The 144,179-nt window shown below is 40.5% G+C and overlaps 1 protein-coding gene across 15 annotated transcripts; it reads right to left on the bottom strand.

Annotated features, from left to right (window-relative positions):
- Positions 1–38,437: 38,437 nt before the first annotated feature.
- Positions 38,438–83,109, bottom strand: LOC148014578 (casein kinase 1-like protein HD16). Of its 15 annotated transcripts, none has more exons than XR_015688682.1 (20): positions 82,928–83,109; positions 82,711–82,771; positions 82,515–82,590; positions 82,153–82,404; positions 81,846–81,971; positions 81,686–81,759; positions 81,497–81,566; positions 81,353–81,408; positions 81,201–81,272; positions 81,002–81,096; positions 80,715–80,781; positions 80,487–80,616; positions 80,178–80,405; positions 79,943–80,070; positions 40,854–41,028; positions 40,677–40,767; positions 40,430–40,587; positions 40,050–40,238; positions 39,623–39,964; positions 38,444–39,547 (listed from the first exon to the last, which is right to left on the bottom strand). XR_015688682.1 is itself a non-coding variant. In XM_087666923.1 (19 exons), exons 4-19 carry the CDS (start codon positions 82,234–82,236, stop codon positions 39,905–39,907), a joined length of 1,803 nt encoding a protein of 600 aa, XP_087523049.1. In that variant the 5' UTR covers positions 82,237–82,407; positions 82,515–82,590; positions 82,711–82,771; positions 82,928–83,109; the 3' UTR covers positions 38,445–39,904. The 15 variants fall into 15 exon arrangements, 10 of the variants coding, with proteins under 10 accessions (XP_087523056.1, XP_087523049.1, XP_087523047.1 ...); XR_015688683.1 differs by having other exon boundaries at positions 38,445–39,496; XR_015688681.1 differs by having other exon boundaries at positions 38,445–39,563; positions 39,647–39,964.
- Positions 83,110–144,179: the final 61,070 nt, after the last annotated feature.

Here is a 144,179-nt window from a genome sequence, read left to right as displayed (position 1 = left end):
AGAAGTGTGTATAGGTTTACAAAAATGGTGATATCCCATTCTAGAAAGCAATGGGAGAACTTGGTAATCCTTTATCTACTCTTAGAAAGAATAGTGAGAAGATCCACTCTTTTGCCCCTACCCAAGAAGGCATAGCTAGGAGCACTAGGAGAAAGAGCATGGCAGGTACAACTTTCCAAAGACCCCTAACATCACACCGACCCATGTTGACAAGACCTACTTATTATAGCCCTCTCATGTAGTCTCTATTTTTGGCCTTTTTGTAAAAGAATCCACCAAAACCCTGACCCTTTCTTTATCACCACCTACAATTACCTGCGACTCCTCATCAAGCTCCTACAACAATGAGTAACATCTTATGAAGATAGGTTGCCACCACCCTTTTTTTTATGTCAATGTGGTAGTTGATCAAGTGGCAATGGTTTGCCTGCAACTCTAAGCTCTATTGCTACCAAAATTTTGTAACCAGTTATTAGAGGATATGATAGACAATATATTCTCTATATACACACATCCTTTCTACCTAGAGTCATCACTATGTTTGTGTGAGTATGTCAAAGAATATCTTCTTAGTAGGGGTTGTCTTTAGTGCACACTCAAGCCACTCCTTAAGAGATGTATTTCTCCTCATTCATCACTTTTACATTGCTATCTATTGCAGCAAAAACTAAAATTCAAAAAAAGAAAGAAAAAAAGAAAAGAATATTGTACTCCCAATGCACCTAACACAAATTTAGTCTGGCCCTTTCTCTAGGTCATAATCTCAAGACACATCAAGGAGGGCAGGACATCTTGGGCTTACTCGAACAACATGTTACCCTAAGAAGAACAAATTACCACAATCTCTCACTAATTGGGCTCTCAAATGTGGGAAAAGATTCCAATCCTAGCAACCTAAAGAGGTTGCATCTGTATGCATATAAACCATTGTAAATGAAAGGTAGATGCACCCTATAGGAAGAGCATGAGTGACATAATAAGTACAGTGGATGTCCTCAAAAGACCCATCAATATCAATGGCCTACAACCATCACAATCCTTTTAGCATTGGCCATCTCTAGTCCTTTCCTCTTCAAGACAACCTACCTAGCATCTAGTTCTTTGCACCACTATGCTGAGCCCACTCCATGCTTCTTCTACCACAACAACATACCATACTTCCCTACCAAAATCCCTCATCAAATGTCCCAAATTCTCTTGCCAGTAGTAGCAACACCATACCTTTGTTATAAATGCCATGGGACTGGCACTCATCTAGAAGGGGAGATAATGTTAACGGTAATCAGAAAAGAGAGAAAAGAGGCCCATAAATTTTTGAAAGGTTTTGTAATAGCTTATGCTATTATTTGTTGAGACTCGGGCTTCTACTCGTGCAAGTTGTAAAATAAACAGTGATACCTTGAAGTTGTCAATTGTAGTAGACAATTTCTAGTTCAAGGTTGAGATCTAGAAGTATGAAGAAAAGCCATAACCAATCAAAAAGGCCAATAAAGGGGTAGGATACCCAAGGTCCATGGGGAAACCTAACCCTAAATCTCTTGTATAAAAGCGATGAGAACTAATGGAAAATGCTATTAATATGTGTGCAAACTTTGTGTACTTACTTTGTCACTTCCCATTGTGAGAGTGTGTGTGAGGGAGAGAGTGAGAGATTCAGAGAATGTATGTGTGTAAGAGTGAGGGGGGAAAGCTCTCTCATGTTCTCTCCAAGATCTCTCCTACCATTTCCATGCTTTCTCTCATGCATGTGAGGTCATAGAGGGTTGAGAATGGAAAGGCACTCACTTGGATCGTGGAGTTTTCCATGTGATTTTATCATGCTTGATGGAATCCTTAGCAGGCTCAATACAAGCAAATCATTGTGTTTGCAAATTGTGAAAGCAACTAGGTGAGAGCTAGCCTAAGTGCTTTGTAGGTCAAATCTCCTAAGATAATAGGAATGTGTCCATTGGTCCCAATGTTGAGCTTGTGAAGCATAACAAGTATACAAGAGCATGAAGTAGCTAAGGCATTCTCTTTAAGAGTTGTAGATATTCCAATATTTGTGTAACTTCATTAGTTGAGTGTTTGTTTAACTCCATTGGCACTTGTCATGTAATTGATTATTTTTAGTTTTATCCAATCAAGCCCTCTATTTATCAAGGGTTATTAGCTTACATGGATATAAATAGTCACTATAATTTAAATGATGAGACACAATGAATGATTGTCTCGTTTTTTGTGAGGGCTACTCTCTTAAAGCATGTTTTAGCATAATGTGATATCCATAAACACTAAAATCTCTCTCTCTCTCTCTCTCTCTCTCTCTCTCTCTCTCTCTCTCTCTCTCTCTCTCTCTCTCTCTCTCTCTCTCTCTCTCTCTCTCTCTCTCTCTCTCTCTCTCTCTCTCTCTCTCTCTCTCTCTCTCTCTCTCTCTCTCTCTCTCTCTCTCTCTCTCTCTCTCTCTCTCTCTCTCAATCAATGAAACCGTGATAATTATAATTAGATAATATTATTGTATTCATTATCTTAGACTTGTTAGTTTAGTAGTCATAGTGAATGACATCTAAGTGAAATTAAAACTATTAATACTCTTTATATTGTTTATAATTTCTAACAAATTATTTTTGTGTATGAGTTTTTGTTAATTGTGATTGTAAGCTTTCACATTGTTTTCATAGGATGCTATGTTAGGCCTTTTCCATGAGTTTATTATAAAAATTATATGGCACGATGAACAAAATCTAAGCAAAGAGTATAGAATACACAATAAATATGGAAACAATATAATTTTCTTTAATTTCAAAATAATTGATACAAATATGGCTCTATCCACTTGTATACTTCTAGTCAATCTTAGATGGCAATCCAGACATATCATAATAGGCAAAGAGCTTAAGGCTAGATAGAAGACATACAAGTCAGGACCCAATCAATGTCTTGGGCTCACACATGTCTTCTAATAATGGGGGCCTTACAACTTAGAGAACCATGGATCGTTGGTGGCACCTTACAAGGGTGGGGCATTAAGCATATCTAACATTTATATACAAGTGATCTAACTTAGCTCGTTAGATTAAGCCTTAGCCATCATGCTCATACATATGTTTTTCTTTATTTCTTTTTTGTAATGCATTTTTTGTCAAACGGCTATATAGCATTATGGGATTTTGGGATGACATTTGTAGTTTGTGAAGATTATCATTAATGTTGCCAAAGTGGTATGTATTTTCTTTATAAGAGCCATCTTGTTTCGCACAAACAAGAAAATAGAGCATATCAATAGCAACAAGGTTGTACTTGTAAACTTTTGCAATCGAGCATGTGCTGTCATGTGCCCCATGACACAACAATATGGGTATATATATCTAGTCCTAAGTGCACTCTGGCATCCCAAAAGAAACCTAAATCTTTGCTACACACTACTTGAGAATACCCTTAAGATTCATAAAGACCTTAGGAAGCTAGCACTAGCGATTGCATTGATTTGCCTTATGGAACACAAAGTGGAGAGAGGAGGTAGCAGACTCAAAGAGGGTGAAGGGCATGTCGAACCCACTCTTTTTGCTAAATGTATTTGAAGATGGTCATTCGTGTAAGCCCTAGTTTTGGGTTCCACTAGGCAAGAAGAAGTTCCATTGTGAGCAATGATCATGCTATGCATGCTAAGGATCACAATGTGCACCAACATTTGGCATTCCCTTCAATGTGATAAAGCTAGGCAAGATCATTGTTCAAGATGTCTTTGGGAAATGCATTGAATACTCTAAAGTAGAAAGAGGCCATGGATTGCATTGATGATATACAATCCCTTGTGTCAATCTACATATATAACAAGGAGTCTAATGTATATACTATGCCAATTTGCAAGGAGTCTGATGTATACACCTTTGGCTATGAAGAGAGTCGAGGGATGCCCTAGAAAAAATGATAATGTATTTAATAGACTAAAATGGTCCTTTACAGATATGAATGATTATTTGGGGAGAAATATGGCACTAACCCTACAAAGGCACAATGACCTCTTGTAGATCTTAGTCCAATCTTGTTCTTTGTCCCTCATTACAAAATTGAATGACAAGCATTGGCAAAAGTAATACAATTATTTGATTCTCTATTTCTTTTCAATGCCAAATGTCCAAGCTTATAGATTTTTACAAGTCAATCATTTCAATGCTTAAATTTTTCTATATATAGGCTAGTAGAGAGCTGAAGCTTGAAAGCTAATACATTGTTATATCATGTTGTTACAACTTGATGAATATTTGTTGGTACTAAGGTATTCTATGAGAAAGATGCTTCTTAATCTTTTCATCTACTACCTTTAAGCTCATCAGGATCTCATTGTTTTAGTGAAACGTGAAACACCCTGAGTGAAACTGCTAACTGAAACCACATTTTTAAATGGAAAAAAAAAATTGCTCTTTTGAGTGTTTTTAGGCACTCTAAATGTAGGATAGACATCATTTGTTGACATGAAAGGATTAACCTCATATACATATGTAAGTTGCAACTAATTTTTTATAAAGAAAACTATCTCCTATATAGTATTCAACCCTTTCACATTGGATTTTGCTTGGGACTTGCCCAAAGGTGAGAAACATTTCAAGGTGAAATGCAACATTTCAAGGGTAAAATGTTTCAAGGCTGAAACATTTTGTAGTTACCTTGGTACTAAGAGCCCCAACAAAACCCTTAGGAAGGTGCAACATTGATTAGTTCCATCCGGCATCTAGAACAATAGACTTAATTTAGAATATTTCATTATATAAATCACAACCAAAGTTTCCAAGCAATATGAGCAACCATTCATTTTCAAGAAGTGCAAGAGGATGGTACCTCTTTGCCCCTTGCAAAAGTGATTTCTTTCTCATCCAAAAAAAATAGGATCACTACTATCTTCTCACTACTAAATTTTCCATTTGGTCCTATTTCAAATGTATCAGATTCCCTTGAGGTTAGACTTTTGTTTTGCATCCCATGTAGTTTATAAATTGCTTAAGTCTTAATGGCAATTGTTAGGGCATCCTACATGCATTGTTTCTAATTTTTCAAAGGATACAATATTTCTCATGTCTTATGTCTATCAAAATTTGTTTCACTTGCTAAATAAATTGTTGTTATTTGGTTTATTTCACCTAATTCATAAGAATTATCTTTCATTCATCATTTGAAATTCCTTTCTATTAAATTATTTTTTGTCCTCAGACTATTATGCAATTTCCTTTGGTCCTTAATTTTTGGTGATTAATATGGTGTATTCACCTTTTCTTCTAAAAAATATTTTAGTTTTATTATGTTACCTCTACAATTTAACTAATGCCTTGTTCACTAAATAACTAATCCATCTTACTAATAAATTTCCATTAATATTTTATCTTAGCAATTTTTGCTAGTGTTTACCTACATCATCTAAGTTCCATTGTTACATTTATGAAAGTTTGCTAACATTTTACTCGTTAGTAATTTTGCTGGTTAGTAATTTGTGTGCCCAACAAAGGTTATCTCCATTAAGATGATTTGAAGAGACAATTCATGACTCTTTTTAAGAAAGTGTGCAAAATTAAGTCATAATTCATGGGTAAATTCCTCATCAAGGCAAGTACAAGCATTGCAAGATCAATATAATTGATAGGAACGTGCTTTTGAAAAAAACCCATTACAATAGTAGCTTATCATCCCCAAGATATTGCATTCTCTTTCTCTTAGAGAAATCAAGATTTCCTCATCTTAAGAGAAACTTGAGGTGGTCTCTTTGGACAATGGACTCCTCAATCCATGTTACACATCCTTTTGGAAAATCTCTCTACTATAGAAGGAAATCTCAAAGAGTGCAGTTCCTAAGGGGCTTGTCTTTGACTCCTAATATTCTCTCAACATGTACCTTAGGGACTCCTTGAGTTGGCATTACAATTTGTATGTTATCAAGGACATGATCAAGGTTAGGGATAAAATATTTTACTAGGCTTATATGAAATACATTTTGGACTTTGAGATGAGGTGAAAGCTCTAGTTTATAAGAATGTCTACCAAGACACTTGATAATTTTGCAGGGCCCACAATCTCTTGTGCTAAGTTTCTTGAATTTCTAAAGAGATGGTGTGAACCTTATTTTGGTTAGAATCTTAGGAAAAACATGCCTTGCTCTTTCAAAATTTAAGGGTCCCTCTTTGGATCCACATAGGCCTTTTGCCTATCCTAGGCCACCTTAATATCATGTTGCCTTGGTCTACTCTTCCATCTTCTTTAACATTCTTGTTTGACCCTAAGAGTAGGGTCAAAGAAGTTTAGAATGGATAGGCATGCTTACCCATTCAATGCCTAGAATGAGGTTATCCCAATGTTTTACAAATAAGAAGCATTCTAACCAAACTCTACTAGAGGTAGATACTCAATATGTTTCTTTAGCTCTATACTATGATAGGCCCTTAGAATGTCCTCCAAAGCTTGGTCAGCTCTTTCAGTTCATTTTGACAATGATAGACTGTGTTGAAACAAAGTTGTTTTGTGCTTGAAAGAGACATATCCAATACTTGGAAGTAAAAAAGTGAATCCTTGTTCATTGACAACTCTCTTGGGCAATCCATGTATCAAAAGAGTTCGTTGAAAAAAAACTTAGTAATGTCAAATGCCTTAAAGATGTTCTTTGTAGGAATTATGAATGCTACTTTTGTTAATATATCGACAACCACTAGGATGGAGTCATATCCTCCTTGTACAGTTGAAAGAGAAACTACAATATCCATGCTTATGTATTCCCACTTCATTTGAGGGATGTCAAGAGGATGCAGCTCTCATGATAGCTTGATCTATTGACAACTCAAATATTGAGTCACATACCACAATATATTAGCTTTCATTCCAAGCCAATAGTATCTCCCTCTTATTGCATTCACCATCTTTGTGTAGCGGTGATGCCTAGCTATACAAGATCATCATGTGCTCCATAGGTTTTTTTTTTTTAAGGTTCCAAATGTTGGAAATGCACAATCTTTTTTTATAGTATAAGAGCTCATCTTCTATATGATAATCCCTAAACTTAGTTTTCTCCTTGAGGGTTGTTCCTTATATTTGCACAATCCTCTTTAAATCTATTGGGGTTTGAAGGCCACTTGTGCCTAGATGCCTATATTTACCTTGCACTTATCACCTACACACCTATATATTGTAGGTTGTAGCTACACATCCTTGTCATCTTTATTCCTTATTCTTTACTATGATAGAATAATAAAGGGAAGGCAAGTCACACATTCTAACTATTGGAAGTTCTCACATACTGGTCTTGCTCTCTTTGGTTCAAACATCCATAGCTCTTGCTCTTGCTTTTTCTTGTGCTCTTCTCTCTCACTCCTATTTACCCTTTCAAGTGGTATTAGAGTGGACATTCGAGGAGCTTCACTCATTCCACTTCAACTGAGAAAAAAGAGCTTCAACCCCAGCTTCCATGGAACCTATGTCTTCAATCATTTAAGGTAAAACACTACTCCCCATCTTTCATGGCTTTGTCTCTGAGCTTCCACAAGATCTTTGGTCAATGTTAAGTGACCCAAGAATACCAATAGCCACAAAAGAAGGCCCTAGATAGTAGCCTATAATTTTCAATGCATTTTTAAGGGTTTATCCTGCTCCTCTTGAATTAGGCATTTTTCTCTAGTACTTCTTCCTAGTATGTGCTCTGTTCCTTGTTCCGACACTTTTGGCTTTGTCTTTGGCATCATTCAAGGAAGAAATCATTAGCCATTGACTTTCATTTGTGGATAGACATGTTGTTCACAATTTGGGATAGCAATCATTTGAATATTTATGCTTCACTAATGCTTATGCAGACTAAGATTTTAATGCTAGGTGTGGGAGCTCTCGGTCAACTACAAAGACCCACGGACCTCTTATAGCTTCAAGCATTCCAAGCCGAGCACTAATGGCTACCTCTCACATAGCTGATGCGCTACCTATCCATGAGTGTAATGAGCTTACCACCATGCCAATCGAGTTACCTCCTCTCCCACGCACTCCAATAGCTCCATGATCCAAGTGCAAGCTTCAAGAAAGCTCCATCCTCAAGCTCCACACTCCAAGCTCCATTACCGCAAGCAAGATAAGAGAAGAGAAGAGAAGAGAAGAAGAGAGGAGAAGATGGAGAGCTTCTCCTCCCCAGTCCCTCACCCTCACACTCTCACACTCCCTCTCTCAAGCACAAGCTCAAGCAAGCAAGAACAACAACAACAACAACAACAAGAAGAGAGCCACTTTTGGCCACACACAGGAATGAGCTTCTCATTCACTTTTCAACTTTATATACAAAATCCTGAATCCCTTTTGGGCAGTCATCCCTTTATCCCCTTTTTTACATGGCCGCCCATGGCCTAGGTCCTTTTTCCCATTGTCCTCCTATCTTCCTAGCTTCCTTCATCTACCTTTACAAATTTCACGGGTGAGAACCCGGCACTCTTAAAATAAATCATGGTGCACCCTGTGCCTTTTTTGCAAAAGTATTGACTTGCACTTTTTCTTGTGCGACTTTTCTACACTTATTATGTTACCACATTCTTATTTGGAGTACCTTCATCTTCTATTTCACTTTTGCCTTGGCCTTGTCTTCTACTTTAGATTTTCCAGCTTTTCCACCTTGTTCGTTTGAGGGTTAACATTACCCCCTCCTAGATGAGTGCCAGTCCCATGGTACTCACTATCGTAGGTAGCAGGCTTTGGCATGCACCAAAGATGTGGGTGGAAGGGACCGCTCATTTTTCCATGGAGGAGTTTTGGTGGTGGGACGGATGAAGGTCATTTGGGCCTTGGTTGGTGGGCGGCTAGTGGTAGGGTTGGTGAAGCTAGTGATAGATCTAGTTGTTGGTGGGAGTTGCACTCCTGGGTTGGCACAAGTGTTGGTGTTCTAGGTATTCTACGACCGATGATTCTTTGTGGGCTTGCATGATGACAAAGGATAAGAATTCAGAGTTGAGTGTTGATGAAGGGCAAACGACACTTCCATGGGAGTCTTCAATACTTGCAATTGAAAACCTCTCATATGTGGTCTCTCCCTAGGGGTAGTGCTAGTCTTCTTCTCATGATGCACAAGACGTAATTTGATTAGTTTAGGAGACAGGCCAAACTCTAAGTAAGCTGAGAGTATTGTCATGTACTTGAGGACCCAAACTATGTATATATTTTAGTGTAGATATGATGTGAGTGTGCATGCATACTTAGATATTACATACTTAGAAGACCACAAGTCTGGTTCCTCGTAACAATGTGTGGATGAAGCAAAGTTGTCCATGTTGAGGAGAAGTACACAGGAAGGTGTATGAGACATCCTTTGCATTGTGACAGCACAATGTAGCATAATTTAACACATTGATACCGAACTTTTGGTAGCTGGTAGCTATTGGATTTGTCAATGAGAACGGTGTACTTTTCATGGCCATTCGTGTAGTGCTTACCATGATCAATTGCAATGATACTAAGGCGGAGTGCAAAAAGGAATCATGCAAATGGGTCAGGGTGACAAGTCTAACCATAGGCGAGACAAGCTCCCTAGATATGTCTTACCCTTAATGTGCCCTAACCAATTGTGGGGGATGTGTAGAGGGCTAGGGAACTAGGGACGGAGCCAACCGACCAAGGTCACTGGGCATACCTAATTTGAGAACCCCTAGGTATCATGCTATGATTGTGAGTGCTCTTTTTTTTTTCTTTTTCTTTTTCTTATTTTTCTCTTTTTTCTTTTGCTTTCTTTTTTTTTAAGAATAGGAATAACATGAGTACAACCATTACAATATATTGAGGCTATTAGCCTTTCAATTGGATTGGGAATTGTCGAGATTCAAAGGAGAAGAACATGGATATTATAGTGATGATTGTGTCCTAGACTCGTTTCTAGAGGAACAATTGTTGAGATGGGGAGATACACTGGAGATTTTGCAAGACCTCTTTGTAACATGGATATTACAGCGATGATTGTGTCGTAGCCTCGTTTTTAGAGGAACAATTGTTGAGATGGGGAGATACAAAGGAGGTGAACATGGATATTACAGCGATGATTGTGTCCTAGCCTCGTTTCTAGAGGAACAATTGTTGAGATGGGGAGATACACTGGAGATTTTGCAAGACCTCTTTGTAACATGCGATGTTAATACAATTGAGGTAATAGCTGCCGTGAGTGCGAGGTGTAGAGTTTTACCCAGAAAGAGAGAGTAGCCACCACTGATCGTGCTTTGGGCCATGCGATGTGGGCGATCGGGGTGATTTTTACTTTCGACAGTGCAGCTTCGTCATGGCTCTTTGTGAGGTTGGTGGTCTTGTGGTGACTTGGGCATTGAACACTTTTGTACAAAGACATGTATCATCCTACATCCACTTGACACTTCGTGAGAGTATATGCAAGTCACATGCATCAATTATAATGACAGATGTAACACAAAAAGATATTACTTATCAAAATCCTATGGTGCTGGCTGTGATGCATATCATTGGCGTTTGTTAAAGACGTGACCTGTATTAATAGTCGGTAAGGGAAGTTTGTACAGCTGGGGAGCCTCCCCCCTTAAACCACTTAAGGACAAAAAGTTATGACAACATGGCATTTGGCAAGAAGCTTATACAACATAGGGCCTATTCCATTCGTATGAGGCGGGGTGAATTTGGGTGATCAGATGACTAGGGGTGTGTTGTGGTGGACTCTTGTCCAGGCTGGGCAAGGAAGACATCGGCCAGGACCCTAATGGTGTAGTCCCTAGCTGAAATTGTTTCAAGAATGCTTTTAAATAGTTCATCAAATTCCCTCTTGTTTCTAGTTGCCTTCTCCTCCTTCGAGCACCTGGTGCCCGAGCGTCTGGTGAGGGCCTACATGGCCGGGGTTGTCATCCCCCGGGAATTTCCTTGAGCCGTTGTTTTGCTTGTCTGGGACGTTTTTGGCCTACGTCCTCTTTTTGGTGTTAAGGATAGGCACATATCACTCTAGAGGAGGCGTTTATGCCGTATGTTCCCTTCTGCTACGGAGGAGAGCTTCCTTACATACAAGTTGCATTGTGTGCTCCATAATGGCTATACTGTGGGGAAATCTGTAAAATGTGAACCAAGGTTAGGCTTTGAGGCAGGATAGAATTATTTGCATGAAAGGGATTAAATAGTGGATAATCAAGCACATATGGGGAGGAGGGGTGAGGTGAGGCATGCAGTGTTTCTTGTAGAGGGATGGTCCCCGTGATGATATTCGTCCTGCCTGGACACTACAGGGCATATTCCACCCATTAGTAGATCTTGGCTTGTGCTAAGTTGTACGGACTGGTTGTGATGGAGTGGAGCAAGGCTCATCCGCGGAAGGATAGACCGAAAAGGTGAAAGGCCTATAGAAGGGGACGGCACCTCGTCTACACCCTTAGAGGTGTAGGTCAAGGCTTCATATGGCAGTAATGAGGGTTGCATGCCCTCCACCTAGAGGCGGGAATGGTCACACAACTTCTCGATGTGTGGTGAGAGGAGGACCAGAGGAGCTCAACCTGTCAAACCCAACTCTTCTCCCTGCGCTTGACTATCATTGCTTGTGTATGTTGATATTATCTATACAGGATCACAAAACTCATTGTTTATTTATGTATATATTTACGAATCCATGTCACTTCGTGAGGATAAATACCAACTGTAAAACTTAGGATTATACTGGAGTGTGGCACATGCATCCAATACTCGTGGTAGATTACTCAATAACAATAGATATTTTGCAACATCGAGTGGCATGGTACCTTGTCGGAGTCTACTAGCAACATGTAACTCCTCCTCAGTGAGAACCTTATCAGCCAGTGAGTTCTCTTGGCTAGTTCCAGCTAAGTCCATACCCCGAATGGCAATCAATACTTGAAAGGAAGTTGGTGCCACATAGGTTGGGTCTCTTTGAGACCGCCATTTGGCCACTCGCTCCTCTAAGATTGTCATAATCTGGGCTCCCAGTTCCATTGTAACGTGGTTTTCAAGCCAATGTTTTTCAAATCGACTTCGACCCTCTGATTGCCATTTTAGTTGCTCTATCTCTAAGAGATTTGGTTGGTAGATCACATCATTGAATGCCACAGTTAAGCATAGTTTGTCGGCTTCCTTGTCAGAGATGAGTCGCATGCATTCATACAAGAGCCTGTCATAGTGCTCGTCGAGATGTTCTTGCTCTTCCTAGGATAGGGGAAATGGCATGTATTCTTTCAACTGCCCCCTAGGGAATGCACCCATGTCTGCAAGGATGTAGACACATGCGAATACTTTGAATTTAGCCTCCAACTCAGTTAAGCATTTTGCGACACTTCTACATTCGCTCGGTTGCTATCTCATGCAAGGAAGGTTCTAGGAGTTTTCCTAGGCTTTAGCATAGCTGGGGACTCATGCCTAGATGAGCAAGATTGGTCAATGCTAGGATTGCTTATATTCTCGGGTTTTTTGTGTTTTTCTTGAGTTTTTACTGTTATTATGTCATGGTTCTCCTCGGATGTGACTGGTATAGTCCTGTCACCTTGTTGTGACAATGTTATATCCACTCTTGATTGGTCAATGCGAGTTCTATTGTCGGTGGATTGAGTGTTGCAAGCAATTCTTGATGGTAATGGTTGCTCTGACTTATCAGAACACATGGATGTGTCTGAGGTTTCACCGTTGTTAAGAGAGATGGCAATGGGTGGATGGGCTTGATGTTTTATTCCTCAGTACTTCAGTGCACTTGGTCTCGATCTTATTGGCGACTAACACCACTTGCAATTGCCGTTGTTTCCGTTGTTTTGTCCTCTTTTTCTTGGGCAATTGTGGTGTCTCCTTTAAGGACTCAGGATCCTAAACTAGGTCAATCATTGATGTGCTTGGTTGGGCCTTAGCACTCTCTTTCTCTGGTGTGCTCTCATGGGACTTAGCTGCGATCTATTGAACAACCCTTGCTAGGTTGATTGGTCGGATGCGCCATCTCCTTGGCCACATCTTTGAGAGGTTTTTCCTCAAGCCTAGACTTTAGGTGCTTCAGCAGTATACGAGGTATCAAGGATGTTGGTTGCAACACCTCTTCCACCGATGAATGGCTAAGGACACATTCCGCAAGGGGCATCATCATGGCCAATGGCCATGACTGCTGCACTTCCTGATTGGAAGTAGTAACGGCTAGTTCAGTGGACTGGCCATTATTGGTGGGCTGCAGTGTCAAGTCCTTAAGGAGATCAGAAGTGGCTGTGTCTTTTGTTGCCCTTTGCGCATTCACTTGTGCATATTGAGCCTCAGTTGATCTAGTCACATTAGGTTGCATAGGTATATCATTGGGCTGAGAGCTATGGGTGGTGTCATGTCCCACCTCTTGGACATTTGGAAGCTTAGATGGAGATAGAGATTGGGATTGAGAAGTTGCACTTGACAATTGTTGTTGTGCTTCTTGTGTCCGTTTCGGGAAATAAGATGTAGAATAATTGGGACTCCTAAGTGGCTTTGACACTCGTTGGAAGATTTACTCGTGGCTATTAGATGATTTTGCCATTTGCTTTGTTGAGTATTTAACCTTGCCATGAGCAATGTTGTGCCTATGATGCTTGTTATCCACTTGGTAAATCAAAGGCTCCTCCGGCACTAGTGGCTTTTTCTTACCCTCAATGATTACATCTAATATCTGCTCATCAAGCACGCTAGGCTGAGGTTCTACCCTTCGAATAGTCATGTTTGGTTTTTTGATTTAGATCGTGAGGGGCTTGGTCACTCCAATGTTTTTGACTCGAGATTTGGTTTTTCGTTTAGATTTCCTCCTATGCTTCTTTGCTCTTTATACGATCTAGCCTTCAGCTGATAGAGGAGATTTAGCAGGGGGTTTTGGTATCCAAATCCATTGGTTGCCTGCGTAATGCACTTGAGCACGTAGCAACGTTGTGGATATCCATCTCAGCGTTGTGATGGCTCTCCATCGATGCCTTCGTCTATAAGGCTTCGATTTCTTTTGGGGTCTTCTACAATATTTGTGAGTCCAAAGCCCGTCCTCGGCATTGTCTCCCCACATTCTTGTTTCAAGCATGGCCTCACTCACTCGTTCTCGTTGTTCAACATGTGCTTGTATCAACTCTTTCAATAGGTCCTTGCTCTCATTACTAGGCTTGCCTTTTATGTCAGCACCTTCCTTGCCTTTCCTTCGAGGTTCGATGAGGTCACCCTTGCTAAAGGTTGTGACTATACTCACACCTAGTAGTGTTAAGTGTATCCTCTGTGCTACATAATTAGCCTTACACTTGGTCGCCGTGAAGGGTCCTCTAAGAAGGGTTTCCTTTCCACAATTAGCACTATTTGGAGGGACATGGAATAGGATATGCAAGCTTTCAATTTCAATAGTTACAAGGATTTTTCACTTTCTTATGAGTGCTTGTGGGTGTCCCCCGTATGGACTAATGGTTGCATTAGTTAGTGTGAGCTTTGGTTGGCCTAACAGAGTCCATGCTTCATAGGTTAGGATATTAAAATCCACCCCTTCATCGATGAGAGCATCAACATTATGCTCTCTTTTTATGGTGAGTTTGACCCTAAGATAAGCACGCGGTACTATGTCTTCCTCTTCTGAGTCTTGGCTTATAAATTTAAGCCTTCTAACAAATGCCCTTGAGTCCCCAACTACACGACCAGACGTGGATTCTCCACTGACGTCTTGGATCATCTGTCCAATACTATTCAAGGTGCATCTATCATTAGGATTGTCATATCTAGTCATCCTCGCAATTGTAGCTTGATGTTGTCACTTTCCACTTTGACTAGATGCAGTCCGAATGCAACACATACGTGTTTTCGCGGTGTGGTCTTTTTTCCCTTGTTGGCTAGATTGGCCCATTGAGGTTCTAGGGTCTCTGTTTGTCTTTGTTCGGGTATGGGCTTTTGGTTGCTCCTTTCCAAGTGAAAATTCATGCTTGTGTGGAGCCATTACTAGAGTAGGATTTAATTTGGAGGACCTGTCATGGCACGTGTTTTCTCTCCAACCTACTTGGGAGAGGTGCGGGAGTCTGGGGGGGCAATCCCCCCGGCCCGCAAGGCCGTTACGGTAAACACCATGCACGATTTGAAGGACCATTTGTAGCCGAGTTTTGAACTACTTGGTCTAGATTTCAGTCTAATGATAGGTCTACGATGTGCTTTCAAGTCTATACGGTCTCTGTGTGTCGGTTTCGGGGTCTATGGATCAAATATCTGAAAAAATCCAAATTCATCCCAATAGGTCCGAATTGCAGGGGCCGAATGCCCAATTCGGCGTGTCCGAATGGCGGAGGGCCGAATATAAGTGGTCCGAATTTTAAATTCAGTAGGTCTGAGTGTGTTTGTCCGAGGGCTGAGTGCTCGAGTGGTCCGAAGGCCGAGTGGCCAAGTGGGTCTAGGATCCAATGGCCGAGTCAGGTGGGCCGAGTATCAAGTGGTCTGAATGCTTCACTCAGACGACGGGCCGAGTGAAAGGTATCCAAGTGTAGTTGGCCGAGGGCCGAATACTAAAGGGCCAAATGGATTGAGTGGTCCAAGGGCCGAATGGCCAAGTGGTCTGAGGGGCGATTCTGGGACTAGTCCTAGAATCACCATCACTCGGACGGGCCAAGTGCGACGCATTTTTTCACCAGACTTCGAAGAATTCGTCGCGTCGAGTGATCGAGGCCTTCCTACCTATTGAGCACCTCCATATCCAAGCTACTCATGTAGGGGAAGGTGTGGAATTACCTATGCTGGGCAAATAACTCCTAGATGACAAGATCGAAGTAGGTCCATGTAATGAAGCTCTCTCCCTCTCTCCAGCTCTCTTGAAAACCTACAATGCAAAATGTGGCCTTTCTTGCAACTCTTGGCCCCTTATCACCCTGGCCAGGCCTATACTCACATTAGTCTTACTTCTCTTACTAATACTTTTAACCCAAATTTTCATTTGTTGCCCTTTTTTTCCCTATTTCAGCCTGTTATACATCAACAAAAAACCCTACTATGTGCTTCAATGTTTTGCTCCTATCCTTCCTAAATGCAAGAAAAAATCATAAAGGAAATACCTACAATACTCCACCATGCTTTCCCAAGTCCAAAAACCAAAAACCTACTTGCTAAGGAGATCGAATACCTCTTCAAACTCCCTCGCTTCCTACCTACCTACCTCAAGGAAACCCTACTTCAATACTCGATTCAAAGCGCGCAAGCGCTCTAGGCTTGAATCCATTAGTCCCACAATGGAACCAAAATGTTGGAACTCTCGGTCAACCGCCAAGACCTACGGACCACTTATTGCTTCAAGTGTTCCAAGCCAAACACTAATGGCTACCTCTCACATAGCCAACACGCTACCTATCCATGAGCGTAGTGAGCTTACCTCCATGCCGATTGAGTTATCTCCTCTCCCGCGCACTCCGGTAGCTCCATGATCCAAGTGCAAGCTTCAAGCAAGCTCCATCCTCAAGCTCCACGCTCCAAGCTCCACTACCACGAGCAAGACAAGAGAAGAGAAAAGAAGAGAAGAAGAGAGGAGAAGATGGAGAGCTTCTCCTCCCCGGTCCCTCACCCTCACACACTCACTCCTTCACACTCTCACACTCCCTCTCTCAAGCACAAGCTCAATCAAGTAAGAACAAGAAGAAGAAAAAGAAGAAGAAGAAGAAGAAGAGAGCCACTTTTGGCCACACACAAGAATGAGCTTCTCATTCACTTTTCAACTTTATATACAAAACCTAAAATCCCTTTTGGGTGGTCATTCCCTTATCGCCTTTTTCACATGGCCGGCTGTGGCCTAGGCCCTTTTTTCCATTGTCCTCCTATCTTCCTAGCTTCCTTCCTACCACCCATCTACCTTTACAAATTGCACAAGTGAGAGCCGGGCACTCTTAAAATAAATCATGGTGCACCCTGCACCTTTTTTACAAAAGTATTGACTTGCACTTTTCCCCGTGTGACTTTTCTGCACTTCATATGTTTCCACATTCTTCTTGGCATGTCTTCGTCTTCTGTTTCACTTTTGCCTTGGCCTTGTCTTCTACTTTAAATTTTCTAGCTTTTCCACCTTGTTTGTTTGAGGGTTAACACTAGGATAATGTATTCACACTAAGATTTTAATATTGAGATGATGTATTGATACTTGGAGATTATCTACTAATTCATTAGAGCTCATTTTGCTAAGCCATTAGAAGGATCTTTACTACCATCTATGCTTACATGCCATCTAGGAATTCTCTTTAATCGTATGTGTCATTGACATTGTTAGTCATTTATGGACATGATCTCCTTTGAGACTTGAGCTTTGATTCTAAGCTCTCTTACATTTATATTTGCAAAGGTTGCATGATCCAATGATGTCTTAGTTAGGGGCTTAGGTGATTATGTTAATTAGATGCTCTCAAATATACTATTTTGTATCTTTGGGCTTTCAAATGTTATGAGGTACATGTCCTAAGCTTGCTTTGCTCCTCGATACTCAGTTTTGCTTCTAGTGGTAGAACTTTAAGAGTCTATTATGGATCTTGGCTTTTAGAGACTATGGGAGTCTCTCATATATACTCATTGTTTTATAAAGACATTTTCTCTGCAATTACTGATCACTTTGGGCTAATTTTTATTTTATTTTTTAGTTACCGATGCTTCCACCTATCACACAGGTTAACAATTATGGATAGATGTTGTGTTATGTATTGATCTTCCCTATTCATGTGAGAAATTCCCATTCTTCTTAAGTACCACACTTAACATAATTGGTGTATTGAGGATTCATCTAATAGTATCCCTACTCAATAGGCTTGGCATCATCATTTAGGGGAATCATGTGGATGAGAACTTGCAAGGGAATATCCTTAAGGTTGGAATAGTTCTAGGAAAAAACATCTTGGTATTCCTTTGGAAAAATTAAGCAATTATTTATCATCATCCACATTGAGGTGTTGAGGAATGTAAATGGGATTAGGGGATTCCTCGAGTACTACAATGTTTACTTCTGTGAGCTTTATCATTCCCTCAATGGGTTTGTTGGATGTGCCTCCGCACTTTTCACACCCAGCAAGGAACTAGCTAATCACTCTTTTTGAACTTTGCGAATCTTAATGGGAGGTCTTGAGGTTTCTTCTAACTTTGAGTTTCTAATGTGCTACTTCGATTTTTCATCTCACATCATCATAGAGTTTGGGTCTTAGACTTGGAAAATTGGGTTTCTTGGGGAATTTTTGGGTCAAAGTTACTGCTTCTGTCTCCATGTTAAAGGTAGAACTCGCTATGATGTTCTCTGGGACTCTAACTAGGTTGTCTTTGATTGTATGCACTTCAAGATTGAGACAGTGATCATTGAGCCGGTACCCCATTTGCTCCTAGCTCAAGACCTTAAGGTATTCGAGCCATTTCAATTCTAAGTTCAGCCACACGATACCTACATCAATGAGCACACTCTCAATCTCTAAGAAGGTTCGGGGTCCATAAAAAATTTCTCAATGGTATGGCCATTTGTGTCATAATTGATTGAATCAATATCAGAATCATTATCATCAAGGACTAATTGGTCATCCTCAGAGTCACTCACTTTGTTAGCATCTATGCCTTATTTCTTCATCACAATGAGACAAAGAGACTGTTATGGAAATCAAACGGGACTTGATATAGGTTGGTAGGTGGGTTATTCAAAAACTTATTAAATACGGATAAATTAGTATATGCACGATTATGGAAGCATGGCCGCCACTAGCTAAAGATCTTGCTAACATGCATGTCGGAGGCAAGATATCCTTGGAAGGTTATGAGGAGCTAATGAGTGTGAGGCCATCATAAAGAGTGGAATTGAGATTCATTCTTTGTGAGGATCATGAGAATTAAAGTATCTCATGCATCTTTTTGACTCAAGTGTTTATAGGTTGATCGATATTCAAGCTCTTCTGTGAATGGCAATTCCAAGGTGGCAAAAATGTGCATCCAATCATGCTCATCCTTAAGAGAGGAAATGTATATGGCCAATGGTTGGAGGGTCATCAGAATCTCCATGTAAGAGTTCCAATATAGCATCTAAGTCAAATGGTGAGGTTTCCAAAATTCCATTTGGATGCAAAGTGCCTCCATCAAGTTCCTTAGGAAAACTAAACCGTTGCCCCAATCCTCAATGAGTTGTTCATTGTGCATCCATGGTTGGCCAAGCAATAGTTCAGATTCCATGCCTTTCATAACAAAAAATTCAACCTTGAATTGTACTCCAATGATCTTGACTTGCCAATCTCTAAAGACTCCCATCTGTCCAACTTTAAATCCATGAGCAATGACAACAGTATAATTAAAATATATTGGCTCAATCAATGGATTTCCCTAAGCCTGGAGTACATCTTGATTAACTATACTTATACCATATCTCTATGATTCCACAGCAAATAGTATCTTGAAGAGGCGACATTGGGACGACAATGTGTCTCTTTGCTCCTTCCCAGAACATGCTAACATCATATTTCTGTTAGAATCACTTTGCATAATTATGCAATCGCTTTTGTAAAACTGTCCATCCCATGTTTTGGCCTTGTTTCACACTTGTAATACCTTAGATAATAGTGTCGGAAAATGTGGGGACTATTGGGCACCTGTAGGGACCATTAGAAACCTATAGCTACCAAAAGAATGTTTAGAAATTCTCTACAATCATTCTTGTAACTCCTATAAGCACATGTGGATGCCTATAGGTTCGCACAATAACTTGTGTGGAACATTATAATAGAATTCTAAATGTTGAATATTGCCCTTGACTAATGTAGATCATCAGTATGCCTTCAAACTCAACCTTAGCACCTATGGTGAGGGATATTGCAGTAGTCAATGCTCCCTAAGTCGGATTAAGGCCACTTGAGGGTCATGCCTCGGGCCTAGTCGTATACCCTTGTGGAGTCTTTAGTAGTAGGGGAGGGTCACCTCACTATTGTCCCTACTACCTCATCTAGCACCTAACTTTTCCTCGTCAAGTATTGAATATGGTAGATTCAATGCTACGCTAATCAAACATTTATGAAATGCATTGACTGAAAATAGCCTTTCACCCTTCCCTAAGATGCAATAGGGATAAAGTTGAAGAGATCACGTGAATGGGGAAAAGAAGGGTTACCATGGGAAATTCATGACTCTTAATAATCTTCAATACTCAAACAAATCAAGATTAGGAATAAAATGAATGGGTCTATGATAAAAGGATTTTTACATAATCTAGCACTCAATAGAACCTTCGAGAAGCCATTTAAGCCACTACTTTGACAGAATCAAACATTTAATAAAGAAAATGGCTCACATACATTGAGAGATTGAATTCTTGAACCTCCAATCAAGTGGATTAAGGCTCACCAAAGTGGGCTAGATGGAAGGATCAAGAATTAGTGAGTTACGTCTTCAATGATTTGTGATGGCTTGATGCCTCAATTTTAATTGAATCCCATACAGTAAGTGATAATAAGTTATGAAGATCCCTTCTCCAATGACCCTCAAGAAATCTCCATGCTCAAAGTGAAGAAATTTAACCTCGAGATGTGAAACTGCCAAATCAAGGTACCATTGAAGATTCAAACTTCCAATAATGCTCCCAAGGTTGATCCTTACTCAATGTTTCAATATGATTGTTGTACAAGACTCCTTTGCCAAAGAATGAAAGCTTTACTTTTAAAAAAATTCTCAAGATTCAAGCAAATCTTGGAAGTATCCTACTATCCATAATGGACTTGATGAAGAAAATGGATCCAAATAAGAAGGAAAATGGTCAATCGATGCTTAGTGGCCAACCTTAAGTGTGATAAAGTTCAAATAGAGCCAAAGACTGAATAGATATTCAAGAACCTATGAGCTTTGATCCACCTTCCATGGTTTCCCTACTTATCCTGTAACAAAGAGAGTAGTAGGTAGCTCAATCGAAGAGAAAATGGCTCACCCAATCATTTGACACAAGTGAAGAGAACAAGCTATGAAGCTTTATAATGAACAATCCCCTTCAAATATGAAAGATTTCAATCATGAAATAGTGATGTCCACTATTGTTCATTGTTAAGGGTTAGAAGAAATTATGAAATGGCTAAAGGAGTATAAGAATGCCTTTAAGACTCACAATGGAAGCTCTCCATACTAGATAACAAAGGATAGAACCACTTATGAGCTCAAATCATGGAGAATTTATGAATTGTGTGCTATCCTAGCATGCCTAAAATTAACACATTTTGTGTTGGATGATCTGCTATCCATCACAATTCTAATTCACATCAAAATGGTTATCTACACGCTTCATTTGACAAATATGAACATGATCAAGAAGGTGCTCAAGCCATAGAAACTCTACTAAAGAGACATCAATTGAAATCCACCATGAAAGCTCACAAGGAAGCTTGAAGAGAATAGCAAAAAGACTATGGTCCAAAAAGTAAGTAGAATTTTAGCTATCTCTAACCCCAGTGTATCCCATTTTTGCCCATCTAACACAAAAAGTAGCTTGTAAAGTGGCGATGACTTGCTAAATTAGCAAGAAAACCACCATTTTTGTCTGGATCTTGGCCAAAAGCTTCAAGATAACCATAGTTTACTATATTAGTGCCTGCCTAGTCACAATTTACAAGAAATAACTAGTCAGAGAATAGATCTTCAACTAATGCAACTAATCTTTCTTGCTTGGAACCACACAAAAGCTTGAAAATGACATCCCAATTGGATCAAATACTTGCTCTAATATAAAGTTGGACACAGTTCTAACACAAAGAAACTAGTAATACTTCAAGAAACACAACAATATTTGTAGCCATATCCATGCCATGATTATTATATTTCAGCAAACCATGACACATGGAAACCATAGTTGTAAATGAACAAGAAGCTTAAAATGAAGAATTGAATTATATACACCTCATGCTAGTGGACATGGATGCACACCTCCATGTATGGTGGAGAACCTCAATATTATGATCTTGAAATCGATTAATGGCAAAAAGATCCACACCACATTACATCTCCACCTTTTATACCTAAGTCCTAGTCCACATGGTTTAATACTAAAAACTAAGGTAACTGCTACATGACAACATTCCTTTATGTCAACTAAAAAGGCACTAACTGCTTGAGACTAAAAACTAAGGTAAATGCTACATGGCAACATTCCTTTATGTCAGCTAAAAAGGCACTAACGGTTTTGTCTTGCAAGTTGATAAATACATGTTAGCTAGAGTTAGCAATCCAAAAGGATTTGATGTTGAATCCTACTAGTAGGTCTATTTTTGTATTAAGTTTAGCAAAAAGTCTCATTAGTTTCACCTTACAAAAATAAGGGACCTTGGCAAGGACTGTGGTACACAATGACTAGACACAATAAGTTGCATTTATAAGCCCTCTAAAGTCATCTTTAAGTGCTTTATAGATATCACTTATAGGAAGTGCCTTTACATCACGATTTATGGCTACTTATTTGTGGTCTAATTCTTCAAAGACCTGACTTTCCAGTCTCTGAAGTTGGTGTCTTGGTCTTTGAGGTCTTGATTGTGATTTGGTCTTGGCAGTCTTGTTGGTCTTGTCTTCCTCCCTCCTATGAAAGTGGATTAAGCTTCCCATCTTGGGAGAGTAGTTCATAGTGTGTGCAGGTAGTTTTATGCTTTAGTATTTTTATTGTTATTTACAAAGGAGTTTGGTTGTTTATTTATCTATAACAGAAGAGGGTTCAAAATCTATCAATTATAAAAGTTGGGATTGTACTCCAATTCATCCAAAACACCTAGGGCATTGGGTTAACTCAACAACTCACAAAGATAAGACATGATGTTGTCCAAGAGTGAGAGGCCATTGAGTTGACTCATTGCATTGAGCTCTTCTTCAATCACCAATTTTTCAATAAGTAGGTGACAAAGCAATTGTTTGGGTGGTATCAACATGCAAGCCTCAGTGATGGCGCATAAAAATGTGGTCTCATTGTATGTGGAATCATATTTGAGGAGACTCATAAGCTTGCATTGTTTGGCTAAATGGAGAAGGCCTTGTTTCCTATAGTAGAAGCTTAAAAGCAAATGGTATTCTACCTTTTGAGAAAATGAGTATTCATATTGCAAAGGTGATGCAACCTATCACTGGTGGAAAGATCTTGAAGGAGTGTTGCCTCTATAAATGGGGAAATATTTGGTAGGCTGGCAAGTACTGCTTTGGGATCTCCTGAGCCAACTAGTCTTACACAATAATGCTTTTGTAAAATCAATGTTCTTACTCCTCCCAACTAGGATGTCATTGGAAGGCAAGCATGATCATATCAATGTCAACTAGTTCGAGATCAATCATTGCAAATAGTTTGGCAAAGAAGCGAAACATGAAATCAAGTTGCAACAAGAATTATGATGGTGTATGCTCTACTTAGTTGGATAAATCTTCATCAACTTTGTAGATTGAGAAGCATTGATGTGGTTTCTTTAAAGAAATTGATGGAGAGAGTCGATATTCTCACATTTGATATGGGAAAATTTGGTATAGGTCGGGAAGGATATCCTCTTGTGGGGTTAAGTTGGCGACATACAAGCTTGTGCCAAAGACGCCTTTAGCCTATTTAGAGGATTAAGATGTTGAGCTAAGTAGGGAATCTAAAGGTGGAGATGAGGTGGTAAGTAGAGTAGAAGATGTAGAAGAACCTTTTTCTAGAGTAGGAATGCTACATGAAGGCTCTATGGGGCCTCGCTAGCAGGCACATTGTTGGCGGTTGGTTTGGTTGGTCCATGGGATGTTGTCAGAGCTATTGTTGCACTTGGTGTATGGGTAGTGATCATGGGTGCAATTGTTGAAAATTTTGGCAATCGGAGTTTGCAGCAACCTTCACAATACCCTTGCACTTCTATAAGAGACTTTGGAAACCATCGCGTTGTCATACATGGATTACTATAGGCTTGGCATCATCCATGAGCATGCTTTCACTTATGTTCTCCTATTATATAATATATAGAGGTGTGTGAGGACATTTTGGGTTTTCACTTCCACTATATAATGGAGCGGATGAGTAGCTTCTTGTGGCCTTAATTATTCAAGAGTTGGTGGGTCAAGACTATCATGGTTTTAAGTGATTGGTCTGTGGATTGAGCCATAGAGGTAAAGTGAGTAGACTTAGGCTGCACCACTTTGGAACTAAAGGTTATAATCATACATGCATCTACTAATTGTAGATGAATGTGTTTATCACTATAGTTAACATTGCAATGTGTTGAACTTGAATGTTCTTCCTAAAAAGAATCTCACTACCAATTCCATCAAAGTTTGGAAGAACATAAAGGGGGAATGATGTGCTATGTCTCAATCATGACTGTTAATTTGCATTTTCCCAATGTGAAATAAGGTTTTCCTCTGTGTGGATTCTACTTTGCATCTATTGCCTGCTGCAAATGTGATTAGCCTAGGTTTTTCTAGTATTAGTAAGGAATTGTATTATAATCCAACACCTCATCAATAAGTGCATCGGTCATGACTAAGATGTGCTATGATATATGCAAAGACAATCTATCAAAATAAGGGGCTCATCTTCCATTTCTAAGCTCATAATGGTAACAGCTCAAACATTTATAGATGGATTTGGTTGTGGGTGTAGTGCAAGAGTGTGTTGTTGTTGTTCAAAATGTTCATAAAAAGTTTGTTCTATACACAAAAGAGGACTATCATCACTATCATGGATGGTTCATGCAAGGGAGAGTATTTCTTTATTTTGTTGTCATTAAAATGGCGGATGGGCTAGAAATCTAAGGTTTCTAGCTCAGCATTCCCTATCCTACTAATTAGATAAACGTGGAAAGGTATAAGGACTCGAAATTTCAAATTTTTCTTATGGTCTTAAATCAAGTAGAGCAACATGAGATCCCCCTTTTCAAAGGATCATTACTTGACATGCTTATCAAACTAGACTTTTAAGTTGTGCCTTTTTAGTAAGGCATGAGTGACTAGTAGGCATGTTTCGATCAAGTACTCAAGCTCTTCTAGGTAATGTTACCATGCTTAAGTACCTTTCCACCATTCTTGGTTAGCAATGTACATGCTAGGGATTAAGAACTCAACGAGCATCATGGCATCCGTGCCATAGGTAAGTCAAAATGGGTTTCGTCTCATGGCAATCTTGTTCGATAGGCCCATAGTGCTACCATGAGCTTATGATCCTAGTCTAAACACGATATTGAAACAATTTTTGTCAACATGCTAATGAGAATGTTGTTCAAAGCTTATGCTTGGCCATTTTTTTGGGGATAGTAAGTACTAGACTTCCTATAGATGACTGGGAACGTAGATAGAAAATGCTTAATGACTTCAGTAGAAAAGTGTGTCCCTTAGTCATGTTGATGATCTTGATGGGGCAACCGATCACTTGTTCCCAAAGAAACAATGCAGTGGTTCTTGCATCATTTTTACGGGTTGCCCTATCCTCAATCCATTTAGTCATGTAATCCATGGCTATGATGATGTATCGAGTATGCGAATATTCTGTAGCTCGACTAATCCGTCCCATAAAGTCTTGTGAGAGCGCAACAAAAAGGAATGGAAACACAAAGACAAAGAAACAAAGAGAGACTATAAGGAAAGAAGAATGAAATCCACTAAATATGAAAGAATGTTGATACAAAGGAAAAAGTGTAAGGAGACTAATCAATCCTTGCATGCAGTTGATAGCATTAGTGAGAGCATCAGATCATGATGATGGTAGCACTTGAGGAAGATGACGGAGTCGGAGTGTGTACCTACCACAGAAGGAGGAAGATGAATGAATGAATTATTTGCCAACTAAGTGGAGACCTTGTAAATAGCCAAATATCCCAAATTTGGCCGACCAGCATTTGGTAAAAATGCCAACAATGCTCAGAAAAAATCTCAAAAAGGGTTGACAATGTCCAATAGGTGTAGGTAGATTGTGGAAAGCAGTAACAACTTGGAAAATGTACAAAAAATCTCGATTAATTAAAATGCACTGAAAGGCAAAAAATTAAGTGCTCTAAAGGGAGCTACCTCCTCCATCAAAACAAGTGGCGGATAGTTGAGAGCTCCTAAAGTCCTCATTTAACTCAAACTGAGACACATAGGAAAGAGATGACAAGGCATGATAAACATGACTACTAACACCCCCCCCCCCCCCCTCAGATCCTGGATGTGGTAGAAAACCAAGGAGGAAATAGATCATGGGTTAGCAAGAGGAATGCCAATGTCAATAAAGTTCATCAATGTAGACTGTTGATAAAGAAACTCCTCCACGATCCTAGGAAACCCCCTCTAAAACACTAGGGGCCAACGAATCTATAGCCACATCACCAAGATCATCCCCCTCTAAAAGGGATAGGGGATACAAAGGAACCATCAGAGGAGAGGGTGGGGGATTTTAAGGAGCTTGTGGAATATGTGGTGTACAAGTGAGAACGAGTGTAGCAATAGACAACTACCTCGAACCATATATTAGGGAATTTGAGGATTTCCATGCACTTTGGGAACACCCAATACCTTTATTATTTTACCACATGGTCAAATCTTGTTGTCGTACTTAAAGGTGGAGTCTGTCTTAAATAGTATATAAGCTACCTTTCCAAATCCCACTTTCAAATATGGATCAAGATTTACCCACATGGTCAAATATTTATCACTTATTTGAAATTGGGACTTGGCAAATTTCCAAATTCTCTAATATGGTGTTCTCGTAGGGCCCTACAGAAGAGAAGGGAAATGGAGGCTATAAAGCTTGCTCTCCTACCAACCTATTGTGATAACAACCCCTGCAAAAGAATCATCAATACAAAGGGCTTGCTCGATGAAGATAACCTAGGTACCAAGCCTAGTAAGGCCATAAACTAAGAGGAGTGGAAAGCCCAAGTCTAGAACATAAAGGATATGTAAAAGGGAGCTCGCAGCGTGATCAGGAAACAAAGGCAAAGTGCCAACGCCACAAATAGGCACTGATACAATGTCATCAACAATGATTGAACCCTCAGAAGGGCTTAGATCATGTAACAAATCACCTCATCGAGTCATATGACTAGAAGCTTCACTATCAACTAGCTAAGGCCTCTCAAAAGACGAAGCAACCACTGAAGAAGGCTCCTCCAACTCAACAATATGAAGGAACACTGACTTGGGTAACCGTTGGAGTAGAGGTAGAAGGCTTAGATTTTTTAGCTCCATTCTTCGCTCCAGATGAAGGTGAGGGTAATTCCTCCAACATTTCTCCTCACTCGATGTGTCCCGTGGCCATAGTATGGGCATTTAGGCTTCTCTTGCCAAGGGACGCAAGCTCATTCCTCACATCCTCCAACCTCGTAATATGATCCTTCATGGTAGGAGAATCATCAACCACGAGCATTCATAATTTCCTCTTGGGAGTAATCTAGTGGGAAAATGTCTTCTAATGGTACAAAGAAGCAAGCTTTGTCCACACTTATGCTACTTTTCACAACCTATGCACATGCACTAGGATAGAATCCTATAAGCTCAAAAAGAGGAAAGATCGAGCTCTAGAGTTGAGCTGATCCCATAAGACCACACAATCCAACTGTGGGATCCTCCATTGGACGAGGAGTAGGGTGGGTAACAAACTCCCAAAGATCAAAGGTATCAAGGATACACTCCACCTTGCATGACCAAAGCGAGTATTTTGAACCATCAAGCCGATCTTCTTTGGGTAAAGAAGGAAGTACAAGCACCTGTATTGAGGGTGCCATGGATGGCATATGAAGGCCAATAGAACGGGCCTTTTACAAGACATGGAGGGAATGGGGAGGAGAAGGTTCCCGAATAAACGGGCTAGGTGACCTTCGTTCTTCACAATCCGCATGATAATCTCACTGCCCTTTGGAGGAGTGCTGAGAAAGCTCCTCATCTGTATCATCAAAGCTGCAAAATTGGTGGTAAAACAGCTTCAAAATCCTACAACATACCCACAATTAATTTTCATTTTGGTAGTAGATCTCAATAGATAGTCCCAAAACAAGAGGAAACAACTACAGGATCATAAGGAAGTTTATGTAGAGGATCCACCCAGGGGAGAAATATTGTCGCCTACACAAAGAAGTTGTCACCTTCAAGAAGAAAGTTTTGTTTTCAACAAAATGTAGATGTAGTGGCCTCCTCTATAAGAATCAAGAACTCTCTCTCTCTCCCACACAATGATACCGTGCTCTGATACTATGTGAGAGAGCCTAATAGAAGGAATTGAAACAGAGAGACAAAGAAACATAGAGAACATATAAGGAAAGAAGAATGAAATCTACACAGAAGAAGAAAGAATGCTCATACAAACAGGAAAGCACGAGACTGATTTAACCTTGCATACACCCCACAGTGTCAGTGAGGGCACCAAATCATGCTAATGACGATAGCACCAATCCAAGGAAGACGATGGAGTCAAAGTGTGCACCTACCACGAAAGGAGGAAGATGAATGAATGAATGGTCTGCCTACTGAGTGGGGAGGCTATAAATAGAAAAATTATCCCCAAATCCGGTTGACCTAAAATCTGGGGCCAAAAATATGGCCGATCAAAATTTGGTAAAATTTTCAAAAATACTCAAAAAAATCTTTCAAAGGGTGGTCAATGTCCAATAGGTCTAGGCAAATTGTGTAAAGCAATAACAGCCCGAAATGCACACAAAATCTCGACTGGAGAAATTACACTGAAAGGCAATAAACTGAGTTCTCGAGAATGAGCTACCTCCTTAGTCAAAACAAGTGATAGACACATCAAAGCTCTTGAAGTCCTCGTCTGACTCACACTGAGGCTCACATGCAAGGCATGACAAACATGACTACTAACAATCTATATCCCACTTTTCAAAAGGTTGATGGGTAAGTAGTAGTGTCACTTCCATCTTGTCCTTTCAGACAAGTAACTTTGTTCGTTGGCACTCATCATACTACTTGACAAATCTGGCCACATCCTTAACGAAAGTGACCACCATGAATTGGGATTGAAGCACTTTCCTTGATGTGGTACCCAAGTCGTCCTCTAGTAATTCCACCATGTGCCTCTTGTAACACATCCTCAGTTTCATGCTCACTGACACATTGCTAAAGGAGACCATCTTGACCTATCAAGATTTAAGCACTTTTATTGATGTAGTACTCAAGTTGAAATGTCCTCAAGCACGTCCATTGTATGCCTCTTGTAACACATCCTCAATTTCATGCTCATAGATGTAGTGTTGAAGGAGACCATCCTGAAAAAAAAGAAAAGAAAGAAGAAAGAAAAGAAAGAAAATAAATAATAATAATATGTGATACAATTGACCAAGATATCAATTGGTAAGGTCAAGACTTGAAAAATAAGAGGGTTAGTTGAGTTTCTCAATTGGTCTTTCCACTAGGCCATACTCAAGAATATGGAAAATATCATTGGCCCAATGAGGTGTGAGATTGTTCTTAAAGAGCTAAGCTTGATGATTAATGTGGAACATATGAACATTATGGGAGTTGATCATCAACTATTGTGGCCCTTTCACCATTGGTCACTTGTGATAAGTGATCAGCAATGAAGTGTTGCTTTCCCTTGCATACAACCAAAAAAAAAAAAAATTTCCAACAGAAGTAAGAGCTATCTACTAGCAATATGTCCTATAGAACAATGCTTTTGTACAAGGTATAGCAATGTTTGACAATCAACAAAGAATGTGAAAGGCATAGCGATGAGATAATGTCAATACTATTTCACAATGTAAACCATCATTATGTCCTCCTTCTCAGTGCTAGAATAGTTCATTTTGGTGTCAATGAGTTATTAACTAGCCAAGCTCACTGGGAAATCCATAATATGCTCACCGAGTTGGCATAATAATGCTCTAATTGCAATTTTAGAGGTGTCATGTGTACATGAAGCATTATCTCCAATCTAGGGCTCTTAAGATAGGAGCAGTTATGAGTGTCTTTTTCAACACTTCATAGGAAGCTTGGGATTCCTCTATCCAAGCCCACGTAATGAGTAGCTTGTAGAGTGTTCTTGCAATGGGAGCATAGTTTAGCACAAAATGACAATAATACCCGATATGGTTGAGAAAGCACTACGACCCCTTTAGGTCAGTGGGTAAATAGAGATTCATAATGACATTAATTTTAGCTATGTCACTTGTGCTTCCATGTTTGGATACAATATGGCCCAAGATTATGCCATGCTTAACCTAGAACTAACACTTGAGAGGACTTAAGGATAGATTATATTACCCACATCTCTCAAGGACTAGGCAGAGTTTATCAAGGTACTCTTCCCAATTAGAGTGGAAACATAGAAAGACTAACCCACTACCCTAGTCCTCGATGAGATGTGGGTTGCACATCCATGGTTGGCCAAGCAACAATTTGCAATTGACTTCTTTCATGACAACAAAGTTAACCTTGAACTATACAACCCCAATAACCTTAGCCATCTCTTGACTCCCATTGTTCTAACTTTAAAACCATCAATGATTGTTAGATTTAAATGTATTGGTTCAATCAATGGATTTCCAAGTCTTGACGTATGCCTTGATTAAACATGTTCACATCACCTCCAATGTTGATAATTTCTCACCATATAGTGTCACCAAGGGTTTCCACATGAAGAACACCATGTCAATCAACTCCTTCCCAAATCATGTGAACCCCAAAAGCACTTAGGGTTGGAGGTGCACTAAAGCCAGGTTGTAGAATGTGGTGAGATTTGGTACATGCCTTCTATCCAATATTTCAATCCTTACCAAATCAATGGGCTATCTTTGAGTAGTGTTTCAAGTGGAATGGTAACTTTTATGGATTTAAGGGTTAAAATGATAGTAGGTTGCATGGTCTCATAAACATACTATGACCTACTTATATCAGGAACAAGAGAAGACTCTTATTCTATGGGTTGTGGGTTAGTCGAGGGTTCACTTGTGATTTCATCAAGTTATCATGTCTTTCTCTTGAAGAGATGCATGAAACAAGTTTGCAATGCTTAAGATCATGTGGCTTGCCCTATTTGCAACTCATCGAGTCACCTTTACCCATCCCTTGACCCTATCAATTGTAGCTAGCTAATAAACTAAGTGAGGGTATGTCTTGTCCTTGGCAATGGTTTCTTTAGTGGTTTGCAATGTTATTATATCACTCTCTACACTAGAGATGGCAACCGTTTGTTGTGGTATTGAGAGTCCTTCACTGTTGAGTTTGAGTTCATCTCTTTTTCTCCTTTTCTTCATGCTCTTCTTCCTAATGAGAATAATCACTTCATCACCATGGGGCCTTCAATGATCACTCTCTCAATCTTACTCCATGCATAAGTGGTAGTGTGCACACGAATGGAAATGCTATGTTCATCATTGATCACTTCCACTATGAACAAGATAAAGGTTCGAGCACATGAATATGATAAAGGTCTCTTTATGGTAGCAATCCATTTTTACAAACTTTGGCCCTCAGAGACATCATTTTTCATGCTTTTGTTCTCTAATTGCTCAATATTCATGATCCGAACAATGAATTTATCCCTTGATGAACATGTCCTTAAGTAGCACAAAAAAGGCCTTTGTAGTAGCATCTAGACTAATAAACCATGTTTGTCACTTTTCTCCTATGCAGAGTCTAAAAGCCTACACTTGCTCCGCATCACCAAGAAGAGTATTGGCCTCACAAACTTGCTCAAATTTTTTTATCCTATAGGGTCATAATCAATATGAAACTTATCTAATTCCTAAATTGCAACTAAGCGATTTTTTGCATGGTCTCTAGTGCCTCAAGTGCTTCACATTCGGATTAGAATGGTTTGTGAGATGTGGGTCCTTGCTTGCACTATATCAAAGCAGTTGGATAGGTATCTCTTGAACCCTCAGTTCTCTCCATTATGATTGGTATCATCCCCATAGTTTCTCTTGCCTCTCAATGGACCAATTGGATAACTTGGTTGATAAGGTCACAAATAGGAGTGTTTTCAATGTCTACAAATCTGCTAGAATTGGGGCCTCTACTTGATATGGGAGTTGGAAGATCATGTCCACTTTGCTAGCTCATGCACCTATATGACAAACTTAAGTCCTAGGTATTCCAATCAATATGTTTTTTCGATCCTTATCTCTTGTCCATGGTTCTTTTCAAACCACCACTCTTATCTTTTTGTATTTATGACCACTGAATATCTAGCAAGCAAGGTTTTCTTAATTACAATTAGCATGTCCGCATGCACTGTGCACATATAGGCTTTCTTTTTTCCTCCAATAATGTGTAAAAATGCTTAATATGCATACACCTTAACTTCCTAAGCAAATAAATTTTTGGGTTCAATTTGAGTGAGGGTTCTTTTGATTTTCTTGATGGCCTATTTTGCCCTATTGAGTTTGCCTTTTCTTGTGAGTTTCCTTCTCTTGTAGTGGCAAATTCTCTTTTCATTCAACATGTGTGCGCATGTGTACCTACATGCTAATGGTGGAATGCATTGTGACTAAGTACAAGTGTACTAATGCATGTGTATCCTAGGTTATGTGCGAGGAAGGTGTACTAATGTGCATGTTCACTAGTGCATGTGTTAGTACACGTTGTTGTGCATTAGGGGGGTGAGAGCGTTTGAGTGCAATGCTCAATGTGCAAGCTATGCTAGGATGAATAGATAGGGATGGTGCAAGATAAGGCATGCTCATGCTTTTCGGCACTAATTAATGTGTAGTAGGTCTCTATGCTAGTACATGTGTACGAGCATGCATGTGTGGCATGTACTATACTTCAGACCCTTTTACATGGATGTAAGGTATACAATGTACACAAGTGCAAGTGTTCATGGTTCACGAGGATGTTGTGCAAGGGTAGTGTGACTACAAGTGTGCTAGTCCAATGCACTATATGCTAGCATGGTTATCAAGTGCACTTGGCAAGATACCTCCTTTGTCCATGATACGTTATGAGCTCCCTCCTTTCAAATACAATGAGAATCAAGCACCTCAAGAGTAGACTTTTTGCAATTGTTGAAGTGTGCATATGTGCACTACTATGTGTGCTAAGGGTAAATGGACAAGGGGGGCTTACGATGGAGCTCTAGTGCAACTATGTACTAGGGTAATGTACTGAGATGTTCACTAGTACACTATAATATTACACTAGAGTAATTGCATAGATGTAGGATTATGTAAAGAAGGGAGGTGACTTAAGGTCTGTGCACTAAGCTAGGTGTAGTGTGCGTGAGAGTTTATGCAAGAAAGTGTTGTACAATGATGCACTGGTGCATGTGCACTTATGCACATGTGTGACTCTAGTGCATTATTGCAATGAACTAAGATTTCATGGGTTTCATGTTGTGCATAAAGGTAAATGGATGTATATTGAGAAACAAGTGTACTAAGATGTACTTAAGGGCTTGGACTTAGTGTGCTAGGTTAGCACACAATACACAAGTGCGACTGTGTACAAGTACAAGTTCACGTATGAGCAACTGCAAGTGCACTCACACACACATGCACACGTGTCCATGGCACATACAAGTGCACACGAGTGCAAGTGCACATCAATCCCGCACAAAAGTGCACAAGTACGCTCAAGCGTACACAACTACACACAAGTACACAATCATTAACTTAGTACATGCTTCCATATACTAGGTTTAAGGTAGTGGTGCAATAATAAGTGCATGTGTGAGTGCACATGCTTGTGTGGCAATGTCAATGTCAATAGATGATGCCGATTCTATTGCAAACAATAAAGATGTTCGTGATCTCAAATGATTATGACCATGATGATGTATTTTTTCCCTATGGAAAATAACCTGCTAAATAGGGTTGGTAGGTGATGAAAACACGATTAAGATTCACAAGCTGCAACAAGACACAATCATGGAGCAAGAGAGCTTATGATAAGGGGAAGAAGAAGCAAAAGAGCTGACCAACTAAAGATGGAAACATCACGTGAGCTCTTGCCTTTTTCTCCCTTTTCTTTTTTTTTTCCTATCTTTCTTTCTCCCTAAAATTCACATCAAAAAAGCAAGAAAGGCCCTCAACTCATGTCTCCTCTTCCCTTCTTAGTTGCTCTCTCCCAAAGCCCTTTCGTCATTAGACAATTTCTTTCCCACTTTCACCCCATCTTACCCCTTTGTTCTTCCCATAAGGTCAAGCATACTCATTTCAAGAAGTATACAACTCGTTTACATAACTGAATTTACTCTAACTTAATCCTAATTCATGTCCTATCTTATTGAGACAAATGTTCAACAATGCTTTCTTCATGTTTCTACATCCCAAAAAAATAAAAGACAATGATAACAAGTAAATATTTTGAATATTCTATGATTATAATTATCAAGCACGCAACAAATTACACAACTATGTTACTCTAATAACAAAAATAGAATCCAAGCATTTGTTATACCAATAATGAATGAGATAAAAACTATCTATCCGCATGTGGTTTAGAGTGGCACATACATACCCTTTCTAATCTAAAAAGCAAAGCATGCAAGCTACTTCAAGGCCAAAGTGTCATGTCGAGGCGAAATGTTGCACTACACGAGCTCAACAACAAGGCTTTAGACACCCTCTTATTCATTCAAGAGGTTCGTGCATGGCAGATATTCCCCACCTATCCTCTTGCACACATCATGAATACCAAGATTCATGTGTCGTGAGCTTGTGTGGCCTTCCTTCAAGCATGAAGGATGTGCTTACAAAGCTCCAAGATCCACAGATGCATTTCTTTTATTTTAAACCCTCTACAGCCTTAACATGCAAGAAAGAAGCATGAGAGAGGGATCAAGAGAAAAAAGGAGGCTTTAACCACACACACACACACTCTCTCTCTCTCTCTCTCTCTCTCTCTCTCTCTCTCTCTCTCTCTCGTAAAAAGTAAAAAGGCAAGCACACAATTATTTTTCATCCTTTTAGTACATGAAAACTAGGGTTAGGATTTTCCCATTCCCCTTGAGCATCTTGCCCCTTTTGTAGTCCTTCCATTTGCTCGTGACTCTTTATACAAGCACTCTAACCTTAGTTTGGATGAAAAAATAAACTTGACACAAGTTCCAATTAAGATGCTAGTTGCTATATACAATTTCACCAATTAAGATGCTAGTTGCTATACACAATTTCACAAGACGAAGCCCAAATCTCATGGAAATAACAACATAAAAGTTTTACAAATATTTCCCTTTGACCAAAAAATTGTGGGTTCCATTGCTACCTTTGTCTAACTTATTCTTGTCCTTTCTTTAGCTTCTTCTTGCAATTAATGCCATAGAAGTTGCAATATAAAAAGGGGGGAAGCACAACAAAAAATATACATGGGCTTGCATACACAATCTCTTAAAGATGCTACAAACCTCCATCGAAGGATGAGCATCAAAAAATTTTACAAAAGGTGGCTAATGAGTAAATAAAAGAAATCCCTAAAGCTATTTTTTGGGTTAACCAAATCTAATAGCCCATTACACAAAGAAATATACAAGACCTTAATATGAGACTTAAGAGAGACAATGTTTTATGTTAATTAGGTTGAATTAAAGTATATGCAAGAAATTAGTCAAACAGCAAACATACAACTATAGAACTACAATCTTCAAGCAAAACCCCTTTCATTTATACATTTTGAGATGTATCGATGCTATTGTTAAAGCCTTGGCCTAAAGTAATGATGCTCCTAGATTAAAAGTTTCTAGACCTATAATGGCTTTGTGATCGTCAACTACTGCCATGAAACAAAACTTGTGAGCTTCTTTGTAAAGAGGTATCAATTACTGGATTTGAAGCTTTATTGTTGAAGAAGCATCTTTTAATAAGTCTACCCATTCACCTTTGATATTGCTAAGAAAATTGAGAACCATTATTAATCATAAGATTCTTAGCTACAATAAGGACCATTTCACCAACAGGAGAATAAGGGTTGACTTGACTCCATCATGTGACTCAATGACAATTTGAAAAATAAAAATTGTAGAAGCTCTAAAAGAAATTTCACCTAAAAATTTATATCAATGTTGTGCATGACAAACTAAATCACATGATCAAACCACAACGTTATTCTTACAATCAATACCAACCACATCCCAACAACATTTAATAAAATGTCTCAATTAGTTAAATACTCCATACAAAAAATTGGAGTCATGGCTTTCTTTATTGGGCTTGGTAAACTTACTATATACACATACACCATATGGTCAATGGCATCCACCAACTTCAAAAAGACCCATAGTCAAAGGTCCATTTAATATCATAATCTCAGTGAAAAAGGATGTTCCTTCATGAGCCAAGCTAGAATAATACTTAGGACACACTGCGGACATTCTCTTCACCAAGCAACAAAAGCCACATTTCTATGAGGATATGTGTTGTAAGTATATACACCCCATAAGCCCAAGGTGGTTGTCTTCAAGAATGAAGATATATTTCTAAGAGCCTTAAAGACATGAAGACATAACATAAGACCCTTAGTCATAGCTTTTCAACCATTTATATCTATCCCAAGTAGTATTTAAAAATTTGGCATTTAATTCTAAGAATTCAAATGGGATAAGACAAGAAGGTGGAAACATCCATCAACTTCCTTGCTTTGGGATTTTTCTCCTAGAACATTATTTTGTTATGAGAAAAGAGATTGCAAATGATGCCTTTAAAGATTTCATCCATTGTTTATGATTTCATTCATTCTCTTTGATGATTATGCCTAGGTTGTCAACCAACATTCTCAATTTAGAGATCATATTCCCCAAGATGAAGAGGGCTATATAGTAGATTTTAAGCCAATTTGAAGTACCTAACTGCAACAATAAAAGCCTTTTTGAATCATGAAATTTTTGGAGAGCAACCATATCGTTGTGCATCGCTACAATGTAAACCTACAAAGTTGTAGTAAGGTATTCCTTATACAGAAATAGAAGGGGGTGGCAAATGGATCAAGTTAAACCAAAGCAATAAGCTCAATTTGCCATATAGTAAACTACAAAAAGAATGAACAAAGGAAGAGCTCATATATAAGTTACAAGGATAAGCTACAAGTTACACTCTCCCACACGTGTGTTATAAAAGAGCATTTACATAAACATTTAAGAACCGAGCTACCGTTTAAATTCCACACAAGTTGCACTCTCCCACATAAGTGTGTTACAAAGAGCATTTACAAAACCGAGCTATCATTTAAATAATCCAAAACAAAGGGAGGGAGGGAGAAACTTCATTAAGACAATTAAATCAACAAGAAGCCCAACAATATCAAATATCCCCGACACTAGATAATAACTAAAACCAATCAATAGTTCAAATAAGAGAGTTGATTAAGGCAAAACAAGGGGGGTGTATACATTTACGAAGATTATCCAATCATCATCAAGTTGACGACTAAGGCCAAATAGTAGTGGATGAGGGGAGGGGACCACTACTTGCAAGTCAATCAAAGAGGAAGGAGACTACATAGATTGACGATCGAGCCATGGCCAATCGTTACAACTTGAGACGTTAGAGATTGATGGAAAAATAAGACCAATATGCTAGAGCATCACTAAGGAAATAAGGTGGTTTCATGGCTAAATATTGGAGGTGGAGACTTTACAATTGTTATGGAGGCAAAGACGAATGGACGCAACAAAGAGTGCGAACATGAGCTACTTAAGATGGAGAAAGAGGAAGTGTTGGCAACCTGGGCAAGGTTACACACACACACAAATTGAATTGAATCGATCCTATACATGACATATCCTCATTAATGCTTCATATCTTTAGATAGGCTTTGGTAAAAGTCTCTAATGTGATCAACCCAAATGTGCACCTTTTTGGCCTAATAAGATGGATGCACCTCTTGATTCTCCCTCCCCATCACTTGAAAGCTTCTCATAGTCTCATTCAAATTGGACCACTTCTAAAGATTATAGCACTACTTGCACCATTGGTCTAGCGCACAACCATGTTACACCCAAGGTTCTAGTCAACCCAAATTAATATAATAACCCTAGCTAGCCTTACATGATGACAACCCAAATATTCATGAAGGGCCAAACCCAAATATTCATGAATAGCCAACTCACACTATAGGTATAGCCTACAAGCCCAAACAAATACATAGTAGACTAGACTTGACCAACCATGCTCTAATAACCCTACAAGAATGCACCAATGATTTAACTATGAGAATGTAGCTCTTAAAGTAAATCAAAGTGTGATCCCTTGGTGCTGCATAACCAAGACAATAACACCCTTATTCCATGAGCTCATCACACTCAAATCTAAATTGACATGGCTTTTAAGCATAAAACTGTTTCATTCAATTGCACATGCATGCAACATGATGTCATTTTGCCTTAGTATTGTAACTTAAGGACACAATTATCACCATTGTACATACTTACAATGATATATCAATATAGTTTGCAAAGGTGCTTTAAACCTTTTGGTTGAGATCGATCCAATTTTGGGTCAAAGATGTCATGGTCTCACTCTAGGGTATACAAACCTTGGAAATTGAAGTTTAAATAAACCATAGTTAAGTATGAATGCCAACCCAACCAATACAAGGATACATCAAGAATTATGGGTCAAATAGTATATTTCAACCCATCAAAACCTTTTTCATGAGGCTAGCTGGGGTCTAAATCACATTTATGGGGTGTTGTATTGGCTCTCCATTCACATGCAATGCAATGCTAGAATACAAAACTTGCATGATCTCTAGCCTGCGTCTACATGTGCCAAACTAGTCATCAATATTTCAATGTGCAACACTTTTGAGGTTGGGTCTGTGCTGGCTCAATTACATGGTAGATCATCATGTATGCTGTCTCAACAATGATCTAAAATATGCGAAGCGCACATAGCAGCTAGTCTAAAGGATGCGAAGATTGGTTATCATGGCACAAAGAGTAAGGTTTAGCCATGCCACAAGGATTCCTTCACGTGGTTGCTTGACCACCCAAGTTTGCTCTGTTTCCTGTACCTTATGGGGACATACAAAACAACAGAAAACACTCGATGGCTGACATTTTTCAAATAACCAAGAATGAATATGGTAGAAGGATATCACATCAAAGGGTGAATTGTTCTATGAATGTACATAGGACCAACACATCTAAGATCTGCCAGAAGAAAAAGACAATAGTCCTCTAGAGGACTTTAAGCTTGTACCTTTGGTTACCGAAATTTATTTACAAGGGAGACAGCATTCCCATTCTGGAATGCTTGAGAGAGTGATAAAAGATCAGGAACATATTTAAGATGCAATAACCAACCAACCATTCAGGTTTGTATTACCCCAAAAGCTTGGTAGGAATACTGACTAGAATCATCAGAGTTTAACACACACAGCACAACTTGATTTTCTAATCAAGGTGAAATTTTGCCTATCCTTAAGCAACCAATGCTCTTGCACTCAGCATAACGTAAGAATCACTACCCATCTCTACACTGAGTTCATAACAAAGAGATTTTGCTTAGAGTTTGAGGCTAAATTTTACTGCAGCTATTTATGTATATGGTCCATACATAGGAGCAGTTGAGGCAATGCTGCATCACAGCAATTTGCAGTTTAAACATACTAATAGAGCTTAAGTGTACTGCTTGTGGAGATCAAAGACCACATTTTTCTTAAACAGATGGTTTTTTAAAGTACGAATTTCCTGATTGATCCATATGATCACTGTACCTTCTTCAATCTGTTTACGTAAAGAATAAGGCCATTTCACACTCCAATTTGAGAAACTCCACTGCCCAACAATGTAGCTGGTCACATGGACTATTTAGACTTCAAGTGCTCAAAAGTAACTTCAGAGAGATTTTACCTTGGAAAATAGAGGTAAGAGTACCTGTTGCTAGACCACTTATAGACGGCATCCTTACAGGGTTGCCATCAACCCCTGACCAATCAATCAAACCCATTTATACACCTCCAGAGCCCTGCATTTTGACAGAGATAACAAAAGGTAAAATCACAAAATCCTGAGTAGCCATACCAACCATCCAGAAGTCCAATAATCATGAATGTTGGCCCATTCTTTACAGCATTGAGTCACACAGGCAGTGACAACAAAATACAAATGCTGTTAGCTTTCGTTTGCAAGTGTTCACGACACTGTCCGACCATAGCAAAGTGCTGCAATGTAAAGATTTCTATTCCATTTTTCCTGGATCACCAAAGATATCATCATCAGACACAGAAGTTGTCAAACAAACATAGAACTAAAGCCACTAATATGCAGTTTTCTTAACCTTGACATGAGTGCTTGGAAAAGCTGATGTACGCAACGTTTCCTGAGTTTCATCTGTCAGTTTCTTCTTTGTTATACTTAGCACAAATGCAGTCTGATCTGATGTAGCTGCAGTTGCAGTAATACGATAACCCATATCCCAGCGTCGATGTATACCCTCACTTGGATATAGAAAATCAAGCTCCACCACCTTCAGGAGCAGTATTTAAGCATTAACTAATGCAGAGCTAAAATCCAGTCAAAAGCACGGTATAGGTCTAAAGTGGCCAGTCCTATACGGATATTCTGAACCTATAGAGGTCAACTGTCTGACACTTGCATAATAAATAACCAATTTAATGTAACTTCCATGATTTAAAATGTTGCAAACTTTATGCTAACCTGTTCTGTAAAGCCAGCATTTCGAGACATTACGACTCCCCACCTGCTTCCAGCAGTAGCCATTGATGTCACATGAAATCCTTCCCTCCACTTTTTGCTGATCCACTTGAAAGGGAATGAATCACTCACTTTGTAAGACTGTTGAGTAAATGATGTCCCTAAAACAAAGAGCAGACTTTTCAATTCAAATCTAATAAATAGGGCTTCCCACAGACCAAGCAAAAATGCTAATTATTTTCCAAACAACCTTTGGACATGACAACAAAGGCATTTCCATTGTCAGCACCAGCCACTGCTGTGATGTAGTATTTCTGTTCCCAGTTATCCATGATCCACTCCTGCAATTATCCAAACAAATCACATTGTGAATCAGAAAATTGGTTTCCAACTATAGACATATCCACCAAAGCATACAGGCACCAACCTTGTGGAAAAACAAATGTGAAAGTTCATATACTTGTCCTGAAACCCCCGTCCCCGCATCCATTATAAGGGCCCAGAGATTTGAACAGGAAGCAACATTGCTAATAAAAAGGCCATCTTCAAATCCCTTTTTCACATATTGCAAAATTCGAGCATCTGAAACATTGAAGTGGTACCTGCTTGACAGGAACACATGACAGGCTTTAATGTCCTACATCAGATTAGAAGCAAAGCATGAAAGTTTGCCACATATCGAAATAAAAAAGCATTCACATCAGAATGCACCTTACAAGCAGCTTGTTTTGGGTTTTCAACAGTCTATGTCTTGTACATACATTGGCTAGATCCTAATCTTAGGCTTTCACATGCAAACTAGAGGATCCCACCTAGGTGGTCGTACAGCCCATACTGGCAGGATGTGGGCAGGTAGAGAGTCACAGCAACAAGTCTTGTTGGCAAAGAGAAATTAATCAATGATTAACTTGCTTAGTGTACAACACAGGCAGCGACCAAAGAGTTGGCCAAAAGAAGGTGGTCTACTAACATGGTGATTGGAAGGCCGACGTGTGAGGAATTGTGTTGGCGGAAACTGCACAGGTAGCAAGAAGGATGAGGCAACCAAGGAAGCATGTCGGGTGATGGTCGGCAAAGTTTGACATTGCATCTTGTTCCTTTTGCTCTATCCTTGTACCACATAGCCTGTACACTTTTCCATTGCATGCATGGTATCAAATCCCTCACTACCGGTGCGATGGTCAACATGCCAATAGCTAAAGTTCATTTTAATTAAAAATCTTGGTGATCTTGGTGAAGTTAATTAAATCTTTCGTTCATTTGTCATTTTGGTGACAGCATTTTTCTCTAAGTTTCACTCTATGTTAGTCGTGTTCGTACACTCTTTATGTTATCTCTGCAAGGCCTAGTGTCTCCTCACAGCATAGCATCATTGACTCCCTCAGCACCCCTCAGCCCACACCACCAAATGACAGTGGCTTGAGTGTGCTCTTCTTCTCCACCTCTTCTTTAAGCCTCCGCCTTCACTCTAGCTACATTGTAGTTGACCTCAACACTCTTGGAGCATCCATTGTCCTCTTCGCCTTGCTTGTTCCTTTAGCCTTCCATTTCATTCTATTCTCTAGGCTTTTTTATATTGATGATGTGGTTCGTATATCTATGTACTAGTGTTCTTGAACAAAGAATTAATGACCACTATAAAAAGCTTCAGCTTAAAAACCTTTGAAGGTTTTCTCCAAGGCTTCGAATGGCATTGTGTGAAAATATAATGAAAATGGTCTTGACTTAAATCAAATTCAAAAGTCTCTCTTTGAGAGTAAACCCTATCCAAGGAGATGGGACTCACCAAGACGTCACAAGACACTACAGAGTGCACGTGTTATGGAGTTCATTTCTTGACTTTAGGAAGTGCACATGCACAAGCCATTCTAATGGCCAAACTAGATGGCCAAGATAGGTTGCTCACACATGCTTTCCACCCATGCATGCATCTAGACAGGCAAGAGGGGGCCCCTCCACAAGACCTATGTAGAGGTTGGAATTGCACACAATGAATTAATTGTTAGGATCCTTTTCTCTCATACTAGATATATTATCTTTTACCATCTCCCCTTGTTCCATTCCTTTGTTTCAACATCACTTGCCAATATGAAGTAACCCCACCATGGAGATGCCCTCAGCAATAATCGAATTACCATTTTTTCAAAGAGAGAACCTACTTTCTACAACCACCTACATTGGAATATGCACATATGTACCCTTGGAGGATTCATGACAAGCTCACTTCCATGAACCATACCTTGGCTACTATGTATTTTTCTCACACCCTACCTCTGCTCACCCCTCGAGCAAGACTATCCCACAAAATAGTTGGTAGTAGGTACAATGATGAATGTCGAGAAACTCATGCTCGCCTCCAATAGGGAGAAGTACAGGGAACTATATAAAATCAAGCACGCACAATCTTTTATTGCCAAATGGGAAGGAGGAAGAGGGCCAACTTTGTCATCAAGTCAAAGCATTTGTTTAACAACTACTCTTGGGGTACAACAACAAGGTGGTGTGGAAGGCATTTCCTTGAACGTCCATATACCCCTATTAACTCTCCAAAGATATAATACACATATGCAACCTTGCTCTGTCTGACAACCTCCTCTCCCTCAACCACCAAGAAGCAAACCTAGCTCCTTCACCTTCTTTGGCACAACTATGGTCCGAGACGCCATTGATAGACTCCAAAAGGGTTGAGCATAAGACCATGATAGACTGGTAGCAAAACACCTTCTCATGTGAGGAACATGTCAATTCTTCTGGCCCACCTATTTAACAAAAGCCTTGATGAAGGCTTCCTTGCCAATTGGTAAACCATTACTACAGTACCAACCTTGAAAGTTCAGATCCTATGGTTCCCACTATCTATAGGACCATCATGGCAGCCACATGCTAGCCAAGCTTTGGGGATCTATATTAGAGCATGAGTTGAACAAATTGGATAGAGATGCACCAACATCAAGCATCCGGACAAGCCAAGTTCAAGAGAGAGTATTCTACTCTTAATCACATCTTTGCACTCCTAGCTATTATTAGGGAGGGTAGTGCACATCAAGCATATGGACAAGCCGAGTTCAAGAGAGAGTATTCTACTCTCAATCACATCTTTGCACTCCCAGCTATTGTCAAGGAGGGTAGTGCACATGAAGACAACTCTATTATTGCTATCTAGATTTCCGCAAAGCATTTGATACATGCCACAAGCCAAGTACATGCAAAGATCACAATAGTTGGACGTTCCTACAAAATTGCTATGGGGTGTTCTAGCATTGTACAAGCCTGATGTCCAAGCTCCAAGAAGGATGTCGGAGGAAATCAACAATATTGGAGAAACATAAGGTTTTCTAGTTCCACCTACTCTCTTCAAGCTATACATTGATGGCATATCACATTATATTGACAATTTGGGAGGAGATGGCTTGGTCTCAAGGGTACTAATACCTTTACATTAGCAAATTTGACAATTCATGTGTGAGTCTATGCATGTTTCAGAGAGCCGAGCATTTCATGATGTGGCCTAGATTAGTGCACAAGGGCTTCTTGTCCGATTGGAGTGATCGTACTTACCCTTGGTTCATGGAGTGCAACGCTTTTTTCCAAACACTAGTTAGGATTCAGGGAACCTTAACAGAGTTCTGGCATAGCCGCTGCACCTTTCCCCTAATATAATCATTGATCAAGGTTTTAAGACCCGACCCTAGGTGAGTGTCACGAGTGTGAGAGTGCGCTGCGGAAGAGGAAATACGAACACGGAGGGAGAGAGAGAGAGAGAGAGAGAAAGCAGAAAATAAGGAAGAGAAATCTGCACTGACTGAAATGAATGCTGAATACACTGAAATGGACTGATCAGTCCCTGCACGCAGCCCGAAGCGTCAGTGAGGGCACCAGATCAGGCTGATGATGATGGCAGCACCACCACGGAGGAGAAGGAGTGTCGGAATCTGCAAGAAGACAACTGACCAAGTGGAGAGGGGGGCTGCCTATAAATAGGCAACGGACAAACCCTAACCCTAACCCTAAAATGGGCGCAAACCCTAAAAATGCCCTAAAATGGGCGCCCCACAACAGTGACCAAAAAGTGGCCGGGCAGCCAGTGGCTGCCCACTAAAAGAGGCCAAAAAGAAATACACAACCTAAGACAGCCAGTCGAGAGTGACTAGCCTCCCCCATCATAACACATGACAGACATGTCAGAGCTCCTAATGTCCTCGTCTGACTCAGACTGAGGCTCACAGGCAGGAGATGACAAGGCATGACAAACATGACTGCTAACACCCCCTCTCAGATCCTGGATGTGGCTGAAGGCCGAAGAAGAAATAGATCCTGGGGTGGCAAGAGGAATGCCAAAGTCGATGAAGTCCGTCGATGTAGATTGCCGCTGAAGGAACTCCTCACGATCCTGGGAATCCCCCTCTAAAACACTAGGGTCCAAGAAATCCACAGCCGCATCACCGAAATCGTCCCCCTCTGAAAGGGATGGGGGGTATGAGGGAACCACCGGAGGAGAAGGTGGGGGATGGGAAGGAACCTGTGGAATAGAAAGTGCACAAGCGGGAACGGGTGTAGCAATAGACTGCCTCGGAGGACCCTGCATCAAAGAAGGGGAATGGAGCCTGTAAAGCCCGCTCTCCTGCCAACCTGTAGATAAGACAGCTCCTGTAAAAGAATCCTCAATAACAACGGCATGCTCGGTGAAGATCACTCGTGTGCCAAGCCTCGTAAGGCCATAAACTGAGAGGAGGGGAAGGCCCAAATCCGGAACATGTAGGGCTTGTGAAAAGAAGCTCGAAGGTTGGTCGGTAAACAAAGGCAATGTGCCAACACCACTAATAGGCACCGATAAAATGTCACCAACAGTGACTGAACCCTCTGATGGACGGAGATCCTGTAACAAATCACCTCGGGGAGTCATATGACTCGAAGCACCACTGTCCACTAACCAAGGCTGCGCAGAAGACACTGCAGCCACGGAAGAAGGATCCTCCTCCAAAGCATGGATATGAAGGAACACTGACTCATGGGTAACAGCTGGTGTAGAGGTAGAAGAAGGCTCCGATGTAGATCCACCCGTCGCTCCTGGACGAAGGTGAGGGTACTTCTTCCAGCATTTCTCCTCGCGATGTGTCCCTTTCCCACAGTGTGGGCACTTCAAGCTCTCTGAATCTGAGTCAAAGCCTGAAGAACTGTCCTTCTTCGTAGCCTTTGACTTCTTTTTCTTCTTCTTCTGTCCTCCCGAACCTGCAACAAAGGCTCTAGTGGAGTCGGATCCACTAGCACTGACCTCTCCGAGGCGCTCGTCATGCTCCAAGACAAGCGGGGATAGCTCCTCCCATAGAAGCTTCTCACGGGTCCTCGATGTAAGAAGGCTGGTGTAGAAGACATCAAACCGAGGCGATGGCAGCTGAGTCAAAAGAATCATAGCCATGTCTTCAGAAGATATCGTCCGACCGAGGGATGCAAGCTCATCCCTCATATCCTGTAATCTGTTGATATGGTCCTTCATGGAATGACTATCATCAATAGCGAGCATCCGCAACTTCTTTTCAAGAGATATCCGGTGGGCAAACGTCTTCTGTTGATAGAGAGACGCGAGCTTTCTCCACACGTCCGTTGCAGTCTTCAACCTATGAACATGAACAAGGACAGAATCCTGCAAACTCAGAAAGAGGAAGATCGGGCTCTAGAATTGAGCCGATCCCATAAGGCTGCACGATCCATGGATATCCCATCTGCAGGATCCACCTGAGGCCGGGGAATAGGAACAGAAACAAGCTCCCAAAGATCGAAGGAGTCCAAGATACACTCCACCTTGCAGGACCATAGAGAAAAGTTGGAGCCATCCAACCGGTCCTCTTTGGGCAGCTGAGGAAGTACTGGTACCTGTACAGGGGGTACCAAAGGCTACATCTTCGGCCCACTGGAGGAGGCTCGCCGAGATACATGAATAGAAGGGGGACGGGAAAGAGGAACAGACTCCGGACGACGGTCTTTGTGATAGAAATCACGCCTCCGTTCAGATGAGTGTCGAGACAAAAGCTCGTCGTCTGAGTCATCAAAGCCCGTAAACTGATGAGAAGACATCTTCGATATCTGCAAACACCAAAACACAACAAGGGAAGGTTGCCGGTGCCGAAACACAAACACCAGAAGCTCCTGAGCTGGCTGCCTTGCACAGAACGCAAGGATGATGTCAAACGCAAATGCTGACGATGCGATCACCACAGAAAAACAGCCGCTTGCCTGAAAACGCAGCCTGGGAATAAGTCACCAGCAGGAAAAGAGCCGCCGGACGATGGAACAACAGCCTGAACAGCAAGGCGCAGGCTGGAAGGGTATCGCCAGCTGGAGGAGGGCCGCCCAAGCTGAAAAACGCAAGCAGGAAGAGGTTGGTGATGACGTGGCAGCCACTGGAGAAGGCGCCAGCAGCAAACGCAAATATGTTGACACCAAAACAGGCCGCCTTGATCAAGGAGATGGTGCAGAAGGTGACGCCTTAGCTGTTGGAGACGTCTTGACCAGCAAACTCAAAGTTGTGGGTGTTCTCCCGCGTAAAACTCGGCTCCGTGTACTCTCCTTCGGCTCTGATACCATGTGAGAGTGTGCTGCGGAAGAGGAAATACGAACACGGAGGGAGAGAGAGAGAGAGAGAGAAAGCAGAAAATAAGGAAGAGAAATCTGCACTGACTGAAATGAATGCTGAATACACTGAAATGGACTGATCAGTCCCTGCACGCAGCCCGAAGCGTCAGTGAGGGCACCAGATCAGGCTGATGATGATGGCAGCACCACCACGGAGGAGGAGAAGTGTCGGAATCTGCAAGAAGACAACTGACCAAGTGGGGAGGGGGGATGCCTATAAATAGGCAACGGACAAACCCTAACCCTAACCCTAAAATGGGCGCAAACCCTAAAAATGCCCTAAAATGGGCGCCCCACAACAGTGACCAAAAAGTGGCCGGGCAGCCAGTGACTGCCCACTAAAAGAGGCCAAAAAGAAATACACAACCTAAGACAGCCAGTCGATAGTGACTAGCCTCCCCCATCATAACACATGACAGACATGTCAGAGCTCCTAATGTCCTCGTCTGACTCAGACTGAGGCTCACAGGCAGGAGATGACAAGGCATGACAAACATGACTGCTAACAACGAGGACGTGAAAATTTGATGCTTTGCTTATGTTTAATTGACCATTTGATTAAAGGATTAATCAAATGTGCAATTAAAATATGCACATGTGAGATGCAAGCTACTTTCTCACAGTTGAAGACCGAAGGACCTTGTGAAAAAGATGGGTGTCAAAGGCAAAAGTTGTAACAAGTTACACTTGTTAGATTCTAGGTGAATTTTGGTGTCAGTTTGCCCCTAGGACCATTAATTGGCCATTAAGTGTCAGTGGTGACACTAGGGACTAGGCATTAATTAATGGATTGATGCTTGTCCAAGGGCCAATCGATGCATGGGACCACTTTGGGTTGTAAATGGCCTAGCCAATTAATTTTTGGATGGGCAAGGTCAATTTTCTGGTATGGATTAAGGGCTGAATTAATTTTCAGAATTAATTAATTCAAAAAATTAATTAAATGGCTGGAAATTGCTGAAAATGGATTAAGAAAGCTGCCACTTGGCAAAACTTTCCCATGCAAGTGGGGGAAAGGCTAAATAGGGCTGAAGGGAGAGGAAAATCTCGTATTTTCATTTTGGAACTATTGGAAAGAGGTGTTGGCCTGTTGCTGCCAGCTTTTGGGGCCAATTCCCAGCCATTGGAGACCATTTTGGTGACGGAGATTGCATATTCTTGACCTTGGGAAGTTGACAATTGCTGCTGATGCACTTTCTCCTGAACATCACAGTCTCTGATGCTCCTATTGTTGTTGGTGCATCCGTTTGGGGTTGGTACAGCAGGGCAGCAACTGATTTTGATCAGTTCTTCGTGACAAATCTCAAAATTTTCTCTCTCTACAACATTCTCTCATCTCCTTCAGCCTATGCTCAGCCATTCTCAGCCATTCAGAGGAGATCTCAGCCATTTTTGGTGGGTTGATCTGTAATTTCTGCAGTAAATCCTAATTCACAGCAGAAATTAGGGTTTAGCAGCCACCTTGGGATCCGTGCCAGAGATTGAAGTCTCAAGGAACTGAAATCAGCAGCTGATAATTGAAGATTATCAAGGGATTTCAGGAGCCAGCCCATCCTGAATTGATTTGGGGCAGCATTTGGCCAGCCAAGGGTCAAATTGGAGAAGAAGTCCTAGGTAAAACAAGGGACAAATGACCCAAAAGGCTTGCTGGACATTTATGACAGCAAGAGCAATTGGTTAGCAGGAGAAGATTGAAGAATCTCAAGTTGTACTCCTTCCAATTGAATGAAAGCTAAAGAAATACCACAAGGGACGCCAATTTTGGGACCAACAAGGTGTCAATGCTCGGCTCAACAAGGAAGACTAGTTTCAGTGAATCAATGCTTGGCTCTACCTAATTTCTCCTAATTAACATTTCATTCAATCTCTTGATAGAAGCTCCCAGCTTATCGGGACTACCCATCCGTAGGACAGATCCGTCAGGGATCTCGCCCACCCGCTTCCCACAAATGGTTTTCTTTAGTTTTCTAATTACCTATCATATTAAGTTATGACATATAAAAGCAGCTTCGTTAATTAACCCATTATCATAGGTTCCTTTGTGTAATTTTACGACACAACACAAAGACAGAGAAAAACAATCTTTTGGTAAAACATATTTTCCCTTTTGCCTATGCAGAAGATAAAACCTCCATTCATCGGAAATTCCCTTCTATCTGTGCAGAAGAAAGTAAACCCTCCAAGATTTCTGTCCCTTCACTAGTACCGGGGACTCGAGGATCCCATCCTGATTCGCGTGAGGGTCAGGCAATTCCTAGGAGCAATCGAGAGATTTACACCCAGAGCCCCCTCGCACTCCTGCCTCATGGATTCCTCACCGAGCGACCTCTCGCCATCAGGCCAATCCAAAGCTCCTCGTGGCGGTACAAAATAATCTCCCTTGGAGTAGAGTTCCGCATCTAGCCGTGGGGGAGACATAGCGCGATCTTTCCTCTTATTATCTTGATAATATATTTACAATCAGATCTAATTGCTACAAGCACAATTAATCATTCTTGTGCAACCATCAATACATGGACAAATAAAAAAAAGAAACGGCAGCAAGTGTTTTTAGCATAGGAAGCAGCCCCACCCAATTCTAGGGTTTCTCTTTTAAGGTCCCACCTTATTCTTAGGGTTTCGCTTCTTGCTTGCAACTCTTTTTTCCGGATCCGCAAGTTATTTCGCGGATCTGAAGTCTATTTTATCCTTATGAAAACTTGGTATTTTCGCCCTAAAAGATAATATGGGCATTTATACCTATGGCAGACAATTCATGTACTGCCCTGCCCTAACCCACACTTAGCAAGATTTCAAATGCTTTTCCAAGTCTGTTTAGACATTAGAATTTGTATCGACAAATTATTATCAATGTCCAATAAGTCTTACAGACTTTCGATATTTATTTAATTTCCTGATATTGATAGTTTCAGGGTTGTCAAGTATTTCATAGTTGTTTTTACTTCAACATCCTTGATATTTTAGGTAAGGTTTTCTCATTGATTCATATGTGGGTCGACTCATGATATTAACGCTGTCGCTAATATAACCATTAATATTAACATTGTGTGTGTTTTCAGTAAGAAAATAATTGTTATTTTATTCTGCTTGTATTCTATGGTTTAATCGACAATGTCCGACCATTTGTCGAACTTTCAACATTATCTAAGAAGATCAATTTTTATTTAGGTATGTCATAAATGCAATGCTAATTGTTTTTTTGAAAACTTTATTCTAAGCAATGTAAAAATCATAAGTGTAATTTTTCTTTCATCTTTCAAACATCGAATTATATTACTACGCGCCTAATTTATGCGCGTCTAGTATATATTTTCCTATACAATTTTTTGTTGATTTAATGCATTGATTATTTCATGATATTATCTAAATGATTTTCTATAAATTATTATAAAACTCATATGCGTCTGTTTATCATTGGCAAAATGAAATAGAGATAGTCACTTTCAAGAAAAAATTATGAAATATTCCCTTCCCTAACACCGTCTACGTTTTTTTAGTTATTCTAATCACACCGTATAATTAACGAAATAACAATAAATATCACGAAATAAACCATAATTACGATATTTTCTTCATGATAGACATATAATCATTTTTCAAGTGAAAGAGTATTTTCACTGAATAGTTTATTATTATATTACTTAGGCTATTTTTCTAAGTGACAGTTCATATGCATTTTTTAAAAAATACTTTTATAATCATTTAAAGCCAAATATAGCAATAAGCTTATAAAACATTATTTTCCTCCAAACCAACAAGATGTTACCTCTATCAGGTTTATAGTAACGGGGGTTTTGCCAATTCCTACCGTGTCATTTTCTCCATCGATCATGTTTTTTGCTTCTTCTGCTTCAAATGGGCTGCTTGAATTTTTGCGAGCTCCTGGAACCATGGATGTCACGCGAAATCAACGTGATAGCTCAGGGAGAGTTGGTAGTCATCTAGAAAAATTTCGCCAACATTTTACTTAGCGATATGGCTATATGGAAGAAAGGTGTAACAAGGGATAGAGAAAATGGAAATGAGGTTGAAGAGAGGTATTTTCTTTCTTTAAGGCTCAAGCTAGAATGGAAAAGAGATGTAGAGAAATTTTTCCATCATCAAGAGGTCTTCCTTCTTGCTTTCTTTGTGAAGGAGAGGGATTGTATTTATAACCATGAGGGAGACGCATGCACTCATTCTTTTGGCTACTTGTCAAGGGCTAAATAAGCTTGATAAAAAATGTTTTTTGATTGCCTACTTGTTAGATGGTGGCATGGGAATGATTTAAAATGCTTTCTCCCCCTCCGTGCGTCAAAAACGTCATGATTTTTTACCTATTTTTTCAAAAACGCCTTTTTTCCTTCAAAACGACTTCATCTGGTAGTTTTTGGCCAAGTTACCTCATGACTTATCTAGTTTATAAAGTCATGCCATACTCTTTGATACTTAACTTACTCAATATCATGCTTGTTTTTGCTCGTTCTTTGTCTACCGATTAAGGCTTTTGCGATTTGTCTTGCCGTTACAAAATCAATGTAATCTTTGATGCATTAAATGGAATCGGGAATGCTAAATCAAATATAATGCGAAAAATATTATGATTAAGCGTCGTAATATTATTTACGAGGCGTATTTGTTTTTTTGTTGGTTGGGTTCATTGAGGCGTCTTCTCATATCGGATTGTAGAATTGATTTAATGCAAGATTTAATATTACATACGGTCACTTATGTGATAACTCAACGAGTATTTTTTAAAACATTTTAAGCCCGAATTTGTTTTCTGAAGTGTTATGGCGGGAATATTACAGCTTCTCTTCACTAGTCTCTCATGTTATGCCATTTATTACAGTAGTTTTATACACTTCCATCGATACATCCCCTTCTCACATGGTATCAAATTTCATGTTGGGGTCCTGCTTTTGCCTTGTATCAACCATTTGAGGTATGCTGGTACCAAAATGTTCCGCTACAAAACTGCATTTTGATTTCTTTGCCAAACTGGACTTGTCTTGAATGTTGCAACTGATTTATAGCCTAGGCAACCATCTATGCAGTCAAAACTGTCTGTAAACTGTCTTACCAACCTGCATTTTGCAACCTCCCATCCTCATTTTCTACTCCTAGAATTGTTTCAAGCTTGGGATCAGTCACTGACCCTTCAACATGTGTGTTTTCTTGGGTTGCATTTGCATTTTGATTCTTCTACCCTTCATGTAATCAGCCTTTTGTATATCGACTATTACCAAGATGTATTGGCTCAATGATTCAAATAAACTTGATGCTCATATATGTGTATATTATTTGAGTATTTTAAAAATTCAATCGACTGTTTATTTTTTCATACAAGCATGGCAAATGGCTAGAATACCCTATAATTATATTTGGATTGTCATTGGCGAGATGCCCAAGAGGAATCAAAATGTTTAGTCGAGTGGTCAAATTGACCAAAAAGCCCAAATGAATTAAACTTTTTCACTTTGACGGTCACATTGACTAGAAGCATGCATAATGAGTGGTCTCAAAAAACAAACCAAATGCTCATGATCAAAGAAACAAACCATAAACCGATGAACATATACAATCAAGCTCTCCTAAATCCTAATTTGGCAACTCTTGCTATTTTTAGAAGTTATTCAATTGCAAATCATATTTGTATCAAAGGCTTTAGAATTTCGCAATGAACAATTTTGTCTCCAATGGCCATCTCATATTCTTTCTCTAGAAAAGTAATATGAGGCATCTGGAATAGGACTTGTGTCATTTTGGAGAGACAAGTATCTATACACTTGTAATTTTGCTGAACGCTTATCATTTCAGCAAACACTTCTCATTTGCAACCTCTACTTTTCACTTTTGAGCACTCAAGTCCCACACCTATATAGCAGAGATCTCTCTCTTCATTTCCAACAAGCAACGCTAATATCTCGCCGCATGCTTTGTTCATGCTTATGTAGCACTCATTCAACAAGCTTTTTCTATTGAACTTGATCAAATCCAACCACTAAAGACTTCTCATTTGTAGCCTCTACTTTTCACTTTTGACTTGTAAAGTCTTACTGTAGATCAAAATGTCGTCAAAGAATACTAAGACAAACTTAAAGAGGAAAGGTTGTAAGATCTTATTCATTAGGCTTTGGAAGGTAGCTGGAGCATTTGTAAGCCCAAATGGCATCACTAAGAAATGATAGAGGCCACAATCAGTCCTAAAAGCAGTCTTGACTTCATCACCCTCTCGCATGCGAATCTAATGATACCCTGACCTCAAGTCAATCTTCGTAAAAAATCGAGCCCCCTTAAGCTCATCAAGAAAATCATCAATCCTGGGTATAGGATACCTATTCTTCACTATGATCTTATTGAGATCCCTATAGTCAATGCACATTCTAAAGGATCCATCTTTCTTTTTGACTGGGGATTTTGGATTCTGAAAGCGATTGCGAGAATCCCATTGTAAATGAACTTCTACTTCAATAAAGCTAAAGAAATATAGAACGGGGTACCAATTTTGAAACCAACCGGCTGTCCATTGTCCAAAGATTAGTAAGTAAATTTGTATTTTCGGTTTTGTAATAAATGCTTAATGCTATCAAGGAATTACCACCCATCCACTAAAGGAAGTTTCGTAGCAAGATTCCATTGCCGAGATACCATCACATCCTTTGAATTGGTGGACCTGTGGCACTTGTTTACAACTTTGGATCATTGCAATCTTGCTGAAATTGTTCTCAACGGTGAATTACAACAAGCATGTCTTCACATGGTGATACAAGATGAAGTGGAGAAAATGCATCACTCCCTAGTCATTAACCTAGTGAAGGGGGAAATGCAATGACTAATGTTGGACATGGTTCTCACCATGAGTAGCTGTTGAGAGTACTGCTAACGAAAGCGTGAAGATTTGTAGCAGAAGAAGTGTCTAGGTGGGCGAGAGCGACAAAGAGAGAGTAGGATTTGATTCGGGTGTACCAACAATGTGTTGGTACACAAAGAATAAAATGTATTTATACTTAGGGCACGTAAGGGTGCATTCACATGTACAACATAATAATACACATGTACGATACACGGAGGTAAATAAAGGACCTTTACATCCCAACAACCTCCCACTTAAAGGTCCGAAGTGAACCTCTAACCAACTCCCACTAGTCGTATGCAATGCTTGTGCTGAGCTTTGCTTAGACTTTTAGTGAGAACATCTGCAGGGTTGTCTTGTGTTTTGATCTTGGTCAATGTGATTAGACCATCTTCCAAAATCTGTCAGATAAAGTGGTATCACACATCTATATGCTTTGTGCATGAATGATACATGGCATTCTTAGCCAAATACACAGCACTCTAGCTATCACATCCCAACACTAGAGTACTCATAAACATGTCGGATCCTCTGCATGTCTACTCAACCATATAGCTTCCTTAGACGCTTCAGTAGATGATATGTATTCAACTTCAATGGTACTCAGTACTACGATATTCTTCAACCTGGAGCACCAAGAAATGGCCCCACCAGCAATTGTAAAGGCATACCAACTAGTGGACCTGCGAGTGTCCAAGTCACCTACCATGTCTGCATCACAATAACCCTGCAGACTGAGTGCACCCTGCCCATAGCAAATACACTTTCTTTGTGTACCCTTTAGACATCAAAGAATACACTTGGCAGCCTCCTAATGTGGTTTGCCAGAATTTGACATAAACCTGCTGATAACTCCCACTGTATGAGCAATGTCTGGATGAGTAACAACCATAGCATACATAAGAGAGCCACAAGGTGATCCATAAGAGATTCCCTTCATAGCATTGGCTTCCATATCATATTTTGGGTTGTTGGCTTTACTAAGCTTAAGATATGGAGGTAAGGCCAACCCAACAGGCTTAGCTTTAGCCATGTTAAATCTGTCCAATACCTTTTCAATGTACTTCTCTTAAGATAAAAATAGCAATTTCTGTGTTTTATCCCTCCGAATCCTCATGCCCAATATATGCTTTGCATTTCCCAAATCTTTTATGGAGAAAGCTGATTTCAGCTAATCTTTGAGAGCATCCAAGCTAGTCTTTCTTTTCCCAGCTAGCAACATATCATCCACATACAAAACAAGTATGATGGGACTGCCATCTGTATCCTTTGTCATGTACAAACAATGATCTACATGGCTGCGTGTAAACCCATGAGAGAGCATAAAAGTGTCAAACTTTTTATACCACTGCCGTGATGATTGCTTCAACCCATACAAGCTGCATTTTAGTTTACACACCAACTGCTCTTTTCCAAGAACTACAAAGCCCTTGAGCTATTTTGTGTAGATCTCCTCATCAATGTCACCATGCAAAAAAGTTGTTTTCACGTTCATTAATACAGCTCTAAATCCAATACAACAGTGAGAGCAAAAAGCACACGTAGAGTGGCCATCTTTACAACAAGTAATAAGACCTCTTGGAAGTCAATCCCTTCCTTCTGTGCATACCCTTTGGCGTTGTAGTCTTGCCTTGTACTTGGGTTCCCCATCAACTATCTTTACTTTGTAAACCCATTTGTTTGGAAGAGACTTTTTTCCTTTGGGCAACAACACAAGATCCCAAGTATCATTAGCATAAAGAGATTTAATCGTTCATGCATAGCTAGCTCCCACTTACTGCTGAATTTGAATGACTTGGCCTCTTTATATGTAAGAGGCTCACCCTCATCTATAAGTATCACGTAGTGCAAAGACGGGTCATACCTATATCGCTGCCTTCTTAAGCGTGTACACCTACGTACCCAATGATCTACATTCTCAGGAATCAAGTCTGCATCTGGAGGCATGTTATTTTCTGCATTTATTGACTGCTATAAGCCATTTTCAGCATGCTCTTCCTGTTGTACAGCACCTTAATTTTCATTTCCAGCACCTGCATTTTCATAATCAACAAGTCTATCTTGTTGTCCATGACTGACTTGTGCTTCTATTTCTTGTCCATCATTATCTAGCTCAAAAATAACCGGCTGATTATCACTTTCAGCCTATGGTACAGCATCATGAGGCTCATCCTCTGAAGTAATAGGTGGCTGCAAATTCTGAAATTTAAACTTTTTCATGTCTTCACCAGAGGCTAAAGTACTTTTCAGCAACTTTGCCTCATTAAACACAACACTACAGCTACGAACAATTTTCTTAGACTATGGTAACCACACTCTATAGTCAAATTCACCCTCATCAACATAGCCCATGAAAATGCCTTTGGTGGATTTCGGGTCAAATTTACTCCTCAACTCATCTCTAGCATGCACAAAAGCATCAAAACCGAATATTTGTAAATGGTCATATGAGCCCGATTTGCCAGACCAAACCTCCTCAAGGATGCCATTACTTAAAGACCTGTTTGGAGAGAGGTTGCAAATGTGAACCGCGGTTTTGAGTCCCTCTCCCCAAAATTCATGAGGGAGATTAGCAGTGGACAGCATGCACCGCACTCTTTCAGATAAAGTCCTATTATATCTTTCAACCAACCCATTTGAAGAAGGATTATAAGGGGCTGTAAGCTCCCTCTTAATTCCATGCAAGTCACAAAAGGACTTGAATTCAGTTGATGTGAACTCACACCGATTGTCAGTTCTCAAGCATTTCAGCTTTCTACCTGCCTGAGTGGTCACAAATGCATGAAAAGTTTTAAAAACAACAAACACTTCACTTTTCTTTTTCAACAGATAAACCCAAATCTTCCTGGAACAATCGTCAATAAAAGAGGCAAAATATGCAGCACCACCCAACGATTTCACGAGCATACTACATACATTAGAATGCACTAAGTCCAAGACATTGGACTTACGGGAGACACCAAAGTAAAAGGAATTTTTCATTTACTTTCCAAACTGACAATCATTACAAAAATCAAGTTTAGAGCCTTTTCCATCAACCCTCTTCAAAGAGGTAAGGACATCAAGTCCTTTCTGGCTCATATGGCCTAATCTCTTATGCCATAACTCCAAGTGGCTGCAAATTTCAGCAACCGCAAGAATCAAGGCTTTACAGTGCAAACAATACAAAGTGCCCTTCTTGGTTCCTTTTGCAATCACCATGGAACCCTTTTTCACTTTCCACAAACCACCACCAAATAGTGTAGTGTAGCCATGCAAGTCAAGCTGACCAACAGATAGTAAACTCTTTTTAATGCTTGACATCTTTCAACACAAGTTCTTGCCCATTGTCTAAAGACAAGTTTACAGTGCCTTTCCCATCAATACTGCAAGCATGGTTATTTCCAAGATACACCTTTCCATAACTGCCTACATTGAACATAGCAAAACACTCCAAGCAAGGAGTTACATGGAAAGAGGCACCAGAGTATACAATCCAAGTCTGAGTGACACCATCATCAACTAACAAAAGTGCATCAATCACATCAGCCTTGGTAATTTGCATATCCTGCATGTGACATACAAGGGCATCATAATCAACTGCACATAATACATCAGCCTCTGTATCCGAAAGCTCCTCTATAACAATACTAGAGGCAACATTGGCCTTTTCTTTGCCTTTGGCTACCTCAGATGCATCCGTCTTATCCTCCTCCTCCTTTTTATCTCCTACATGCTTCTTTCTCTCTTGTTCCTTCTTGTAATACATTTGCAATCAATTTTCTTATGGCCCTTCCGACCACAGTGATAGCAAGTAATGTCACTCTTTTTCCTTTCTTTGCTCTTGCTCCTGTTTCTTTGTCCTACATTTGCATTTTTCTTTTCGTCCCTGCCTCTTACATCATAAGCTTAGTTGTTGTCTTCTCTTAATGTCTAAACTAGAAGAGTTTGATGTGGCTCTCTTAATTTCCATCAAACTCTTAATGTCTAAACTAGAAGAAGTTGCAGCCATATTATCGCAAGCACAAGAGTAAATGCCCCTGAACTGCAAAAACACAAGCTGAACCAGCAAACACACTGTTGTTCCTCCTCAACCAGAAATAAATCTCTGTTGTTTGTATATGAACCTGCCACCACACGGGCAAGAATGCAGAAATTTACCAAAGTTTGCACAAACCCCCAAAATTTCAGGTCCAACATTGCATAATGTCAACCAATCTGACCCAGCTGAGCAAAATTTTATCAATACATGAAAAGCCCCAATTTTTTGGGATCCAATGTCAAGAAATTTTACTCAAAGGAGCAAAATTCTGACAAATTTGGCAAAATCCCCAATTTAATTGAGGTCACCACACGCAATGTCTGCAATTTCTGACCTGAATATCACTGCCACACATAGACGATGTCAAATCTAGGAAAAGCCCCAAATTTCTGGGCTCAAATTTGCACAAATCTGAGATTTGTGCCTCCAGTGCGCGAACTTCCGTCACGAGAAGGAATTACCAAAGAGATTTGAAAAGAAAATAAAGATTTTCATTTTTTTAAGAATGACGGGTCGTTTGACCTGCCACACAGATCGTGTGACGGGGTGGCGTTCTGTTGCGTGGCGCCCGTCAGCTGCCGCGCCTCATCAGCCCTGCACTATGTCGTGTCATCTAGTCTGCCTTGTCTTGCACCTAGAGCCTGAAACGTCGCCTGCTATGGATCCACGGACTCCTGTCCGTTACCACACCACAAGTCGCCTGCTCACCCTGGTTGTTGCCTGTTATATTGGCCTTCATGTCGATCTGCAATCGTTGCTTACTGAACCTGCCCGTTGCAACTGTCACTTGGTTTCTCTGGCACCTAGTCAGAAAGACCCGACTGGCCTTCTGCCTCGAGCTGTTTGTGAGCTGCCTTTGATCTCCGGAAGCATGCACTCTGTGCTCTGATACCAGTTGTTGGAGCTCAACTAGATGCAACAATTCGAGGAGAAGTGAGAGTGACAGTTGGTGAGAGGGAGTAGAGTGAAAGTATGATGCCGTATGAGTGTACCAACAATTGTGTTGGTACACAGAATAAAATGTATTTATACTTAGGACACATAAGGATACATTCACATGTACAGCTAAATAATGTACGTGTACTATACACAGAAGGTTAAACGGGCCTTTATCCCAACATTTACTAGATTTCATCCTCTGACGACTATGTTTTGGTGACCAACTTATTGCCCTTCATTATTCAGCACTCTCTCACCTCCAACTGGTGGTTACAGCACTCAAGATCCGTCTCCAATAGACGTCACTCTTCAACACTATATGCTCTGCCCTTGGGAATTTTGTACAATCTTACATTCATTTACAGCATTCATTCACTTCAGAGTTTCTTCTCTGTATGTTTGTCTCTGTGTCTTGAGTTTTGAGCTTTTGCAATTTGCATTTTGGGTTTAAGTTTTGCTTGTCTCTATCTGAGTCTTTGTGTTAAAAGTCTTGGTCGTACATGTTGTATTTCCTCAATGCAAACCCTAGCATATCTTTACATGGTATCAAAGCTAATGCTCTTCTAAAGAGTATCTTACAGTGATTGTGGAGGCTAGTCTTTTTGCGAGACTCACACGTGACTCGATTCTAACTCATAATGTCTCAAGCACCTTCTTCTTTGGATCCTATGACACCCTATCAAGCTTCTCCATCATTGAAGGCTCTGAGAAGGCATTATGGTCTCAAGAAGGAGGTTTCACCTTTACCATCTTCTTCTTCTCGTTTTGGTCATCTTACAAATGAAGAGTTTGAGAAGTACTTGCCCATCATGTACAATTCGGTTTACACTCCTCCAATGAGTACTACTACTCCGTCTGGACCGATTGGTGAGACTAGCCATCTCTTTGATATTGGAGGGATTATGACATTCAACACATCTAACAATCCATCTCTTTACCTCCGCCAAACCTTATTCAGGTTCGTATGACCCTTTGAGTCGTATGAGTCAAAACCATCTCTTGCTTCTACTTTTGTTGTGCAGGATCCGGATGATTTTCAATATGTTAACTTTCATAGAGGAGGCTCTCAAAGCAGATACCCTTCATCAGGTATACATCTACCATCTGTTTCATTTGAGCACATAACCCACACTTTTCAACTCTCTCCCATCCCACCACTATCTTCTCCACATTCTAATTTACTCACATCTTCATTCCAAAATCTTGAATTACATTCCACTTCCGTTCAAAGCACACTAGGGGTTGGATCTTCCATCTATGCTCCTACCACTTTCTCTTTCTCCATTCCACCATCTACCTACCCTCTAATCACTCCACCTCTTGGTGCATCATTAGGGGGAATGCCACCCTTTAACATTGTACCTTCCAGATACCCCCACTTTACCACATCCTTCCGCTCTGGGACGTTTGTGCATCCCCCTCACTACCCCCAAACACTCACAAATCCCAAACACCGACTACAACCCATCACTATCCAACCCTAAGCAGCCTGTTTTCAGCCATCACTTTGCTGTTTGGAGGTCTCATCTATTGCATCATCATAGAGCCTGATTAGTCTACGTTTTCAGCATCTAGTGCCAAGCATTAGGCTGCTGCCATCTCTCCCACTAAATGATTGCTGCAATACCCGCAGTTTTGCTGTCCAGCATGCCATCTACATCAGCAAACACCTCTCCTATTGTCGCCTAACACTTACTACCTCGGCTGATCAGTTTTCAACCTTCCTTTGGTGGTGCACTGTAGTGTTTGCTAGATTTCAGCCTCTGACGACTGTGTTTTCGTGACCAACCTGCCACCCTTCATTATTCAACGCTCTCTTATCTCCAATTGGTGGTTACAACACTCAGGATCTCTCCAGTGGATGTCACTCTTTGACATCGCATCCTCTGCCCTTGGGCATTCTGTACGCTCTTACATTCATTTATAGCATTCATTCACTTTAAAATTTCTTCTCTCTTGTTTGTCTCTGTGTTTGACTTTTGAGTTTTTGCATTTTGAGTTTTTGTGTTTTGCACTTTACGTTTAGGGTTTGAGTTTTGCTTCTCTCTATTTGAGTCTTTGTGATTCAATCTTGGTCGTGCATGATGTGTTTCCTCAGTCCAAGCCTTAGCATATCTTCGCAATAAGGAATTGATGGCTACAAATAGATGCTTTATTTGTGAGTAGGAAAGGCACATTGCAAGGAGTTGTCCTATTGGCAACAAGCTAAAAAAGATGATAACATGGGAAAGAAAGGCAAAACCACTGTTGGTTTAGTGTCTAATATAGCGATAGATCAACCCAATGTAATAGTACTGAACTGTGTAGAACATAGGGCAAAATTAGAGATCAGCATGCGTTGATTTTTCTTGATCAAGGGGCACGATCAAATTTCCTCTCTTGATATGGCAACCTGTCTAGGCATCAGTGACTAGGGGATAGGGCCCATGGGTGAGATTAGTATGACATGCAAGGGACACACAAAGCTGGTCACTCCTATAATTGGAAAGCTTCATTTGCACATTCAAAATTATGTGGACAATGAAGAGTTCTTTATTGCTCCTTTGGAAGGATATGATGTCTTGCTCAGTATGCCTTGGTGCCATCATGTGCATGCAATAATTGATGCTCATGATAAGATTGTGACCCTCTTTTATAGAGGTAAAGTTCATACTTTGGATGTAAATTTCAAAGGGAAATATATCCCTGTTGTATCTACTTTTGCTATTTTTAAAGTAATGAAAAAATCATCTTTCAACTTACTTAGTTTTCACTGAGGACAAGAGTAATAATGAAAATGTTGGAAATGCGACTCGTTTGGATAAAGATGGCATGTCATTTTTGCAAATGTATGCTTATTGCTTTTCTCAACCAAGATTGCTACCTAAGAGGCTTGAGGATCATGACATAGATTTTATTCCCAACAGTAGCCCTCCTAATAAGTCACCTTACAGAGTCAGTGCAGCCCAACAAAAGGAGATAATGAGTCACGTTAACAAGCTGTTGGAGAAAGGGTTGATTCAGCCCAATTCATCTCCATTTTATTCTCTATTGCTTCTAGTAGAAAGAAGGATGGGTCATGGCACATGTGCGTTCACTATCGTACTTCGAACAAAATCACAATAAAGAAACAAATTTCTAATCCTTAGGATCAATGATATCTTGGACAGATTGCAAGGGGCGGCTATTTTCAGCCGCATAGATTTGCGAATTGGTTAGCATGAGATTCAGATTAAACCTAAGGAGGTATCCAAGATATCCTTTCGAACATCTTTTGGTTTGTATAAGTTTCTTGTCATGCCATTTGGGCTTACCAATGCTCCTACCAGATTCAATAGAATGATGGATAGCATCTTCAACAACATAGGTAATTTATGGGCACTTTTCTTTATGATATGACTGTCTTTTCGAAGTATGAGGCCGAGCATCACAATTTGGCAATAGAATTCAATGAGAAATGCAGGTTAATGACAAGAAAAGTCAATTATTTTTGCATGAGATTCACTTTTTGGGCCACATTGTATTAGCTCATGGCATTCGTATGGATCCTCCTAAGCTTGAGGAAATTTGTTCATCGCCACATCTTCGAGATATTCATGAGATCTACAGTTTTATGGGTCTTTGTTCATACTACAAAAAAGTATGTACGAAACTTTGCTAAAATTGCTTCTCCATCGTATGCTTTGCAAAAGAAGAATGTGCCATTCAAATGGACAGCAGTGAAAATTTCAGCATTTAATGCCTTAAAGGATAAAATGACTTTGGATCCTATGCTTGTATTGCCTGATCTCAGGAATTTGTTTGTTATGCATTGTGATGCGTGTGGGAGCAGCATTGGGGCTGGTTTTTATGCAGATCAACTGTATTTAATGCATTCATGCCTACATTTTACTGATTAGTCTCTACGTTTTGCTTTTCTGCTTCTATGAAGGCTAGGTGACATGTCTATGGCTGCTTTTTGGCTGTGTTTGGTTCGTCTTTTCACTTTGTGAAACACTGCTCAGCTTTATAGAGCGTTCATGTGCATCCGGTTGTTGTGTTCTCATCACTACACTCTAGTTACTCTTGATCTTTTCTCTACGTGCTTTCCTTACTACTCCAAACTCGTGCAATCCTTGTGAGTTTGTATTTTTAGCATACTTTTCTTCCTGAAGATCCCTTGTCTTTCTTCATCTTCTTTGAATCTCCCTCATCATGGATCCTCAATCATGTCCTCCCGATGGTCATTATGCAAACACGCATTTTGTCGGAGACTTGTGTTGTTCAACTTTATGTTTTTGTGAGAATGCTATCTCTTGGTGCTTCAAATGTTCCAATTTCAAAGGGATGATACACGAAAAAAGAAGACGAAGTCTCAATGCCATTATTGTTGCCACAAGGCACACCTGTGAAAGGACTATAGGATATTAGCAACTTCACAAAAAGGAACAGGTGCAAATGGTGACAAAGGGTGACAACTCTCTCAACAGGTCTTTCTCATCTCTAGGTCCCAATTTAGGCTCCAGCTCTGTGGCCCCGACAATGGCTGCAAGGGCTTCCCTTCTAGGTTGCTAGTACCAGTGATGTAGGACATCCCTCACAACTGTCCAGTGATACAGAGGGGGAGTGAGAGGGTGGCGAGATGGGACAATTGTGCCTCATCTACACAAGTATATAGGTGCACAAGTTCTAGAGAGGGACATCCCTGACAAATCAACCAAAGTCTAGCAAGTTCAAATCATGAAGCTCGGATAGACATCCAGGTTCATGATGAACTCGTTAGTTGACAAAGAGCGGGATTGGCTCCTAGTCTTGTGCTCATATGAGGGGACACTTTGGCGATCTAGCCAAAGGTGGGAAATCCATAGTCACAAATATTCGAAGGCATTTTTTACAGGATGATCTTGTATGCTACTGGGAGACATTGTTGACAAATATTGAGAGTTGCTATGATTCTTCTCTATTTTCAAGAGCTAGTATGACCGACATTGGCATTAGATTCTCTCCGAGGCATTTTGGTGGTGGGCTGGCCACTCCTTACCTGGATATCCATGGTTTTCTTTTGGTGGTTATTATTGTATGGACTTTGATGGGTTATTATCATTGTATCACTATATTGTACCAAATCACCCATGATTTAAGAGAGGGCGTCAATAAATATGTCAATTCATGTGTGAGTCTGTGTATGCCAAAGTGGACTAAGCACACTTAAGATATTTTAAGCATTTTATATTTGTCATTTTGATGGTGTTTATAGCATTTATTGATGGTTGACTAGCATTTATTGTTGGTTGACTTGACATCAATTATGGCATAAATTTGGCCTATATATCAGTGGTCATCTTTCTCAATCATTATCATTCACCTCCAACAGGTTCTAGTGGAGAGAGGTAGCTGATGCTAGTGCCTTGACAACTAGCGACTCACGTTGGATCTATATTGTCTCATATCTTGGTATAAGGACCCCATTTCCCATGCATCTCTTTGCTTTCGAGTTCTTTGTGTAATGCTCTTTTCTTTTGCAATGTTTATCTTTTGACACTTCCCATGCTTCCATCATTGCATCCACTTCTAGCAACTTCCACATTGCAAACAAACCATCAAACTTGTAGTGACGGATTGGACACGGAGATCGAGACAGACAATCGTTATGCGCAGCAAGAGACAGAGAGAATGAGATAGCGCAGAGTAGAGAGTGAGCACATTTTTAGGTACAATGACGAGAAAGTATCTTTCGGTTTTTAGATACATATATATGTGTAAGTGTAATTGCTAAGGGTGTGTTCACACCCGAGCACATTAAAAGGTATGAGGGTCTTTATTCCCAACCACCTCCCACGTAAAGGCAATGTCCCTGAAGAGAAGAAAAGAATCAGCTAAGTCTAGGTATGTACAATGCTGAAATACATATATCTATCCAACTCCCATCATCTGTTGGCAATGAGCAAACTTCTCTGCTGGAAGTATCCTTCATGAGAAGGTCTGCAAGATTATCATCTGTATGCACTTTGACAAGCTCAATGCTCTTGCTGTCAAGTACATCTCTAATGAAATGGTACCTCACCTGTATGTGCTTTGTCTTTGCATGAAAGATAGGATTCCATGCTAGCATGATAGCACTCTGACTATCACAATGGAGAACAAGTAACTCTGAGATGCCAAGCTCTTCCACCAGACGTGAAAGCCATAAAGCCTCCTTGCATGCCTCAATGGCAGCCACATACTCTGCCTCTGTAGTAGACAATGCAGCACACTTTTGTAGCTTGGAGATCCAAGAGATTGCTCCTCCTGTGAAAGTAAACACATACCCAAAAGTGGACTTCCTACAGTCTGCATGACTAGCATAGTCTGCATCCGTAAAGCCAACAACATATGCCTTCTACTTTCCAAAGCATATGCACAATTCCTTTGTGCCTTTGAGGTATCTCATAATACCTTTCACTACATCCCAATGCTTCTTGCCAAGGGTTACCATGTATCTGCTAACCACTCCCACTGCAAAGGCAATGTCAGGACGTGTAGCAACCATAGCATACATCAAACTACCAACAGCTGAAGCATATGGTATCTTGGTCATTTCAACCTTCTCATCATCAAATGTAGGGCTGTCCTCTGCAGTGAGTTTCACATATGGAGGCAATGAAACCCCAATTGTTTTCCCTCCCTCCATATTGAAACGCTGCAAAACTTTGGAGATATACTCCTGCTGAGATAGATAGAGTAATCCTTTCGATCTACCTCTGAGTATTCGCATGCCAAGAATGTGTTTTACATCACCAAGATCCTTCATGTCAAAGCTGCCATGAAGACCTTGCTTCAGTGAGTCCAAGGCATGAGTATCCCTGCCAGCAGTCAACATGTCATCAACTTATAAAACCAAGATAATCAGGCTCTCATCTGCCGCCTTCTTGGTGTACAAGCAGTGATCCACTTGACTTCTATGAAAGCCTTGGGACTGTATGAATGTATCAAACTTATGATACCATTCTCTTGGTGCTTGTTTCAGCCCATACAAACTCCTTTTGAGTTTACATACCATCTTTTCTTTCCCTTGTTCAACAAACCTTCAGGCTACTGCATATATATGTCCTCATACAGATCACCATGTAAAAATGCAATATTTACATCCATCTGTATAAGCTCCATATCCTCAACTGCAACCAAGCCCAAAATGATCTCAATATAGTCACCTTGACTACAGGAGAGAAAATCTCATCAAAGTCAATTCCATGCTCTTGCTTGTACCCCTTTGCAACCAATCTTGCTTTGTACTTTGGTGAGGAACCAAAAGTGGTCTTCATCTTGTAAACCCATTTGCATCGAAGTGTTTTCTGTCCTTTAGGCAACTGCACCAAGTCCCAAGTGCCATTTTTCTCAAGAGATTCCATTTCTGACAACATGGCTTTATATCATTTCTCGTTGTCATGTCTGTCCATTGCTTTCTTGAAGCAAGACGGTGCACCACAATCTGTCAACATGACATATTCAGCCACATTATTTGCACCAAGAACAAATCTGTCAGGTTGTCTAGTAGCCCTAGACGATCTCCTAACCCAATGGTCATTGTTTGCTGGCTGTTCCTGCAGATTTCCATTTTCAGCATGCTGTCCTGGCATTTCAGCCTGCAGATCAGCATTAACAGCTTGCTGTCCTGGCTACTCCTGCACATGTAGTGGCTCATTATCATGGGCAATAGCTGGCTAATCATTTCCAACATCATTTCTTGCATTTACAGGTTCATTTACAGCAGGTATTCGCTACTGTACAGTGGACACATTTTGCTCTCCAAAAGGTATTTCTTCCCAGAATACAACTCTACAGACCTCCTCAGTCTTTTCGGGCTGTTTGTCCATGCGATCTTCCTGGAAGATAACATCATTGCTGCCTACTACTTTCCTTTGCTCGAGATCCCACAATTTATACCCCATTTCACCCTCGTCACCATATCCTAGGAAAATGCATTTACAGGACTTTGGCTCATGTTTGCTGCGTTTTTCTTTACAAATATGCACAAAAGCCTCACAGCCAAACACTTTCAAATGAGCATATGAAGGTGGCTTGCCCGACCACGCTTCTTGGGGAACTCCCCCCCCCCAAAAACCTATTTGGTGACCGATTAATTAAGTGAACGGTTGTCATAACAACCTCTGCCCAAAAACCATGGTATAATGTAGCATGAGACGGCATCGTACAAACCTTATCCTGTATGGTCCGATTCATACGCTCTGCAACTTCATTTTGGGGTGGATTATGAGGGACAGTGAGCTCCCTCTTTATCCCTTTGCTGACACAAAATGCCTAAAAGGCCTTGGACACATATTCCCCACCATTATTAGTACGAAGACACTTAAGTATCTTATTTGTTTGATTCTCAGCCAATGCCAAGAATTTTTTAAACTTGTCAAACACTTCATCCTTGCTACGAATAGGGTGAACCCATACTTTCCGTATAGCATCATCGACAAAGGTGACAATTTATTTCTTTCCTCCTAAAAAATAATCCTGGCATTTGACATACATCCAAATGTACTAACTCTAGAGGAGAAGATTTCAAAGAAAGACACTTTTTATGAGACGTCTGTGCATGTTTGCCATAAATACAATGATCACAGTACTCAAAATCAGCATAATGAAAACAAGGCAAGTAACCCAAACGAGAAAGCACTTTCATTCCTGTTTGAATCATGTGTCCCAACCGGCCATGCCACAAAGAAACGCTTGGTTGATCGATCACAGTAACAACATGGTCACACACACTAGATATATGAAGTGGATACAAGGTATCACTCTTGCAACCTCTGGCAATAACCCTAGATCCTTTACAGATCTTTCATTTTCCATCACCAAAGGTGGTATGAAAACCATCACCATCTAGCTGCCCTGTGCTAATCAAGCTCTTCTTGAGCTGAGGTACATGTCGTACATGCTGAAGTGTAAAGACAAAGCCATGGTAAAACTGTAACTGCATACTATCAATACCTGAAATGTTACATGCATAGTTGTCCCCAAGATGAACAACACCATGTCGACCCCCTCTATAGACAGAGAACCACTCACGATGAGGGGTGACATGAAAGGAAGCACCTGAATCGAGAATCCACATATGCATATCATCATCTATATCTGCAAGTAAAGCATGTGCACCAAAGTGTAAAGAGACAAAGAGTACGTCACTCTCACTATCACTGTCATGAGTGACTACATTCACCTCTTCAATTTTTACACTACTCTTCTTAGGCTAACTTTCCTTCTTTTCTTCCTTGCTATCATCTGTCTTCTTGCCTTTTCCTTTCTCTTTCTTCCATTTGTAGCAATCACGTTTAAAGTGACTCTTCTTGCCACAATGATGACATTCAACATCTTTGCCACGTGATTTACTGCGTCCCTTGCTATCATATTTTCCCTTTTGCTGTGATTTGCCCCTAGTATGCAAAGCACTGAAAGACTTATTGGACGCATTGTTATGCCGATTCATATCTTCCATAAGTAGAGCACTCTCTACATTAGCATACAAAAGGATCACATTAGAATTGCCCATAACAGTCCTGAATGCATCCCAACTCTCTGGTAGAGTACAAAGCAAGAAAGTAGCCTTAAATTCCTCATCAATCATGAACTTTAAGGCAACTTGCTGGCTGAAAATGGAGTTAAACTCACTCAAGTGAGTAGACATTGCTGTACCCTCTTTCATACACAAATCCATAAGCTTTTTCAGCCAATACACTTTGCTTGTAGCACTCTTTTGTGCATACAGTTCTTCCAGTCTAGTCCATATAGCATATGCAGAATCCAAACCTTCAATGTTGAACAGCAAGGCATCAGTAATCAATAGCTCTATGGTTGAGCCTGCAAGCTCATTTAACTCATCCCAATCGTCCTATTCCATGTCTGCAAGCTTTGCCCCTTTGGTTTTGATCGGCTTTGCCTGCTTCTTTTGCAACAAGATATTGTAGCACTGCTTTTGCCAAACTGCAAAGTTATGTGTGCCTTCAAGCTTCTTTATGTGCATCAGATTATTGCTGTCATTGCTGCCAGCCATGATTTTCAGCCCAAATGTGACCAAAAAACAGCAAATGAAGGCCCAAAACTGTCACTCAAGTGACCAAGGTACAAACAAGTACCAATCAGCAATCAATGACCACGCAGAAGCACAGATTTCAGATCTGTAATTAAATTTTCAGAAGCACCAAACCATGTGCTGCAACATTCCACAACTGATTACAGCTATTCCAAGGGCATATGCATCACATTACATGACAAATCCCAGATTTTAGCTGCAATTTCTGTTGTACATGTACCCATGGGCATGAAATTTGACACGAACGGCCAAAAGCCCCAAAAAAATTGTGCTCAAAGCATCAAACACACATCTGCATTTTCTTTGTCATGCATAAGACAAGTCAATTTTTGCCAAAATAGAGCAATTTCAGCAAAACCCCCAAATTTTACCAAGTGTTGATGTCCAAATTCTGTGGAATTCAACCTGCATATACATAAACTGACCAAATGCTGCAAAAATTTTGCCCAAACTGCAAAAGCCTCAAATTGCATGGGGTCCAATGTGCATCAATGTCTAGAAATTGGGTAAATTTCAGCCCAATTTGTGCATGTACATTAAAAGCCCCAAATGTCGGGGACAAAATGTCACAGATTCCTGCAATTTCTGAGACAGATATCACTGTTGCATCTTGCTAGCAACAAATCTGGACAAATCCTCAAATTTTCCAAGTCCTACGTGCACTAATTTCAGTGAAATTGAAAGAATTTCACTAAAATGTGAAAAGCCCCAAAACTCCCGGGCAAATGTGCATGGACTTTGCAATTTCTGAGTCAAATTGTCCAATTCTGTGTTGAGATCCCCAAATTCGGGAAAAGCCCCAAATTTCTGGCTCAATTTTGCACAAATCTGAGATTTTGTGCTTGCACGCGCGAACCTTGGTTAGATGAAGAGGATTTTCAACAAATTTTGAAGAAGAGAAACAAAAAATATGGATGACGGGTCCATTGACCCATCATACATGCGCTGTGAGCCCTGCCTGTCGTGCGCTGTGACCCCGCTGGTCGCCTGCAATCGCGTGGTTGTCTCCTGGTCGCGCGCGCCTTTTGTCGCCTGGTCGCGACTGCTGCCCGTCACGTCTGCTGCGTGGCCTGGCGACTGCTGCTCCGTCAACTGCTGCCTATCGTGACCTATCTGTCATGACCTGTCTGTTGCCCATCGTGGCATGTCTGTTGACTGTCCTCACTGCATGTGACTAACCACGATGCTTGCAGCTCTCTCTTGCCAGCTCTGATACCAGTTTGTGGTGACAAGTTGGGCACGGAGATCAAGACAGACAGTCGTTACGCACGGCGAGAGACAAAGAGAGTGAGATAGAGCAAAGTAGAGAGAGAGCACGTTTTTAGGTACAATGACAAGAGAGTACCTTCAGGTTTTTAGATAGATATATATATGTAAGTACAAGTGCCAAGGGTGTGTTCACACCCGAGCACATTAAAAGGCACGAGGGCCTTTATTCCCAACAAAACTTTTCCCTACTTCTTAACTTAGACAATGGATCTAAGAAGCATATTAAGCCTCAATTATTGGCTATCAGCATGGTTTATCACACTAAGTTGGACGCCACGAAGGATCACTTTACTTCTGATTTGGACTTTGGAAATGTATATGATTAATATTGCAATGGTCAAAGACATGATCACTATGTACTTCGAGGGCGCTTTTAAATTATGCATGGGTGTCACAAAGCCATTGAGGGCCAAGGTAATGACCAAGAGTCATGCTCCTCGTTATGCAAGTCATCAAGGTATTGATACCACAATTAAGGCAATTAAGCACTTCTTTATTGGCCAGCTTTAAGGCATGATGTTGAGGCAATTGAGCACTTTTTTATTGGCCAGCTTTGAGGCATGATGTTGAGCAGTATGTCAGGACGTGCATAGTGTGCAAAAAGGTCAAGTATAATAGGCAAAGATGTCAAGCTTATTGCAGCCCTTGTCTATGCTTGATAGACCTTGGCAAAGCATTGGTATGGATTTCATCTTTGAGCTTCCATATATATCTACAGGGAATGATGAGATATGGACTATCATATGCAGGTTCAATAAGCAAGCCTACTTTACTCCAGTGAGGAAAATAATAAATGTTGATCATATGGCATGTCTTTTCATGGAGCATATATTTAAGTAGCATGGCATGCCAAAGTCAATCATTAGTGATCATGACCCACGGATAACTAGTTTCTTATGGAAAGTATTGTTTGAGAATATGGGCACATCGCTGAAATCCTCTTCATCCTTCCATCCACAAACTGATGGTCAGTTTGAGAAGGCTAACTCCACAGTTTTAGATCTTTTGAAGTGCTATGTATCACACCACAAAGCACAATGGAAATGGTATTTGCGGTTGGTTATGGCTGGCTGGTCCTCAAACTAACTTCAGCTAAAAATCACCTTCAGCCTTGAATAATTCAAGACTTGAAGCCTTTAATAATTCAAGAATTGGAGTCTTCAATGATTGGCACACTTCCCAAGGCAACTACTACACCCTAATTTTTGCTACAAATTAGGGTTTATCGTAAAGCGAACTGAAATTTCTCAGCCTTCAAGGGTCCAAATGCTGAGATCTTCAAAGTTAGGTTGTGCAATGGTTGTGGAATGAGAGAGAATGTTGACGAGAGAGAAAATTTAGAGTTTTGTTGCAAGAAATGACTGAAAATCAATCAAATGCAGCCGCTGCCTTATCTTGAGCAGCAATAACTGCTGTCGCATGCACTTGGAGACCCAAAATCTGTTGACGCCTTTAGCCTGGGGTTGTCGCCAGCTACCTAGGATCTCATGCAGTTGTCAGTTGCTCCAAATCTGTAAACACCTACTAGTAATGGCAGAAACTTAGCTCATGATGACTGCTCCAGCTCCTCGTAATGTATTTCCAGAAAGAATGAATTATCCTCTCTCTCTCTCTCTCTCTCTCTCTCTCTCTCTCTCTCTCTCTTTTTGCTCTTTCAACCTTCCCCATGTCTTTCCTAGTCTCCCTTTAGAGAAAATTTAACAAGAGGATACCTTTCCAAATGAATTTCCAACATTATCAACATTATCAATTAATTTTCAATGCTCACAAATGTATTCTAACCAGTAAAAAATTACTAAAAATTAATATAATAATTATTTCAATCCCCAAAAAAATAGTTCGACTAGTGAATAATTAAATTGGCTAGGCCACTTCATCTCCCGAGTGTCCCTATGTTACTTTTGACCATCAAATCAACATTAAGTACTATTAAACGCTACATCTCTAGTGTCACCAACTAACACTTATGGCCAAATAAATGACCTAGGCCAATAACTGACACCAAATACCACCTAGTATATGTGCGACATAACTAACATCAGCTTTTGCCTTTGCACTATCTTTTACCCTTGGATGGGATGGCTTCCTTCCAGCGGTCATCTCCTATTGCTACCCAGGATCTCGAGGATCTACCTAGATTGGGACCTTGGAGGTTCAACCGCGACTTAATGACAAGGCCTTCATTTTCCTACTTGCATGGATGCACAGAGCTAATGGCTGTCCAAGTGGCACCTATTGCATGAGCATTCTTCAGCATGTAGCATTCCATCTCCACCTCACTCTTCTCTTCTTTCCCTTTTTGGGCTTGAGAGGGGGTATTGAGAAACCCTTCACCTGTAGTTTGCATTTTTGTGTTTCTGCGTTTTTGCATTTAGGGTTTGCAACCCCAAAAAGGAGTGCCACCCTAGACTGATTGTGCCTATTTATAGGCCACTCTCTCACTCATTCTTTACGGCTAATTCATTCAGTCCATCACCTCTTCTCTCTAATCTCTCCACTACCCTCACACCCCTTCAAGATGTCTTCATCATCTTCCTCGTGCTATGGCACCCTTGTTCCCTTGTATCACATTCACTCCATGATTTAGAACTTCATCATTCCATTCATCAAAGTTTCTTCTCTTCTCTTCTCAATGTTTACCAAGTTCACTCTGTGTCTAGCTAGTGCATCATCTTTTGACAACATTGTAGGGTGATACTAATGGCTCAATCACAAACATAACTACAACAACATGCACTACAAAAGGCTCACCTCTTGCCTCTACAATACAGCTTGGAGTCCCCTTTCTTAGAGCTCATCCAAGAGGACCTCAACAGGATCATGAGAATAGACATTATTCAGCTGCATGCATCATTCAGCTATACGCATCCAAGACTTTGTTGGCACCTATTGAGGATCTAAAGACGAAAATGGATCTATCCCGTGATGGTTTTCTAATTTGATCGAGATACATCGACACACACCTATCCCATGGAGTATGATGTGCAATTGGGCAGCTCTACACAATCTCACTGTAATTATAGATAGAGACTAGTCACTTTGGAGCAAGTTCCCTCCCCTAGAGGACTGGGTCTATCAACTTGAGCCATAGACTTGTCAGAGTGCAGCAATGCGGAAGCATAGGACAAAGACTGAGAGAGAGTGAACACAGAGAGAAGAGAGAGAAAAGGAGACAGTGTAACGCAGATATTTTCTCTACACCCGTGTATATTTTTGCATTCCTATATAGCATAGTGTATTTCTGCATTCCTATACGGCATACTACACTACAGATTTTTTGCGTTACACTCCTTTTCTCTCTCTCTTCTCTCTCTGTGTTCACTCTCTCTCAATCTTTGTTGTACGCTTCCGTATCGTATTGCCTGTTGCAATACAGTTGTCAAGGGAATGACATGGCTAACGCCCCCTCTCAATTCCTAGACAGGGCAGAAGACTGAGGGATCTGGAATGCTGCCGAAGAGGAGCCTAGGAAAGCGCCTTCGTGAACAAATCTGCAAGATTATCTTTCATCTTGCAGTATTCCACATCAATGGTCCCATCTGGAAGCTTCTCATGAATGAAGTGATACTCGATCTCATTGTGCTTCGTCCGGGCATGGAATACAAGATTCCATACCAAAGCAATGGGACTCTCATTGTCGCACCGCAGAAGAGGAGGACAAGTTTGGGGGCAGCCGAGCTCCTCTAATTATCTCCTAAGCCACACAACCGCACGTGGTGGAAGACGCGGCCCGATACTCCACCTCAGTAGAAGAAAGGGCTACCATGGGCTGCTTCTTGCTAGACCGCCGGTGGTCCATATCGCCAGCCCAATCTGAATTGCTCCAACCTGCAAGAACAAGATCTGAAGCGTCCATACCTGCTAGATAAGAAATCCCTAGGTCAGAGGTCCCTCTCAAATACCGAAGAATCCTCAGGGCAACGTGCCAATGCACCTGCTGGGGTTTACTCATGAACCCCACCAAAAGACCCACAGCAAAACAAAAATCAACACGAGTGTTGAGTCGCCAAATCAAGGATCCAATCAACTGACGGTAGTGGGAAGCATCCGTCAATGGAGAATCTGAGTGTGAAGTGGCCTTTCAGTTCGGATCCATAGGAGTAGAAATGGTCCGACAAGTCTCCATCTTAAAAGTCACCAAGAGCTCCTGAATGTATCTCTGCTGAGAGATGAAGATCCCCCTCTGAGACTAATAAATCTCGTGATCCAAGAAGAAATGAAAAAGCCCCAAATCCGTCATCTCGAACGTCTAATGGAAAGCTATCTTGGTCTCTTGGACCTCGGAAATGTGCACATAAAGCTGCGGATCGGCCTTGGAGTGCCGATATCCCAACTTCGACTAAAGAAACGAGTTAATCTTCTCGTTCCATGTACGCGAAGCCTGCTTGAGGCCATACAAGGCCGCCTTCAACCTGTAAACTTTCCCATCTGAGGATCCAAAGCCAGGAGGCTACTCAACATAGATCTCCTCCAGCAAGTCACCATCGAGAAAGGCCGACTTCACATCCAACTGATAGATAGGCCATCTCCTATGGCCAGCCAAGGTAAGAACAGCTCGAATAGTCACCATACAAGTAGTGGAGGCAAAGGTATCATGGAAGTCAATGCCTGGGCACTGAGCAAAACCTTTAGCAACAAGGCGAACCTTGTGTTTGTCCAAAGAACCATCGCTACTTGGTCTTGAAGACCCACTGGACGCCAATCACCTTCTTGTGAGAGGGACGAGGCACAAGAAACCAAGTGTCATTCCTCTCAATAGCCTCCAACTTGACTTCCATAGCCTTCCGCCAATGGTTAGACTGCAAAGCTTCCTTCACTGAAGTGGGCTCTCGATCTTACATAACACGGGTCATCAAATAATAGTTAGAGCAAACAAGCTCTGTAGAATGTGCCTGGTGCCTCCATGACCTCCACGGTCCATCCTGCAGTTCCCACTTCACAAGGACCCCCTTAATCCCTGAATCTCAAAGTGTGTCACAAGCCCAATGAGGAGGAGACCGAGCCTCTTCCCATCGCTCTCCATCTGCTAAAGACTCAGGAACATCCATCAACAGAAGCTCCACTAGGGTGGCCGATGGAAGAGAAAACTCTGAATCAGAAGAAGAATCTCCATCAAGAGGCACTGGCTCCAAAGAAACTGTCTTGGGAGCCCAACTCTCCCCTGGATCTCCAAGGACGGAGTGCTCCTCACCCCCCTCTATGGCCGGAACTTCCACAAACCGCACATCTCGGCTCATGTAGACATCCTGCTTGACGGGATCAAACAGACGATAGCCTTGGGACTGGGAGCTGTAGCCAACAAAAACCTGTCGTCGGAAAGGCGCCTCAAACTTCTCATGCTACGTCTTCGGGATGCGCACATAGACGTCACACTCAAGGATCCGAAAATAAGAGACATCAGGCTTAGTCCCAAAGTAAGCCTCAAAAGGTGTCATCCTGGCAACGGCTGAAGTGGGAGATCAATTGAGGATGTGAACTGCGGTAGCCACAGCCTCGGCCCACACAAACTGAGGTGTCTGTCGGTGCTCCATCATGGTCGCGCCATCTCGATCACACTTCAATTATTCTCCTTCAAAATGCCATTCTCTTGAGAAGTGTTGGTGTTAGCAAACTCCTAGTGAATGCCCCTATCTGCACAAAAACGAGCAAACTCATTAGACACAAATTCAACACCCTTGTCTGAGCACAAGGTCTTCAAGAGCCGGCCAGATCGGTTCTCCTCAAAGAGAAGCCAATCCTTGAAGTGGAAGAATGCCTCCAGCTTCAATGTCAAGAAATAGGACCATGTCATCCTGTTGTAGTCATCGACGATCAACATGAAGTACAAGCTCCCCTTCAGGGACTCGGTCCTCATTGGGCCACAAAGATCCGTAGATACAAGCTCCATAGGTAAAGTAGACTGCCGTAGAGCTTTGTTGGGAATCGCATCCCAATGCAGTTTCCCACAAATGCAGGAGACACATGGCTGATAGCTCACCACTATGTCCAACAAACCAAACCTTGGACAAACGATCCTTGCAATGCCTTCCAAAGGTACTCATAGTTCAGGTGGCCAAACCGAGCATGCCAGAGCTCGGACTGTGTTTGAGATAAGAAGAAGAGAGGTAAGAGCTGTAGAAGACTTCAATTTGTAGATGCCATTCTCCTCATACCTTGCAGAGAGAACCTTCCTCGATCCACGATCAAGGACTCGAACAGTATCATTGTCAAACTCCACCAAGAGGCCAAGAGCACAAATCTTATAGACCGAAAGCAAATGATATCCCAAACCTAGCACATGCAATACCTCGGAAGTGTGGTACCACAACATCCATCTAAAATCAATTGCATCTCACCCTGCGCATCAATAGACACGGAAGAGCTATCTCCAATAAGAATTTGCCCACGCGAAGGTCGCAAATGGGCAACACCAATAGGAGTCATGTGCCGTGAGGCACTATTGTCCACAATCCACTCTCGAGCCTGGGGATCTATCATCACAGCATCAAAAGTCATCGGTGCAAGGTCCTCAATGACCACTAAATATAGAAAAGCAGCTGATGAAAATACAGCCACCGCTCCAGAATCCTTCATGTCCTTCTTGGTGTCCTTGTCTTTCTCAGGCCAATCCTTCTTCCAATTTCCGATCTTACCACATATATGGCAAGTCGATTCCTTCTCCTTATTCTTCTTGGATTTGTTATCCTCTTTCTTCTTCATTTGGTCCTTCCCCTTCTTCTGAGAGGCTTGACCAACCAAAGCCTCCAATTTGAAAGCATTCTATCCCTTCAACTGTTCCTCTTGGTCGAAGACCATAGGAACCAACTCTTCCCACCGAAGAGTCAACTCCCGCCCCGATGCAATAAGAGCGGAATAAAAGGTACCGAATCGTGGCGGTAACTAGGACAACAAAGTAATCGCCATGTCTTCAAAGGAAATAGGCTTCCCCGCATTTTGAACCTGCATCTAAAGCTGTCGAAGCTTGTTGATGTGTTCTCGAAGCGAAGAAGACTTATTAATGGACAAGGTCCACATCTACACCTCCAAAGAAACCCTCTTCATCAAGGTCATCCGATTATACATCTGGTCAAGCTCCAATCATATCTCTCGAGCCACCGACAAGTGCCCAATGTGAGCTATCACGGCTGTAGTACAAGACAAAAAAAGAAAAGAACGAATCTTGGCATTCAATTTGTCCCAATGAGACTGGGCCTTGGTCAACTCCACATGAACATTGGAAGAGAGTTTGGACTCATCTCTTACCGAGGGCCTATTAATCTCCTCCATCACGAGCTCCGCCAAATCATAAGACTCCAAAATGGCCAACATCATCACCCGCCAGATACGGTAATTGTCACCATCAAGCTTCTTATCCAATGGAAGAGCCGGTAGGACAGCACCTTCCTGTCCATGATCGCCTAGAACTCCAAATCAATCTTTGTAGACATGGTCACCTACAATGCCTGCACAAACGCACAATCAGCCCCCTCTAACTATGTAAACGCAGCCTGGTAGGGCTGTTTCATCCGCTTCCCGAATCTTCTTCAGCACCGAAGGCGATGAAAAGGTAAAATCTGCAATGGAAGGCCTAAAACACAGTCTTCCTCCCCTTCGAACAGCAATAACCTGCAGCAAATTCACCAGCTGGACTCCTTTCCCGCACGCCCACACTTACTTCAGCCTTGTTTCAATGCGCAGCCCTCCCGCTCGCCCTCAAATGCTAAAAACGCAGCCTTGTGTTGCACTGAGATCTCCTCTTCAGGTAGGTTCTTCAATTAGTCAGTCCAATTTCACCGCTCTGATACCATGTCAGAGTGCAGCAATGCGGAAGCGCAAGACAAAGACTAAGAGAGTGAACACAGAGAGGAGAGAGAGACAGAGAGAGAGAGAGAGGAGACAGTGTAACGCAGAAAATCTGCAGTGTAGTATGCTGTATAGGAATGCAGAAATATACACGGAATCAGCCCGGGTGCTGTCCGTCTCTGCAGTCTGTCTCTGAGATGTATGTCCAAGTGCTGGACTGAACTGCTATAAATAGCAGAGAATATAATCACAAAAAATGGGCAGAATCAGGTCAGCTGCATTTAATGCAGCCAACTGCACAGAAAACCTGGCCGACTGCTGCTGTGCGACGTGGCACCTGTCCGACTGCTGCTGACGTGGCATCGAATGCACTGTCCGTACTGCCTGCTGCAATCCAGCTGTCCAGGGAATGACATTGCTAACAAGACTAAGGTCAGAGGGCACTTCCACTACTTGTTTCAAGAGGGATTTGGACAACTATCTATGGTGATAGACTTTCTAGATCACCATTACCTTGGACACTTCCTCTTAGAGCTGCATTGACATAGAGATCACCTCTAAAGTCCCGAGGGAGGCACCTTGGGGATACACAATAGCACACCCTTTTTGACTTTTTCACAACTGCAGCTACATGTGACACTTCATACCACACTCCAAATCAACATGCGATTCCACCACGAGGAGTCACCTTAGACAAAGGTATTAAGAGATAAAAGTAGGCCGATCATGGCCCGCCAATCAGCATCCCCGCTTGAGGCACCACTAGAGTATATAGACAATACTAGCTTGCCATTGAAAAGCCATACTTGGACGCTTCCACTTATCCATGTTTGATAGACCCATGAGAAATACAATGGGTTGAAACCTCCTTTTTTTGCCATAGCATGTCATATCAATTTCATATTGTATAAGATCCCTAGTTTTTTAGTCCTTTCAATTATTTGTTGATCCTTAGCTAGATGTTTCCTCTAGGATTTGGTTTTTTCATTCTACTTGCAAAACATGGTGGTTACCTAATTTCTAAATGTATCTATTTTTTCTCATAGTTCAATTTGGCCCTTTGCAAACATTGATGCAACATTCTTTGATTCTTTCTTCTTTAGGTAATTCAAAGTTCATTTAGGATTTGTGCAATTTACTTGACACTAAAGCTTGATTTTTGATAACCGCTACTCTTTGTAGTCTCTATTAGCCCTGATGTTCTCACGAACTCACGCTAGAGATTCCAAAGAAAAACAAGGATTCGCGAAGCACCAATCTCCTCTTGAACAATATCATTTATACCCTACTTTTGACAAAAAAAAGTAACTAAACTCTTACTTCAATCTAGCATTCAAAAGTTCAAGCCACATAAGTAACATTTGAAGATAATGTATCACCGGTGCCAATGGCCATGGCCCATGATATTCTCGATTCATCATTCATTCCCAAAAATAAAGAGTTGTGACTCCAAGGCTAAGAAGCCATTGGCAAAAATCCAAGATGAAACAAAGGGAATCTAAACCTAGCACCATGTGAGTTGTGACCTATTCAAAATGCCCATTGCTAGAAAGTCTACAAGGCACATACACAAGGAAAGAGAATAACAACTACAGTATGCAACAATTGTCAACAATTGTCCACCATGAGCACATCACACCCTCTTCCTCCTCAGCATCTTATTAACATACTCATCATCATTCTCTTCCTCCTCATTAAAATGCCATCTTCCACATTAGTGATACCATTAGTTCTTGGTGTTGGGACTGCAATATCCAATACTTCCTCCTACATTTCTTCCAAAGCAAGCAATATGAGCCCTGAAATGAGAAAGATTTGTATGACAGGCAAGTGTGCAAGACACGAATCCTAGCTTTGCGAAACTCGCAAGGCTTGCAAGAACATTTACCTATCCTCCCCCCCCTTTTCCCTACTTCTTAATTATATGGAGCCTCAAAACACTGACATTCATGTGTGCACTTATGTAGCACTCGTATGTAAGGTTAAGTTCAAAGAGCATTGTACCGTTGTTTCATTGTTTTGTGAAAATTGTACACTGTAACCCATTGTGTGGCTGGCATACCCAACCGAACCTTCTTTCGAGGTTGATCATCCTCAGACTCTGAGCTCAATCTAGATCGCTTCTGTCCAGCCTGCCAAAAGATGATGCACATACCAGGCCATTAACAGCATCAGAAACTATATCACCCACTACAGAACATTATGATTATGTTGCCCAAGTACATGATGCGTATAATACCTTACACACCTTCACAGCACCATCAGTAAGTAATGGTCTGATGGCAGGATTTGGACTCAGAACTCCATCAAATATACCAATCAACTTTGTATAACTGGGCTCCTCATCGAACTTCATATTGACCACAGTTTCCAAAAACTCTTTGAAGGGTGCTGGGCAAAGGCAGCAAAGCGCTGCTGCAGATGTACTCATCTTTTTCTTGCAAACCTGAAATGCCTTGTTCTCTCCCTAAGGAAGAAGACATCATAAGCAAATGAGTTAAGGACACCATAGCCAAAATTTCAAAAAAGTTTTAAAAACAATTGCAACCTGAAAGCCCTGCCAAGGCAGCCGTCCACGGAGCAAAAATATGAGAGAGTATGCCAAGGATTCCAGATCATCTCTTCTGCTGCCTGTACGACCCAAGTGAGCATGAACACTTGCATACCTCACAGTCCCCCTAAAATACAATGTTCCAGGGAACAAGCTTCAGATTAAACAGACATCAGAAACATGAGCATTACACTCAGACCATAATGAAAAATAATTCCACACAACCTGAAAACATCAGGCCTTTGATCATAATCAATGTGTTGACCGGAAGTGTTATCCCTCCATTTTGATGCTACAGCACAAATTCAAACAATAAGCAACTGGTTTGAAACCTTACTACTTTGACTGTATTAAGTGTCGTATAATGTAGAGACTTTGTTTCTGACAGTATACACATCACTGCTTATTTTGGAGACACTTTTCATGTCAAAAGATACTACCTCAAGACAATGCAGCCAGAATTCAACTTTATGAAAAAGGTGAATCATAAACATCAGAACAAGTAAGTTCACCTAAGCCAAGGTCTACGAGAAAAAGCTTCTTCTCATCGCTTGAGCCTGGATGACCCAGCAAAAAGTTTTCAGGTTTTACATCTCCATGAACATATCTGCAGCAAATAATATGTATGTTCAATCAAAATTCCACCATTCATGTACATCTCTGTACTTGCTAATTGTCTGAAACCAAGCTTGAATTAGTAAAACTAGCTACCCCTTGGCATGCATTTTTTCCAAGATTGACAGTGCCTCCACAGCTATACAAGCCACCATTTCTGTTGACATCCTAGTCAAAACATGATATTGTCAAAACCAGTTATTACACAAATAGAAGGCTGTACTTAAGTATTTTTGTTAAACCCTTACTTTTGGTTGGAGGAGTTCCAAACATCCCACAAGCTTGGGCCCAACATATCCATGACCTGCATGCGAACTCAACAGGGTGTGCCAGTATTAGTGTGATGAGCCAAACCAAAGAATACAAATGCAGCTGCCAGCCACGTTTCATACCATAATATAGAAATCTCCTTGACGACCCTTGTAGTGAACATGAGGAACACCATAGCAGCCATTGAGTGTGCTGTGCATAGAACACCGTATCACCAATTTAAGGCAAAACTTGTTAAATGCAGTCTCAATGAAATGTTCCCCTCAGAGGGGGTTAAGATTACATCAGACAATTAGCCAGAGGATCATTACTTGTAAACTTGCCACTCGTATGGAGGTCCACTGTTACAACCTTTGCTGCTTCGATGCTCAAACTTTAGGGCAACCTGACACACTCAAGCCCCACCATGAATATCATGGATCTAAGCCCTGTACACTAAAGAGTAAGGTGAAAAGGTTGTGTTAATAATACCTCAGCAGCATGGGGACCAGTCCTCTCAGTTACATTTCGTATACGGCGGCCAACATAGACTTGCCCAAACCCACCTTTGCCCAGCTTTCTATCTATTTTATATACAGGAGAGTTGCCTACTTGTACCTAAGACAGAATTACCAACAAAGGTCCTCAGACATACATCTGGAAAGAATTTCAGTTAATGCACAAATAGCCTCCCTGCTGGAAAAGAAACCAACACCGAATATAGATTCAATTAAACTGGTGGGAAGAAAGTTTGTAGAGCGCCCAGATTCAGAACAGAAAATGTTTAGTAGAGAGGCACCCTTTCTGGAATGGGAGCAGAACTGCCTTCCTCTTCTGCTGCAGCATGTCGATCAGCACCCTTGCCCGCACTCTCTTCTTCCATGTCAAACTCCTGTTGCTGCCAAACCTTGTACTCTTTTAGGGCCTTCCAACTAGAGAGAGGTAGACCCTGGTTTGGAGTAGTTCCGTTGGCCTTTTGTTATCTGCTAGTTGCCTGATCTGGATAAGTGAATCGTATCTCAGATGCATTTGGTTGCAAAAACCTGCTAACCTGCTTCCGAAACAAAGATGCGAGTGCATGACAGGTGCGTGCACGAGCGCAGTAAAAACCTGATAAGATGTATTTCAAGTAGCAGGAGCAAAAGTTAATGAAAGATTTACTATGGACTGAGTGGATTCTAGTATGATCAAGCCGATGACGAACTTCTGATTATTGACAAAAGTACCCTGTCTGTGCCTTGTGCAGGCAAATGGCAATACAAGGGGGAGGTCAGCCGCACAGATTTGAATGCGATGCTCAATAACTTTTATAAAGATAAAGACAATAGAGTTGCATCGACAGAGATGTGATCGTCACCCGAGAATTCTCTGGCACAGGGTGCTCTGTTCTTTCATCCCTCCGCAATGAAGCTCTCTACCTTTACCCATAGCACGAGAAATTTTTTTTGCAGATTAGAAATTGAAGATGTCACGGATGAAGATGGCGACTTTATGCCATTGATGGCAGTGCGAAGAGGTTGGACTGCGAGAAGGCTGATTGCGAGATTAAGAAGATTGAGAAGGTCCTGCTTTACCTGAACACCTGTCTTAGGAGTGGCTGCCACAGGCTTTGCGTCCGCCATAGCCGAGCTCTCCACCCAAATCAAGGAGAGAAGATTACCAGCATCTCTTTGTTCCCCAAACTCTCTCTCTCTCTCGCTGTGAATTTTTCAAAAATGTTTTTTGAACATGAATGTCACATCGATAGTTCTTGTCTTATAGCCAAAGCTCTTACCACACCTCTTGTCCAAAGAGGAATTTATATCTGTCTAAACACATTCTCCACTAGTGAGTGTCACAAGCATGTAGGGGGTCTAATCGGTACCAAGCCTAACGTTTTTTGACTCTTATATTAGAATATTTTTTAAAATCCTATTATCCTTGCATGTGGGGTGACATTTTCAATATTACTATCATTTTGCTATTCCAACTCAAACAACATTGCAGACTTGCCATGCAAAATGTGAAATTAAGGGCTTCCCTCTCCTCTTACAAATCTCACTTTACACAAACATGCACATGGGAAGGACAATCTCTCTCTCACTTTCTCTCATTAGTTTTGCTACTAATTTAAGGTAAGTGTACCAAAAATAGATAGAGATTCACTCATTGTGCATTCATTTTGTGTGCACGTGTGTGTGTGTGTGTGTGTGTGTGTGTGTGTGTGTGTGTTTGGCCTCTACCAAATCATGTGGTGCAGCCCACTACCTTTTGGATTACTTTCCCCTTAGGCACTTCAATGGCTTGAAATCATTGTACTAGCCTGTATCATTCCCCATGTTGTGCAAGCATAAGTCCCACATGAGCGCAACCCACTAAATGGTACCAGTGCATTAGCATACAGCAATTGTCATATCAAGGTACACAAAATCATACATTGAGGAACTATCACAAGCAATGGTAGGGAGAGTGTGGGCTAAATATTAGCTTGTTTTCTGTGTGTGTGCGTGTGTGTGTGCGTGTGTGCGTGTGTGTGTGTGTGTGTGTGTGTGTGTGTGTGTGTGTGTGTGTGTGTGATCTTCTACAATAAAGTTGTGATGCATCATGGTTCATGAAGAAACTAGAAGTGAGAGAGAAGGCATCATGATAGAGACTACCAAAGATGGGTAGCTTAAAATGGGTTGACTTGCTTCAAGTGTAACAACGCAATATTTGAATATAACAATTTATAGATTTGGGGAAACTCATACCCTAATGAACTTTTTGACTTTTTTGGACTAGTTGGACACCAAAACTAGGTTGATTGAGTGTGTCAAGGATGGATTTATTCAAGTAGTACACACCCAAGTGATTAGCTATGCAAAAATTAGTTGAATGTTGTAGCCATAGTGACTAAGGATATTAATCTTAGTGGTCACCAGATTCAATTGTGGTGGTGGGGAAATTGTCTCTTGCAACCAGCGTGGGTCTTGCCTAGGTGGTAATGAGTATGTAAAGGCTAGGCCTAGGGTCAAACAATACCCAAAATAGACACTCTAGATAAAACTTAAAGATAGATTAGTAAAGTGGGATCCCAAAATTTCTAGCATACTTTGGTGATCCTATACTTTTGATGGTTTTTAATCAAAATACACTAGATTTATGATATGTAAGGATGCATTATGAGGTCCAACATAGTAAAGGGGGTATTATCAAGTAGAGGAGTTGATCTATGAGTTAATCAAGAAGAGATGGATCCAAGGGACATCACTTTTGGATTAGTCATGGTGGTTTAGACCAGCCTCCAAGTTAGCCATAATGATGTGGATTGATGATCCACTGCATTTAGGGGACAAGGCTTATGGTATTCAGCTAAAGTGGGACTTTTAGATACTTGTGAGGCTATTATATGCTACAAATGTGGCTTCAAATAGCCAAACAAGCCCCCAACTACCAATTGTGGTGATTAGAGGGTGCCAAATTTTGGTGACCTTGGAAGTATTGAAATAATGTGCACCTGGTATCCTAGGTACAATGAATTCTCTAGCCATGTACTCACTGTTGTCTTGACTACAAGGTAAGACTTGAAGATGTCCTACATTGGCATGTTGAAGGTAGTTGGAGCATAAGTCAAACCAAAGGACATTTCAATAATTTCATAATGCCCATATCTTATATTGAGGCGATCTTTAGGATATCTTCTTCCTTGACCTTGATTTGGTAGTAGCCTAGATCAATTTTTGAGAATATTTTTTCCCCTTGAAGCCTATAACTAGAGACTCAATAAAAATGTCTAGGATTTTGTACTTAGAAGGAAGGTCTAGGTAACCTTCTTTACAATAGTTGTGACAACAAGAGTGACCTAAAATATTGACATGCTCTACTGAAATGACTTGAGTCACTTGCTCAAAGATGTAGTGATTCTATCAAATTCATTGTCCACCTATGTGGAGGGTTGGGTTTAATTTAGATTCTTCAAATATGAATAGCTTAACAACTTTGAGATTTTTAATCCATTTTTTCTCGTTAAGTTAGTTCAAATATAAGTAAGGCAATCAATGTTAATAAAGCAATACACACTCCGTGCATCGAATGCCTTTCATGATATAGTGGAGATATATTATAGATTTGATCCAAGGTAAATAAGAATCGGTCTCTCCAATTGAAATCCCAAGAGTACATGGTTGAAGCAACCAAACATGAATCAATCTCTCCAATTAAAATCCCAATAGTGCATGGCTAAAGTAGACATAGCCCAAAACACTAAGAAGCACTACTAGACTTCATCATTCTAGAAAAATCATTCATTAGTAAAAACACTTCACAAGGAGGTTGTCAACTTAACCATAACCTTATACAAGCTTGTAAATAATTCTACGTAAGTTCATAATTATAATTTTATTTCACTCTAATACCATATGTGACATGCCTATGTAACGAATCCTTAATAGCACAAATTTGGTAGTCCATCAAGGGAGATACCTAGGTGACTCCATCCCAAACTCATATGGAATATTTGAACTTCATGGGCTAGGGCCACTTGAGTCTATCCTCACAAGAGAAGCTCCACCTTATTTCCATGAGGATCTACCTACAACAAGAGTTCCAAATTGACTTTAAGGTCTCCTAACAAAGTTTCTAGCATCAATTATGAGCAATTGCTTATGCGAGAAAACCCAAACAGAAGTGAACATGTATCGCATTTGGTTCAAAGAGAGTAAAGAACAAAGGGGGATCTAGACATGTCAACCCCTCATCATAGGGTAAAATCTCACTTTGGTACCCTAAAATGACACTAGGTTGGGATCTAAGATGACACTCTAAGACAATTAACATTCAACTCTTCCTAAAAGTTCCTAGTTTAATGTTTTTTGTGGAAAACCTCTTAGCTAATTGAGACCACCCTCAAACCTATCGAGGGTCGCCCTCCCGCTTTCCATTATAAGAGGGGTTTGCTTAGTTTTCTAATTACATACCATATTAATTTAACATATACAAATAGATTCTTTGATTGTCCCATTAAATAAGATTTGTTAATGTAAATTAACACATATATGAAAACAATAAAAAACGTCGTTTTCTAGAGAGTATAACCTTTATTGCAAAGTTGAACAATTATTGACTTGTTACATCAATTCAAATGCATATATAGGGCTCTGCCCAAAGGAAAAAACCACCAATCTACCCTCAACTAGTATCAGGGCCTTTTGAGAGACATATCACAAGCTTGTAGGGGCTTAGACTAGTCCTGGTTTGCCTAAGAAATTATGGTTAAAGCCTCCCAAGTCCTTGGTGCCTCCTAGAAGCTAACTCGTAGCCCCTATGCAAAGACTCGCATGTCCTATGCCAATTCTAGCATCCGGAATGGACAAAACAACTCCTTTATAAAGAGCTCTCCAACTAACCTTGGCGGAGTTCTAGTGCACATCTCCAAATAGGTCAACCTATGTTGATAAAACCTTAATTTAGAATACATAATCACTCAAATAGTCCTTTTTAATGCACCAATCAATTGTTGAAATATAACTTATTCATAGTAGTCTATTCTAGTTGGCATTTCCTCTAACACGAGGTTTCACTTGTCATAATCTAAGTTGTCATGAACTTAACATAGGCTTCAACCCATCCCCTTGAAAGAAAAAATAGTATTGGAGTAAATTTAATATCTCTAGTTGAATTTAGTTCTCTTCTCTAGAAGTTCAACCATTCTTAGGTTCAATTTGATAACCTGTTGAGGTCTTAGGTTTCCTCTAATCCTAAGGTTATAAGAATCTATTCCAATGACGTGTTCAAAAAGTCACAACAAAAATCCTCTTAGCAAGAGATGTTAGAAGGAGTATCTCTTAGTGTTTGACTTCTAAGCTAACTTGTCTTAAACTATTTTTATTTTAAAGTTTCATAGTAAGGATAATGCCTTCCTAATTTAAAGGGATGATGATCTTAGCTTAAGACATATTGCTCTACTAACTAATATTTTTCCAAGGCCGATGCCTTATTGAATACGAATTCTTAAAGCAACATCAAGGGTATTCAACCTCGTCAAACCTAGCACTCTCCTTCACATTCATTAGAGTATACAACCTAATGTTTCATTGAGCATAACTGTCAATGATAGATTTCTTTCAGCTACCAATTTATAGTTCTATAATTGCAACTACAAATAATTTAATCAACTTAAGATTACATACAATGCATGCATTAGTCTCATCATGGGAGGGGACACTCCTTCCAAAAATTCCCTCCTATGCAACCATGTTATTGTCCTTCTACTTAAGTATATCCATAAGGATCCTTGAACTCAAGTAGTTGTACTATATATTGTCTTCATTTTTGAACCAATATCTCTATTATTATTGTATCAAATATGTGCTTTCTAACACAAGAGGTGGAAACGTGAACTTTAGCTGATGTGATGTGGACCTCATTTGCATGTGTTACTTCTTGCCCAAATCCTACGCTCATTCATTTGGGGGCAATCATGAGTATGCAAACTCTCTTAATGTGTCACTTGTTCCCCTCTTCCTTGGACCTTCATTGGTTTTTTAAAACTTGTATGTCCTTGAATCGAAGCTTGGCAAGGCAAAACAAACAAGACAAAGGTGTAGAGTCTGGTTAGATAAAAGAGATGCTTTAGCTTACAAAGGAGGTGTTGAGATATCGAGCTCCACTCGTGATACGCCAGGGTGACCGTTGTGTATTTATGTCACCGACTTGTCAGTTGCAGATGCGGTTGGTACACCGCCCCTGAATAATAGCTACATGATAGCTATCCTTATCTACTCTAGTTCGTGGCTCAGTTAGTATGCCACCTTAGTTAGTTGAGTTTGGTTTGAGACCCATATCTAGGGTTCTTCTATTTTCTTTGTATATGAGTTCTTTTGGCTTCCACAACTAAGAAGAGGAAAACTGTTTTCAGCCTCCACCCTTGTGTGTATTCCCCCATTGTGCAAGCAAGAAAGCTACAAGTGAGACTCCTTCCTTCTCTCCCACAATCTTGACATGGTATCAGAGCCTTGTTCGTGGTAAGGAGCTCAAGAAAGCAAGCCAAGCTCGCGGTGATCTGGTAAGAGGAGCAGTGTTGCTTTCATTGTCTGTTTTGGAAGCAGATCTCTGCAGGTAGCACAGCCGAAAATTGCAGGAGTGCATTGTCTCAGGTTGAGACGCCCTTCGCGGTGAAGCAAGAGGGCAGTATTTGACCCTGTTTTTTTGATTTGAGGCCATTTCGGGGCCTGTTTTGGAGTCGGAAGTTTTCTGCACGCACTCAGAAAAAAAGCCCAGTTTTATGCTGTGCAGCCACTGTTCTACAGGTCGGTGAAAAGTTACTGTAGAAATTGCATCGTATGCTTATGTGCAGAGACATTGGGAGTTACAGAATCATCCTTGGTTCCTGTTTATGCAAAATCGTCACTAGGAAGTGACTGTGTGGTCAAATACCACTTTCGCCAGTTTTGGAGATTTGCCCTTGTGAGGCTGAAGCTGTGTTCTTTGCAGTGACAGAACTTTTTGTAGTATTCTGTAATGGCGTCTGATTCTCTCTCACAGATTGTCACTGAAAAGCTTGACAAGAACAACTTCCAAGCATGGAAGTTTAGAATGACGAATTTCCTTATGGGAAAAGGATATTGGGAGTTTGTTGCAGGAAATGAAGAAGAACCAGTTCTTCCTGATGTTCCCAATCAACAGCAGATGCAGGCATTCAAAGCATGGCATGAGAGAGCCAGGAAAGTTATGTACTGGCTGTCTATCAGTATTTCAGACTCTATGATTGTGCATATTCAGGATGCAAGTACGCCAAAGGAGGCATGGGATACTTTGTCAAAAATGTATAGCACAAATACGCAAGCCAGGAAAATGCAGCTCAAGCAAGAGTTGCATAATGTGCAAAGAGAAAATATGAGCATCAATGACTACCACATGAAGGTGAAGAAGATTGCAGATGCACTTGCTTCCATTGGGTCGCCAGTGGAAGATGATGATTTAGTTTCCGTGACCTTGAATGGTCTAGGAAAGGATTATGCACAGTTTCGAACATCCATTTCCGTTCGTGAAAGATTCCCTGACTTTGAGGAGTTGATTGCTCTTCTAATTTCTGAGGAGCAGAGAAATGGTGGTGCATCTTCTTCAGGAGGAACTTCAAAAGAAGCTGTCTTCTACTCAAATGCTGGAAGAGGTAGAGGCAGAGGTAGAGGAGGCCGATTTGGAGGCCGTGGTAGAAATCAGAATATGCAGCAAACTCAAGAAAACCAGTCCTATGGAGGAGGACGTGGTAACTCTAGAGGCAGGGGGAGCCAAAGAGGTCGTGGTGGATGGCAAAGAGGTCAAAATGCAAACAGTAATGTTGAATGCTACTACTGTGGTAAAATGGGTCATATGGCTAAAGACTGCTATAAAAAGCAGAATGACATCATGAATGGAAAACTGCAACAAGGGAATTATGCATCTTCTAGCAGACAGGGTGATGACAGAAATGAGCATTTGTTCATGGTGCAGCACATGAACAATTCTGTGACAAGTGCAGAAAAAAGCAATGATGTATGGTATGTTGACTCAGGTGCATCAAACCACATGACAGGTCATGCAGAATGGATGGAGGATGCAAGGAAAATGGAAAAACCAGGATTTGTGGAGACTGGTGATGATACTGCACATCCTATTGTGCAGATTGGAAAAATTCCCTTGTCTATGCAGGATGGGAAAAAGAAATACCTGTCCGATGTATTTCATGTCCCGAATATCACCAAGAATCTGGTTTCTGTCGGTCAAATGGTTGAGCAGGGCTTGCAGGTCAGATTTAATCCTCATGGATGCTTTGTTGAGGATATGAAAAATAAAGGTCGCTTGATAGCAAAAGGAAAGAAGAAGGGCAGAATGTTTACGTTGGATGCAGACATGTCTGAATTGAGTGCAGCAATGTTTGCACATGGGACCGGTGTAGTTGCAGATATTGATATCTGGCATAAACGCATTGGTCATGTTAATGTACAGCGACTTAAATCAATGCAGGCCCAAAATATTGTTGCAGGATTGCCAAAATTCAAGGTTGCAGGAATGCATAAGGTATGTGAAGCCTGTCAGTTTGGAAAACAGGCAAGGAAACCATTTCCTAGACATGTTCAAGAGAGTGAGAAGCCATTGGAATTAATCCACTCTGATGTATGGACTACTAAAGCTGCATCTCTTGGAGGCTGTCATTATTTTGTCAGTTTTATTGATGACTATAGCAGAAAAATTTGGGTGTATTTTATGAAAAAGAAAAGTGAAGTTTTTGGGCATTTCAAAACCCTTAAAGCTATGGCTGAAAAAGAAACAGGTCTGCAAATAAAATGCCTGAGGTCAGATGGAGGGGGAGAGTACCTCTCAAATGAGTTTGCAAGGTTCTTGCAGGAGCATGGCATAAAGCAGCAATATTCATGCAGTCATACCCCACAGCAAAATGGAATTGCAGAAAGAAAAAATAGACATATTGGAGAGGTGTCTCGTGCCATGCTCAATGAAAAAGACTTGCCAGATTTTTATTGGGCTGAAGCAGTTGCTACAGCGGTCTACATAATGAACAGGACTCCCACTGCAGCAATACACGGAATGACTCCAGAGGAGAGGTATACTGGTAGGAAACCAGATATTTCTCATTTGAAATTTTTTGGTTGCATTGCCTATGTACATGTGCCAGATGAGTTGAGATCCAAGTTGGATCCAAAAGCTGAGAAGTGCATCTTTATTGGTTACTCTCTGCAGCAAAAAGGGTATAGATGCTATAACCCTTCTACTCGTAAGTTTACAGTGAGCAGAGATGTTGTTTTTGATGAGATGAGTAGCTGGTATAAACCAGTAAATGTGATTGATGATGTAGATGCACAAAATGGTAATGCTGCACAGAATGCACAGCAGCAGTCACAAAATATTAGTGGACCTGGAGCATCCTCTAGCAGTGGTTCACATTCTTCGCCATGGACAGGCAGATTGAGATCAGGAGAATCTTCTCAAAGTAATACAGATAGTGGTATGCAGGAATCACGAAAAGGAAAAGAGAAGGTTGATCAGCCCATGTTTGATGTGAATGCAGGTCACTCTTATGTGGATGGTGAATCCAGTGGCTCAGAACAGAGCATTGATGATGAGTTGGGTATTCCTTCTATTGTTACACCTGGAGTAAGGAAGACCAGGGATGTTTTGAGAGCACCTGGGAGTGAACCCACTTTGCGCAGGTCTACCAGAGTTAGGTATCCTGTGGATAGGCTGAAATATGATGGATTTACAGCCATTCACTATGCATATATGGTCAAGGTGATACAGGAACCAGAACCCACTTCTTTTGAGCAAGCCATGGGAAAAGAAAAATGGGAGAAAGCCATGGATGAAGAAATGGATGCCTTGGAAGCAAACGCTACATGGGAATTGGTACCTTTGCCTAAAGGTAAGAATGCAATTGGCTGTAAGTGGGTTTATAAGGTGAAGCACAATGCTGATGGTTCTGTGAACAGATACAAGGCAAGATTAGTAGTCAAGGGGTATGCACAAACATATGGCATTGACTATGAAGAAACATTCAGTCCGGTTGCAAGGATGGCAACCGTAAGAGCAGTCATTGCTATGGCTGCATCAAAGGGATGGTCTTTACATCAGATGGATGTAAAGAATGCCTTCTTGCATGGTGATTTGCAAGAAGAGGTCTATATGGAGCAGCCACCAGGTTATGTGCATGCTGTTCATCCTGAGTTTGTTTGCAGGTTGAAGAAAGCCTTGTATGGCTTGAAGCAAGCACCTAGAGCATGGTCTGACAAGATAGGACAGTATCTTGTCACTATTGGCTTTCAGATTTCCAAGGCAGATTTCTCACTTTATGTGAGAAAAACAGAGAAAGGTATTATGCTACTTGTCATTTATGTTGACGATTTGATTATGACAGGTGACAGTGATGAAGATATCCTTCATGTGAAAATGCTATTGAAGCAGAAGTTTGAGATGAAGGATTTGGGAGAGCTGCGTTATTTCTTGGGCATTGAGGTGATTAGATCACCAAGTGGGATACAGCTCTTGCAGAGGCAGTATGGATTGGACATGCTGTCCAAATATGGGATGACAGGCTGTAAGCCTATTTCAGTTCCTTTGGAGCAGAATGTGAAGCTGAGCACAAATGCAGGTGAGCTTCTGGAAGACCCTACTATGTACAGACGCATAGTAGGAAGCTTGATTTATATGACTATTACCAGGCCAGATTTGAGCTATGTTGTTGGATTGGTAAGTCAGTTTATGCAGGCTCCAAGGAAACCGCATTTGGATGTGGCTAGATGCATACTCAGGTATGTGAAGTCTACATTGCAGTATGGACTATTTTATGAGACTGGGGTTCAGATACAGTTGCATGGATACACTGATGCTGATTGGGCTGGTAGTATTTCTGATAGACGATCTACCAGTGGATATGTGTTCTCTTTTGGGAGTGCTGCAGTCACTTGGAGCAGCAAGAAACAGCCTACAGTTGCCTTGTCGAGCACAGAGGCTGAGTACAGGGGTGCAGCAATGGCTGCATGTGAGGTAGCTTGGTTGCATAAGCTACTTTATGATATGCATCAGTCTACAGATGGGCCAGTTGTCATTTATTGTGACAACATGAGTAGTATACACTTGGCAAATAACCCAGTCTATCATGCTAGAACAAAGCACATTGAGGTGCATTATCACTATGTGCGAGAGAGGGTTTTACTAGGTCTTATTGATCTAGTTTATGTCAGCACAGAGGATCAGGTAGCTGACATATTCACGAAGGGATTGGGCGCAGAGAAGCTGCGCAAGTTCAGAGACCTGCTTGGTGTGCAGGAATTGGGATTGAGCTCGAGGGGGAGTGTTGAGATATCGAGCTCCACTCGTGATACGCCAGGGTGACCGTTGTGTATTTATGTCACCGACTTGTCAGTTGCAGATGCGGTTGGTACACCGCCCCTGAATAATAGCTACATGATAGCTATCCTTATCTACTCTAGTTCGTGGCTCAGTTAGTATGCCACCTTAGTTAGTTGAGTTTGGTTTGAGACCCATATCTAGGGTTCTTCTATTTTCTTTGTATGTGAGTTCTTTTGGCTTCCACAACTAAGAAGAGGAAAACTGTTTTCAGCCTCCACCCTTGTGTGTATTCCCCCATTGTGCAAGCAAGAAAGCTACAAGTGAGACTCCTTCCTTCTCTCCCACAATCTTGACAGGAGGATGGCTCTTAGAGGGGTTTGGCAATAGGGTACTATTTGAATAGTGTAGATTTGAGGCTTAAGGAATCTTGTATGGGTTGACGACAGAGACTAGGACTGTTAACCCTCAAACAAACAAAGGTGGAAAATCTGGAAAAGCTGAAGTAGAAGACAAGGCCAAGGCAAAAGTGAAACGGAAGACGAAGGCGCGCCAAGAAAAATCTAGAAACACAAGAAGCGCAGAAAAGTCCTAAATAAGGGAAAAAGGCGCAGAAGGAAAAGCGCAAGTCAATACTTTTGTAAAAGAGCGCAAGCGCATCATGATTTAATTTAAGGATCGCCGGGCTCTCACCCGTGCAATTTGGGAAAAAGGGCCTAGGCCACGGCCGGCCATGTAAAAAAGGGGATAAGGGGATGACCGCCCAAAAAGTAGGGCATGTATATAAAGTTCAAAAGTGAATGAGAAGCTCATTCTTGTGTGTGGCAAAAAGTGGCTCTCCTCTTCTTCTTCTTCTTCTTCTTGCTTGCTTGCTTGAGCTTGTGCTTGAGAGAGGGAGTGTGAGAGTGTGAGGGAGCGAGTGTGTGAGGGAGAGGGACCGGGGAGGAGAAGCTCTCCATCTTCTCCTCTCTTCTTCTCTTCTCTTCTCTTCTCTTCCCTTGTCTTGCTCGCGGCGATGGAGCTTGGAGCGTGGAGCTTGAGGATGGAGCTCACTTGAAGCTTGCACTTGGATCATGGAGCTATCGGAGTTCGCGAGAGAGGAGGTAACTTGATCGGCATAGAGGTAAGCTCACTACACCCGTCAACGTGGATGGCACGTCGGCTATGTGAGAGGTAGCCATTAGTGCTCGGCTTGGAACGCTTGAAACAATAAGCGGTCCGTGGGTCTTGGCGGTTGAGCGAAAGCTCCCACCTTTTGGTTCCGTTACCGGGACCAACGGATTCAAGCCTTGAGCACTTGCGCGCTTCGAATCAAGCATTGAAGTAGGGTTTTCCCCAAACCGGTGCTTGAGGTAGATAGGTAGGAAGAGAGGGAGTTTGAAGAGGTATTCGATCTCCTTAGCAAGTAGGTTTTTGTTGTTTTGGACTTGGGAAAGCATGATGGAGTAGTGTAGGTATTTTTCTTATAATTTTTTCTTGCATTTAGGAAGGATAGAAGCAAAACATTGGAGCAAATAGTAAGGTTTTTTGTTGATGTATAACAGGCTGAAACAGGGAAATAGGGGCACAGATTCAGATTTCTGGCTGGAAGAGTATGAGGGATTAATTTCTGAGGTTACAGCAGGCTGAGATGGGGCAATAAGAGGCCCAGGGAACCAGGAAAGACCACATTTGACATCCTACCTTCTGAGAAGAGAGTGAGCTTGAGAGCCAGGGAGAGAGAGAGAGAGAGAGAGAGAGAGAGAGCAGCGGGGAGACCTCTGAAGTGCCGATCAATTCGAGCGCCACAGTGATTCCAAGTAAGTCTAGCATTTACTTGTAGTGTTTTGTATCTATCTGGAAGGCGCTGGATGATTCCGTGGAGTAGGCGCTGGGCTTGAGTCATCGCGCGCAACCCGCGGGCCATCGTCTGCATAGTCGGACCACGTTGTCTAGGTTTGAGTCCTAGAATCAGACCACCTTTGCCTGTCTGATCGGACACTCGATCGTCTGATTTTGAAAATTGGACACTAGGACTCTGGAAATCAGACACAAGGAATCGGACGGCTCAGAATTGGACGCCTGTCAAAATCGGACGTTCGATTCCAGAAATCGAACGTGATCAAAATTAGATCACTGGGCCGATCGGACCAACCCAAAATTCGATGTCCGATTTTGATAATCGAACTCTTGAAAATTAGACATCTGAGAATCGGACAGAAAACTGTCAAAATCAGACAGGTATCTAGAACACAAATTTTGATGCATCTAAACCCCAAAATTGACCCCAAAGGCTACGTAGAGCTAAAGGCACATCACAGATCCATCATTAGGCTGAAATTTAGAGCAAGTAGTTCAAAATTTGGCTAGAAACGGTCCTCCGAATTGCGCATGGTGTTTACTATAACGGCCCTGCGGGCCGGGGGGGTTGCCGTCCCCGGACCCCTGCAGAGGGAGCACTGCCCCCTCTACACCTCCCCCAAGTAGGTTGGAGAGAAGACGCACGTCGTGATGACAGGTCCTCCAAATTGGACCCTAGTGTAGTAATGGCTCTGCATGAGCATGGATTCTCACTTGCAAAAGAGCAACCAAAAGCCCCTACTCGAACAGAGAGAAATAGAGACCCTAGAACATCAATGGGCCAATCTAGCCAACAAGGGCAAAAAGGCCACACTGCAAAAACACATATGTATTGCATACGGATTGTATCTAGTCAAAGCAGAAATCAACAACATCAAGCTGCAACTGCGAGGAGGACTAGATATGACAGTCCTGATGATAGATGCTTCTTGAATAGCACTGCACTGACGATCCAAGACATCAGTGGAGAATCCACATCTGGTCATGCAATTGGGGACTCAAGGGCATTTGTTAGAAGGCTTAAATTTTCAAGCCAAGACCCGGAAGACGAAGACATAGCACCACCGGCTTATCTTAGGGTCAAACTCACCACAAAAAGAGAGCATACTATCGATGCTTTGATTGATGAAGGAGTAGATTTTAATATCTTGACCTATGAATCATGGACCCTACTAGGCCAACCAGAGCTCACACCGACTAATGCAACTCTTAGCCCTTACGGGGGACACCCACAAGCACTCATAGGGAAGTGCAAAATCCTTGCGACAATTGAAACTGAAAGCTTACCTATCCTATTTCATGTTCCTCCAAATAGTGCTAATTACGGGAAGGAAACCCTCCTTGGAAGACCCTTCAAAAGGGCGACCAAGTGTGAGGCCGACTATGTAGCACAGAGCATACACCTGACACTACCGGGTGCGAGGATAGTCACAACCTTTAGCAAGGGTGACGTCATCGAATCTCGAGGGAAGGGCAAAGAGGGTGTTGACGTAATAGTCAAGCCTACTAACAAGAGCAAGGACTTGTTGGAAGAGTTGATACAAGCACAGGTCGAACAACGAGAACCAGTGAGTGAGGCCATGCTTGCCTGAAACAAGAAGGTCAAGAGACAATGCCAAGGATGGGCTTTGGACTTACAAATATCGTAGAAGACCCCAAAAGAAGCTCAAGCCTTTTAGACGAAGTCATCGATGGAGGGTCATCACAATGCCACGATGGATATCCAAAGCATTGCTTCGTGCTCAAGGGTATTACATAGGTAACCGATGGATTTGGGTGCCAAAACCCCTTGCTAAACCTCCCTTGTCGACTGAAGGCCAGATCGTATCAAGAGCAAAGAAGCGTAGGAGGAGATCTAAATGAAAAACCAAGTCTCGAGTCAACAATAGTGGAGTGATCGAGCCCCTCATGGTCGAAATCAGGAAACCAAATGGGACCAATCGGAGGGTAGATCCTCAACCTAGCATGCTTGACAAGCAGATATCAGATGTAATCGTCAAGGATATGCAAAAGCCACTAGTGCCTAAGGAGCCTTTGATTCCCCAAGAGGATAGCAGGCATCATAGGCTCAACATTGCTCATGGCAAGGTTAAATGCTCAACAAAGCAAATAGCAAAATCATCTAACAGCTACGAGCAAATCTCCTAGCCAGTGTCAAAGCCACTTAGGAGTCCCAAGTCTTCTACATTTCTTCCCCTAAACGAACACAGGAAGCACAACAGTTGTGAAGTGCGGCTACTCAATCCCAATCTCTACCTACATCAGAGCTTCCAAATGTCTAAGAGACAGGACATGACACCACCCTTAGCTCTCAACCTAAGGATATGCATGTGCAATCCACTGTGGTTAGCTCAACTGATACTCGATCTACGCAAGTGAATGCTCTAAGGGCAACAAAAGACACGACCACTTCCAATCGACCTAAGGACTTGACACCGCAATCCACCAATAGTAGCAAGTCCGCTGAACTAGCTGCTACTACCTCCAATCAGTGATCACAGCAGTCACAACCCTTGGCCGTGACAATGCCCCTTACGAAATGCATCCTTAGTAGTTCACCTGTGGAGGAGGTGTCGCAACCAACTTCATTGATAACTCCAGCACTTCCAAAGCACCTAAAGTCTAGGCTAGAGGAGTTAAACAGAAGGGAAGAGCTAGACTCTCCAAAAAGGGAGGCAGTTGTACCCTCACAACCTACCGAGGCTATTCAGCAGGCTACGGCTATGCCCCATAAGGACACACTAGAGGAAGAGAATGTTGAGGCCCAACCAAGCACATCAACGGTTGACCTAGTCTAGGGTCCTGAGTCGTTGAGAGATGCACCTTCACTGACCAAGAAAAAGAGGAAAAAACAGCGAGAACAACAACAGTTACAGGAAGATTGACACCAAGAGCGCTGGAGAGCTGAGGAATAAAGCATCGAGTCCATCCACCAATGACCCCATTGATGCCTCTCCTAATATCAGTGAAACCTCAGACACATCGGTGTGCTCTAAAAAATCAAAGCAATCGTTACCATCAACGGTTACTTGCAGCACTCAATCCACTAACAACAGAACTCACATTGACCAATCAAGAGTGGATACAACATTGTCACAACAGGGTGACAAATTTACACCAGTTACATGCAAGGAGAACCATGACTCAATAACGAAGCCTCAGGAGAAACATGGAAACCCCAAGAGCATAAGAAATCCTAGCGTTGACCAATCTTGCTCATCTAGGCCTGAGCCCCCAGCTATGCTAAGGCCTAGGTAAACTCCTAGAACCTTGCATGAGATAGCAACCGAGCAAGCCCTCGTTGAACATAGAAGTGTCGCAGAATGCTTAACCGAGTTGGATGCTAAGCTCAAAGTGTTCGCACGTGTCTACATCCTGGCGGCAGACATGGGTGCATTCCCTAAAGAACAGCTTGAAGAATACTTGCCATTTCCCTTATGCTGGGAAGAGCAAGAACATCTTGACGAGCACTATAACAGGCTCTTGCATGAACGCATGTGACTCATCTCTGACGAGGAAGCCAACGAACTACGCTTAACTGTAACATTCAATGATGTGCTCTGCCAACCAAATCTCTTAGAGATAGAGAAACTAAAGCGACACAATCAGAGGGTCGAAGTCAATTTGAACAACGTCGGTGTGAAAACCGTCTTGCAATGGCCGAACTAGGGGCCCAGATCATGACTATCTCAGAGGAGCGATTGGCCAAATGACGGTCTCAAAGAGACCCAACCTATGTGGCACCAACTTCCTTTCGAGTGCTGACTGCCATTTGGGGTACGGACTTAGCTGAAACTAGCCAAGAGAACTCTCTGTCTGATAAGGTTCTCACTGAGAAGGAGTTACATGTTGCTAGTAGACTCGGACAAGGTTCCATGCTACTCAATGTTGCAAAATATCTATCGGTATTGAGTAAGTTGCCACGAGTACTAGATGCGTGTGCCACACTCTAGTACAATCCAGAGTTCTACAATTGGCTTTTGTCCTCATGAAGTGACATGGATTCGTAAATATGTACATAAATAAACAATGAATTTTGTGACCCTGTATAGACAATATCAACACACACAAGCAATGATAGTCAAGTGTAGGGAGAAGAGTTAGGTTTGACAGGCTAAGCTCCTCAGGTCCTCCTCTCACCACACATTTAGAAGTTGTGTGACCATTCCCGCCTCCAAGGGGAGGGCATGCAATCCTCATTACCGACATAGGAAGCCTTGACCAACATCTCTTATGGTGTAGACAGGGTACCGTCCCTTTCTATACACCTTTCCCCCTTTCCGATCTATCCTTCCGAGGATGAGCCCTGCCCCACTCCATGATAACCAATCCACGCAACTTAGCATGAGCCAAGATCTGCTAATGGAGGCCAAATGAACATCATCATGGGGGCCATCCCTCTACAACAAACACTGCATGCCTCACCTCTCCCCTTCTCGTCATGTGCACTTGATAACCCACTGTATAATCCCTTCCATGCAAACAGTTTTATCCTGGCTCAAGACCTAATCCTTGGTTCGCATATTGCAGGTCCCCCTACGATAGCCGACATGGAGCACCCAGTGTAGCTGGCTTGTAAGTATGCTATCCGCTGTCGAAGGGAGCATGTAGCACAAGCTCCTCCGCCGAAACGCTACGTATCTACCCTTAAAAGGTATGTAAAGAAATGAGGCCCCAGCAACACCGCCCTGGACGTAGGAAAAAAAATCCCAAGGCCAGGGAAATAGAAGCTCAAGGGAGCACATGGGGTATGGCAACACCAGCCGTACAGGCTCCCACGAAATGCTCAGGCACCAGGTGCTCAAAAGAGGAGAGGGTAGCTCGAAATTTGACGCATTGTTTAAAAGCATCTTGGAAACAGTTGCGGCCAGGGACTATACCATCCGGGTCCCAACCGACATCTTCCCCGATCAGCCTCACAGGAGCCCCAGCAGAGCCTTAGTCGCTCGACCACCCAGACTCACCCCGCCTCGTATAAATAGAGTAGCCCCATGTTATGTAAAAGGCTTATCAAATGCTACCTGGCCATGACTTTTTGTCTCTAAAGGGTTACGTACTGACATGTTTCCTGATTGTACAAACTTTTCAGATTTGTGTTTACTATGTTTCACGTCTTTAGCAAAGAAAAAGATAATCAAGCGCATGTGGTAAGTATCTAAGTCAACACCATGAAATTCAGATAAGTGATGTCTCCTTGTGTTGCACTGGTTTATTATAGTTATGGCATGAGCCGTGTATGTACTCTCATGAAGTGACAAGTGGATACAGCATGACGCAGGTCTTTGTGTGAAAGTGTTCAATACCCAAGACACCACAAGACCGCCAACCCCATGAAGAGCCGCGACAAAGCCACGCTGCCGAAAGCAAAAATTACCCTTGCGAGTACCCACGTCGCATGGCCCAAAGCATGAGCTTAACCACTTTCCCTTTTTGGGTTACACTCTACGTCGGGCACTCATGGCAGTTGTTACCCCAGTTATACCAATATCACACGTTCCAAAGAGGGTTGCAATATCTCATGTGTATCTCCCCATCTCAACAACTATTTCTCTAACAATGAGGCTAGGACACACTCATCACTGTAACATCCATTTCCTAAGCCTTCGAACCTTGACATTTCCCAACCCACTAAAACGGTGATAGCCTCAACATATTGCAATGGTTGTACTCAGGCAAGTCAGCAAAAAAAAGGGAAAAAAATGAAAAAAATGAAAAATAAGAAGCACCCACAATCATAGCACAGCACCTAGGGGTCCTTAAATTAGGTACGACCAATGACCTTGGTCGGTTGGCTCTGTCCCTAGTCCCCTAGCCCTTTAGCATCACCCACAATTGTTCAGGGCACATCAAGGGCATGACATACCTAGGGAACTTGTCTCGCCTATGGTTAGACCTGTCACCCTGACCTAGTTGCACGATTCCCTCTTGCACTCTACCTTAATACCATTGCAATCAATTGTGGTAAGCACTGCACGAATGGCCATGGAAAGTACACTGTCCTCATCACGTAGATCCAATAGCTACCAGCTACTACCGATAGTGCAGTGTCCCTGTGTTTAATTATGTTATGTCGTGCAGTCACAACGCAAAGGATGTCTCCTACACCTTCACGTGTACTTATTCTCAGCATGGACAACTTTGCTCGTCCACACATTGTTACGAGAAACCAGCCGTGGTCTTCTAACTACGTAATATCTAAGTATGCACGAGCACTCACATAATATCTACACCGAAATATATACACAGCTTGGGTCCTTAAGTGCAGGACAATACTCTCAGCTTGCTTAGAGTTCGACCTGTCTCCCAAAATAATTGAACTATGTCTTGTACACGATAGAGATGACTAGCACTACCCCTAGGGAGAGACCACCTATGAGAGGTTTTCAATTGCAGGCATTGAAGACTCCAACGAAAGTGTCATTTGCTCTTCATCGACACCCAATTCTCAACTCTTATCCTTTATCATCCTGCAAGCCTACCAAGAATCGGCATGTGCAGAATCCCCAACAAACCAACACTTGTGCTGGCCATCAGTGCAATCCCCAACAAAGAACAACCCTACCACCAACTCCAACAACCCTACCACCAGCCACCTAGGCCACCAATGTGCCCCCAACGACCTTTCTCCACACCACTACCAACACTCCTCCACGACAACCATCGATGTCCCTTTCACCCACATCTTCAGTGCATGCCAAAGCCTGCTACCTACTACGGTGAGTGCCATGGGACTGGTACTCGTCTAGGAGGGGGTAATGTTAACCCTTAAACGAACAAAGGTGGAAAATCCAGAAAAGCTGAAGCAGAAGACAAGGCCAAGGCAAAAGTGAAAGGGAAGAGGAAGGCACGCCAAGAAAAATCTAAAAACACAAGAAGCGTAGAAAAGTCCTAAATAAGGGAAAAAGGCGCACAAGGAAAAGCAGAAGTCAATACTTTTGTAAAAGAGCACAAGCGCATCATGATTTAATTTAAGGAGCACGGGGCTCTCACCCGTGCGATTTGTAAACATAGACGGACAGTGGAAAGGAAGCTAGGAAGATAGAAGGACAATGGGGAAAAGGGCCTAGGCCACGGCCGGCCATGTAAAAAAGGGGATAAGGGGATGACCGCCTAGAAAGTAGGGCGTGTATATAAAGTTCAAAAGTGAATGAGAAGCTCATTCTTGTGTGTGGCCAAAAGTGGCTCTCCTCTTCTTCTTCTTCTTCTCATTCTTGCTTGCTTGAGCTTGTGCTTGAGAGAGGGAGTGTGAGAGTGTGAGGGAGCGAGTGTGTGAGGGTGAGGGACCGGGGACGAGAAGCTCTCCATCTTCTCCTCTCTTCTTCTCTTCTCTTCTCTTCCCTTGTCTTGCTCACGGCGATGGAGCTTGGAGCGTGGAGCTTGAGGATGGAGCTCGCTTGAAGCTTGCATTTAGATCGTGGAGCTACCAGAGTGCGCGTGGGAGAGGAGATAACTCGATCGGCATGGAGGTAAGCTCACTACACCCATAGATGTGGATGGTGAGGGTGTATCAAGGGGATAGTTCACAAGGGAATAGAGAATCAAGATGAGTAGGTGATGTGGTTTCATTAAAAGGTGGGGAGGGTACTGATAATGGATCAGTAGGCTAATTCTTGGAGTTGAGGAAGATGATTTCATTAGTAGAGAAGGACAAGGCAGAGCTTCAAATTGATGATGCTTAATGACTCCTCACCTTCAAACTTCTCTTTCTCTCTCTCTCTCTCTCTCTCTCTCTCTCTCTCTCTAGCATGCTTCTTCAAAGTCGGTGATTAACCCCCAACCTCATTACAAGGGCTATTACATAGGCACTCATGAAGTGTGATGCTTGCTTTAGTTTTAATGTTAATTGTGCTTGCAATTTATGGTCGTGCTTGCCCCAATCTTTTCCTCAATTCCATCAACCCCTTTCGCTCCGTGTCTAGCTTGTGATAATGGCAGCTCCAATTTAACTTAGTTGAGGATGACAATGTTGATGTTAATGAGTTAGGGAGAGATGATAATGATTTAGATGTTTTTACTTTTAAGCCTTTTACTTTTGATTATTACTTTTTTTTCTTGGCCTCCATTCCCATGCCTATTACTTTATTCCAGATTAGAGCTTGAGATGTTAGAGAGAGATAGAAAGAAAGAAAGAAGGAAAGTTATATTAATGTCAACAAAACGCCGAATCCACCTATGAGACCAAGATGAAAGGTTAGGGAAATTTTCCAAGTCCCAAAGTAGCTATTAGAGAGAGAGAGAGAGAGAGAGAGAGAGAGAGAGAGAGAGAGAGAGAGAGAGAGAGAGAGAGAGAGAGAGAGAGAGAGAGAGAGCACAATAGGTTTTTGTGATGGATACTAAGATACCCTTATTCTTCATTATCTTCACTTATACATGGCTCTACAGTGTGTACTTATACAAGGGGTATCTGCTTGACCTTTGGCTATTGGCCTTTACCTCAACAAATTGACATGGAAACCATTCATAGGCTAATGATAAGGGGGGGATAAAGTTTAATTGAACTCAAAGGAGAATATTAGCTACCATTAGATGTACCAAGATTTTGGTAGAGCAAGTAATAAAATTTACTAAGCAACAAGATGAGGTTGAGACTAGGTAAGATGAGGGAACACATAGAAGTAAGAAAAATGATTGTGTGTTATCAAAAGCTCCATCAACTTCAAAGGACATGTTGCTCGATCTATTACTAAAAAATCTTATCGACAACTCCACAAATACCTAAATGGGTGTGACTATATGAAACAAAATTGCTCAATGGTTTGGGTATAACAATAATTACTTGTGAGCAATCTAGAATTCTGATGATAAGTTAATAAATAAACAAATGTAGAGCAACTAATAACCCCAACAACTTTGCGAAAAAATTCAAACAAGTTTGTGAGGCTAACAATCTTTACGTTATCATTAAGAAAGCATGAGCATTTGGAACTTGAAGGGTAGAATGTGGTTTATAAGCCCATATACTATTGAAAAATCTAATTTTGATATAATCAATAACTTTTTTAAAAACATTCCTCAAAAGCAGGCTACCTTGATAGTCAAGCTCATGAATCTGAGTGAAAAGGAAAATGAGGCCATCAAAGGCTAAGTGACTAGCACCATAAGTCTCCACAAGAGATTCCCTTCCATGAAAATGACTAATCCCAAGTTTGTAATAATAGTTTTCATTAATAAGATTAAATATAAAAGAGCATTACAAAGCTTTGATTTTAGTAACTCAAGCATTGAAAAATTAATGGCTTGAATGAAGTGTTCAAATAAGACATCAAAGTGGATGACCTTTTGAGACATAGGAATAAAGGAAAATTACAAAAAATAGACATCATCACTCTAAGGAATGAAAAGGGGAAGGAATCAAAGTTAAGATTAACATAAGAAGTAGAAGACTTCATATAAGAGTTAGTGAGGATCAAAGAAAGCCTCAAATCCAATAAAATTTGAAGCAATGTATTGTACCTATTGTGGTGGCAACCAGCTTCCATTAGAATGTCATAAGTCTTGGGAAAGAGAGTCTACTCAAACTCTAGATGGTATAGTGGCATGATGCAACCATGTGTTAAGCACCAAGTTGACTTCCTTATCCTAATGGTTATTGCAAATAATCCTTATCGAGTCAATAGAGGGCTACCTTATGCTAGAGGTACACCACTAGCTTTGCCTAACCAAAAATTAACACATAGAGATTTATCACAAACCAACATGCAACATCTACCACAAACACATAAGTATTTATTGCAAATCACATCTTATAAGAATAAACTAGCAATTTGGTAGGAATTATTGAAGATCAAAGAGCTTGATCACTTGAGAAAGATTATGGAGCTTGAAGGTCCTAGTCAAAATGAATGATTCGAGGAAGGATCGTTTATTAAGGTGGCCTAGAAAACACTAGAAGAGGAGTTGTTGGATCCTTGCAAAGGTGCACTTATGAAAAATTAGTCATTGAACTTTTGAAAATAGAGATGTCGAACTTTCTTTTTGGGGATTTTTATATAAAGGGACTCTCTATTACAAATCCAATGTTGTAGAGACAAGTATTGTCCTTGGATCCAAAAAAAGAGGAAAAAATACATTGGAATTTTTGTGAGGCCACATGATCTAGATAGCTTCAAATATTAAAACAAGTATGATCCTTCATATTCGTGTCAGCTTTGATCTCTAAGCTAATGTAGGTGCTTAGATATGGCATAAAAGAGCTTGAAATAGCTTATAACTATGAAAAGCTACAAAATCATGGATATATTGTAAAAAATATTGCCTTGGTATGTGAAGAGCATGACTTATGAACCACAAATATCATGTTGTTAATAGTGTTGTCTAGGCTAAATTCACATTTCTAAAGTCAATAGGTAAAAAAGGACCATAAATTTTATGTTCTATGAAACATAAAATATAAATATGATTTTTGAGCACGTTCTCAAGCCTTAAATCATGTTTCATAAGTCAAGTTTAGTAGCACTACAAACAACATGGAAAAATTTATGCGTCTTATGAAAACACTAAAACACCTTTTCTTTATTGTGCATCACTTTCAACCTGATTAGGAAATATCAAAGTTTTATGCAAATCACATGTTTTAATTGTTGTGAATCACTTTTAGCGTGGCAATATCAAAGTCAAATGCTAGGAAATAGAAATATAATCCTAGATATCTACTTCAAAAGATTCATCGTCTCAAAGTCAAATAAACTTCCTAAGCTAAGTAAACTAAGGAGAAAGTTTTCTCCAAGCGTGAGATGTCTCAAGGAAATAAGAAAGGGAATGAAAGCTCTCAACCTTGCAAGTCCAAAGCTTCCATTTTGAGGCTTGTGTAAGGAGTTCTATCACAATCATGACCTCAACAATATAAGGTGGACAATGATATCTCTTCACTACACCCAAGAGGCTATAGAGGATTTTTTCATTGAGTTTTTCCAAGATGCCCACATTCGTGCTACTCATGCATATAAATTGACTCTTATGGATGAGAATCTGGTCATTTTGAGAAGGCTAATATACAAGTTTTGTAATAATCTTTAGACACTCCCTTGATAGATGCAAATACATATAAAATTCTTAATGTGCCAGAATACAAATAGCCAAAGTTAGAAGGAGGTATTAAATTTGGGGATATTATTTATGAAAGAGATACAACACAAGCTATATGCCAAAAAGAGCAACAATGCATGCTTCAAGAAGTAGATAGGCTACCTTGGATTCATAATATGCGAGAAGAGAATTACATCTGGCTGAGGTCAAGATGTATAGGAATGGCCATCTGTTTGGGATAAAGGGCAATGCCCAATGCAATGCCTATGCCCGCTCTTAAGGGCTGATCTATACATGACTTGTATACCTATCTAAAACATTATTGAGGTACTCTTCAGTACCACCAAAAGACAATGTCTCTGTCTCTCATCTCTCTCAACCTGCATCAACAGCTTCACTCCATTGATCTGTGCATACAACAAAGTGGTATCCAGACTTGATTTTGGGCATTGTGAAGCGCCCAAAATCAAGTCTCAAGTGCAGGACTTAGGAGCTAGAGCTGGGCATTGTGAAGCATGAGCTTGGGAACAAGTAGAACAAGTTTGTGAGAAATGTCACAAGTTGTGGGCAGCCATAACTCAACAACACAGTGGAGCTTCTCTTCCCTATTTTGTCTATAGCCTATCTAGGCTTGTTTGGACATTGTTTGGGCCTTCGTTTGGTACCATTGCTGCCCCCCTTGAGCCTCCTCACCTTCAACATCTCAAACAAGTCTTCAGGATAGCTCTTGTTGATTTGCGCCTATTGTAAGTTAACATTGACAGGTAGCTCCTTAGGGGCTTTTCACTCTAGTGGAGATATTTAGGGTAGTTCTAACATATTTGGATGCTTGACATAGACCTTGAGCATTGACATTGGCCATTGCTATTGACATGGGTTGATACATTCAGTCCAGAGAAGGAAATATACAGCTTTATAGGCTATTTACACAGGGCAGCACACATCTTTATGGGTTTGATGCTCACATGTCATGCTCATATAATAGCTATTGGATGCCAATCGATGTTGGATGTCTTGGAGGTCATGTGCCATTAGCTTGAAGTATTTTTTGGGTTGATCTTGGCACAAATTTGAATCAGTTTGCAGACTTACTTGTGGCTAGAATACACAGCCCATACCTTGAAATTTACAAGCAACACTCTATACTGAGATGACATTGGTCCTTGGACATGTTTGTTGATGCATGTAGATGCTCATATGATGTTAAGACAATGAGGGATGATATGCCTATGATTTGAAGTGCATTTGGGATGATTTTGACTGAGATTTTAGTTAGTTTTGATAGGGATTTGTTGGTTGTAATGAACAAGTCTGAATGCCACTTTGAGGATTTATGCATTATATCTTGCTTCCAGACTTGATTTCCGGCATCTAGAATGATGTATTGATGCTTGACTTTGATGTCATATATGTGGAAATGCCTTTGGGTTGATCTTATGATTGTTTTGGAGGATTGAAATCTTGCTCTTGATTGTCATAAAAATGTAGGTCATAGGGACAAATCTGAGAGGGTTTTCTTGAACTCTATGCTTTCTAATTGAGTTGGTTGACACTGTTTTGGTGTTGGATTACCCGACACTTTGGGCAATGATTGGACATGTTTTATGTATCATCTTGGGACTGAAATGCATCAATTTTTGTAGACATTTTAAAGTTGTAAACAGTGGACAGCAAGTCTTGTCTGCAGGATAGGTCATACATGCAATTGTCAAATGCTTGTTGGACATACATTGTATGTAACCGAGTCTATATGCCATTGATATGTTGGGTTATGATCAATAAATTGATCTGAATCAAAGATTTTAGAATCTCTTGATGGTTGAAATTTATAGTCCTTCTTACTCACTTGTCTTGACATTTTTGGCTTGCATCTGTGTACTTTTGGGCCTGCAACTATGGCTGGTAGTAGTGACAGTAGCAATCTACTGTACATCAAGAAGCTTGAAGGAGCACAAAACTTTGCAGTTGGGAAAAAGCAGTGCTATAACATCTTGTTGTAGAAGAAGAACGCAAAGCTAATCAAAGAGAAGGCGATAAAACCAGCTAATGTAGATCAAGATGTTTGGGATGAGCTTGCTCACTTGACCATCGAGATTTCAGTTTTCGATGCCTTATTGTTGAACATAGAATGGCTTGATACTACGTATGCCATTTGGATGCCACTGGAGGAATTGTATGTCCAGAAAAGTGTTGCAAGCAATGTCAATTGGCTGAAGAAACTCATGGATTTGCACATGAAAGAAGGCAGTGCCATGTCTACTCACCTTAGTGAGTTTAATTCCATTTTCAGCGAGCTTTTTGCCTTGAAGTTCAACATTGATGAGGAATTCAAAGCTACACTCTTGCTATGCACTTTGCCAGAGAGCTAGGATACTTTTAGGACTGCTATGAGCAATTCTAATGCCATGTTATTCGGATGTAGAGAGTGCTCTACTCATGGAAGAAATGAATTGGCAAGACAATGCATCTAGCAAGTCTTCTAGTGCTTTGCATACTAGAGGAGGCAGATCACAAGAGGAAGGGAAATTTGATAGCAAGGGACGTAGTAAATCTCGTGGTAAGGATGTTGAATGCCATCAATGTAGCAAGAAGGGTCACTTCAAACGTGACTGTTATAGATGGAAGAAAGAGAAAGGGAAAGGCAAGAAGATAGATGACAGCAAAGAAGAGAAGAAAGAGAGTCAGCTTACTAAGAAGAGCAGTGTAAAGATCGAAGAGGTGAATGTAGTTAGCTACCATGAGAGAGCGATAGTGGGAATGATGTCCTCTTTGTCTCTTATTGATTCAGTGCACATGCCTTGATTGCAAATATGGATGATGACATGCACACTTGGATTTTAGATTCAGGTGCCTCTTTTCATGTCACCCCTCATCTCAAGTGGTTTTCTAACTACATTAGGGGTAGACATGGAGTTGTCCATCTTGTGGACAATTATGCATGTAACATTGTAGGTATTGGCAATGTGCAATTGCAGTTTTAGCATGGATTTGTCTTCACTCTTTAGCGTATTAGGCATGTACCTCAGCTCAAGAAGACCTTGATTAGTACTGGTCAGCTACATGATGATGGTTTTCATACCACCTTTGGTGATGGGAAATGGAAGATCTGTAAGGGATCTAAGGTTATTGCCAGAGGTTGCAAGAGTGATACTTTGTATCCACTTTGTGTATCTAGTGTGCATGACCATGTTGTTGCCATGACTAAGCAGCCAAGTGTTTCCTTGTGGCATGGTCGATTGGGACACATGAGTCAGACAGGAATGAAAGTACTTTCTCATTTGGGTTACTTGCCTTGTCTTTGTTATGTTGATTTTAAGCAATGTGATCATTGTGTTTATGGTAAGCATGCACAGACGTCTCGTAAAAAGTTTCTTTCATTGAGATATTTGCCTCTAGAGTTAGTAAATTTTGATGTCTGTTAGATGCCATGGTTATCTCTAGGGGGAAAGAAATACTTTGTCACATTTGTTTATGGGTTTACCCTATTCGTAGCAAGGACAAAGTGCTTGACAAGTTTCAAAAATTACTGGCATTGGTTGAGAACCACACTAATAAGACACTTAAGTGTCTTTGCTTTGACAATGGTGGGGAGTATGTGTCTAAATCCTTTCAGGCATTTTGTGGCAATAAGGGGATAAAGAGGGAGCTCACTGCCCCTCATAATCCACCCCAAAACAGAGTTACAGAGTGCATGAATTAGACCATCCAGGATAAGGTCCGTACGATGTTGTCTCATCCTACATTACCCCATGGCTTTTGGGCAGAGACTGTTATGACAACTGTTCATCTGAACAATAGGTCACCGAAAAAGTCTTTGGGGGGGAGAGACCCTTAGGAAAAGTGGTCAAGCAGGCCACCTTCTTATGCTCATTTGCGAGTGTTTGGTTGCAAGGCTTTTATGCATATACAGAAAGAAGAACATAGTAAACTGAAACCAAAGTCCTGTAAATGCATATTCCTAGGATACGGTGACAAGGGTGAGATGGGGTATAGACTTTGGGATCTTGAGAAAAGAAAGATAGTATGCAGTAATGACATCATCTTCTGTGAATATCACATGCATAAGCAGCCCGAGAAGATTGAGGAAATTAGGAGGATTGTTTTCAAGGAGGATGTACATTTTAGGCAGTCATTTGTGCCAAGTGGACAACAACGTATACATGCTATAAACCCTAAAAATGTAGGGAATTGTGCTGAAATGACTAGCAAGGAATTGCTCGTGATGATCCATAGTTGCAACAAGAAAATATGCAGTTAGGACAGCAACAAGGGCTGGATATCATGCTGAAATTTCAGGACAGCAAGTTGAAAATGTAGGATTGCAAGTTCCACAGCCTGCAAATGCTAAGCCTTCACTTCGTAGGTCGACCCGACCATCAAGGCCACTTGACAAGTTTTTTCTTGGGGTGCAGTATGATGTAGATTATGTCATGGTTACTAACTGTAGTGAGTCTCAATGCTTCAAGGAAGCAATGACTAGAGCGAACATCAAGAAGTGGTTTAAGGCCATGCTATCTCAGAAATGGAATCATTTGATAGGAATGGTACTTGGGACTTGGTGCAACTGCCTAAAAAAGGGCAAAAAACTCTTCAATGCAAGTGGGTTTACAAGATGAAGGTCATGTCTGGTTCTTTGTCAAAGTACAAAGCATGGTTGGTTGCAAAGGGGTACAAGTAGGAGCATGGAATTGACAGTGATGAGATATTCTCTCATGTAGTCAAGATGACTACTCGTAGAACCATTTTGGGCTTGGTTGCTTCTAAAGATATGGAGCTCATACAGATGGATGCAAAGATTGTATTCTTACATGGTGATCTGCATCAGGACATATATATGCAACAGCTTGAGGGTTTTGTTGCTAGAAGATGGTCTGTAAACTCAAATAGAGTTTGTATGGGCTGAAACAAGCACCATGGAAATGGTATCATATGTTTGATACTTTCATGTAGTCTCAGGGCTATTAGAGGAGTCAAGTTGATTACTGCTTGTACACCAAGAAGGCAGCAGTAGATGGCACCCTTATTATCTCGGTTTTGTATGTTGATGACATGTTGATTGCTAGCAAGGATACTCATGCTTTGGATTCATTGAAGCAAAATCTACATGGCAGCTTTGACATGAAGGATCTTGGTGATGCAAATCACATTCTTGGGATGCGGATACTCAGAGATAGGTCGTGAAGAGGTTAGTCTATCTATCTTAGCAGGAGTATGTCTCCAAGATTTTGCAGCGTTTCAATATGGAGGGGGGGAAAGTAATCAGAGTTCCATTGCCTCCACATGTGAAACTCAGTGTAGAGAACATCTCTACATTGAATGATGAGAGGGCTCAAATGGCCAAGATTTTGTATGCTTCAGCTATTGGGAGTTTGATGTATGTCATGGTTGCTACACGTCCTAATATTGCCTTTGCAGTGGGAGTGGTTAGCAGGTACATGGAAAACCCTAGCAAGAAGCATTGGGAAGTAGTGAAAGGTATTATGAGATACCTCAAGGGCACAAGGGATTTGTGCATCTACTTTGGTAAGCAAAAGGCATATGTCATTGGCTTTATGGATGCAGACTATGTTGAACATGTGGACTACAGGAAGTCCACTTCAGAATATGTGTTTACCTTCACAAGGGGATCTATTTCTCGGATATCCATGCTGTAGAAGTGTGTTGCACTATCTACTATAGAGATAGAGTATGTGGCACTATCTACTACCGAGGCATGCAAAGAGGCCGTATGGTTGTCATGTTTGGTTGCTGAGCTTGGTATCATTGAGGTTCTTGTCCTCCATTGTGATAGTCAAAGTGCTATCATGTTAGCACAAAACCCTGTCTTTCATGCAAAGACAAAACACATACAGGTGAAGTATCATTTCATCAGGGAGATACTTGATAGCAAGAGCATTGAGCTAGTCAAGGTACACACTGATGATAATCCTACTTACCTTCTCACAAAGGGTCTTCCAACAGAGCGGTTTGCCCATTGCAAACAGATGATGGGTATTGGATAGGTATAGCCTCTTTCAGCTTTGTACATACTTAGACCTAGCTGATTCTTTTCCTCTACCTTTGGGCACATTGCCTTTAGGGGGGAGGTTGTTGGGATAAAGGGAAGTGCCCAATGCAATGCCCGTGCCCACCCTTAAGATCTGACATGTACATGACTTATATACCTATCTAAAACATTATTGAGGTACTCTTTAGTACCACCAAAAAATGATGTCTATGTCTCTCATCTCTCTCAACCTACATCAACAACTTCACTCCATTGATCCATGCATACAACACCATCTACAAAGTCTCTCAAGGAAGTGTGAAGCTTTTGATAGTTACTAATTTAGAGCCATTTGTATGACACGTTTAATGCAAAAAAAAAAGTATTATTTATGTTTTACATTGCATTTTTTGTAAGAAGTGATACGAATTAACCAAAATGACATCTTTGATGATGCAAAGAAGGAGTTAAGAGTGGAAGAATTTGGGATATTTTGAATATCGATTTTTAGAGTTTGAGAGTAAATGAGTGAAAGCTGGTGAGTATGGGATGAGGATTTTTATGAGTAGTGGAATTTTAAGTTGAAAGGAGATGTAGATAGAATTTAGTATGTATGCATGAAAATTGGGTAGAAAAGCCTTGGGTGGGGTAGGAAATAGGCCAAATATGTGAAAAAGTACAAAATAGAACCAGTTCAAGAGTGAAGGGAGCAAGTTTGAAAAGGGACAATCAAGAACTTTAGTTTGGGTGTCATGGGAAGAGAGGAGAGTTGTGTAGGAAGAAAGAAGCAGCGAGAAACAAGGCACCATCATTCTAGAGGGTTTTTGATCATGTGGAGGAGCGAATGGAGCAATCTTTAGCAATTTCTATTAGCCATCTACATTCTTTCTTCTCTTCTTCTTAAACCCATTCTTGAAGCCATACATAAAGCATAGAAGGAGAAAATTTCCACAAGATTAGTGGAGAATTAGGACAAATTAGAGTCGATCAAGGGAGATTAGAGGAAGGAAGAAATTTGGGCACAAAGGAGGGGGAGGAGCAAGGATTTGCATCATCAAATTCAGCATGCAATTCATCTTTCACTAATTAACCAAGTACATTCTTTTCAGTGAATTTTGAAAGAAAAGCACGTGTTTAATTGAGGAAAACTATTGTAATGGATGTTATTTTGCTTATTGGAAATGGAAGGATTGAAAAGGGGTCAATTGGTTACATTGCAAGTATGTTTAAATTAAGAGGAAATGATAGGAAATAAACTAAAAACTACATTTTTAAGTGTTTATTAGTGAGAAATAAGAAATATTTTAATTGTTAATTAAAAATGTATTAAAATAGAGTTAAATTGCATTAAGATGGACCTATAAATCAAGTGTCATGTATTGCTTATGTACACATTGAGAGATATAGAGGTTTTAGTGCTGAAAATAACAACTTTTAGTAGCAATAAGAGATAATTAAGAGTATTAATAAGAGGTTCAAAATAAGATATTAAGTTAAAACGTATTTAGATGGATTTGTAGAAGAATTTTTAGCCATATTGGAGTTGTGGATATGGAGATATGTAATTTAAGGGCCAAAATGACAGTTTTTTGGTATGTTTAGTGAATATTAAGAGTTAAATAAATGTGTGGACTAGCTCTGTTGCTGGAGGATTTTCAACTATCCACTAATTTGAGACATTTGTAAAAAATAACCCCTACTTGAAAAAGAGAATTATATTGCAAGCCAGTGTGACATAAAGCTTTTAAAAAATGGCCATAGCTGTCTTACTAAGCAAGAAAGGGACTGATAAGAATAAAGTTTTTAGATTTATAAAGATTGTTGATTTGTCCTTTGATATAAGAGCTTCGATTATGGACATGGAGGTGATGTAGTATATGATATTAAGGGTGCAACTGGATGAGGGGAAATAGTAAATTTGATGAGGAGACAATGAATAAACTTGGATTGAATGATAAGAAGGAAATTGTGAGTATCATATCACACTTATTAGACCAATGCAAAGTAACAACCTTATGTCTCATAATAATAAGCCCCAAGCATGATGGGGTAGAATTAAGGGTGGTCTCTAAAAAGTTTTTACATGGACAGATGGAAGAGAGTATTGATACTAATACATATGATGTGACTATAATTGAGGATAAAATCAATGAGAGTTCTAAAATTAAACAAAATTATGGTTGTCTATATAGATTTGCATCATTGGGTGTCATTAGAGGGAGATAAGATGGCAATCAATGTAGTACATCAAAATAACATTGCAAAGTCTGTGGGGATAGGAGAAAGCTTTGTGCATAATTATTGAGATGATAATAGTGATAGCAATATAGCTAACTAGTTGACCACTTTTGATAGTGGCCTATCAAAGTTATTAGCGATTTATTTAGACAACGAAGATGTTGATGGTGAATGGGTATTGATCAGCTCAAATAGTGAGGAGTTAGCAAGGAAAAACTCCATGTTAATTCTAACTAATATATAGGAACCAGATTGCTTAGTAAAATTTTTATTTGAGTTTAATTCTCAAGAGATTCATCAAGAAGTAAAATTAGAGGAATGAATTGTAAGTCCAAGGAAACAACAAATAGTGAAGAGTTAACATTAGTTTCTATGGTTATTAATGTGACAATAGGCAATCCAATTACAATGACCATTCCCTTTGACATGGGATGGGTTCCATTTGGGTTCAACCAATTACCTACTTTTGTTAAGAAAGTTTACTTTCAGTGTTGGAGGGAGAAAGCTCGAGAAGCATGTGATCATAAGAGCTATAAAGCTTCCTAGCTTATAACTTTTAAAGATGATGACGATGATTCTTCAAATGGGAGAATTGTTTCGTGCTATGTTATTATAATAGATTGGGAAGAGACATGGACGGATGAACTTTGCTCTAGGAATGATATGGTGAAGATGCCTTAAGGTGATATGTCTTTCTCCTTGGAAGAGTTAGAGGATGCAATTATTCGTAATGAAGGTAACTAGTGGATGATGGTTATCTTATTCAACCACCACTATTGGATAAAATTACTCCAATTCATAAGGCTACTACAAGACATGAAGGAAAAAATAACAATATTTGCTCAAACTTTAAAATTATACTATGATGAGGAGATAATGCACTTAGAGAATATGATAAACCAAATTGAGACATTTTCAAAACAAATGTTGTAGGAAAAGTAGGATATGGAACTGAAGCAGTTTCAATTGTTGGAGCAAATAGCTCTTAAGGATGCACTAATCAATGCCTTACATGATAGGGTAAGCTCACTATCTAGTAAATCTTCATTTTTAAGCATAGAAGATAAAAATATAATAGTGCTTGCTTATGAGGGATAAGGGGCTACAAATTTGCCTTGGCTCTATCATCTACTACAATGAATAAATTGAAATAAAGGAAGAGCACATCTTTATTTTGTCAAATCAATGAGTGGTTGGTATCCTAAGTTCAGAACAAAGGATATGTCATCATGATTGTATTAAGGATTTGATAAGAATAAAAGGCTACCATAGCCAATTGAGAAAATGATGGATTCTACATTTTATGGTGATGGAGTGGAACCACATCTTTTGTGGCATGAGACACTTGCCCCTAGAAACTTTATAGATCTTAGATGAGTTATTCACTATTTTGGTTATTGAATACAAGGGGAGCTAAGAGAAAATCTCCATTCATTAATACTTGAGTTGAAACATTAGCAATGGAGATGGAGTTCTCAATATCAGTAATGTCTAGCACACCATGACCAAATTTTATGACATTATCATCAACATCTACATGATCATGGTGGTAAGGAGAAGCATCAACCATCATTTGGAAAATTATAAATATATGGCTAAAATCATGGAGCTTTCTCAACTAGAGGAGATGTCCAATGCAGTAGTTTTATATCAACCATATATAAGGATCTATCTTAAGATATGCATGTCAATGATAATGATGAACAACTCATAAATTTGAGTAATTGACCAAGTCATGTGCCTATGTTAAAATCAGTTGATGTACCGATTATTAAGTCTAACCGAGTTCAAACTACTTATGTGCATAGCTTAGAGATTGAGACAACTCATTTTTTGAAGTAGCACCTAATAAGTTTTTATTATTAGGAAGTCACTTACAAGGTTTAGCCTCGAAGAAGTTGTAGAATGTTCTTAAGAAGTATTCTCATGTGTTTGCATGGAGTTATGCTGATCTAAAGGTATGAAATGTAAACTGTGTTAGTATTTTATTGACATTGAGCCTAGTGTTAGATCAATATGCTAGCATCAATGACGTACGAACCCAAATTATGCTAAAAAGGTGTGTTAAAAATGACTAAACTGTTAAATGTGGGATTTATATACCGTGTAGCAGATAGTGAATGGGTTTCACCCATAGTTATTGTTCCTAAGAAGAAATTAAGGAAACTCACATACGTGTAGATTATCATGCCTTGAATAAAGGATACCATTAAGGATCAATTTTCTTTGCCCTTTTCAAATCAATTGTTGGGTCGTATGGGTAGGTCATCAATTATACTCTTTTATGGATGGATTTAGTGGTTACAACCAAAATTCAAATAAACTAAAACATTAGCCTAATACCAAATTTACCACAAAGTGGGGGACCTTTGCTTATAAATTGATGCAATCTAGATTGTATAATGCATCGATTAATGGCTATTTTTCATGACTTTTAAATCAAATAGATGGAAGTTTTCTTAGATGATTTTGTTATATGGGGATGATGTCAACATGGCTGATCATCTTGAAGAAGTGCTTCAATGCTGTGAGAGTACTAGAGTTTCGTTAAGTTTGGAGAAGTGTGATTTTGGAGTCACACAAGGTGTTTTATTAGAACATGTGGTTTTTTATGAAGCGATTGCAATGCCATTGCAAATATTCAAAAGATTGTTGATCTATCCCCACCACAAACTTTAAAATAATTATGAGGGTTTCTTGGCCATTTAAAATTTTATCACAATTTTATTTTGTCTTTTTAGTGGCTTCACCCTTAAGTGCACTACTTAAGAAGAACCAAGCTTAAGATTGGGATTTGATGTGTCAAGCCACATTTGAGAAATTAAGAGCCAAGTTGATTGACAATCCAATTTTGGTATTGCCAAAGTGGACTAAGGAGTTCCATATACTGTTGATACTTTAATGGATACAATGGAAGTTATATTTTGTTGCTATCATGCCCATTTGTTTTGATGTCAGGATATTTAATGCGTGATAAATGTCAATGCACTCATAGACCAATTAATCATTCTGCCATGACATTAATTCTTGTGTTGCCACTTGTGCCTTTTGAAATCCGAATATGTATTTTGTTGGTCCTATTGACCCACCAATGTGATATCATTCTAATTGGTATATTTTAGTATGTACAAACTATATCACTAAGGGGGTAGAACCTAAAGCACTTAAGACAAAATCATGGGAAAGATGTTGTTTAGTTTCTTTGTGAAACTATTATTACTTGCTTTAGTTTTCCATGGAGCTAGTTGGTCATCATGCTTCTCATTTCTTGGATGGTTTACTTTGATTGACCAAAAGTGTTGCCAAAAATAGGTGTGATTGGGATGAAAGATTACTAGAACTGCTCTAGGCATGTAGAATTACCTAAGGCTTCATAAGGTCACAACTAATACTACACTCTTTAATTTAGTATATGGGACCAAAGCAATATCTCTAGTTGAATTTGAAGTTTCAACTTTGAGGGTTGCCTTATCTAATTGGCTTAGGGATAAGGATTCTTTGCCTGCTCTACTATATAAGTTGATTACACTAGATGAGAATCATATTTTTACCTTATGATGTGTAAAAGCATGCTAGAAATGCAAGAAAGCTTAGCATGATCGAAGACTTAACCTTAAGGATTTTTAGAAGCATGATCTCATTTTGTTGTATGATATTGCTACTATAGATTTCCTAGAAAACTTTGCATACATTGGTCAAGTCCTTTTAAATTTTAAGAGACTTACAAGAATACTTCCATTGATATTCAAGACCTTGAGGATACTCATGAAGCATCTTGTGTTAATGGTCTTCATTTGAAGTACTTTGTGGTATAAATTAGGAAATTGCATAGGGGTGTGTAGATAGTGAGTTAGATTTCTTCTTTTTAGCTAATATCACTATTTGTTTTATGGGAAATTTTGATGGGTGCAAGATGGAGCTTTTATGGATGGATGCACTTACACCTAAGCTCCATAGTGATAGTGTAGATCCTACTAATGCAGATCCCTATAGTATTCCACATTTTTATACACACAATCATTTTTAATATGTACCAATAGGGGAGGTGTGTTGTGGATCCTCATTTGTGATAATCTTTTTGTTACACTTTCAACCATGTGAGCATCGACTTTATGTACATATGCAAATGCTATGTTGATAATGTAGGACTTATGTTAGATGCTATGTCACAGAGACCATGCAACATATTGGGTATACATGTCAACTTCTTGAATATCATAGTGTGTTTTCACTCTAGTGCAGTGTTGCATAGCTTCAGATTAGTAGAGTGTAGCAAGAGTTTGCTAGATATCAAGGTGCTATTTATCGATTGACTCCCTCATATTTAAATCTCTTGTTTACATGATAGTTGTCCATACTAGAACTATATTTTTGGTCATATGGATGTAACAAAGGGATATGTACTTGGACATCTCTTTGTGACATTGATGCCATATTTGAATGAAGTAGGTATAGTTCCAATCCATGATGTGATGGAGACTTCTACTAATGTGCTTGATGATCACTATGCTATATTTTATGTGTTTGTGTGCTCATGATTGTTAATGAGAGTCATGCATCCTATCATTGTGTTGTTAAGTTTGATATAGACAATTAAGATGTTTTTGGTTTGTGTTTCTTGTTTGTGTTTGAGGATCTAAGTGAGTTTGAGGATTACAATTTAGATATTTTAATTTCTTAGATTTCTTAGCTTTGTTTTCTTATAAAATAAAAAATAAAATATGCTTGAAAATTGCCCTTTCATTTTGGTTTTACATGTTTTAATTTAATTAGCTTTCACATAATTTAATAGTTAGTTGCATGCACAATTATGTTTATCTTCCAATGCACCTTTCCTTGTTGGACACTCTCCATGCAATGCTTTGGGCAAACACATTATTATCACATGTTTTCTATTCTCATTTTGTTTTTTTAGGTTTTTCCTTTGATAGCTTAAGTTGTTTCTTTGTGCACTTTTATTTCACATTTGTAGCCCATCAACAACTATTAGTTCAAGGGGGTATTTTGACAAATGCATGACTATGCGCTTTTTAATCTAGAATGATTCATTGGAAATCTTCTAGAGTATATCTAATTTCATTGCAAGACTAGCCTAGATATCACAAAATAGTTAGTGCAATGCCTTAAAATTAAGTTTCTTGAGGAGAAATGTTGACCTAAAGTATTTATAGGTTTAAGTTTACATAGTGAACATATAAGTAAAGTACAATATCCTACCCAAAATATCTAAATAAACCCAAATGTAAGAAAATCCAAGAGAAAAGAAAAGAAAAGAAAAATCCAAGCCACAAAAAAAAGGGAAACACTCCTCAAAAGAAAATATCCATTGCCTCTGAGAACCTAGTAGGCTATAGAGATTTCGTCGATGGGTGCCTTGCATTTGATACCTTGCTTCTCTTCAAGGTGGGACCTTTTGAACATGGCTAAGTGAAAGTTTCTTTTTAAAAGACAAGTTGAAAAAAAAAAAGAACCTTGATAATAAGAGATAGAGGTTGTAATAATATCTAGAGTAATTAATTAGTAGTTAGACACTTTGTTCTTTATGTCATGGCATGTTACTAGGTTTGACCATAGAGACTCTATCTAGCAGTGTGATACTAGACATGTCTTGTTGCTATCTAGTGTTTGGTATTGCAATAGAAAATAGAGTTATTCTTGCTATGGATATCTAAAAGGAAACTAGTATAGCATTTTGTTGTCAATAGAGTTTTTCTTGTTAATTAACTACTTTGCTGGCTTTCTTTAAAAGGGTAAGCAGAGTGAGAGAGAAGAGCACGAGTGGAAGTAAGAACAAGAGCTATGGAGATTTAAACAAGAGAGAGCAAGTCTAGTGTGTGGGAACTTTCGACAGTCACAATGTGTGACCTACATTCCCTTTATTATTCTATTATAGTAAAGAATAAGAAATAAAGATGATAGTAATGGGTGGCCCTCAGTTATAGTGTACATGTGTGTGGGTATTAAAGATACATATAGGCAACTAAACATAAGAAACCTTTAACCCCCAACAACCTCCCACTTAAAGGTGAATATGCTTAGAGCGAGGAGAAAAGTACAATATGTACATATGAGTACAATTGGATGAGGAAAGACATCATATCATCTTATGCCCATCAACTTCTTAAGGAATGCAAAACATTCCACTGGGAGACTTTTATGAATAGATCAATAGAATTCTCATCAATTGAGATATTGACAAGCTTCATGTGCTTTTTTTCAATCACCTCTTCAACGACGAAGTGATAACACACCTCAATGTGCTTGGTCTTCATATGAAAGATCAGATATTGTGCCAACTAGATGGAACTCATAGAATCCAAATGCAAGGTAGGAGTCATAGAAGTAATACAAGTCTGCAACCAAACAATCTAAGCATAGGGCCTCCTTGAAAGCCTCAGTGGTTGCTATGTACTTAGCCTTAGTAGTAGATTAGGCAGTTCATTTCTTCACACTAGACAGTCAAGAAACAACACCCCCAACAAAGATGAAGACATAGCTAGAGATGGACTTCCTAATATCTACATGTCATGCATAATCTAAGTTAGTGTAACCCATGACTTCAGTAACCTGGCTACCATAGCAAATGTATAAGTCTACAATACCCTTGAGATATCTCTTGATATCATTCACAGTGTCCCATATATCACAACTAGGTGTTGCATGTAAGGAGCCACAACTTATATATGACCCAAAGATACCAAATAATACATTTGGAGCATGTAAATAGCATAAGCTTCCAAGCATGTAAAGAAGAGATCACTAGACCATGCAACCTCTACAAATATGATGTAAGAGAGCTTACAATCAAAGTTCAAGTCGCAAAGGAGAGCACATTCATACATGACTAGTAGTGTCAAGTATACATATTATTAAAAAGGGAATTCCTAGATGGCATTTAAGCATATATTGCACTGATATTCAAAGCACATGCTTGCTATCCACTATTTATGACATCGGAGATCCTTCTAATAGTTGTGCAAAATGAGCTCTAAAACAATTCATAGAGCATCCCCAAGCATTAATATGTCATCCCAACATTAAAAACTTAGTGAATAAGCATCAATGCATCATAAAAATTCAAAAGCTTATTATCCCAAATAGTATGCCCACAAATGACAATCAATGACTCACGAGTTCTTCCTTAAATGATATTGAAGATGGAGCCAAAAGTACTTGAAGAAGTGTCCAATAGCTGAGTAAGGACTAGGAGGAGTGCTAGAGCCAAATGCCCAAAGCAAATTAAGCAGGGTAGAAAAAGCACAAAAAATTGTGGGTTGCTATCTTGGGGCTTCTCCTGTTGCTCCTAATCCTTTTGAGCCACTTTGCGACACTGACCAAAGGTTTTCTTGCAGTTGAGGAAGAAGTTGGGGAGTAGATATTTACCTCAGATGATTGAAGATATGGCTACTATGGAAGCAAGGGTTGAAGCTCTCTTTACCGAGCTGAAGTGGAATGACTAAAGCTTCTCAAATGCTCTAATACCAGTTGAAAGGGTGAGCATGAGTTAGAGAGAAGAGCATGAGCAAAAGCAAGAGCAATAGCTATGGAGCTTTGAACAAGAGAAAGCAATATTGGTATGTGCGAACTTTCGACAGTCACAATGTGTGACCTGCCTTCCCTTTATTATTCTATCATAGGAAAGAATAAGGAATAAAGATGAATGTGATGGTTAGTCATTATCTACAGGGTATAGGTGTGCAGGGAGTGAGTACAAGGTAATACATGTAGCTAGGCGTAGGTGTAGGGACTGAGTACAAGGTAATACATGTAGCTAGGCACAAGAGGCCTTTAACCCCCAACATTCTTCTTGATTGAAATCCTACTTGGCAGGTGTTATGTTATGTATGTCATTAGGGAAGTGATTAATGGTCTTTAAGTGGGCATATTAAGTTATTTACTAATATAGATGGAAGAGGGAGTTCTGTTTGTTAGTATCTGTTGGGTTTAAAGATGATTCTATGCTTACATGAATGCTCATGGTGTGGAGGAGGAAAGAATGATTATTTTTCACACATTTGGCTACGAGGACTCAAAGGATTTTGAAGCACTTCCAAACTTAGTACTTCAAAAGAGCTCACTAAATAGTGATGAAGGAATGATATGTGGTAATTTAGAGCCACTTTTACAACATTCACAAATTAATCAAAACATCATATTTGATAATGTAAAGAAGGAGTTAGGAGGTGAAGAAATTGAGATAATTGGGACTGGAAATTTTAGAGTTTGAGAGTAAATGAGTGATCCTTGGTGAGTACAGGATGATAAATTTATAGGATGTGGTAGAATTTTAAGTTGTATATGGATAAAATTTGGGCAGAAGAACCTTGGGGGGGGGGGGGGGGGGTTTAAAATAGGTTGATGTGGAAAGGTGCAAAATAGAACTGGTTCAAGTGTGAACAAAATAAGTTTGAAAAGAGGATAATCAAAACTTGAGTTGGGGTGTTATGGAAAGAGATAGCTGTGCAGGAAGCAAGAATAAGCAAGAAACAAGACACTGTCATTCTATGGGTTTTTGATCATATAGAACTACGAATGGAGCAATATCTAGCGATTTCTATTAGCCATCTATTCCATTCTCTCTTCTCTTCCTCTAGAACCCATTCTTGAAGCTATACATGGAGTGTAAGACAAAAATTTAGCAAGATTTGTGGAGAATTAACAAATATTAGAGTTGATTAAGAGAGATTAGAGTCAATCAAGGGAGATTAGAGGAAGGAAGAAATTTGGGCACAAGGGAGGAGTAGGAGCAAGCATTTGCATCATCAAATTCAACATATTTGATTTGTCTTTCATTAATTAATTGAGTATATTCTTTTTAGTAAAATTTGAATGAAATGTGTTTAATTGAGGAAAACTTGTGTAATGGATGTTAATTTGAATTTTGGAAATGAAGGATTGAAATGGGGTTAATTGATTGCACTCTAAGTGGTTAAAAAATGATAGGAAATAGGCTAAAAAAATATTTTTGAGTGTTAATTAGCGAGAATTAGAAAAATTTTGAGTTGTTAATGGAAAACTATTGAAATATGGTTGAATTAGATTGAGATGAATGTATTAATCAAGATACATGCATTGATTATGTGTACATTGAAAGATATAGCAGTTTTAAGTGTTGAAAATGGTAGTTTTTAATTAGGATAATGAAGAGTATTAATAAGAGATTAAGTCAGGATAATTAAGAGTATTAATAAGAGATCAATGAGGAGATATTAAAACGAAGTTGGAATATGTTTTGATGGATTTGTTGAATAATTTTTAGCCATATTGGAGTTATATAATTTTTAGGATCAAAATGATAGTTTTTGGGTATTTTCATAGGATAATTAGTGAATATTAATAGTTAAATATAACATTTAGGGATGAAAATTTGTAGGGATATTATAATAATATTGAGAGTACTTTTTCTAAAAGTATTTGGATTTATATGCTTTTGAGTAATTATTATGAATATGTTGATTTTTCCATTAGAAAGTAAAGAAAATTCATAAGTAGAAATGGGAAAGAAGGTACTCGAAGATTGGAAAAGAGACCATGTTTTATTTGTTGGATCAAATATATTGATGGAATTTCTCAAGTTTGGAGCTTATTTGAGGGTAGTTTGTTGGTAAAATAGATGCTTTGACTTAAATAAAATTAGTACATATTAAGAGTAAAACTAGGATATTAATGAAATTTAAGGTTGAAATAATGTTTCTACATTATATTTGATATTTGATTTAAGTGGTATAAGGAGTTAGAATATTAATAGTTGTAGTTTAAAATAAAGGGTTAATTAGGTAGAATTTTGGGTTTTTGGTATGTAATATGGGGAATATAAAGCTTGGGCTGAAAAGCATAGTAAGGATACTTTCTTCGTCCTTAATTAATGCAATGACTTCACATATAGTCATCCTACTCATGTATTTGGGAGGTGTTTAGGGGGTGGTTAACTTTCTGGGTTTGATTGGATGGTATTGAGTCTTCATCAAGGATTATGCCTTGATAGGTGCATCCCTTATCGACGACTTGCTCAATAAATAAAGTTGCATTATTTGGATTTGAATTGAGTAATCTAGTTTTGAGAAACTTAAGCAAATTTTGATGAAAACTCTTATTCTAAAGCTTCTTCATTTTAACCAAGATGCAAGCTCTTTTGCATTGAACTATGTACTCATGTAGGAGGGCCATACAGTGGCCTACTCTTCAAGGAAGCTAAAGACACATGAGAGAAATTATGCTACATAGGACTTAGAGTTGCTGGTAGTGATCCATGCTCTCAAGTTATGGAGATAATGCTTGCTTGGGAAGAAGTTTACCTTAGTCATCGATCATAAGAATCTCAAATGGACATTCACCCAACCAGATCTAAACATGTAACAATGAAGGTATATTAAGGTCTTATATGGATATGACTTCGAGATCAAATATAGATTAGGCAAGGAAAACATGGTTGCACATACACTAAGCCACAACACATTCCTCAATGCTCTCATATTGGAGGAATCTTCAAGGGTAGAGTCACTAGCTACTACAAGTCAATGCCAAGTAAACCTATCATCCAAGTGGCAAAGGAAAATCATCCAAGGACCTAAAATACCAACAATTACAAAGAGATTTCAACTTAAGGAGAAAGATCCTTAGTTATGGCTTAGATTCCAATACTTTTTTATTGACAAAGGACTTGTTTGATTTAAGAGAAGGCGTTCCCACCAATTAAGAACTGAAGAAGAAGATACTTTGGGAAGCCCACAAATCTCCATTCTCAGGACACCTTGGCTATACCAAGACACTCAACACATTGAGAAAGATCTATCATTGGGAAAAGCTAAGGGATGATGTACTTAAGTACATCATTGAATGCCTAAGTTACCCAAGGGTGAATGTGGAGCATATGAAAATGCTAGGTAAGCTCTAGCCTCTTCAAATCCCTTAAATGAAGTCAGAATTCATTAGTATGGATTTTCCAGTAGGGTCTCCCTCAGTCCATGGGGAATACAACTCTATCATGGTAATTATTGACATGTTAACGAAGGTTGCTCATTTTCTTCTTGTTAGGACAAAGTGAAAGGCTTTAAACATTGTAAGATTGCTTCTCAAGGAGATTTTCAGACTCCATGGATTGCTAAAAAGAATTGATAGTGGTTGAGATTCCCTATTTACTTCTTCATTTGGAAGAGCATATTTGAAGCCATTGGGATGCAACTATGCTTCAATGCAACCTACCATCCCCAAACCGATGGTGGCTAGATAGAGCACGCCAATCAAGTCATTGAAAACATGCTAGGGGCATATTGTTACAGTGAACCTAAGTGGTATATGCAATATTTAACATACTAGAGTTCATCTACAATACCTCTTATCATCAAAGCATCAATATGACCCCTTTCCAAGCTTTGTATGAGCAAGATTGTACTAAGCTACTCAACTTCTCCAATCCCATTCTAAAAGTGAAAGATTCCAATAAGATGTTAGAGATGTTGGGGTAAAAGGCCCTTGGGCCTGCCCATGTATAGTGACCGCCCATATTCTTTATTCATATATATATGAAAGTGCAATAAGGCTGTCATAACATTGTTGACAACATCTGCATGAGGTATGAGCGCTTGCTTCTCACTCAGTTCTCAACCATTCTTTGACATGAACAATAGGGTTTCATGAAGAGACAGCCATAGCTTCCATCATTGAAGCTTGTTCTCTTCACCTCTTGCTTGGACTTGTCCTAGGCTTGTGTAGGCCTATTCTAGGCCTTCATTGGGCTCTTGCTTATCCCCTACCCACCTTGATTTGCCCCCCCCAAGTACAGCAGCATGCTCACGTTTTATTTGCGCATGTTTGCAAAAATGGCTCAAAAATCACTCTTTTTGTCATATCTCGGGCATTCAGAACCCAATTCAGACAAGGTAAGAGTCTAAGTTGGGGTTTTGGCACGCTTCGAATGCGATAGTGATGTCAAATTTGCCAAATTCTAATGATAGAATATTTTGCAATAGATTTCAGGTCTGAGACAGCATGTATTTGTATGCCTATGGTTTATGTGACGCTTCTACTGATGTCTATTAATACCGGATCACTTGTGGATGTTATGCCTCTTATGTGAGATGCATTTGGAGCTGATTTAGCTCAGCCATTGATTGTTTTGAATAGTCCCAAATCTATCCAAAACAAGGCAGCCACCTGTTACTTTAATTTTATGCTTACAGGTCTTGGCATTTGATGCCCAATTATGCCCGGTTGGTACCTATACATACGGGAATGTATGCCTATGGTTTGCCTATGGATTTGAGCTTGGATTGAGCACTGATTTGCTCAGTTTATAGAGGTTATATGTTGCTGAAAACTTCAGGGCTGAAGCTATTTATGTTATAGTTGGGTTATGCCTATTGGTCACGGGGTGCTCCCGGCTACTCGGTATGATGTCATGATGTATTTGGATTATGCCACATGTCTTGTTTATGTTTCGGAATGCTTTTGAGCTAAGATTAGAGCTTGATTTGGGTTTGACTGTCACTTCTTTACAGCTGGCATTTCATCTATGACATGGTTTATACCTAGGCTACCCAGTACTGGTTATGATGTCTTGGTGAATGCTTTATGCTTTGGCTGTGGATGGCAATTGTTTGAGCTCGTCTTGACATTCATTTGAGTATTCCCTTGAGCAGTTGGATATTGAGTTGGATTTTTCCATTACAACCTGGTATTTTCTGTTACGACCTTGGATGCTGTATGGGATTTGATGCTCTGATTATGGATCTTGGCTATTACTTGGATGCACTTACAGGTATTGAGCAATGAACTGCTCCCTTGTTTTGGCAGTTGCCTATTGAGCTGTGATTGCTCGTTTGCATTTGATATGCGGGATTACTGATCAGTGGACTTGGATAGTGCTTGGGATTTACAATTATGGCCGTCTTGCTTCTCTGTTATATGGCATCTATGCTATTTGGCCTGCTATTGCTTGTGTATGTCAGGGAGCAGTTGATCTTTATGGCCACCGGTGTATGCACATGGTCTGCTGCTTTGTATTTTATAGAGCCTCTTACTTGGATGCTTTTACACAGATATTTGGGCTTTTATTGGAGCTTGATTCTTGCAGGTTTATTTGCCACCTGCCGTTCTTGGTTGGACATGTATGTCGGTATATGGTATGAGATACTGCAAAGTTATGTATACTCCTATGTTTCGAGGATGCTTATGCATTTATGGCTCCGAGGCATGCTTATGCTTTTATGGCTGTGAGCTACAGTGGCTGGATAAGTCATGCTTTTGTTTGCTAGGCTTGTCTGTGTGGGAGCTTTTGCATCCGTGGTTGATGCCTTTGTGTTCTCCCCTTCTGGTTTGGATGAGTCCCCTTTGCAATATGCTATGATGACTTCCAGCTTTTCTAGTCATGTAGACAGTCCTCTTGATGAGCCTGTTCTCTTTGATGAGAGTTTCCCTGATTCTTTGAGCTCCTTGGATGTATTGGATAGCCCTACTCATGCTATTACAGAGCAGTTGTCCTCTTCTACTGGTTTTACAGGTTCTGTTTGCTTTCATTGTGGAAAGATAGGGCATGTGAAGCGTAAATGCTTCAAGTGGATTAGAGAGCAAAAAAGATTGCGCCGCACTAGACATGAGAGCAGAGTCAGTGATACAGTAGGTGAGACCACTGTTGATAGTGGTATGGTGAAAGTAGTTACCCATGATGATGCAGCTGAGCCTAGACTCCTGGCATCGTGTTACCTTGCAGATTACTTGCTCAGTGATATGGCCTATACCTTTGATTGGTTTTTAGACAGTATGGCATCTTATCATGTTACTCCGCATAGAGCTTGGTTCTCTTCTTATGGGGAGGTTGATGGATGTATTTCTTTGGGCCTTGAGCAGGATTGTCATGTTATTGGTACAGGGGATATACACTTGGCTTTGCCAAATGGGTCTTCTCTTATGCTCCGTGATGTCTTGCATATACCTACGCTCAGTAAGAGCCTGATCTCTATCAGTCAGTTCAATGGTGCAAGATATTATGTCTCTCTTGGGGATACTTTGTGGAAAATCCATTGTGGTTGCTTGTATTGGCCAAAGGTGCTAGATATGGTAGTGATTATGTAGTGCATGTCTCTCATGTGGGAGATTCTATGGTTGCAGTTACGCAGATACCACATGCATTGTTATGGCAATGTCGCCTAGGCCATGTACGACACACTGAGATGGATGCTTTATGTAATATGGGCTTATTGCCCGCTCTTCCCCATGCTAATTGCCCTCATTGTACTCGTGGTCCGTGCAGAGCCTCTTTGGCTCAAGGCGATTGTGTGAGGCATGCTCCTCTAGATCTAGTCCATGTTGCAGTATATGGACCTATGCCTTCCCAGTCACTTGGGTGGAGCGTCGTATTTTGTGACCTTCATGGATCATGTTACCCACCGTGTTTGGGCTTACCCTTTCGTATGGATTGAGGATGTTGTTACTATGCTTGACATGTTTATAGATTCTGTTGGTAGCATGCCTAGATGCTTGTATGGAGCTGCGGGATCACTTGCCTCCTGGATGTCTTGGACTCAGAGATTCCCGACACTTATTGCACAGCTCGCTTTTCGATTGGGCATTGGGTGAGATGTAATGATTCCTCACCCTGTCTCTTTTCTTTTGTTTTGTATTTTCACTCCCTGGCCCATTGGCCTTTTAGTGGGAGGTTGTTGGGGTAAAAGGCCCTTGGGTCGCCCGTGTACAGTGACTGTCCATATTCTTTATTCATATATATATATGACTTGCTATTGTAGCTAAGTGCAGTCTTATTTGAACATGCCCCTTATCCTTGACCTTTAGTAACCCAAAGTTAGAGAGAGTAGCATATTGACAATTGAGCACCAACATAGACAATAAAGATACCATTAACTTTACACTCTAGTTTCTAGTCTGTCTTATGCTCTTGTCTCTCCTCTTCAAGACACATCTAGATCAAAGAATAGTAACAAAGAAGGAGGACATGCTTGATAGTAGGAATGGCAGCTCACAATAGAGAAAAGCACATGGGTGTGTGTCTGCATTTGCCTTTGTGTGGCTAGTTCATTGTGTGCATGATAGGCAAACCTATGATTCTAATGCTAATAGGAATTCTTGGAAGACACTTCTCTAACAAGGTTGAGATGTGGTTGTACCATCAACATACATTAACCAAATTAGATCCATGGGCTTCAAAGAAGGCACAATATGCTACAACATCATCCTTTGAGGGTTGATACTTGGAGATGTAGCTTTGGGTGAGAAGGTACTCATCAAGGTTCTTGAGACTAGTAGATGGCTCCAAAGTGACCATGGCTGCTTGCTTCCTGCTATCCTTCTTTGAAGCTCTCTCTATCTCTATCTCTCTCTCCCTCCCTCCCTCTCTTTCAAATATATTTGCGTTTGTGTGGCTGCTTCTTGTTGTCCATCAATAATCTCTTCAACTCCCTTTAAATAAACATCAGCCATTGGATATCCTCTCGTTGGGCTTGAAACAAAGTTGGAAGCCTTTGCCATCTCAATGGATTTCTACATGTTTACATTATGGGCACTTGTCTTTCTTGTCGATTGTCTCACATGAACCTTTATAGTTGGAACAAATGTGTTGCATCTATTGAATCATGGTAGACATGAGTTGCCAAATTGACACCTTCATATCTGACCCTTAACATCCATCACACTTCATGGAAGCACCAAACTTTGGACCCTTGCCTTTGCATTTTGGACAAATAGCATTTCTAGAGAAAGAGAGCTTCTTGGATGTGCCATTGGACAAATCTTGAAAAGGCTCAAATGGGTCTGGTCCTTAAGAGCTAAGGAGGATTGTTGATGGGTAGGGGTTTCTTGTGAGATTGCTTGTTGGGGAGGTGAATCTAATGATGAACAACCTTTGTCTCTAGATGAAGAGTGAATATCATTGATCTTACCATTGATAGACAGGTCTTGATAAGGGGTTTCACCTTTGTCTTTTGCTCATGGGGAATTGATCATACCATTGACAGGTAGGTCCATGATAGGCATCTGTAGGGTATGTACTAAGGCATAGAGTATTTGATCTCTTTAGTAGTTCCTACATACATGTGTTGATAAGGGATTTGCACATACACAAAATTAGGAGGCATATAAGGATAGCTTAGGATATTTGTAAATAGACTTAAATGCAATGCTAATGATTGAGTTGGATAAGAATGGATTGGTAAAGATAGTTGCTAAACCATTGAAACATTTGCAAATTGCAATGCTTGACCAATTGTCTTGTGAATTTGGAATACCATGGAAATTGTAGCCTCTTGATTTGCTGTACTTTGTTTAGCTGTGTTGATGGTCAAATAGCCCTATATTTTCTAGTGTAGGAGAGGGCAGGATTGTTGCATAATGACCCTTTGCTTCAAGCCTTGATTGGAATACTCCACTATAATAGGTTGTAACAGAGTTTGAGTATGGTTGCAAAACACTATATAGATGAATAACATCTTGAGCATGGGAATCTTCACTCAAGTACTAGCTTTCTTGACTTTGGCTTGCAAGGTGATTCAAGTTTTCCCTACAAGTTTAGGAATGTCAAGGATGCAAGCTTGTTTGGTTTGCACGAGGTGCCCTTACTATAGTAGGCTTTCTTGCCTTCTTCAACAACCTTGATATGTAATTCCTTGACTAGCTTTCCTAGTGATTCTCAAATATCTAGTGAAATTCATCAAGTCATGTACAAAATGCTGGATAGCATTTACTATCAGCTCATTTGCAAACAAAATAACTTGGTCCCATAAAAACTTGGTGATCTTATGTCGTCTGGTTTTTGCATGATGCATCCATTGTCTATGTTAATGGAAAAGTGATTTTGTTGATAGACCTTCATAGATAATGAGTTCCACCACTTTAGCATTTTCCAAGTGTGAGGTAGATAGGTAGGAAGCAAGGGAGTTTGAAGAGGTATTTGATCTCCTTAGCAAGTAAGTTTTTGATTTTTTGAATATCAAAAAGTAGGTTGGAGTGGTGTAGGTGTTTTCTTTATGATTTGGATGCATTAGGGTAGGAAAAAACAAAGAAAAAAAGGAAAACATGCAGTAGGGTTTTTGTTGTCATAACTTGGTAAGAGGGTTTGATTTACTTGCCAATTTGTATTTTTGAGTTTATTTGCTATTCCAAGTATACACAATCCTTTATTAGGGTCTACTCTTACAGTCCGGAAGTTTGTGCGACCCCTCATAACCAAAATCGTTAGAATCGAGTGATTTTCGTCATCCCTAGAAACTCGTCCGTAGGAATCGGACACTATTACCAGAGTCCAATTCCTAGAATGGACTCAAACATGGTATGATTCCACTAATCGGACCAACCCATTGTGTTCGATTGGACATACCCTTGTCCGATTTTGAAAATCGGACATCCCAAAATCGGACCAACCAAAATCGGACGCATGAAAATCGGACCAACCAAAATCGGATGTCCGATTCTAAAAATCGGACACAAAAATCAAACCAACAAGAATTGAACACCTATCAAATCGGACGTCCGATTCTCATAATCAGACGTACCAAAATCGGGCCAACCTATACTCGGACCACTCAGACTTAGACCGTTCGATCGACCGATCGGACCAACCCAAAATCGGACACTCGATTCTGATAATTGGACTCTTGAGAATCGGACCTCTGAGAATCAGGCAGAAAATTGTCAAAATCGGACAGGTGAATAGAATACAGATTTGACACATTTAACCCTTGAAACCGACCCAGAGATCATATAGAGTCGACATCACATCATAGATATATCACTGGACTGAAATCTAGAGCAAGGAGTTCAAAAATTGGCTACAAAAGAAAGGTCCTTCAAATCACGCATGGTGTTTAGCGTAATGGCCCTGTAGGTCGAGGGGGACTACCCCGTGGGACCCTCGCAGAGGGGGCTCTGCCCTCTCTGCACCTCCCCCAACTAGGCTGGAGAGAAAACACAAGCCGTGAAAGGTCCTCCAAATTAGATCCTAGTGTAGTGATGGCTCTACACAAGTATAGATTCTCACTTGCAAAACAACAACCAAAAGCCCATACTCGAACAAAGACAAACAGAGACCCTAGAACCTCAATGGGCCAATCTAGCCAACAAGGCAAAAAGGCCACACCACAAAAACATATATATGTTGCATTCAGGCTATATCTAGTCAAAGCGGAACAGAACAACATCAAGCTACAACTGGGAGGATGACTAGACATGACAATCTTAATGATAGATGCACCTTGAACGACACTGCACAGACGATCCAAGACACTAGTGGAGAATCCACATCTACTTGTGTAGTTGGGGACTCAAGGGCATGTATTAGAAGGCTTGAATTTATAAGCCAAGACCTAGAAGATGAAGACATAGTACCGCCTGTTTATCTTAGGGTCAAACTCACCACAAAAAGAGAGCATAGTATCGATGCTCTCATTGATGAAGGAGCTAATTTTAATATCTTTACCTATGAAGCATGGACCCTACTAGGCCAACCAGAGCTTGCACAGACTAATGCAACCCTTAATTCTTACACAAGACACCCACAAAGCACTTATAGGGAGGTGCAAAATCCTTGTAATTATTGAAATTGAAAGCTTGCCTATCCTATTCCATGTTCCTCCAAATAGTACTAATTGCGGAAAGGAAACCCTCCTAGGAAGACCCTTCAAAAGGGCAATGAAGTGTGAGACTGATTATGTAGCATACAGGATACACTTGACACTATCGGGTGTGAGGATAATAACAACCTTTACTAAGGGTGACCTCATCAAACCTCGAGGGAAAGATAAGGAACATCTTGACATACCAGGCAAGCCTAGTAACGAGAGTAAGGACTTGTTGAAAGAGTTGATACAAGCGCATGTTGAACATAGAGAACTAGTGAGTGAGGCCATGCTTGAAATAAGAAGGTCAGGAGACAATGCTAAGGATAGGCTTTGGACTTACAAATATTGTAGAAGATCACAAAAATACGAACTCTATGCATACTACAATACCCCATCAAACAACATATTTTCTTCATACAACTGAATGAAGGTCAAAACATTTTGACCCTTAAACTGCTTCAATTCATGTCCCACTACCTGCAATGCATTCATTGCTAAGGAATCAATTCTTTCTGCTTCCTGCCGAGTTTGCATCTACTATTTTAACAACGGTTGCTATTGTTGTTGTTGCAACAAAGTAATCATATGTTGTAAAGCATAACTACCACTTAAACCTACAGAATCCCCCATCTTTACACATCTGCTACCAACTTTCATGTCGGGTTCACCACCATTGTTAGAGTGTTTGGGGTCGAAAGTCTACCATGGGGGTAAGAGAAAATAGGGTGAAGGGAGATTCAGGGAGAGGAGTAGATGGAAGAGAAGGGGTTTAAAGAAATAGAAGATGTAGAATAATACTCATAGAGATAAAGCCTGTCAATTTATTTATGCATCCTGATAAGATAAATCTTTTATAGACCAAAAATGTGCATAAAACAATAGCTTCCTCTCTACTGCTACTCAGACTGCCAATCTGATGCTTCCGTTGGCTCTGAAAGGGGGGTAAAATACTAGGACACCTGGTCAAAATTCTCCTAGATCACTCCTTCTTCTTCTCCTAGTTTGGAGTGTTGCTTGTTGCCTATAAACTACGATTGCGTGTTGCGTGATTTTGTCAATCCTTGTTTTTGCATAAAATCCCCCCAAAATGGCTGAAAGCCACTTGTTTTTTTTACATGTCATCCTATTCTAGAAGTTTTCCACAATTTTTAGATAATTACAAGAAATAATATCCAAAATATAAAAAATAGGCTAAACTTGTCCAAAAATCTACTATTTTTGAACCATCCACACTACGGACACTAGCACTAAGACTAATATGACATTGAATCTCTAAATCAATAAGAAAGCCAAATGACAATACACTCTAGAGTTTTTCACACTGTGTCCACATAGCGGCACGACAATGTCCCGAACCATCACAATCCACAACTCATCCGGATGTTACACGTACAAAATCATAATTCATCATTCACAAATCCAAAAGTAGACATAACCATAAAACATTTTTAATACACTTGTCAATGTATGCGATGCATATAATCTACCCCCCTCATCAATTCTTGTGTTGTTTCCTAAAAAGAAAATTGGTAATACAAACATGTTTTTTTAAGTTTAAGTATGTTCTAACTAATCGTAATCTATGTAACAAACTTATCCTGTGGGCTTTCCTAACATTACTACCTTATCCCTCATTTTATCGTAAGATGCAAGAAAACAATAACATATAATAGAAAATGAGGAAGTTGTAGAGTTAATAGCTTAAAAGTAATCCTTTTCTTATGTACAAAACTTGATTATCTCCATTCCGCCATCCATTGTGATTACGAGTTATGACCGCAACCTCAGTTTATTGTGGAATAATCAGTCCTTTGGGTTGAATGGATTCGAGGGTAACTTCTGATTGCACTTCAGCTTCATGTTGAGTTCCCTCAACAACGACTACTTCCTCATGTTGGGGATCTCTCTCTTTCAGACTCGATAGAGGCTACGACTTTTCACTTTCCTAAAAGTGTGTATGATCGACCCCTAATGGGCTAAGTTTGGCGTCAATGGATTGTAGTTATGGTTAGCCAATTTGAGTCCAATGATCATGAGATAAGATATTAAAATCAGCTCCCTCATCAATCAATGCATGGAAAGCATGCGTTTGTTGGGTAGTGACCATTATGTGTAGGTAAGGAAGTGCTACTGTCTCTTCCTTCTCCTCAAATCAATTTCCGTTATTGTGGCAACTCGACCTTCACAAGGGATTCTAGCATGGGAGACTTGTGTAGTGGGTGTGTGGGAGGGTAGTACTTCTTAATGCGGCTACCATTGAAGAAGCCTATGCCCTCTCCATCTAGGGTCTCGAGCTCTACATTGCTGGTTTTTGGCTAATAGCACAGACTTGAAAAGGCCATAATCCCCTAAATTTCATCAAAGTTGTTTATGGCCTTTTACTAAGTACAAAAACACTAAGTCATCTTGCTCAAATTCTTGCTACTTGATGTGCTTGTCAAAATAGCTCTTACATCAAGCCTTTTCGCAAATTAGCGCATGGGTGGCTAGAAGTTGAGTCTTTGATAAGCATTCAAACTTGATTAGGCACTCCAACCATGCCTCCTTTCTGTCCCATCTCTCTTCGATGGCTACTCTTAGGCTCAAGATAAAGAATTCTACATGTAGAATGGCTTCAGCCCCATAGGTTAACTTGAAGGGAGTCTATCCTACCACTATTTTATGAGCTGTTTGATAGGCCCATAAGGCTGCCATCAATTTATTACCCTAGTTGGTGTGTGAGGCAAAGACTACTTTGGTCAGGATGTCACTAAGATCTTATTAGTAGACTTAGCCTTGCCATTTGCTTAAGGTTAGTAGGGTGAGGATTTGCAATGGATGATCAAAAAGGTCAATAGGAGGTGAGCAATCACCTCATTAATGAAGTTTGTGCCTTGACCACTAACTAGTTCAATGGGACAGCTGAATCGTGATATTACCTACTTCCAAAGGAACTTAGCAATGGTTCTAGCGTCATTTTTTTCTTATGGCTCGTACTTCTACCCATTTTGTGAGATAATCCATGGCAACTATAATGTACTTAGCCTGTGAGTATTGTATTACACGGTTTATTAGCCCAATGAAGTCAATTTTCCATTTTTTGAAAGGTTGTCTTGCAATGATTGGGGTCAGCTCCATTTGGTCTTTGCGGATAGGTACCTTAGTCTGTTGTTGGCACTCATCATAGTGCTTCATGAATAGTGTAGCATCTTGGAAAAGAGTATGCCACCATCGTTGAGACTGCAACACCTTGCAGGCTATTGTGTCTCCACTAAAGTATCCTCTAGCAATTCCGTTGTGTGCTTTTGCAAGTACATCATGCATTTCATGTTAGCACATGCATCTACACAGAAATCCATCTTGCCCTAGCCTATAGAGTTGTCATGATATCAACTAATAGGGTTGTATCTTGAGGATGAGCCACCTAAGTCGAGCCTTCTCGATAGGTCATTTAGGTAGTCCATGTTCTAATACTTGGACTATGTTATCTGTCTAGTATGGCATCAAATTGGCTCTAAAAAAATCCCTCTTGCTAGATAGGTTGAACAGATGCACGTCTCATAAATCGTCCATGATGTCTTGTCTAGTGACTTCTTATGTGGGTGTGCGAGACATATGATCAGCCATGTAGTGCTACTTTCCTTTGCGTACTACCACAGAGAAGTCAAATTCTAATAGCAGAAGTAACCATTGAGCAATGCATCCCATAGTGCACGATTTGTTAACAAGATAAAGCAAGGCTTGATGGTCAACAAAAAAGGCAAAAGGCCTAGCCAAAAGATAGTGCTGAAATTTCTTTACAACAAACACCATGGCTAAGCCCTCTCTCTTCGTTGTGGAGTAGTTCATCTCCGTATCTATGAGTTGCCTACTAGCAAAGCTCACTGGATAGTCTAGATTGTGTTCACTAGGCTAGCACAACATAGCTCCCACTGCAAACTTTGAGGAATCAATGTGAACATGGAAGGTTATGGTCCACAATCTGGGGCTCTTAGGATTGGTGAGATGGTTAGAGCCTTCTTCAATTCTTCATATGTGCATTGGCATTCCTCAATCCATTTGAATATTATCAGTAGCAGTTTGTATAGAGGCCTAGCAATTAATTCATAGTTCAACATGAATTGTCGATATAGTATCCTGTATGGCCTAGGAAAGCATTGAACTCCCTTATAGTCGATTGGTGGTGGAAGATTGATAATCACCCTAAATTTTGAGAAGTCAGTGGCAATGCCATTCTTGGACACCATGTGCCCTAGGATGCATCCATGCTTCACCCAAAATTGGCACTTCAAGGGGTTTAATGAGAGACGATATAATCCGCACCATTCAAAGACCGCATTAAGTCTGTCTAGGTGTTCCTTCCAACTTGAGTGGACACACATGTTGTCAATGAACACTTCTAAATCTTGCCTAAGCATCTCCTTGAATATAGCACACATGAGCCGTTGAAATGTGGTGATGCATTTTTCAACCCAAAGAGCATGAGTATGCATGCAAAGACACCCCACTTGATAGTGAATGCAATCTTATGCATATCACCAGAATGTACCTATACCTGATTAAACCCTAAGAAGCCATCCAAGAAATTATAGACCTCTTTACGAGCTACTCTCTTGAGCATATGCTCAGTGTACAACAGCAGATAATTGTAACGTGCCCACCTATCGACTGTTGTCCAAGCATGTTTTAGCAATCCATCAAGAAATGAATCTAAGCGTCTCCGCCGGTTGGCACTCCCAGGGAATGTTTCGGGGTTTGTCGCCTAGAGTTTCCCGAGTCCGCTTGCAATGGAACATTCAGGGTCGAACCCACTAGGATTGACCTAAAATCTGGGTTCTTAGGGCCAAGGTCTCCTAACATCATTCTAGCATCGGGTTTTGGACATCCTACTTTACGTAGAGATACCCAATCTGAAGGAGATCCATACTACACTTGCTTCAAAGAGAATGGGAAATGAGAGGGATGTGCCGCTGAACCTCTCCACCCGTAGGGTATAGTCCCATTTCGGTCCCCTAAAACGACATTAATAGGTTATAGTCCCATTTCGGTCCCCTAAAACGGCATTAATCGGGTTCTAACTTAAAAATACCTAAAGTTGAACGGCGATAAATCCTTGTGAGAAGCCTCCTAGTTCTCTGGGACCATCTTGCCATAGGATAGACCCGTCGAGGATTCTGCCCACCCGCTTCCCTTGATAGCTTTAGTTTTCTAATTAGGTCCTACCACATTTATGTGTGACATTTAATATCAGCTTCATTAATTAAGCCTCTTAGGGAACATGATTCATTTGTGTAATCTACAACACTAACACAAAAATAAAACAAGCAGTCCTTTTGACAAACAAGTTCCTTAACTTATCTTCAAGTTAATCTTTGTCTTCTGCCCATACAGGAGAGTTATGTATCCCTTCTGTCCAACAGAAGTACCCGGTCCAAATCACATGGCACCATAATTTCCATTCTTTATCTAGAATAGGATCTTCCAACATTCCAGACGTTGGACTCATGATAGTCTACAATTCCGTTTCGGTCTAGGCAAGGGGTGTCCAAAGCTCCACTGACCCCAAGCGACCTAGAAGTGAGACAGAACTTCCGTGGTTGGCCTTTTCACCACTCGACCTTTGGCCCGTGAATCAAGGAGTGCCCTCTTGGGGTAATCCGTGGTGTGATCTTGGAGACGATCCACCCGTGCAAAATATCCTTCCTTAATTAATCCAATTAATGATTAATCACAATCAAGGCAATCAGTCTAATATCATCTTCCAAGAAACACATTCCTTTATTCCCATGGCACTTGTCATTACTGACCCCTGCCATGCATTTACCATCAGATACAAGCACTTGGAATAATCATCCAATTCACATCCACAATCAGTTTAACACAAAAGCATTTAGAATGTTATCTAATCAATCCACAAACAACGGTATCCTTTTTCAAACATTGCCAAAATAGTCGCGATAACCTTCCATCGCGTGTTTGCTCTTCCCCTTGGAATCTTAGTGATTCCATGTAGAAATTACTTAACACTTCGTCCATTCAGCTAGGACGTTTAGTCAAGACATGAGTTCTAATAATCCCTTACTTTGATTGATAATAACTGAACCTTCTTCCTAACAAGTACAAAAGCATCGGTCTAGGCCAAATAGGGTTTCATCTAGCCCAATCCCAAATAGGATTGATAGGCATAGTCACTATCGGTGAATCTCAAGGCATCTTAGTCTTGATCCCATTGATTGTTGTTTGTACTAGCTACGCATGACTTCAAGATCCCAATGAACTAATAGTTTGATATATTAGCAAGACTTTAACGCAAGAACAATTTGTGTGACCTTTCCAATGCATGTGGTAAAATAAATAATCATCTTAAATAACATCTCCCATGCACAACTAATTTCCTTCCAACTCTATGAACATCCTTTATGGTCTACTACATGGGAGCCACTCACAAATAGGAGCTGCATGATGAAAGTTTACCCCTCAAGTTCGTATTCTTGTAATTACATTAAGTAAATGAATGCATCAAGTAGTTGGGTATGATGTTTTAGAAATAGAATTATGGAAGATCGTTAAGGTTATTACAATCATCAACATCATCATATGTTGTCAAAAACCTCCCATAGCATCTATCATAAGAATGTAGCACGCTCATAGCCTACTTCAAAACTTGTCATTCATCTTTGCATTTCATGCTATGAATTTGCTCCCACGCAAGAACTAAACGTCCAAAAGAAACCTCTTTAAACAAGTCCAAAGTTTCAAAAGAGAATAAGTATTGTATATACTCAAACAACTAGGGGTATTCCTAGCTAAAGTTGTTGTCGAATTACCTCTTATAAGCTTAATTATACTTAATTATAGAAACTCAGAATGTACGATTACTATGAAAGTATTAGGTACTAATAGTAACATTGGTAGCTTGTGTAGCCCTTGTAGTTCTTGCAATTCTCGATCTAGTTCACCTAGTGTACCATGGAGGATGCTTGGGACTTGGATGGTTCTTGCTTGAAATCCCAAACGGCCTCTAAGGTGTGAACATACTCTCTCTCTCTCTCTCTCTCTCTCTCTCTCTCTCTCTCTCTCTCTCTCTCTCTCTCTCTCTCTCTCTCTCTCTCTCTCTCTCTCACATCAGTAGCTTGGCAATGTTTCTGCTCTCCGCGGTGTCCTAGGCCCCTTTAAGGCTTCCTATCTATCCCGCTTCCTACAATTGAGGAGGGGTTTATATAGGGAGAGGAGTAATATTTTGGGGGGGAAACACATCGAGGTGGAGTGGTGGTAGTGATGGTGTTCACCACCCACCACCTGTTGCACCACATGGTGGTCAAAGGTGGACTGGTCGAGGGCCTAGGGAGGGGTGGTAGGCCCACAGCCTCCCTCTCCACATCGACTCGATTAAGGCAGCTCCTCCTATCAACATCGTCATCCTTCCCCCTGGCGTCAATTCAGTGGCGACTGGGGGGAAATAATTTAAAAAAATTTGTATTATCCTAAATAAAAGGGGGGGTTATGCGGAGAGGGACGGGACGTTACAATAATTGTCTCTCTTCATAGCAACATTAACCTTCTTATAATTGATGCACACTCTGATCTTTCCATTTTTCTTTAGTACGATCAAAATGGGAAAAACCCAGTCCATGTGCTCAATTTATAAGTGAATCCTACTCTCAATAGCGTATCTATTTCCTCTTTGACAATGTGACCATGTTTGGGATTCACAGGATATGATTGCTGCTTGATCTGCATTGCATCAGGTGTCATGGGGATGTTATGAGTCACCATGCTTGGATCTACCCCTTTCAACTCATCGAGGAACCAAGCGAATATGTCTATATACTCTCATAAGAGAGAAATGAGACTCGCTTCTTCTTGCTCGCTCAAGTAATCGGCTATGATTGCAAGTTGGGATCTTTCCCCTTCCTTAGCCAGATTGACCTCGTTCAGTTTGGTAGGTCCTTCTATTGGCTCACTTGCTTGCCCTTCTTGCTTGGCTCCTAGCAAGATCACTACTCTATCACCTTCCTTAAATTTTGTCAATCATTTCAATAGGTCTTGTGGTTTTCTCTACTCCTCAACTTGCGATTCCCTAGGCCCATCTCCTTCTTTCCTCCTTCAACCTTCGACAGCATGCCAAGCCACACAAACTTCTAGAAAGTAAGAATAGACAAGGGGCAAGGTTTTCATATACTTGGTCTATGCATGAAAAATGCATGTGGAAGACAATCGATTCGCCGGGAGCTCTAGGTCTCTCTCTCTCTCTTTCAAGCTCTCTCTCTCACTGCTGTAGGTGAAAATGAGCTTCACCCTTGCCCTTTGGGGTCTTAAACCCTTGCCCTGCACAGACTCGAACTCCCTAATCTCTCCGCTTATGACATCAATACATTCAAGCACTTTTTTTTTCTATTTTTTCCTTGTTTTTTCCTATTTGGGCCTATTCTATAGCAGCAACACTAAAGCGATTTGCTTTGATATCTTGATCGTAACCTACTCTAAATGCAACAAAAATCAAAACTCAAATACTGAAATGATTTATCTACTTGTCTACTCATCAAAAACCCAAAATACTTACTTGTTTTGAAAATTAAAACCCCAATCTCCTATCTATATCAAGCATTGGTTCAGGGATGAAATCCTACTTTGTCTTTCGATTTGAAGCATGCAAGTGCTTAAGCTTAAATCCATTGGTCTCGGCAATGGAACCAAAATATAGTGGGAGCTCACACTCATCTGCAAAGACCCATGGACCACTTATTGCTTCAATAGTTTCAAGTGAGCACAAATGGCCATCTCTCACCTAACCGATGCACCTTCGATCCCATGGGGGCATAGTGAGCTTACATCGATTCCTAAATGAGTAGCCTCCTCCCTCAAGTAAGCCGATAGCTCCACAAATTGAGATGTGAGCTCAAGCAACCTCAAGCCTCCTCCTTCAAGCTCCATCCTCCATAGCTGCATGCGAGATAAGAGAAGAGAAGAGAAGATATGAGAGGAGAAGATGGAGAGCTTCTCCACCACGATCCCTCACCCTAACACTCACTGCCTCACACTCTCACACTCTCCTCACACTCCCTCTCTCAAGCACACATAAGCAAGCAAGAAAGAGAGAAGAAGAGAAGAAGAAGAGACCAATTTAGCCACACACCAAAGAATAAGCTTCTCATTCACTTTTTGAGTTTATATATAAGCCCTAAATCCCATGGATACCCATCCCTTTTTGACATGACCGAGCATCTTGCCAAGCTAAAATGCTTAAGGATCGATAATGAGGGTGAGTACGTCTTGCATGCCTTTGAGCATTTTTGTGATGAGCGGGGTATTAAGCAGTCAGTTGACCCCGCCCCTTACACCCCTCCCCAGAATGGTATGGTTGACTGTATGAATAGGACTATCCAGGAGAGGGTCTGTAGTATGCTTAGCCAAGCAGGCTTACCATAACATTTTTGGGCTGAGACAATCTCTACTGCCGTGCATCTCATTAATAGGTCACCTTGCAGTGGTATTGACTTCCAGGTTGTAGAGGAGGTATGGATAGGAAAGCCTCCCTCATATGCTCATTTCCGTGTCTTTGAATGTGAGGCCTTTTTCCATGGGCCCAAGGTTAAACGCAATAAGCTGGATTCTAAAAGTGTGAAATTCCTTGGCTATGGAGATGCATGTGAGATGGGATATCGTCTTTGGGATCCGCAGGTACGGAAAGTGATCTGCAACCATGATCTCGTGCTCCATGAGGATAAAATGCATATGCAGCCTGAGAAAGTTGTTGAGATACCAAGACATCAAATTTTTGCTTTATGGGATAAGCTCAAACCTTATGTGAATAATCATCAATAAATATGACAAAGTACTTCGCACCCCCTAATGACTGACAATGCATGGGTCCACATACATCTGAATGCACAAGAGCCAAAGGCTCACCCATGCATGGAATACCAGAATTTTATGCAAATTCCTAGTCTGTCTACCATATAAACAATGATCACACGACTCAAAATGTGAGTAGTCAAAAGGCAAAAGATACTGCAAAGCACTAAGCATTTTCATTTTCTTAAGTGATATATGCCCAAGACAAGCATGCCAGAGAGATAAATGTGGGATAGAACCCACTGACAAAACATGGTCAATAGTACCAGATACAACCATGTTCAAAGAAGAGAGAGAGAGAGAGAGAGAGAGAGAGAGAGAGAGAGAGACAGGGAAACACCATATCCGTGAGCCTCCAGGCTCTCAATGTCTTTTCTTCATTATTAAACATAACACTAAAACACCCAATACAATGTATAGTAAACTAGACTGACTAGACTGGCTAACTCTAGTCAAGTCACTGACTAACTACTAACCCGACTTATTTAATATAGTCACATGGAGACAACTGTACACAATAGCTGTCACAGATGTCGGTTACACACCAAGACAAACTGACGGGTGGAGCTTGATTTTTAACACTCCCCCTCAAGCTCAAACCAAAAACTCAAACCATCTGCATCACTCCAAGTAGCTGTCTAAAGTGAATGAACTTATCTTTACCAAGTGATTTGGTAAAGATGTCTGCTACCTGGTCTTCAGTCTTCACATGCTCCAAGTCAATCTGATCTGCTAAAACCATTTCCCTGATGAAGTGGTAGTGAACCTCAATGTGTTTTGATATTGCATGATAAACAGGATTGCTTGCTAACATGACACTGCTTAAATTGTCATAGTACAGCCTTACTTTGCTGTCCAAGTGTATTCCCAAGTCATTCAGCAACTTCTATAACCACTTGGCTTCACAGGCCGCTAAGGCCACACCACGATACTCTGCTTCTGTACTGGACAGTGCAACTGTAGGTTGTTTCTTACTCTGCTAACAACTGATCATGCTACTACCCAATCCAAATGCATAGCCATTGGTTGACCTCCTGTCATAAGTGCAACCAACCCAGTCAGCATCAGTATACCCCATCAAGTCAAGGGATTTCCTATATGCATAAAACAACCCATGATCTGTGGTACTCTTTACATATCTCAGAATTCTCTTGACTGCATCTAAGTGTGGTTTGCGAGGCTTCTGCATGAACTGACTGATCAGCCCCATAGCATAACTCAAGTCAGGTCTAGTGATCGTGAGATAGATCAAGCTGCCTACCATCTGTCTGTACATGGTAACATTCTCAATCTCTGTCCCAACATCAATTTGCAGCTTGACATTCTGCTCTAAAGGCGTATCCATAGGCTTGCACTCAGCCATACCATATTTTTGTAACATGTCCTGAGCATACTGCTTCTGTAGCAGCCATATGCCTTGAGGTGTAGAGACAACCTCAATCCCCAAAAAATATTTCAGCTCTCCTAGGTCCTTGACCTTAAACTCAGCCTGTAAACATGTCTTTACTTTAGCAATCCCGCTTTCATCATCTCCTGTAATGATCG

The sequence above is a fragment of the Lygodium microphyllum genome, chromosome 25, assembly GCF_053477565.2.
Source record: "Lygodium microphyllum isolate KBCC chromosome 25, Lygodium_microphyllum_v1.1.10, whole genome shotgun sequence".
NCBI classification, from domain to species: domain Eukaryota; kingdom Viridiplantae; phylum Streptophyta; class Polypodiopsida; order Schizaeales; family Lygodiaceae; genus Lygodium; species Lygodium microphyllum.
Note: the sequence above shows the minus strand (reverse complement) of the source record. Positions and strands in the feature narration are given on the sequence as shown.

What these genes read in the sequence shown, in the direction of transcription:
- LOC148014578 (XM_087666923.1), bottom strand. Translation starts at nt 82,236, where the DNA reads ATGGAAGAAGAGAGTGCGGGCAAGGGTGCTGATCGACATGCTGCAGCA. An exon ending in GTGCTGTGAAGGTGTGTAAG is followed by an intron (nt 80,071 to 80,177) that starts GTATTATACGCA and finishes ATCTTTTGGCAG; the next exon opens with GCTGGACAGAAGCGATCTAG. An exon ending in CTTTGTTGTCATGTCCAAAG is followed by an intron (nt 40,588 to 40,676) that starts GTTGTTTGGAAA and finishes TCTTTGTTTTAG; the next exon opens with GGACATCATTTACTCAACAG.